This window comes from Ranitomeya variabilis, chromosome 1 (genome assembly GCF_051348905.1).
Source record: "Ranitomeya variabilis isolate aRanVar5 chromosome 1, aRanVar5.hap1, whole genome shotgun sequence".
NCBI lineage: Eukaryota > Metazoa > Chordata > Amphibia > Anura > Dendrobatidae > Ranitomeya > Ranitomeya variabilis.
Window position 1 is genome coordinate 1,877,189 of NC_135232.1, and position 144,179 is coordinate 2,021,367.

Genomic DNA, 144,179 nt, shown 5'->3' on the forward strand with positions numbered 1-144,179 from the left:
TCCAGCTTAACTGAATAAATCCATACTGACAAGCTGGACTAGAAAAAACATAGAAAGTGCAGAAAGATTAAGTCCACAACAAGTGGACTGCAAAAGAACCAAGCAAGGACTTATCTTTGCTGAACAGGTGAGAATATCAGGGAAATCCAAGCAGAGATGTGAATCCAAGCAGGAACCATTGACAACTGGCACAGGCTGAAGGATAGAACCAGGCTAAATAGCCGAGCCAGAAAAACAATCAGTGGAAGCAGCTGCTGACTACTAAATCCAAGGAGCAGCAGTACCACTTAAAAACACCGGAGGGAGTCCAAGAGCAGAACTCACAAAAGTGCCACTTACAACCACCGGAGGGAGCCCAAGAGCGGAATTCACAACACTTCGCATGCTGGTTGAGACACAAGGGCGCGACTGGGAGCGGTACCTCCCACACCTGCTATTCGCTTACCGAGAGGTTCCGCAGGCCTCGACGGGGTTCTCCCCCTTTGAGCTCCTGTATGGCAGGTGAGTCCGGGGACCCCTTGGGTTGGTAAGAGAATCCTGGGAAGAGGAGCCGAACCCTTCTGAAGTGTCCATAGTGGAGTATGTCATGAGCTTCCGTGACAAGATGCAGACCTTGACGCAGTTGGTGCATGACAACATGACGCAGGCTCAGGCTGATCAGAAGCACTGGTACGACCAGAACACCCGGGAGCGGACCTACCACGTGGGTCAGAAGGTGTGGGTGCTGGTCCCCGTACCAACGGATAAGCTTCAGGCACCCTGGGAGGGCCCGTACGTCGTCCACCAACAGCTCAACCCGGTAAACTACGTGGTCACGCTTGACCACGCTCGGGGTAGGCGAAAGGCCTTTCACGTCAACATGATGAAGGCTCATCACGAACATGAACCTTTCGTCCTACCGGTCTGCAGCTTACCCGAAGACAGGGAGGAAGACACCCTCCTGGACATGCTGGCCCAAGCCAAGGCCGGTGGGTCCATTGAGGATGTGGAGGTAAGCGCCTCGATAGATAAACCACAGCGGTTGCAGTTGCAAACCACACTGGAACCCTTCCGGGTCGTGTTCTCCAACCGACCTGGGAGGACTGAGTTAGCTGTCCACGAGGTGGACACCGGGAATCATGCCCCACTACGGCGAACACCCTATCGAATCTCTGACCAGGTGCAGCAGATTATGCGCCAGGAGATCGATGAGATGTTACAGCTGGGGGTGAGTCGACGGTCAAAGAGCGCGTGGGCCTCACCTGTAGTTCTCGTGCCAAAAAAGGACCGGACCACCCGGTTCTGCATGGACTACAGGGGGCTCAACGCCATTACAGCCTCTGACGCGCACCCAATGCCGCGCATCGAGGAGCTGCTTGAGAAGTTAGCTGGCGCAAAATACCTGACAATAATGAATCTGAGTCGCAGATACTGGCAGATTCCCCTGAGCCCTGAGGCACAGGAGAAGTCCGCCTTTATCACACCCTTTGTACTGTACGAGTCCACGGTCATGCCCTTCGGCATGAAGAATGCCCCTGCCACTTTCCAGCGGATGGTCAACCTCCTGCTTCAGGGACTGGAGAAGTATGCAGTGGCGTACTTGGATGACATTGCCATCTTCAGTCCCTCCTGGGGGGAACTGTTGTGAATTCTGTTCTCGGACTCCCTCCTGTGGTCATGAATGGTACTTTGGTTGGTTCTGCTCTTGGACTCCCTCTGGTGGCTTCGAGCGGAACTGCTGGTCACTGAGGTTGGCTTTATAAGCTGCTCTCGTTTATTGCTATGCTGCTTCCCTATTTTACTCCACTCAGATTGTTACTTCATGCCAGCTGTCATTGTTTCAGTATTGGTTCAGATCTCTCTTGGACTTCTCTGAGGACCTGTCTACTCCAGCAGAAGCTAAGTCTTTGCTAGTTCATTTGTTGTTACTGCTAATTTCTAGTCCAGCTTGCTATCATGATATTCCCTTGCTAGCTGGAAGCTCTGGGGTGCAGAGTGGCACCTCCACACCGTGAGTCAGTGTGGGGAGTCTTTTTGCTTACTCTGCATGGTTTTTTGTAGTCTTTTGTGCTGACCGCATAGATCCCTTTTCTATCCTCTGACTAGTGAAATCTGGCCTCCTTTGCTAAAACCTGTTTCATTCCTGTGTTTGTGACTTTCCTCTTAACTCACAGTCAACATATGTGGGGGTCTGCCTTTACCTTTGGGGAATTTCTCTGAGGCAAGGTAAGGCTTCTATTTCTATCTTTAGGTGTAGTTAGCTCTTAGGCTGTGAAGAGGCGTCTAGGGAGAGTTAGGTACGCTCCACGGCTATTTCTAGTTGTGTGTGATAGGAGTAGGGTTGCAGTCAGCAGAGTTCCCACTTACCCAGAGCTAGTCCCGATTTTGAATTTACTCATCAGGTCATTCCAGGTGCTCCTAACCACCAGGTCCATAACAGTACAGCTGGCCCGAAAGTGTTAATGCATCTCAAAAGAGGGATAAGAGAAGTTCTGAACCCATTTTTTTTTCTTTGCAGTGTGTTTTGTCTCTCTTTTCCCCTTAACCTCTGGGTGGTTCAGGACTCAGGTGTAGATATGGATATTCAAGGTCTGTCCTCTTGTGTGGATCATCTCACTGCAAGGGTACAAAGCATTCAAGATTATGTAGTTCAGAATCCGATGTTAGAACCTAGAATTCCAATTCCTGATTTGTTTTCTGGGGATAGATCTAAGTTTCTGAATTTCAAAAATAATTGTAAACTGTTTTTTGCTTTGAAACCCCGCGCCTCTGGTGACCCCATTCAGCAAGTAAAAATTATTATTTCTTTGTTGCGTGGCGACCCTCAAGACTGCGCATTCTCCCTTGCGCCAGGAGATCCTGCATTGCTTAATGTAGATGCGTTTTTTCTGGTGCTTGGATTGCTTTATGACGAACCAAATTCAGTGGATTAGGCAGAGAAAATCTTGCTATCTTTGTGTCAGGGTCAGGATGAAGCGGAGATATATTGTCAGAAGTTTATAAAATGGTCTGTGCTTACTCAATGGAATGAGTGTGCCCTGGCAGCAATTTTTAGAAAGGGTCTTTCTGAAGCCCTTAAGGATGTTATGGTGGGATTCCCCACGCCTGCTGGTCTGAATGAATCAATGTCCTTGGCCATCCAAATTGATCGGCGTTTGCGTGAGCGCAAAATTGTGCACCATTTGGCGGTGTCCTTTGAGCAGAGGCCTGAGCTTATGCAATGTGATAGAACTTTGACCAGAACTGAACGGCAAGAACACAGACGTCAGAATAGGCTGTGTTTTTACTGTGGTGACCCCACTCATGCTATCTCTGATTGTCCTAAGCGCACCAACGGTTCGCTAGGTCTGTCACCATTGGTACTGTACAGCCTAAATTTCTTTTGTCTGTTACTCTGATTTGCTCTTTGTCATCCTACTCGGTTATGGCATTTGTAGATTCAGGCGCTGCCCTGAATTTGATGGACTTGGAGTTTGCCAGGCGCTGTGGTTTTTTCTTGGAGCCTTTGCAATATCCTATTCGATTAAGGGGAATTGATGCCACGCCGTTGGCCAAGAATAAACCTCAGTACTGGACTCAGTTGACCATGTGCATGGCTACTGCACATTAGGAAGATATTCGCTTTTTGGTGTTGCATAATTTGCATGATGTGGTCGTGTTGGGTTTGCTGCCATGGCTACAGGTTCATAATCCAGTATTGGATTGGAAATCAATGTCTGTGTCTAGTTGGGGTTGTCAAGGGGTACATCGCGATGTTCCGCGGTGTCAATTTCTGCTTCCACTCCTTCTGAAGTCCCTGAGTTTCTGTCGGATTACCAGGATGTATTTGATGAGCCTAAATCCAGTGTCCTACCCCCTCATAGGGATTGTGATTGTGCTATAAATTTGATTCCTGGTAGTAAGTTTCCTAAGGGCCGACTTTTTAAATTTATCTGTGCCAGAGCACGCCGCTATGCGGAGTTATATAAAGGAGTCCTTGGAGAAAGGGCATATTCGCCCGTCTTCGTCACCGTTGGGAGCAGGGTTCTTTTTTTGTGGCCAAGAAGGATGGTTCTCTGAGACCCTGTATAGATTACCGCCTTCTCAATAAAATCACGGTCAAATTTCAGTACCCTTTGCCTCTGCTGTCTGATTTGTTTGCTCGGATTAAGGGGGCTAGTTGGTTCACCAAGATAGATCTTCGAGGGGTGTATAACCTTGTGCGTATTAAACAGGGCGATGAATGGAATACAGCACTTAATACGCCCGAGGGCCATTTTGAGTACCTGGTAATGCCATTCGGGCTTTCAAATGCTCCATCTGTGTTTCAGTCTTTTATGCATGACATCTTCCGAAAGTATCAGGATAGATTCATGATTGTATATTTGGATGATATTTTGGTCTTTTCGGATGATTGGGAGTCTCATATGAAACAGGTCAGAATGGTATTTCAGGTCCTTCGTGCTAATTCCTGTTATGATCCTTAGTGGTTTGAGGATCACAAATAGCTCCAGCTAAGTAACAAAACTAGGACAAGCTCTAGGGAGGTGGCAAACTGGACTGACCGCAAATCTGAACCTATCCAAACACACTAGAAATAGCCGGTGAACGTGCCTAAAAATCCTAGACGTCTCGAGCCAGCCTGAGGAACTAACTACCCCTAGAGAGAAAGAAAGACCTCTCTTGCCTCCAGAGAAATAATCCCCAAAGATATAGAAGCCCCCAACAGATAATAACGGTGAGGTAAGAGGAAGGCACATACACAGGATGAAAACAGATTCAGCAAATGAGGCCCACTAATACTAGATAGCAGAAAATAGTAAAGGGGTCTGCGCGGTCAGTAAAAAACCCTTACAAAATATCCACACTGAGATTTCAAGAACCCCCGCACCAACTAACGGTGTGAGGGGAGAAACTCAGTCCCCTAGAGCAACCAGCAAGCGAGGAAATCACATTTTAGCAAGCTGGAAAATTAACATGATAAATGCTGATGATCAAAAAATAAACAAACAAAAACTTAGCTGGTCTTGGAGAGACTGGGAGCAAGGTAGACACAAGGAATCTGGAGAGCTCTGAAAACATTGATTGCAGGCAAGGATCTGAGTATCCAGGTGAGCTAAATAGGAAACCAACCAAGGATAATGAAACAGCTGATGAAGCCAACCTGCAGAAAAACAACACTACACAGTACCGCTTGTGACCACTAGAGGGAGCCCAAAAATAGAGTTCACAACAGTACCCCCCCTTGAGGAGGGGTCACCGAACCCTCATCAAGACCCCCAGGGCGATCAGGACGAGCAGCGTGGAAGGCGCGAACCAAATCGGCCGCATGAACATCAGAGGCGACAACCCAGGAATTATCCTCCTGACCATAGCCCTTCCACTTAACCAGATACTGAAGTCTCCGTCTAGAGATACGAGAATCCAAAATCTTCTCCACCACGTACTCCAATTCGCCCTCGACCAGCACCGGAGCAGGAGGCTCAACAGAAGGAACCACAGGTACCACATACCTCCGCAACAAAGACCTATGGAACACATTATGGATGGCAAACGATGCTGGGAGATCCAAACGAAAAGACACCGGGTTAAGGATTTCCAAGATCTTATAAGGACCGATGAAGCGAGGCTTAAACTTAGGAGATGAGACCTTCATAGGAACATACTGAGAAGACAGCCACACCAAATCCCCAACACGAAGTCGGGGACCCACACCGCGGCGGCGGTTGGCAAAGCCCTGAGCCCTTTCCTGTGATAATTTCAGATTGTCCACCACATGGCTCCAAATCTGCTGCAACCTATCCACCACAGAATCCACCCCAGGACAGTCAGAAGACTCAACCTGACCCGAGGAAAAACGAGGATGGAAACCAGAATTGCAGAAAAAAGGCGAAACCAAGGTAGCAGAACTAGCCCGATTATTAAGGGCAAACTCGGCCAATGGCAAAAAAGTCACCCAATCATCCTGATCAGCAGAAATAAAACATCTCAAATAAGTCTCCAACGTCTGATTAGTTCGCTCGGTTTGGCCATTAGTCTGAGGATGGAAGGCCGACGAAAAAGACAAATCAATGCCCATCTTAGCACAAAAAGTTCACCAAAACCTGGACACAAACTGGGATCCTCTATCAGACACAATATTTTCAGGAATGCCGTGCAAGCGAACCACATTCTGAAAAAATAGAGGAACCAAATCGGAGGAGGAAGGCAGCTTAGGCAAGGGCACCAAATGGACCATCTTGGAAAAACGATCACACACCACCCAGATGACAGACATTTTCTGAGATACTGGTAAATCCGAAATAAAATCCATGGAAATGTGCGTCTTAAGGCCTTTTCGGGACAGGCAAAGGCAAAAGCAAACCGCTGGCACGAGAACAGCAAGACTTAGCCCGAGCACAAATCCCACAAGACTGCACAAAGGAACGCACATCCCGCGACAAGGAAGGCCACCAGAAGGACCTGGCCACAAAATCTCTGGTACCAAAAATCCCAGGATGACCCGCCAGCACCGAAGAATGAACCTCGGAAATAACTCTGCTGGTCCACTTATCCGGGACAAACAGTCTCTCTGGTGGACAACTGTTATGACCCCAATGGCGAGGGTCTCAGAGATATCAGCAAGTCTGCGAAGTACAAAAATCCAGCTCATAGGGCAGTGGTAACTGGGTTGACCATATATCTACTCCTAACGCCAACACTAGAAGTAGCCGGGGAACATGCCTACGTTGGTCGCTAGATGTCTCGCGCCAGCCGGAGAGCTAACTACCCCTAGAAGAGGAAAACAAAGACCTCTCTTGCCTCCAGAGAAAAGACCCCAAAAGTGGGATACAAGCCCCCCACAAATAATAACGGTGAGGTAAGAGGAAATGACAAACACAGAGATGAACTAGGTTTAGCAAAGAGAGGCCCACTTACTAATAGCAGAATGTAGTAAGATAACTTATATGGTCAACAAAAACCCTATCAAAAATCCACGCTGGAGATTCAAGAACCCCCGAACCGTCTAACGGCCCGGGGGGAGAACACCAGGCACCCTAGAGCTTCCAGCAAGGTCAGGATACAGATTATATACAAGCTGGACAAAAAAATGCAAACAAAAACGAATAGCAAAAAGCAAGAAAGCAGACTTAGCTTAATCAAGCAGGAACCAGGATCAGTAGACAAGAGCACTACAGATTAGCTCTGATATCAACGTTGCCAGGCATTGAACTGAAGGTCCAGGGAGCTTATATAGCAACACCCCTGACCTAACGACCCAGGTGAGCATACAAGGGATGATAGACATACCCAGAGTAAAATCACTAGTAGCCACTAGAGGGAGCCAAAAGGTAAATTCACAACAGACAACTATCAGGTCTATCCGCCTGAAATTTCTGCAGCACTCGTCGCAAATCTGGAGAAATGGCAGACAAAATCACTCCCTCTCTGAGAATACCAGCCGGCTCAGAAACTCCCGGAGAGTCAGGCACAAAACTCCTAGAGAGTGCATCAGCCTTCACGTTCTTCGAACCAGGCAGGTATGAGACCACGAAGTTGAAACGGGAGAAAAACAACGACCAACGAGCCTGTCTAGGATTCAGGTGCTTGGCAGACTCGAGGTAAATCAGATTTTTGTGATCAGTCAGGACCACCACACGATGTTTAGCTCCTTCGAGCCAATGTCGCCACTCCTCAAATGCCCACTTCATGGCCAACAACTCCCGATTACCAACATCATAATTTCGCTCGGCAGGCGAAAACTTTCTTGAAAAGAAAGCACACAGCTTCATCACAGAGCCCTCAGAGCTTTTCTGTGACAAAACAGCCCCTGCTCCAATCTCGGAAGCATCAACCTCGACCTGGAAGGGGAGAGAGACATCTGGCTGACACAAGACTGGAGCAGAAGTAAACCGGTGCTTAAGCTCCCGAAAGGCCTCCACGGCGGCAGGAGACCAATTAGTCACATCAGAGCCCTTCTTGGTCAAATCCGTCAAAGGTTTAACCACGCTAGAAAAATTAGCGATGAAACGACGGTAAAAATTAGCAAAACCCAAGAACTTCTGAAGACTCTTAACAGACGTGGGCTGAGTCCAGTCATGAATGGCCTGGACCTTGACTGGGTCCATCTCCACAGTAGAAGGAGAAAAAATAAAACCCAAGAAGGAGACCTTCTGTACTCCAAAGAGGCATTTTGAGCCCTTCACAAATAAAGCATTAGCACGCAGGACCTGAAACACCATCCTGACCTGTTTCACATGGGACTCCCAATCATCAGAAAAGACCAAAATGTCATCCAGATAAACAATCATAAATGTATCCAGATATTCTCGGAAAATGTCATGCATGAAGGACTGAAACACAGAAGGAGCATTAGAGAGTCCAAAAGGCATCACCAAGTACTCAAAATGGCCTTCGGGCGTATTAAATGCCGTTTTCCATTCATCTCCCTGCTTAATGCGCACAAGATTATAAGCACCACGGAGATCTATCTTGGTGAACCAACTGGCACCCTTAATCCGAGCAAACAAATCAGACAATAACGGCAAAGGATACTGAAATTTGACTGTGATTTTATTCAGAAGGCGATAATCAATACACGGTCTCAAAGAACCGTCCTTCTTGGCCACAAAAAAGAATCCTGCACCAAAAGGAGAAGAGGATGGGCGAATATGTCCCTTCTCCAAAGACTCCTTTATATAACTCCGCATCGTGGCATGCTCTGGTATAGACAAATTAAAAAGTCGTCCCTTAGGAAATTTACTACCAGGAATTAAATTTATAGCACAGTCACAATCCTTATGAGGAGGCAGGGCACTGGACCTGGGCTCATCAAATACATCCTGGTAGTCAGACAAAAACTCAGGGACCTCAGAAGGAGTGGAAGAAGCAATAGACACCAATGGAGTATCGCCATGAATTCCCTGACAACCCCAACTAGACACAGACATTGCTTTCCAATCTAAAACTGGATTATGAGCCTGCAGCTATGGCAGACCCAAAACGACAACATCATGTAAATTATGCAGAACAAGGAAGCGAATCACCTCCTGATGAACGGGAGTCATGCACATGTTCATTTGCGTCCAATACTGAGGTTTATTCTCAGCCAATGGCGTAGCATCAATTCCCCTCAGAGGAATAGGAAATTCCAAAGGCTCCAGGACAAAACCACAGCGCCTGGCAAATGACAAATCCATCAGATTCAGGGCAGCACCCGAATCCACAAAGGCCATAACCGAGTAGGACGACAAAGAACAAATCAAAGTAACAGACAAAATAAATTTAGGCTGTATAGTACCAATGGTGACAGGTTTAGCGACCTTTTTTAAGCGTTTAGAGCATGCTGAGATAACATGAGCAGAATCACCACAGTAAAAACATAACCCATTTTGACGTCTATGACTTTGCCGCTCAATTCTGGTCAGAGTTCGATCACATTGCATAGACTCAGGTCTCTGTTCAGAAAATACCGCCAAAGGATGAGCAGATTTGCGCTCCCGCAAACGCCGATCAACCTGAATGGCTAAAGCCATAGAATCACTCAGACTTGTAGGGGTAGGGAACCCCACCATAACATCCTTAATGGCTTCAGAAAGACCTTCTCTGAAATTTGCAGCCAGGGCACACTCATTCCATTGAGTAAGCACTGACCATTTCCGAAATTTTTGACAATACACCTCTGCTTCATCCTGCCCTTGAGAGAGGGCCAGCAACGCTTTTTCTGCCTGATTCTCAAGATTAGGCTCCTCATAAAGCAGTCCAAGAGCCAGAAAAAACGCATCCACATTAAGCAATGCAGGATCTCCTGGCGCCAGAGAGAAAGCCCAATCCTGAGGGTCGCCACGCAACAAGGAGATAACAATTTTTACTTGCTGAGCGGAATCACCAGAGGAACGAGGTCTCAGAGATAGAAACAATTTACAATTATTCCTAAAATTCTGAAACCTATATCTATCTCCAGAAAACAACTCAGGAATGGGTATCTTTGGTTCTGACATAGGGCTATGAATAACAAAATCCTGAATACTTTGCACCCGTGCAGCAAGATGATCCACACTAGAAGTCAGAGTCTGAACATCCATGTCTGCAGCAGAGCTCAAAAACCACTCAGAGTTAAAGGGGATGAAAGAAGCTATACAAACTGCAGCACACACACACAAAAAAAATGTACTCAGGTCTTCTTTTAATCCCACTTCAGCGATGCATTAAACACTTTTTGGCCTGCAATACTGTTATGATCCTTAGTGGTATGAGGATCACAAATAGCTCCAGCTAAGCAACAAAACTAGGACAAGCTCTAGGGAGGTGGCAAACTGGACTGACCGCAAATCTGAACCTATCCAAACACACTAGAAGTAGCCGGTGAACGTGCCTAAAAATCCTAGACGTCTCGAGCCAGCCTGAGGAACTAACTACCCCTAGAGAGAAAGAAAGACCTCTCTTGCCTCCAGAGAAATAATCCCCAAAGATATAGAAGCCCCCAACAGATAATAACGGTGAGGTAAGAGGAAGGCACATACACAGGATGAAAACAGATTCAGCAAATGAGGCCCACTAATACTAGATAGCAGAAAATAGTAAAGGGGTCTGTGCGGTCAGTAAAAAACCCTTACAAAATATCCACACTGAGATTTCAAGAACCTCCGCACCTACTAACGGTGTGGGGGGAGAAACTCAGTCCCCTAGAGCAACCAGCAAGCGAGGAAATCACATTTTAGCAAGCTGGAAAAATAACATGATAAATGCTGATGATCAAAAAATAAACAAACAAAAACTTAGCTGGTCTTGGAGAGACTGGGAGCAAGGTAGACACAAGGAATCTAGAGAGCTCTGAAAACATTGATTGCAGGCAAGGATCTGAGTATCCAGGTGAGCTAAATAGGAATCCAACCAAGGATAATGAAACAGCTGATGAAGCCAACCTGCAGAAAGACAACACTACACAGTACCGCTTGTGACCACTAGAGGGAGCCCAAAAATAGAGTTCACAACAAATTCCTTGTTTGTGAAGGGGTCTAAATGTCTCTTTGGAGTTCAGAAGGTTTCCTTTTTGGGCTTCATTTTTTCCCCTTCTACTATCGAGATGGATCCTGTTAAAGTTCAGGCCATTTATGATTGGACTCAACCTACATCTGTGAAGAGTCTCCAGAAATTCCTAGGCTTTGCTAATTTTTACCGTCGCTTCATCGCTAATTTTTCTAGTGTGGTTAAACCTTTGACTGATTTGACAAAGAAAGGTGCTGATGTGGTGAATTGGTCCTCTGCGGCCGTTGAGGCTTTTCAGGAGCTGAAACGTTGTTTTTCTTCGGCCCCTGTGTTGCGTCAGCCAGATGTTTCACTCCCTTTTCAGGTCGAGGTTGATGCTTCTGAGATTGGAGCAGGGGCTGTTTTGTCTCAAAGAAGTTCTGATGGCTCTGTGATGAAGCCATGTGCCTTCTTTTCTAGAAAGTTTTCGTCTGCTGAGCGTAATTATGATGTTGGCAATCGGGAGCTGCTAGCTATGAAGTGGGCATTCGAGGAGTGGTGACATTGGCTTAAGGGAGCCAAGCACCGCGTGGTGGTCTTGACGGATCACAAAAATCTGACTTATCTCGAGTCTGCCAAGCGGTTGAATCCTAGACAGGCTCGATGGTCGCTGTTTTTCTCCCGGTTCGATTTTGTGGTCCCATACCTTCCAGGTTCTAAGAATGTGAAGGCGGATGCCCTTTCTAGGAGTTTTGTGCCTGATTCTCCGGGAGTCCCTGAGCCGGCTGGTATTCTTAAAGAGGGGGTAATTCTGTCTGCCATCTCCCCTGATTTGCGGCGGGTGCTGCAGGAGTTTCAGGCTGATAGACCTGACCGTTGTCCAGCGGAGAAATTGTTTGTCCCTGATAGATGGACTAGCAGAGTTATTTCTGATGTTCATTGCTCGGTGTTTCCTGGTCATCCTGGGATTTTTGGTACCAGAGATTTGGTGGCTAGGTCCTTTTGGTGGCCTTCCTTGTCACGGGATGTGCATTCTTTTGTGCAGTCCTGTGGGACTTGTGCTCGGGCTAAGCCCTGCTGTTCTCGTGCCATTGGATTGCTTTTGCCCTTGCCAGTCCCGAAAAGGCCTTGGACGCATGTTTCCATGGATTTTATTTCAGATCTTCCTGTCTCTCAAAGGATGTCTGTCATCTGGGTGGTTTGTGATCGCTTTTCTAAAATGGTCCATTTGGTACCCTTGCCTAAATTACCTTCTTCCTCTGATTTGGTGCCATTATTTTTTCAACATGTGGTTCGTTTGCATGGCATTCCGGAGAACATTGTGTCGGACAGAGGTTCCCAGTTTGTCTCTAGGTTTTGGCGGTCCTTTTGTGCTAAGATGGGCATTGATTTGTCTTTTTCTTCGGCTTTCCATCCTCAGACAAATGGCCAAACCGAACGAACCAACCAGACTTTGGAAATCTACCTGAGATGCTTTGTTTCTGCTGATCAGGATGATTGGGTGACCTTCTTGCCATTGGCTGAGTTCGCCCTTAATAATCGGGCTAGTTCGGCTACTTTGGTTTCGCCTTTTTTTTGCAATTCTGGTTTTCATCCTCGTTTTTCTTCGGGGCAGGTTGAGCCTTCTGACTGTCCTGGTGTGGATTCTGTGGTGGACAGGTTGCAGCAAATTTGGACTCACGTAGTGGACAATCTGACGTTGTCCCAGGAGAAGGCTCAACGTTTCGCTAACCGCCATCGTTGTGTTGGTCCCCGACTTCGTGTTGGGGATTTGGTTTGGTTGTCTTCTCGTTATGTTCCTACGAAGGTTTCTTCTCCTAAGTTTAAGCCTCGTTTCATTGGTCCTTATAAGATTTCTGAAATTCTCAACCCTGTGTCATTTCGTTTGGTCCTTCCAGCTTCTTTTGCCATCCATAATGTGTTCCATAGGTCGTTGTTGCGGAGGTACGTGGCACCTATGGTTCCCTCCGTTGATCCTCCTGCTCCGGTGTTGGTTGAGGGGGAGTTGGAGTATGTGGTGGAAAAAATTTTGGATTCTCGTATTTCGAGACGGAAGCTTCAGTACCTGGTTAAGTGGAAGGGCTATGGTCAGGAGGATAATTCCTGGGTTGTTGCCTCCGATGTCCATGCTGCCGATTTAGTTCGTGCCTTTCATTTGGCTCATCCTGATCGGCCTGGGGGCCCTGGTGAGGGTTCGGTGACCCCTCCTCAAGGGGGGGGGTACTGTTGTGAATTCTGTTCTCAGACTCCCACCTGTGGTCATGAATGGTACTTTGGTTGGTTCTGCTCTTGGACTCCCTCTGGTGGCTTCGAGCGGAACTGCTGGTCACTGAGGTTGGCTTTATCAGCTGCTCTCGTTTATTGCTATGCTGCTTCCCTATTTAACTCCACTCAGATCGTTAATTCATGCCAGCTGTCATTGTTTCAGTATTGGTTCAGATCTCTCTTGGACTTCTCTGAGGACCTGTCTACTCCAGCAGAAGCTAAGTCTTTGCTAGTTCATTTGTTGTTACTGCTAATTTCTAGTCCAGCTTGCTATCATGATATTCCCTTGCTAGCTGGAAGCTCTGGGGTGCAGAGTGGCACCTCCACACCGTGAGTCGGTGTGGGGAGTCTTTTTGCTTACTCTGCGTGGTTTTTTGTAGTCTTTTGTGCTGACCGCATAGATCCCTTTTCTATCCTCTGACTATTTAGTGAAATCTGGCCTCCTTTGCTAAAACCTGTTTCATTCCTGTGTTTGTGACTTTCCTCTTAACTCACAGTCAATATATGTGGGGGTCTGCCTTTACCTTTGGGGAATTTCTCTGAGGCAAGGTAAGGCTTCTGTTTCTAACTTTAGGTGTAGTTAGCTCTTAGGCTGTGAAGAGGAGTCTAGGGAGAGTTAGGTACGCTCCACGGCTATTTCTAGTTGTGTGTGATAGGAGTAGGGTTGCGGTCAGCAGAGTTCCCACTTACCCAGAGCTAGTCCCGATTTTGAATTTACACATCAGGTCATTCCGGGTGCTCCTAACCACCAGGTCCATAACAGGGAACACCTGCAGCATCTCGAGGAGGTGCTCAGGAGAATTCACCGAGCAGGACTGACTATCAAGCCGGGAAAGTGCCAGATGGGCATGAGGGAGGTCCACTACCTGGGGCACCGGGTAGGCGGAGGCACCCTGAAGACAGAGCCTGAGAAAGTGGGCGCGATCGTGAACTGGCCCACTCCTGGGACCAAGAAACAGGTGATGTCCTTCCTGGGCAATGCAGGGTACTATAGGCGCTTCGTACAGCACTATAGTAGCCTGGCAAAACCTTTGAAGGACCTCACCAGGAAGAAGCTACCCCACATCGTCAACTGGACAGATGGCTGTGAGGGTGCCTTCCAGGCGTTGAAAACCGCACTGTGCAACGCCCCTGTGTTGAAAGCAGTCGACAGATGTCGACCGTTCCTGGTACAGACTGATGCCAGCGAGTTTGGCCTCCGTGCTGTGCTCAGCCAGGTTGACTCGGAGGACCAACAGCACCCCGTGTTGTACCTGAGCTGGAAACTTTTGCCAAGGGAAGTGGCCTACTCCACCATTGAGAAGTAGTGCCTGGCCATAGTCTGGGCCCTGAAGAGCTTGCAGCCCTACTTGTACGGTCGCACCTTCACTGTGGTGACCGACCACAACCCTCTGCGCTGGCTAAGCACCATGTGTGGAACCAACGGCAGGTTGCTACGCTGGAGCCTTGCCCTTCAGCAATTTGACTTCACTATTGAACACAAAGCGGGCAGGGAGCATGGGAATGCCGATAGACTATCCCGCCAGGGTGAACCTACTGAGGTGCGCATGGAGGCATACCGTGGGGTTCTACCTCCCTAGCGCACGCCAAAAGGGGGAGGTGTCACGATATGGTATGAAATATCATATAACTTTAGTTCTCTTGCTAGCATGCTGTGGGCTAAGCCCCCCTTCTTTGAGTGATTCTGCAACAGCTTTTTATTGCTTCTTGCTGGAAATTCCTGACTTTCAGCTCTCAAACCCCTCACCCCCTGGCAAAGGTATTTACGACCGGCATCCCTACAGTGGGAAGTGACCAGCTATAACTGATATGGAAACTTCCAGAATCATGAAAGTCCTTTGTTCTGTTTTTGTAAGATATTAGGCAAATCATTTAAGATAGGAACACAAAAATATATATTCTTACTTCCCCTCGGTGGAGCTATCCATCACTCTAAAGACGAGTTTCTAACGCCATCTGGTAAAGAAGTAGGGATTTCTCTGTAAATATACATCCCAAATAGGACATATTTGATCTCCCTAGAATGCTAGCGATAACACGAGATGAATGCTGGGTGGGGTACGATTATGACATGTTCTGTAGCGAAGTTACGGGCATCAGATATATTTAATGCCCAGTTAGTAAAACCGAAGAGGTAGGAGGGTTTGGAAAAACCAGCCCTTTCTGTGAGGTCACAGGCTGTAGGTTTTAAGTGCTGGCCGGCGTCCAAGAGTGTCAGATTTTAGTTTTTACCTGAAGAGCCCAGAGTGCACGCCCTGATGCACTGGGATAGATGGAAAGTTCACTAGCCGGGTTGCCTGCAATGCTTTGAACAACTGTAAGTGTTATTCTCCTGTACTCCTTGTTTTTTTTATAATTACTTTGTACATATTTGCAATTGTCTCATATTGTAACATCTTTATAGAACTTTTTATAAACACTGCATAAACTTTATGAGTATAATAATTAATGGTAGACTCGTTCTCCTGCTCTAAAAACGTACCCTGTCTCTTGAAGGGAATTTACGTTACTGTTGTGGGTTAGCTTCGGACCTGTTTAATCGAAGCTGGTGGCGGCAATACCGTGTGCAGGCCTTTGGGTGACATTGCAGCGACTGCGGCATTGATAATTATTGTTCCTGCCTGAGTGGGAGTAGTTTATCGCGTCGCTGCAGCGTGCCCAATAGCCAGTACATAGCAGGCAGCCTTTCTGGCGACTAATTACCCTAGGTGCAGTACCTAATCTGACCTGACAGTAAGGGGGCGCCAGAGAGCTGCAAGGTTTAAGGGGAACCGTAACCGGGATATCCACAAATCCCTGCAGTCCATGGTATATGGAAGAGCAGTGGGATACCTAAAATAAGCCCCTGCTGTAAACTAAGAGGTCAATAGCCTTGTGTGTTTTTTATCACATTGTGGCAGTGGAGGGATAACTAAGATAAGCCGCCCTGCACATGTGATAGAAATCTCTTGGTCTAAAGTCACCCCAATCCGTGACATATTGGTGGCAGTGGACAGGAATCCCTGGGGATTTTGTGACAAACTGCTGGCCGCGGATAAGGGATCGTGACAAACACCGACCACGACCGATGGATCCTGTAACTAAGGCTCCGATCACATCTACAAGACGACACCGACCACGACCGATGGATCCTGTAACCAAGGCTCCGATCACATCTACAAGACATCACTGACCAAAACCGATGGATCCTGTAACTAAGGCTCCGATAACATTTACAAGACGTCACCGACCACGACCGATGGATCCTGTAACTAAGGCTTTGATGACATCTACAAGACGACACCCACCACCACCGATGGATCCTGTAACTAAGGCTCCGATCACATCTACAAGACATCACCGTCCACGACCGATGGATCCTGTAACTAAGGCTCCGATCACATCTACAAGACGACACCGACCACGACCGATGGATCCTGTAACCAAGGCTCCGATCACATCTACAAGACATCACCGACCAAAACCGATGGATCCTGTAACTAAGGCTCCGATCACATCTACAAGACATCACCGACCACGACCGATGGATCCTGTAACTAAGGCTCCGATCACATCTACAAGACGACACCGACCATGACCAATGGATCCTGTAACTAAGGCTCCGATCACATCTACCAGACGACACCTACCACGACTGATGGATCCTGTAACTAAGGCTCCGATCACATCTACAAGACGTCACCGACCACGACCGATGGATCCTGTAACTAAGGCTCCGATCACATCTACAAGACGACACCGACCACAACCGATGGATCCTGTAACTAAGGCTCCGATCACATCTACAAGACGTCACCGACCATGACCGATGGATCGTGTAACTAAGGCTCCGATCACATCTACAAGATAACACCCACCACGACTGATGGATCCTTGTTATGATCCTTAATGGCTGAGGATCACAAATAGACCAGCAAGTGAATAAAATTAAAACTAGCTCTAGGGAGATGGTAACTGGACTGATCGCAAATCTGAACCTATCCAACACAACTAGAGGTAGCCGGTGAACGTGCCTAAAAAATTTCCTAGACGTCTTGAGCCAGCCTGAGGAACTAGCTACCCCTAAAGAGAAAGAAAGACCTCGCTTGCCTCCAGAGAAATTATCCCCAAAGATATAGAAGCCCCCAACAAATATTAACGGTGAAGTAAGAGGAAGGCACATACGTAGGGATGAAATCAGATTTAGCAAAAGAGGCCCACTAGTACTAGAAAGCAGAAAATAGAGCAGGGGTCTATGCGATCAATAAAAAACCCTTACAAAATATCCATCCTGAGATTTCAAGAACCCACACACCGACTCACGGTGTGTGGGGAGAAACTCGGTCCACTAGAGCAACCAGCAAGCCAGGGAAACACATTTTAGCAAGCTGGACAAGAAAACATGATAAACACTGCTGATCAAAAATGAGCAAACAAAACTTAGCTTGTCCTGGATGGACTGGGAGCAAGGTAGTCAGAAGGAATCTGAGAAGCACTGATTACATCGACAACCGGCAACAAGTGAAAGAAAAACAGAGCTATATAGGAACCTCCCAGAGGATAACGAACCAGCTGATAGCCAGAGACCAGCAGGATAACAAACAAAGCCACCAGGGGGAGCCCAAAGCAAAAGTCACACCATACCACCAGTGACCACAAGAGGGAGCCTGAAAACAGAGTTCACAACAGATCCTGTAACTAAAGGTACCTTCACACTAAACGATATCGCTAGCGATCCGTGACATTGCAGCGTCCTGGATAGCGATATTGTTGAGTGTGACAGGCAGCAGCGATCAGGATCCTGCTGTGATATCGCTGGTCGTTGGTTAAAGTTCAGAACTTTATTTGGTCATCAGATCGCCATGTATCGTTGTGTTTGACAGCAAAAGCAACGATACCAGCGATGTTTTACAATGGTAACCAGGGTAAATAATGGGTTACTAAGCGCAGGGCCGCGCTTAGTAACCCGATGTTTACCCTGGTTACCAGTGTAAAATGTAAAAAAACAAACAGTACATACTCACCTTCGCGTCCCCCGCTGTCCGCTTCCTGCACTGAGCGCCGGCCGTAAAGTGAAAGCACAGCACAGCGGTGACGTCACCGCTGTGCTGTTAGGGCCGGCACTCACAGACAGTGCAGGAAGCGGATGCCGGAGGACGCGAAGGTGAGTATGTACTGTTTGTTTTTTTACATTTTACACTGGTAACCAGGGTAAACATCGGGTTACTAAGCGCGGCCCTGCGCTTAGCAACCCGATGTTTACCCTGGTTACCCGGGGACCTCGGCATCGTTGGTCGCTGGAGAGCTGTCTGTGTGACAGCTCTCCAGCGACCAAACAGCGACGCTGCAGCGATCGGCATCGTTGTCTGTATCGCTGCAGCGTCGCTTAGTGTGAAGGTACCTTAAGGCTCCGATCACATCTACAAGACAACACCGACCATGACAGATGGATCCTGTAACTAAGGCTCCGATCACATCTACAAGACAAAACCGACCACGACCGATGGATCCTGTATCTAAGGCTCCGATCACATCTACAAGACGACACCAACCACGACCGATGGATCCTGTAACTAAAGATTCTTTCACACTTCCGTTTTTCCTGACTGTCACAATGCGTCGCTCTGTGCAAAAAACGCATCCTGCAAAGTTGCCCGCCGGTTGCGTTTTTTGCACATAGACTTGTATTACCGACGTATCGCGACGTATGGACACATGTTCCATACGTCGTGCACTGGATGCGTTGGTATTTGGCGGCCCGTCGTTGTGAAAAAACGTTCAAGGGAAAGTTTTTTCGCACGTCGGGTCCCTCATTTCTGACCGCGCATGCGCGGCCAGAACTCTGCCCCCTCCTCCCCGGGACTTTACAATGGGCAGCGGACACGTTGAAACACTGCGTCAGCTGCCCACGTTGTGCCAAATTTGCACAACGTCCGTCGGTACGTCGGGCCGAGGCTTAGCGACGGCCCTGTACCGACAGATGTGTGAAAGAAGCTTAAGTTTCCGATCACATCTACAAGACATCACCGACCACGACCGATGGATCCTGTAACTAAGGCTCCGATCACATCTACAAGACATCACCGACCACGACTGATGGATCCTGTAACTAAGACTCCGATCACATCTACAAGATATAGATTAACCTAAATGAAAATCAGCAGCATAAATATAAAATAAAAGTTTCTGATGTTTTAAAACACTCTGTACCAAAAAGTTTTCTCCACTCAGTGTCCTCAGCCTCCTTTCCTGATCTCAATTGCTATAATCAGGAGTCAGTGTGATATTTGCTGGTTGAGGACAGTCACCTCGGGAACTATGCCAATATTGAAAAGACAGAACATTTTTCTTTCTGTGCTCTGCTGCTGTAGTATATAGGGCTCAGCTCCCTCTTTAAATGAATTATAGATCTTTAAAAAGACTTCTAAACTAGTGATGAGTGAACGTGCTCCGATAAAGTGTTATCCGAGTTTCTAGAGTGTGCTCCAATAATATATTCGTGTCCCTGCGTCTGCATGTTTTGCAGCGGTAGGCAGTCGCAACACATGCAAGAATTGCCTAACACACAATCCCTGCATGTGTTGCAGCTGCCTACCGCTGCAAAACATGCAAACGCAGGGACACGAATATATTATCCGAGCACACTCTACAAACTCCGATAACACGTTATCAGAAAACGTTTGCTCATCACTAATCTACACATTAAACTAAACATGTTTTAACCCCAGTTAGTTTCCTTTTTTGAATGTGGGCACCACTTAGCTTTGCACAGCCAGTTAATATCAGGTACAAGGCTCTTCTCTCTCATCGCTCTTCTAGTACCATATACCAACAATATGTGTTGTGAACTGTGTTTCTGGGCTCCCTCTGGTGGTCACTAACGGTATTGTGTTAGGTATGTCTTGTTGCAGGCCTGAGCTCCAGCTGTATCGTTAAGCAGCGGGTGTTTCCTATTTGAGTCTCCTCTGGACTCAGTCTCTTGCCTGGCATCGTTGTATCCAGACCTATTTGGTCTCCTCCGGATTCCTTTCAGTCTGCCTCATGCAAGAAAAGCTAAGTCTGTTTTGTACAATTTGGATCGTTTGCATTATTCAGTGTTTTTGTCCAGCTTGCTTTACATTTGATTTTTGACTCGCTGGAAGCTCTAGGGGGCTGATATTCTCCCTCCACACCGTCAGTCGATGTGGGGGTTCTTGAATGTTCAGCGTGGATGTTTTGTAGGGTTTTCTGCTAACCGCATAGTCCACTATCTATTTTCTTCTATCTAGACTATTGGGCCTCACTTTGCTGAATCTAGTTCATCTCTACGTTTGTGTTTTCCTCTTGCCTCACCGTTATTATTTGTTGGGGGCTTTCTATATCTTTGGGGTTCAATTTCTCTGGAGGCAAGCGAGGTCTTATTTTTTTCCCTTTAGGGGTAGTCAGTTCTCCGGCTGGCTCGAGACGTCTAGAACCAACGTAGGCACGTTCACCGGCTACTTTTAGTTGTTTGTGTCAGGATCAGGTATGCGGTTAGCCCAGTTTCCACCTCCCTAGAGCAGTATTTATATTTTTGCTATCTTGCCGGAATATCAGAGATCCTCTGCCATTGGGATCATAACAGAATGCCAGGCCAAAAGAAAATGTTTAATGCATCGCAGAAGCCGGATTAAAAAGAAGTTCTGAGTTTGTTTTTTTTTTGTTTGTTTTTTTGCTGCAGTTTGCCTAGCTTCTTCCTTCCCCTTTTTCTCTGAGTGGCTGAAACTCTGCTGCAGATATGAATGTCCAGACTTTGACTTCTAGTGTGGATCAGCTTGCTGCTAGGGTGCAAAGCATTCAGGATTTTGTTATCCATAGCCCTATGTCTGAACCAAAAATACCTATTCCTGAGCCGTTTTTGGAGATAGATCTAAATTCCTGAATTTTAGGAATAATTGTAAATTGTTTCTGTCTCTGAAACCTCGTTCCTCTGGTGATTCCGCTCAGCAAGTTAAGATTGTTATTTCCTTCTTGCGCGGCGACCCTCAGGATTGGGCCTTCTCTCTGGCGCCAGGAGATCCTGCATTGGTGAATGTTGATGCGTTTTTCCTGGCGCTTGGTTTGCTTTATGAGGAGCCTAATCTTGAAAATCAGGCTGAAAAAATGTTGCTGGTTATCTCTCAGGGTCAGGACGAAGCTGAGGTATATTGCCAAAAATTTCGGAAATGGTCCGTGCTTACTCAATGGAATGAGTGTGCACTGGCCGCAAATTTCAGAAATGGTCTTTCTGAAGCCATTAAAGATGTGATGGTGGGGTTTCCTATCCCTACAGGTCTAAATGATTCAATGGCTCTAGCCATTCAAATTGATCGACGTATTGATCTGATAATCCTTTGGCGGTGCTGTCTGAACGGTCACCTGATTCTATGCAATGTGACAGAATTCTGACCAGAGCCGAGCGACAAAATCATAGACGTCAAAATGGGTTGTGTTTCTACTGTGGTGATTCAACACATGTTATCTCAGCATGCTCTAAACGTTTAAAGAAAAAAGTTAATCCTGTCGCCGTTGGTACTTTTCAGCCTAAGTTTATTTTGTCTGTGACTTTAATTTGTTCATTATCTTCTTACTCAGTTATGGCTTTTGTGGATTCTGGTGCTGCTTTAAGTCTGATGGATTTGTCGTTTGCCAAGCGCTGCGGTTTTGTCCTGGAGCCTTTGGAAAATCCTATTCCTCTTAGAGGAATTGATTCTACGCCATTGGCAGAGAATAAACATCAGTATTGGACGCAGGTGACCATGTGCATGACTCCTGTACATCAGGAGGTGATTCGTTTTTTGGTACTGCATAAAATGCATGATGTTGTCGTTTTGGGTCTGCCATGGTTACAGGCCCATAATCCAGTTTTAGATTGGAAAGCTATGACTGTGTCTAGTTGGGGGTGTCAGTGGATTCATGGCGATTCTCCATTGGTGTCTATTGCTTCTTCTACTCCTTCTGAGATCCCTGAGTTTTTGTCAGACTTTCAGGAGGTATTTAATGAGGCCAGGTTCAGTGCCCTTCCTCCTCATAGGGACTGTGATTGTGCTATAGATTTGATTCCTGGTAGTAAGTTTCCTAAGGGACGACTCTTTAATTTATCTGTGCCAGAGCATGCCGCGATGCGGAGTTATATAAAGGAGTCTTTGGAGAAGGGACATATTCGCCCATCCTCGTCCCCTCTTGGTGCAGGATTCTTTTTTGTGGGCAAGAAAGACGTGTCTCTGAGACCTTGTATTGATTATCGTCTTCTGAATAAGATCACTGTTAAATTTCAGTATCCTTTGCCATTGTTGTCTGATTTGTTTGCTCGGATTAAGGGATCCAGTTGGTTCACCAAGATAGATCTTCGTGGTGCGTATAACCTTGTGCGCATAAAGCAGGGAGATGAATGGAAAACGGCATTTAATACGCCTGAGGGTCATTTTGAGTACCTGGTGATGCCTTTCGGATTATCTAATGCTCCTTCTGTGTTTCAGTCCTTCATGCATGACATCTTCCGGAAATATCTGGATAAATTTATGATTATTTATCTGGATGATATTTTGTTTTTTTCTGATGATTGGGAGTCCCATGTGAACCAGGTCAGGATGGTGTTTCAGGTTTTGCGGGAGAATGCTCTATTTGTGAAGGGCTCAAAATGTATCTTTGGGGTACAGAAGGTTTCTTTTTTGGGTTTTATTTTTTCCCCTTCTACTGTGGAGATGGACCCAGTTAAGGTCCGTGCCATTCATGACTGGACTCAGCCCACGTCTGTTAAGAGCCTGCAGAAGTTCTTGGGCTTTGCTAATTTTTACCGTCGTTTTATCGCTAATTTCTCCAGCGTGGTTAAACCTTTGACGGATATGACCAAGAAGGGTTCTGATGTTGCGAATTGGTCTCCTGCGGCCGTGGAGGCCTTTCGGGAGCTGAAGCATCGGTTTACTTCAGCACCAGTCTTGTGCCAGCCGGATGTCTCTCTTCCCTTCCAGGTTGAAGTTGATGCTTCTGAAATTGATGCAGGGGCTGTTTTGTCGCAAAAAAGTTCTGATGGCTCCGTGATGAAGCCATGCGCCTTCTTTTCAAGGAAATTTTCGCCTGCTGAGCGGAACTACGATTTTGGTAATCGGGAGTTGTTGGCCATGAAGTGGGCATTTGAGGAGTGGCGACATTGGCTCGAGGGAGCTAGACATCGTGTGGTGGTCTTGACTGATCATAAAAATCTGATTTACCTCGAGTCTGCCAAGCGCCTGAATCCTAGACAGGCCCGTTGGTCGTTGTTTTTCTCCCGTTTTGACTTTGTGGTCTCGTACCTGCCTGGTTCGAAGAACGTGAAGGCTGATGCACTTTCTAGGAGTTTTGTGCCTGATTCTCCGGGAGTCTCTGAGCCGGCTGGTATTCTCAGAGAGGGAGTAATTTTGTCTGCCATTTCCCCAGATTTGCGACGAGGGCTGCAAAAATTTCAGGCTGATAGGCCTGATCGTTGTCCACCAGAGAGATTGTTTGTCCCTGATGGATGGACCAACAGAGTTATTTCTGAGGTTCATTCTTCGGTGTTGGCGGGACATCCTGGGATTTTCGGTACCAGAGATTTGGTGGCCAGGTCCTTTTGGTGGCCTTCCTTGTCGCGGGATGTGCGTTCTTTTGTGCAGTCCTGTGGGATTTGTGCTCGGGCTAAGCCTTGCTGTTCTCGTGCCAGCGGGTTGCTTTTGCCCTTGCCTATCCCAAAGAGGCCTTGGACGCACATTTCCATGGATTTCATTTCGGATCTTCCGGTGTCTCGGAAGATGTCTGTCATCTGGGTGGTGTGCGATCGTTTTTCTAAAATGGTCCATTTGGTGCCCTTGCCTAAGTTGCCTTCCTCCTCTGATTTGGTTCCTTTGTTCTTTCAGAATGTGGTTCGTTTGCATGGCATCACTGAGAATATTGTATCTGACAGAGGATCCCAGTTTGTGTCCAGATTCTGGCGATCCTTTTGTGCTAAGATGGGTATTGATTTGTCTTTTTCGTCGGCTTTTCATCCTCAGACTAATAGCCAGACCGAGCGAACTAATCAGACGTTGGAGACTTATTTGAGATGTTTTGTTTCTGCTGATCAGGACGACTGGGTTACCTTTTTGCCACTGGCCGAGTTTGCCCTTAATAATCGGGCTAGTTCTGCCACCTTGGTTTCGCCCTTTTTCTGCAACTCTGGTTTTCATCCTCGTTTCTCCTCGGGTCAGGTTGAACCTTCTGACTGTCCTGGGGTTGATTCTGTGGTGGATAGGTTGCAGCGGATTTGGAACCATGTGGTGGACAATTTGAAATTGTCACAAGACAAGGCCCAGCGGTTTGCCAACCGCCGCCTCGGTGTGGGTCCCCGACTTCGTGTTGGGGATTTGGTTTGGTTGTCTTCTCGGCATGTTCCTTTGAAAGTCTCCTCTCCTAAGTTCAAGCCTCGCTTTATCAGTCCTTATAAGATTTTGGAAATCCTTAACCCGGTGTCTTTTCGCTTGGACCTTCCAGCGTCTTTTGCTATTCATAATGTGTTCCATAGGTCCTTGTTGCGACGGTACGTGGTGCCTATGGTTCCTGCTGTTGAGCCTCCTGCCCCGGTTTTGGTTGAGGGCGAGTTGGAGTACGTGGTGGAGAAGATTCTGGATTCTCGTATCTCTAGACGGAAACTCCAGTATTTAGTTAAGTGGAAAGGCTATGGTCAGGAGGATAATTCCTGGGTTGTCGCCTCTGATGTTCATGCGGCTGATTTGGTTCATGCCTTTCACGCTGCTCATCCTGATCACCCTGGGGGTCTTGGTGAGGGTTCGGTGACCCCTCCTCAAGGGGGGGGTACTGTTGTGAACTGTGTTTCTGGGCTCCCTCTGGTGGTCACTAACGGTATTGTGTTAGGTATGTCTTGTTGCAAGCCTGAGCTCCAGCTGTGTCGTTAAGCAGCGGGTGTTTCCTATTTGAGTCTCCTCTGGACTCAGTCTCTTGCCTGGCATCGTTGTATCCAGACCTATTTGGTCTCCTCCGGATTCCTTTCAGTCTGCCTCATGCAAGAAAAGCTAAGTCTGTTTTGTACAATTTGGATCGTTTGCATTATTCAGTGTTTTTGTCCAGCTTGCTTTACATTTGATTTTTGACTCGCTGGAAGCTCTAGGGGGCTGATATTCTCCCTCCACACCGTCAGTCGATGTGGGGGTTCTTGAATGTTCAGCGTGGATGTTTTGTAGGGTTTTCTGCTAACCGCATAGTCCACTATCTATTTTCTTCTATCTAGACTATTGGGCCTCACTTTGCTGAATCTAGTTCATCTCTACGTTTGTGTTTTCCTCTTGCCTCACCGTTATTATTTGTTGGGGGCTTTCTATATCTTTGGGGTTCAATTTCTCTGGAGGCAAGCGAGGTCTTATTTTTTTCCCTTTAGGGGTAGTCAGTTCTCCGGCTGGCTCGAGACGTCTAGAACCAACGTAGGCACGTTCACCGGCTACTTTTAGTTGTTTGTCAGGATCAGGTATGCGGTTAGCCCAGTTTCCACCTCCCTAGAGCAGTATTTATATTTTTGCTATCTTGCCGGAATATCAGAGATCCTCTGCCATTGGGATCATAACAAATATGGTCGGGGTTAGTCTGGAGGTTTGTAGCGTTCTGAACCTGCCCGAAGAAAGCACTGAGAACCCTGCTATCAGGAGGAAATTAATTTTATTCATCAAGGCAGCAATCGGCTTCCATCACCTCTCCATGCATAGTGAGTGAGGATGTAACCTCGTCCCCGGCACTGACTGACAGCCGGCTATTCATTAGGGACAGCTGTCAGTCAGTGCCAGGAAATATAAGAAAACTGAGTGAACAACAATATAGTCTGAACTGGTGCATAACCAGAAAAGTCATATAGCAAATAGATCAATGGCTGCACTCAAAATTAACTGTGCTAAGGCAAGGAAATGTGCGATACATGAAGTGTGAATAGCATAATGGCTTGGGAAATTTTTGAAAAAAACACATGAGATTCTTAACACAAGATTTGGCCAAAAGTTGTGAGCCCATCCACCAAACATCAAGGTAATCTCAAAACGGATGGGTACCTGAGCTGACTGCCTAGTGATTTTAATTACATCCAGACACAGTTGGTTCTGAGCTTCCTATAAAAGCGGCCAGAACTCCACCCCCTCCTCCCTGGGACTTTACAATGGGCAGCGGACACATTGAAACACTGCGTCAGCTGCCCACGTTGTGCCAAATTTGCACAACGTCCGTCGGTACGTCGGGCCGAGGCTTAGCGACGGCCCCGTACCGACAGATGTGTGAAAGAAGCTTAAGGCTCCGATCACATCTACAAGACATCACCGACCACGACCGATGTGATCGGAGCCTTAGTTACAGGATTCATCGGTCGTGGCCGGTGTTGTCTTGTAGATGTGATCGGAGCCTTAGTTACAGGATCCATCTACAAGACATCAACGGCCACGACCTATGGATCCTGTAACTAAGGTTCCGATCACATCTACAAGACATCACCGACCACGACCGATGGATCCTGTAACTAAGGCTCCGATCACATCTACAAGATATAGATTAACCTAAATGAAAATCAGCAGCATAAATATAAAATAAAAGTTTCTGATGTTTTAAAACACTCTGTACCAAAAAGTTTTCTCCACTCAGTGTCCTCAGCCTCCTTTCCTGATCTCAATTGCTATAATCAGGAGTCAGTGTGATATTTGCTGGTTGAGGACAGTCACCTCGGGAACTATGCCAATATTGAAAAGACAGAACATTTTTCTTTCTGTGCTCTGCTCCTGTAGTATATAGGGCTCAGCTCCCTCTTTAAATGAATTATAGATCTTTAAAAAGACTTCTAAACTAGTGATGAGTGATCGTGCTCCGATAAAGTGTTATCCGAGTTTCTAGAGTGTGCTCCAATAATATATTCGTGTCCCTGCGTCTGCATGTTTTGCAGCGGTAGGCAGTCGCAACACATGCAGGAATTGCCTAACAAACACACAATCCCTGCATGTGTTGCAGCTGCCTACCGCTGCAAAACATGCAAACGCAGGGACACGAATATATTATCCGAGCACACTCTACAAACTCGGATACCACGTTATCAGAAAACATTTGCTCATCAATAATCTACACATTAAACTAAACATGTTTTAACCCCAGTTAGTTTCCTTTTTTGACTGTGGGCTCCACTTAGCGTTGCACAGCCAGCTAATATCAGGTACAAGGCTCTTCTCTATCATCGCTCTTCTTGTACCATATACCAACAATATGGTCAGGGTTTGTATAAGCACAGCTTCCACATTTCCTTTCTTCCAAACCTTGACCTCCACCATTTATTATCTCCCCCTTGCTGTTCCTCACACTCCATTTCAGACATATACATGTTATATATGGTATGCAGTAACTCCCTGCATTCTACAAACCATGGCGAATGACATTAAATAAGCAATTTACGTAAGCTCAGTGTGTTTCTATCAATTTTATGAAGTAATAAAAGCCAAGGCACAGGAATGAGCTAATGAAACGGTATCTTTAGGATTTTGGGTCCCTGCTATGTTACATAAATGGTCCGTCAAGGTACCAGACAAATGTTGACTCTGCGTGGAGGCAACGTCACATATTTGGGGGAATTTTCTGACTCCGTGTGCCTTTTGGGAGACAACGATTCAGATCATTCTTGAGGAAATGGGGGTCTCAGTCCACAAGAATTCAGCTGCTGTCCTCTTTTTTATGTTCCCTATGACCTAAATCAGATACAAAACAATGTCTGCTGCACCATCTTTTCCAGGCTGCAAATGCAATCATTCCGCAAATGGGAAGATCTCCGGAGCCCTCACACTGCGCGACGTCGTTCTACTGGGAGATTTTCAATCCCAAGCAATTGAGCACAACATGTGTGACAATATCATTCTTCACAATACAACTTTGCAATTAGTTCCCTCCATTTTTTACTCATAACCAGCTGCGATTTTTCTTTTGAAACACAAATGTTCCCCCACATGGTGTGCCACACCGACACACATATCCTTTTCCATCGTCTCTGCTATGTTCAAGGCTTCACTTTCGGGATCTTCTATTGTGACCTCTCACCATTAATGCTCTTGCCGTCATCGCTCACAAGTCTTTCCACTAACAACATTGGGCATGTTTTCATTATTTTATTATACTACTGAGTTGGACACAGAGGAGCCGCTGGGAGGGTAGTCAGGAGGAGAGAGCCACTGATACCAATAACTTACTTCACTACACCAGTTGCCATCCCTCTTCAACCAAAAATAGCTTGCCTCGCTCCCAGTTTACACGGATGAAGAGGATAGTATCTGACACTAGTCTCATTCCTACCCGCCTAGACGAAATGTCAAAGAAATTTAAAAATAGGCAATACCCTCAGGAACTCCTTACCAAGGAGAAAGCCAGAGCTGCTGAACCTCTGCTGACACCACCCTCTGTTCCTACCAAAGAAAGGGTTACATTCATCCATACACACCATCCCATTATGCCAAAAATCTATAACATCATTCATAAACATTAGTCCATCTTAGCCAAATCTTATCCCAACGTTGAAGCCTTTCAGACTCCCGCACTCATGTGTAAACGACGCCCACAGAACATCAGGGACAGTCTAGTCAGAGCGGACGTAGGTAGTTTTTCCAGAGTCCCCAGACAGACCTTTCTTGGCACAGAATGTAGAGGCACATTCCCGTGCCTCAGCTGTGCCTGTTGCTCAAACATCATCAAGGGGGATAGAATCACCCACCCCCGTACGGGCAAATACTATAGCATCAAAGGCTTCTATACATGTGACACCAACTACGTCGTATAATAACCTCATAAAATGCCCGTGTGGCTTACTTTATGTGGGTGAAACCACCCAACATCTACGTGACAGAATTGCTAGTCACAAATCCACCATACGCTGCAAGAAGACTTGGCTACCAGTTCCCCACCACTTCATCAGTGCGAACCACAATGTTTCGCAACTGAGGGTACAAGTAATCGAACAAGTCGAACGACCGCGAAGAGGTGGAATGTTGTGAATTAGACTTTTTGGCTCCCTCTTGTGGTCACTAGTGGTATGACTCTGGGATTGTCTTTTTTCTGTTTGGCACTCATCTGGGTCGTTAGTCCAGGGGTGTCGCTATATTAACTTCCTGGATCCTTAGTCCAGTGCCTGGCATCGTTGTAATCAGATCCTTCTGTTGCTCCTGTCTGCTGGTCCTGGCTCTTGCAAAATTAAGCTAAGTCTTGCTTCTTTGTTTTTTGAGTTACTTGCTTTGCTACTATTTTTGTCCAGCTTGTACTAAATGTGATTTCTGACCTTGCTGGAAGCTCTAGGGGGCTGGTGTTCTCCCCCCGGCCGTTAGACGGTTCGGGGGTTCTTGAATATCCAGCGTGGATATTTTAATAGGGTTTTTTGCTGACCATATAAGTCATCTTACTATATTCTGCTATTAGCTAGTGGGCCTCTCTTTGCTAAATACCTAGCTCATTCTTATGTTTGTCTTTTCCTCTTACCTCACCGTTATTATTTGTTGGGGGCTTGTATCCAACTTTTGGGGTCTTTTCTCTGGAGGCAAGAAAGGTCTTTCTTTTCCCTTCTAGGGTTAGTTAGTTCTCCGGCTGGCGCGAGACGTCTAGAACCAACGTAGGCACGTTCCCCGGCTACTTCTATTTGTGGTGCTAGGATTAGATATATGGTCAGCCCAGTTACCACTGCCCTATGAGCTGTTTTTTTGTGTTTGCAGACTTAGTAATTATTTCTGAGACCCTCTGCCATTGGGGTCATAACAGTGGAAACCACATCAGACGATTGAAAGAAAGGGAGGCGTACTGGATTTACACCCTTCAAACATTGGCCCCTAAAGGCCTCAACAGAGCTGGACCTCACATTTAAGTAACCAGTTTTCTAATATCGTGAACTAACCTTTGTAACTTTCATACCCATATAGGTGGTGGATAGGTATTTTCCTTCATCTTCTCTTTACTAACTTATACCTTACTTTTGCAGACACACTAGCTCTCTGCCTTCTCCATAGGCTGAGTATGGTACATTGTACAGCCTTCTAGTTCCCTTTTTCTATTTTTATATTTTTTATTTCTTTATTTTTATTTTTTCTAGTATTTTTTCAGTTGTTTCATTTTTCCCCCATCATTTTTGTTTTCCTTCATTTGGTATTTCTATTCCTTCATTTGGTATTTTATATCCTTCATTTGGTGTTTTCCCGTTTTATCCCCCCCTTTTTCTAAATAAATCTCTTTTCAGTTCTTTGTTTTTTCATTATTTCATTTTATTTTTCCCAGTTTTTATCTTTTTTCATATTTCTCCATCAATCAACTTTCTTCATCAATTTGTTTCATTCATTCCCTTTTTTTCATTTTTATTTTTTTCATTTATAATTTTTTTTACATTTATAATTTTTCCCTTCTTCTTCTTTATATATACTTATACTTTTTTCATTTTTTTATTCCATTCTCTACACCACTATAGAATCATTAATTTCTTCTTTTAGCTTCAATATACAATCTCTGCTCACTGCTATCCACTCCCCTCTCCTTCCTTACTCGTACCATGGTCCATATCCCCCTGCCCTGACACTAGTCGTTTCAGTGGCTGCCCCAACAGGATTCGTCCTGTTTCTCTTTTTAGGAAACACCAGCGTTCACAGCACATCCCCCTATAGTGCTACCACATCGTTGTGGTTTCCGCACCCTGCGCCCTAGTTTCGCCGCTACGTTATGCGCCTGCGCAGACGGCTTTCACATATATCAACGCCCATTGCTCTGAGCGCGGCGTTCCCCTCACTGCGCATGCGCAACATGGTTCCCCGGCCCCTTGCATTCCAGATCCCGTTCTGATCACAGCGCTGGTGCGCCTGCGCACCCATTGTTCGATACTTCCGGCCGCCCATTATAAAAGGCACCTCTCTCCCTGGTCCCACACACACCACCACCGCAGACACCCGCAACAGCCATATTATAGGTAAGCTTGCCTGTACTCTTCCCTCCTTCTGCTCTGGACTCGCACCTTTGGCTAGCAAATTTACCCCTCTGGCTTTCTTTCCTATAGCCCCTAACGGGACTCCTGCATCTCTCCAGGGATCTGTGCCCTTTTCGGTTTCTACTTTAGAAAGGTCAGTCCTTAGCCTCTACTAGCGTCGACCACCTGGGTAGCCCATTCTTTTTATCTACATCTAGATGATGGAATACTGCTACCTCACAGGGAAACAGTGTGTCTACAAAGATAGTGGTGGATTCCACTATAGTTTCTGCCCCACTATGACACTGCCTTCGCGGTACTTTCCGCCCTTGCAGCCTGTGTTACACGTATACTCCATAGGTTCTTGACTGCCATGACATTTTACGTCCGACAAGAACCCTGATGTCTCTTCTCCATGATCTTGACGGGTCCTGCTTTGCTGTCGCCATGTCCATTATTGTGGCGACTTTTCACAATTTTCATTACATAGGGACTTTACTATTGATTTTTGTAAAAATGTATATTTCATTCACGTTTTTTTTTTATGGTTTCATGTTTTGTGGTACTTTATATGTTTTGTTCTTGTTTCAGTGGGGTTTGAGAAAGACCCGGTGGGTCGAAACGTTACCCTGAAACTTTGAAATACTGCGGTGATATCGCTAATTTTGGTGTTTGCTCACAATAAAAAAACCACGTTTTTCTGGCAAAAGAAATCTTAAGACTACTTTCTTGAGTGCGACTGTTGTTGTCCAGGAGGAGAGAGTAGTCAGCCAAAAGATCGTTCTGCCGACAGCAATCTAATGGTGTTTTCTGAGGTTTCTTCAGGAGCACACCACTCCTCTGCCTCCCCGCTTCCTGGTGACGGAGTGTAGATTGACAGTTCAGTCAGGCAAGATTGGCTGCGCCGCGGGACTGAACTGAATACCCTCAAAGCCTGCTAGAGAAACAACTTTGCCTCTTCAGCATGGGAAAAGAGCAGGGGGACTAGACAAAAGCTGTCCGAATCCCCCCAGCTTCACAGCAGCAGGAGCAGACTCTAAGGCAGGGTGCATGAGTGTATTTCTCTGTCTATAGACCGGACTGACCGCACTCTCCGGTTATGGACACATGCAAGTCTATAAGTTCAGGTCAGGAGACCTGTAGCCACTCCGGCCATTACGCTCCGTATATGGACTGACAAGTACACTTGTGTGAACCCGGCCTGCAAACAGCTTTGGACCCCCAAGTGTTTCACTACAGTTTATAACGCAGAGCCGTGGAAATAAAAAATCTTTTTTTTCCACAAAAATTATTTTTTAGCCCCGTTTTGTATTTTTCTAAGGGTAACAGGAGAAATTGGACCCCAAAAGTTGTTGTCCAATTTGTCCTGAGTATGCTGATACCCCATATGTGGGGGGGAACTACCGTTTGAGCGCATGGCAGAGCTCGGAAGGGAAGGAGCGCCATTTGGAATGCAGACATAGATGGATTGGTCTGCAGGCGTCACGCTGCATTTGCAGAGCCCCTAATGTACTCAAACAGTAGAAACCCCCCACAAGTGACCCCATATTGGAAACTAGACCTCCCAAGGAACTCATCTAGATGTGTGGTGAGAACTTTGAACGCCCAAGTGTTTCACTACAGTTTATAACGCAGTGTCGTGAAAATAAAAAATAATTTTTTTCCCACAAAAATGTTTTTTTAGCCCCCCAAATTTCTATTTTCCCAAAGGTAACAAGAGAAATCGGACCCCAATAGTTGTTGTCCAATATGTCCTGAGTACGCTCATACCCCATGTTGGGGTAAAACCCTGTTTGGGCGCATGGGAGAGTTCGGAAGGGAAGGAGCACTGTTTTACTTTTTCAACACAGAATTGGCTGGAATTGAGATCGGACGCCATGTCGCATTTGGAGAGCCCCTGATGTGCCTAAACAGTGGAAACCCCCAATTCTACCTGAAACCCTAATCCAAACACACCCCTAACCCTAATCCCAACGGTGAATGTAATCCAAACCCCTAACCCTAACTTTAGCTCCAACCCTAACTGTAGCCCTAGCCCCACCCCTAACCCCACCCCCAACCCTAGCCTCACCCCTCACCCCACCCCTAAGGCTAGGGTCACATTGCGTTTATGGCTGAGCGTTAACGGACAGCGTTGCACGGGGGAAATTAACGCCGTGCAACGCGTCCGTTAGCGCTCCCATTGCCCGCAATGTTAAAGCGCATTGCTAGCGCGTGTCATTTTCGGCACGCGCTAGCGATGTGCTGTTCTTTTGTAGCGTGCCTCGGACGCTGCTTGCAGCATCCGCGGCACGCCCGAGGTCCGTTCCCCGCTCTCGCAGATCGGGGATCTGCGCTAACGGGGACGTTTAACGCGACCCCGTAAAAGACATTGCGTTAGCGCAATCCGCTAGCACTTAGCGCTAAATGGAATGCCCTAACGCAATGTGACCCTAGCCTTACCATAATGGAAAAATGGAAATACATTTTTTAAAAAATTTTTTATGTATCCCTAACTAAGGGGGTTTGATTTTTATAGCGGGTTTTTTTAGCAGATTTTTATGATTGGCAGCCGTCACACACTAAAAGACGCTTTTTATTTGAAAAAATATATTTTGCGTTACCACATTTTGAGACCTATAATTTTTCCATATTTTGGTCCACAGAGTCATGTGAGGTCTTGTTTTTTGTTGGACGAGTTGATGTTTTTATTGGTAACATTTTCGGACATGTGACATTTTTTGATCGCTTTTTATTCCGATTTTTGTGAGGCAGAATGACCAAAAACCAGCTATTCATGAATTTCTTTTGGGGGGGGGGGAGGGGGGCGTTTATACCATTCCACGTTTGGTAAAATGGATAAAGCAGTTTTATTCTTCGGGTCAGTCCGATTACAGCGATACCTCATTTTTTTATGTTTTGGCGCTTTTATACGATAAAAACTATTTTATAGAAAAAAAATCGCTTTATTCTGAGGACTATAACTTTTTTCGCTGATGATGCTGTATGGCGGCTCGTTTTTTGCGGGACAAGATGACGTTTTCAGCGGTACCATAGTTATTTATTTCTGTCTTTTTGATTGCGTGTTATTCTACTTTTTGTTCGGCGGTATGATAAAGCGGTTTTTTGCCTCTTTTTTTTTTTTTTACGGTGTTCACTGAAGGGGTTAAATAGACATTTTTATAGGTTGGGTCGTTACGGACGCGGCGATACTAAATGTGTACTTTTATTGCTTTTTTTATTTAAAGAAATGTATTTATGGGAACAATATATATATTTTTTTTCTTTAGTTAGGAATTATTTTTTTTTACACATTTAAAAAAATTTTTTATAACTTTTTTACTTTGTCCCGGGGGAACATCACTGTATAGTGACAGATCGCTGATCTGACACTTTGCAGAGCACTGTGTCAGATCAGCGATATAACGTGCACGGCAGAGAGGCTTGCTGGCGCTTGCTCTGAGCAGGCACTTGGTAAGCCACCTCCCTGCAGGACCCGGATGCAGCCCCGTGGCCATTTTGGATCTGGGGACTGCAGGGAGGAGACGCTCGGTACAAGGTGAGCACATTGCCTTGTACCGATCGTCTCAGGGAAGCACACAGGGAGCCCCCTCCCTGCGCGATGCTTCCCTATGCCCCGGAACACTGCAATCATCTTTGATCGCAGTGTGCCGGGCGTTATTGTGCCAGGAGTGGTGGGTGACCGCTCCTGGCACATAGTGCCAGATGTCAGCTGTGATAGTCAGCTGACACCTGGCCGCGATCGACTGCACTCCCCCCATATGACGTACTATCCCGTCACTGGAAATTAAGTCAAAGGTCACCTCGACAGGATAGTACGTCATATGGGATTAAGGGGTTAACAGTACTAAAAATATATAAAAGTTCAAATCACCCTCCTCACTCACCAATCAAAATAAAACAAAAAGAAATCAAACATATACATATTTGGTATCACCGCATTCAGAATCACCTAATCTATTAATATAAAAAAGAACTAACCCGATCACCAAATGTAACGAGAAAAAAATTTAAAAATTCAGAATTACATTTTTTTGGTCGCCGCTACACAGCAATAAAATGTAATAACGAGCGAACAAAAGATAGTATGTACAACAAAGTGGTATCAATAAAAACATATCTATAGCGTGGTGTTTATCAAATGGAAAATCAAATAGGTATGTAGCAACTGGATACAAAATAACCTTTAATGGATATATATAAAAAGCCCTAAGGCCTATGAATAAAAAACACTATACACACCAACAAAAAAATGCAAACCTAGTGTGATTGGAGCCCTATACCAACATGGAGAACCACATACAGGACACACAACATACAAAATCTTGGCCAGCACTGACAGTGTCGGTATTGCTGACAAACTATATGCTTGTATTGACCCAAATGGGTATACACACCCCGGTAATAAGACCCTAGAAGAGTCTGGGTGCATCGGTGTATGTTTCACCCATTGGCATATGGTCACAATCTACAATGCAGTCTTACCAACTTCATGTGTACCTACTTAGGTTTATGGGTTTTTTAGGCAACAATTGTGTGAGTGCCTACCCATTAATGCTCTTCTGTTCATGTGACCCATCCAACAAAGTCACCAATATGTGCTTCTGAGCTCTGTCAGTGCGAGCACACAGCACCTATCTAGCGTTCCACAATGCCATATACATTTCCACCCATGGAGCTCTGGGATACAGTTTGCTCATTTACATCATCTGAGTGATCCCCATGGATTAAATAATGGCATATTATATTCAAAGGCCGACCACAATGGATTCATACGTTTGGAAGCTGCGATACTTGAGACCAGACATATTATATGCTCTGGTGCATTTGGATGGATCTCACCGCGTTATGGTCATCGTCAGCCATTCTTCTGTCTCTATACCCACTGAGCCTTGTATGGAAGCTTGGTGCTGTGGAAAGCGTCTCCCGACGCGTTTCTTCCTCATGGATTCATCAGGGGAGAATGCCAGTCCTGTCCGCTGCTATCGCGGGTCGACCCCTCTGTGGTGTTTATAGATTCCGCTCGGTGCCCCTTGGCGTGTGACGCGCACCGTGAGCTTCCACTCCACTTCCGGTCCCATGGAGACGCTCTCTAGACCTTTCAGGCGCTGGGATTCCCTACCATGTGGCGCATGCGCCCCACACTCCTGGGACACGGCACAATACTAGACATATGAGCTAACTCCTGCCGGACATAATCAAATAACGGGGTGCGAATACATCTGTGGATGCACAAGCGTCCCCCCAAAAGTGTCTGTTGCTGCTTCAGCCCAAGTTTGTTTATTGTGCCGCATATACAACAGACCTCCTGGAAACCGGGAAGTTGGTAGAATTCCAACATGATCCTGCTCACCAATTGGTATGATTCATAAATCTCTCAGCACAATATAAAAACCACCTGTGTGGTATCACCGAGACCAGTTATTATCCTGCCATGACACGACAGATTACCCGTATGTTGATAGAGCGAACAGGGACGAGACATGGGAAAATAATGGTACTTATGGGAAAAGGAATAGAGTTCCAATATGCGGGACAGCACATTACGCCATAAACGTGGGAAACAGTGACCCTATGGATGCCCTACTTATAAAAGTCTATGCTCTCTTGTTACCTACCTATCGTGGAGGTTAATACCCTAAGGAGAACCCTGCGCATGTGGCGCCCCCACTCAACGTAGGCTGTCCCTATATGGTTTTCCCTATTAAATCCTCAAACCTACAAAGGACAGCTAGAAAAAAAGCCTTAGATACAAAAGCCAAAATCAGAGGAAGAGAACATAATACGCTTCATTACCAGGTATTCTAATGGAGCCAATCACATCAGAGAAATCTTTCAAAGGCATTGGTCAATCCTTCAGATGGATAGGGACATAAAGAAATATGTCCCACCAGTACCTCAGATCACATACAAAAAGGGAAGATCCCTCCGTGACAGGTTGGTTCACAGCCATTACAACCCCACAAATACCTGTGGTTTAACAAACCAAATCAGGGGCTGTTACAGATGTGGATGTAAAAGTTGTGCCTCCATCAGACCTTCTAAAAACTTTACTAGCAATGTCACAGGCACCACGTACACTATTCGGCATTTCATCAACTGCCGGACAAGAGGTGTTGTATATAAGGCCACGTGTGATTGTGGTTTAGAATACATGGGCAAAACAAAAAGGGAGTTCTGCAAAAGGATTGGCGAACACCTCCGTGACATTACAAATAAGAGAGAGACTCCAGTGGCAATCCACATTAACCTTTTTCATCAAGGTGACCCCCCAAAAAATCAATTTTATGGGCATTGACAAAATAGTGCCTCCACAAAGAGGGGGGGATTGGGACAAACAGATACTCCAAAAGGAGGCAATTTGGATTTTCTTGTTAAGAAATGTCCAACATTTGGGATTAAATGAGTTACAATCATACAGCTGTTTTTTATACATTTATGTTGCATTAACCTTAAGGTACAACCTATAGGTTTAAATAGTACAACATGCAATATAGGGATTGGTAGGGATAGCCTCCGTTGAGTGGGGGTGCCATGGGCGCAGGATTTCAGGGCGCCAACCCCCACGACAGGCAGGATTACCCAAACAGGGACATACATTTTGTTGATTAACTAAGACCATCCCTATCCATTTTGATAATTTATCCAACTCCAGCTTTTGTATATAAGGCTTTTTTTCTAGCTGTCCTTTGTAGGTTTGAGGATTTAATAGGGAAAGCCACATAGGGACAGCCTACGTTGAGTGGGGGCGCCGCTTGCGCAGGGTTCTCCTTAGGGTGCCAACCTCCACGATAGGTAGGAAAAAAGAGAGCATCCATAGGGTCACTGTTTCCCACGTTTATGGCGTAATGTGCTGTCCCGCATATTGGAACTCTATTCCTTTTCCCATAAGTACCATTATTTTCCCATGTCTTGTCCCTGTTCGCTCTATCAACATACGGGTAATCTGTCGTGTCATGGCAGGATAATAACTGGTCTCGGTGATACCACACAGGTGGTTTTTATATTGTGCTGAGAGATTTATGAATCATACCAATTGGTGAGCAGGATCATGTTGGAATTCTACCAACTTCCCGGTTTCCAGGAGGTCTGTTGTATATGCGGCACAATAAACAAACTTGGGCCGCAGCAGCAAGTCACTTTTGGGGGGACGCTTGTGCATCCACAGATGTATTCGCACCCCGTTATTTGATTATGTCCGGCAGGAGTTAGCTCATATGTCTAGTATTGCGCCGTGTCCCAGGAGTGTGGGGCGCATGTGCCACATGGTAGGGAATCCCAGCGCCTGAAAGGTCTAGAGAGCGTCTCCATGGGACCGGAAGTGGAGTGGAAGCTCACGGTGCGCGTCACACGCCAAGGGGCACCGAGCGGAATCTATAAACACCACAGAGGGGTCGACCCGCGATAGCAGCGGACAGGACTGGCATTTTCCCCTGATGAATCCATGAGGAAGAAACGCGTCGGGAGACGCTTTCCACAGCACCAAGCTTCCATACAAGGCTAAGTGGGTATAGAGACAGAGGAATGGCTGACGATGACCATAACGCGGTGAGATCCATCCAAATGCACCAGAGCATATAATATGTCTGGTCTCAAGTATCGCAGCTTCCAAACGTATGAATCCATTGTGGTCGGCCTTTGAATATAATATGCCATTATTGAATCCATGGGGAACACTCAGATGATGTAAATGAGCAAACTGTATCCCAGAGCTCCATGGGTGGAAATGTATATGGCATTGTGGAACGCTAGATAGGTGCTGTGTGCTCGCACTGACAGAGCTCAGAAGCACATATTGGTGACTTTGTTGGATGGGTCACATGAACAGAAGAGCATTAATGGGTAGGCACTCACACAATTGTTGCCTAAAAAACCCATAAACCTAAGTAGGTACACATGAAGTTGGTAAGACTGCATTGTAGATTGTGACCATATGCCCATGGGTGAAACATACACCGATGCACCCAGACTCTTCTAGGGTCTTATTACCGGGGTGTGTATACCCATTTGGGTCAATACAAGCATATAGTTTGTCAGCAATACCGACACTGTCAGTGCTGGCCAAGATTTTGTATGTTGTGTGTCTTGTATGTGGTTCTCCATGTTGGTATAGGGCTCCAATCACACTAGGTTTGCATTTTTTTGTTGGTGTGTATAGTGTTTTTTTATTCATAGGCCTTAGGGCTTTTTATATATATCCATTAAAGGTTATTTTTTATCCGGTTGCTACATACCTATCAATAAAAACATCAGCTCAGCAAGCAAAAAATAAGCCCTCACCCAGCCCAAGATCATGAAAAATGGAGACGTTACAGGTCTCGGGAAATGGTGCTTTTTTTTTTTTTAATAGAAAAGTTTGGAATTTTTTTTCACCGCTTAAATATAAAAGAACCTAGACATGTTTGGTGTCTGTGAACTCGTAATGACCTGGAGAATCACAATGACAGGTCAGATTTAGCATCTAGTGAACATGGTAAAAATATAAATAAATAAAAAACCTGTGGAATTGCACTTTTTTTTGCAGTTTCACCGCACTTGGAATTTTTTCCCCCTTTTCCAGTAAACGACATGTTAAAAACAATGGTGTCGTTCAAAAGCACAACTTGTACCGCAAAAAAGACCTCACAAGGCCATAGTGACGGAAAAATAGAAAAAGTTATTTCTCTGGGAAGAAAGGGAGCGAATAGCAAAAACTAAAATACCTCTGGTCATGAAGGGGTTAAAAATCATGGCGGCCATACAAAATACTAGCTGTAGCAGTGACTGATGTGGGGTGGACTCCTGTTTGCATCAACTGATTGGAGTAAAACGGAAGGTTCTGTAATGAGAGTTCTATAAACGAACGTTCATGTTATTGGTTAATAAAAAAAGGTTCTACTCCGTGTTGGCAACATTGTAGAAAGTGTTCAGTGAGGTATTAATATCTTACTTATCACAGTGGGTGTACTCATTCATTAACGTTTATACAGCACAGTGAACATAACTGCAGTTTCTTTCCTGTGTGACTTATCATGTCTAACAAGATTTGATTGATTTATTATGTTTTTCTTATATAGTGCGATCTTATTCCGCTTTACACACATTATCATCGCTGTCCCCAATGGGGCTCACAATCTAAATTATATAATTAATAATCAGAACTCTTTAAAGAAAACACAAACCAATCGGAGGGTAACAGTTTATCAAAAATTAATACATAATGACCAATGACCATAACGATGACCCCGGAAAAAGCAGAGCGAAACGCTTGTCGGGGTGGAGTAATGCAAGACTTTCGTTACCTGTGGATACCCTTCTAGGTAAAAAAAATTCCTTTAAACTTGCATTTATATGTATTGACTTAATTGAGATCCACCCTAGGCACTAATAATTATAAACTGCTCTTCCTTATCTTGATTCACATGCATACAGTACACTGGTACTATGGTGTCAGGAATATGATGTATTTGATTGTCTATTATCACGCACACTGAGCTCTGCTACATCCAAGAGCTGAGTACAGACACGCGCTGTGGGCTTTTCCGACCCCCTTCCTCCAATCCAGCTGTAATGTGAAACCAGTGTGCTGGGAGCAGGCCTTCTCCGCTTTGTGTAAGAGCACGGTGGGGGGGGAATTCACTATGTTCTCTTAAACTGGTATATAATTGCGCAGCTTAGGTCTGGAAGCAGGACAAATACATTTTTGGCCTCTGCATTGGCCGGGCCATCACCCAGTGTGTTTTCTAAGAGCAGCGCTTAGCAGAAATGGAGGAACGGATTACAACTTAACCCCTTTCTGACCTCGGACGCGATACTACGTCCAAGGTCAGATCCCCTGCTTTGATGCGAGCTCCAGCGGTGAGTCCGCATCAAAGCCTGGACATGTCAGCTATTTTGAAAAGCTGACATGTGCCCGCAATAGCGGTGGGTGGAATCGCGATTCATCCGCCGCCATTAGCTAGTTAAATGCCGCTGTCAAACGCTGACAGCGGCATGTAACTAGCGCTTCCGGCCATCAGCCGGAAATGTGCTCATCGCCGACCCCAGTCACGTGATCGGGGGTCAGCGATGCGTCGGCATGACAACCAGAGGTCTATTGAAGACCTCTATGGTTGTTGATGCCGGATTGCTGTGAGAGCCACCCTGTGGTCGGCGCTCATAGCAATGCAGCAATTCTACTACATAGGAGCAATCTGAGCTTCGCTCCTATGTAGCAGAGCCGATCAGGCTATGCCAGCTTCTAGCTTACCATGGAGACTATTGAAGCATGGCAAAAATGAAAAAAAAAAAAATGTTTTAAAAAAATAAGAAAAAAAATAAAAAAGTTTAAATCACCCCCTTTCGGCCCATTCAAAATAAAACAATTAAAAAAAAAACAAATATACACATATTTGGTATCACAGCGTTCAGAATTGCCCAATCTATCAATTAAAAAAAGGATCAACCTGATCACTAAACAACATAGCGAGAAAAAAAATTAAAAACGCCAGAATTACGTTAAAATGCAACAGGCGATTGTCACGATATGGTATGAAATATCATATAAGTTTAGTTCTGTTGCTAGCAAGCTGTGGGCTATAAAAACCCCCCTTCCCTTTCACTCAGCCAAGAGCTGCCTTGTCAATGTACATGGGGGAAGAGAGTTTTATTGACGAAAGGTATTTACGACCGGCATTTCCTGCCGTGTAAGCTCTTGTCCAGCTATAACTAGATTAGAAACTTCCAGAATATGCAAGTCCTTTGTTCCATTTTTGTAAGATATTAGGCAGACGATGTAAGATAGGAGAATGATAAATACATATCCTTGATCTCCATCGAAGCATCTACCCATCACTCTAAACACAGACGTCTAACTCCATCGGGTGAAGAAGTAGGGATTGCTCTGTAAATAATAGGACATATTTGATCTCATAAGAATGCTCACGTTAATCCGAGATGAATGCCGGGTTTGTCACAACTATGACATGTTGTGTCGCGGAGTTATAGAAATTAGATATAGGTTAGGGAAAAATCAGTTAGCAGAAGAAGTAGGAGGGGTTGGAAAAGCCAGCCCTTTCTGTGAGGTCACAGACTGTAGGTTTTAAGTGCTGGCAGGTGTCCAAGAGATCAGATTTTGAGCTTCTTGTCTTTTCCTGAAGTGCCCGCAGCACGTCCAATGAGCTGGGACGTATGGTTGCCTGCAATGCAATGATCTGAGAAATGTGAGTTATCTTTTCTTAATTTAATCCTTTTCTTTTTATAATTACCTTGTACATATTTGCAATTGTCTCATTTGTAACATCTTTGTAAACTATTTTGATAAAGCACTGTCTACATTTTGTGAGGTATATTATTCCATGCCAGTTCTTTCTCCCCGCTCTAAAAACGTACCCTAAATCTCTTGAAGGGAAATCGGAGCTGGTGGCAGCGACCGTGTGCAGGCTTTTGGGTGTTGTTTCAGCGACTGCGACTTGACAATTATTGTTCCTGCCTGAGCGGGAGTAGTTATCGCCTCGCTGCAGCGTGCCCAATAGCCAGTACATAGCAGGCAGCCTTTCTGGTGACTAATTACCCTAGGTGCAGTACCTAATCTGACCTGACGGTAAGGGGAGCGCCAGAGAGCTGCAAGGTTTAAGTGGAACTTACAGTGGGATACACAAATCCCTGCAGTTCATGGTATATTGACGAGCAGTGGGATACCTAAGATAAGCCCCTGCTGTAACCTAAGAGGTCATTAAACTTGTGTTTTTTTTATCACATTGTGGCAGTGGAGGGATAACTAGGATAAGCCCCCTGCACATGTGATAGCCGTCTGTTGGTCTAAAGTCACCCCAATCCGTGACATATTGTGGGCAGCGGCTAAGGGATCTTGACCGTCACAGTGTGAATCGTGACAGCGATGAAATGAAAGTATCTGCACTCAATGGTATCATTAAAAACGTCAGCTTGGCACGCAAAAAATAAGCCGTCAACCGACCCCAGATCACGAAAAATTTTGGAATTTTTTTTTCACCACTTAGATAAAAGAGAACCTAGACATGTTTGGTGTCAATGAACTCGTAATGACCTGGAGAATCATAATGGCAGCTCAGTTTTAGCATTTAGTGAACCTAGCCAAAAAGCCAAACACAAAACCAGTGTGGGATTGCACTTTCTTTGCAATTTCACCGCACTTGGAATTTTTTTCCCGTTTTCTAGTACATGACATGCTAAAACCAATTATGTCGTTCAAAAGTACAACTTGTCCCTGCAAAAAAATAAGCCCTCACATGGCCATATTGACGGAAAAATAAAAAAAAGTTATGGGTCTGGGAAAGAGGGGAGTGAAAAACAAAAATACCCAGGGTCATGAAGGGGTTATGCGGGTCACCCAGCTACCCCAGGTGTAGACTTAAATTGAAGCTAACCTCGTGAGAAGACATGCAATACGTTCGTCGTCACTCTACGAGGTTCCCAGAGCACACTAGGACGAAGTTCTGAGTCTCTCTGGAAAGGGGAGTGGAGTCCATAGCTCCGCCAACTCAGAGATGTCACGACTAGGGGGTATAAGTGAAAGGGAGCTCATTTTTCACTAGTCTTTGCCCAGAAAAAGAGCTAACAGCAGCTCTGCAAGCTGCTCTGATGCATTTTGATGTTGTTCCTCCCCCCAGCCGCATGGTCAGCCATGATCTGAAATGATATGAGAGAACTGTGTTTTTTTTCAACTTTAATCCCTTTTTATTTGTAATCGTTCTGTACATACGATACTTGTCTCCTTTTATAATATCTTTTTATACGTTTGTAAACACTGCCTACCTTTTGGAGTAAAATATATAAAATTACTAGCTTCGTTTCTCCTTGCTCTATAACGTACTGTCACGTCCTCTGAAGTAAATTACGCTACTAATTTGGGTTGGCTCCGGACCCATTACCAATTCAGGAATAGGAGCTGGTGGCAGCAGAAAGTGTCCTGAGCCGTTGGGAAAACTGGTAGCGACGGACAGCGTTGATAATTATTGTTCCCTCCTGAGTGGGAGCAGTTATATCGCCCTCGCTGCAGTGTGCCCATTAGCCAGTGTAGTAAGACAACCTTTCTGGAAACAAATTATCGTAGGTGCAGTACCCTGTCTGACCTGAGGGTAAGAGGGGCGCCAGAGAGCTGCAAGTTCCAAACTGGAACTGGAATATAGATAAATCCCCTTGATAAAAGAACTGGGGCCAACCAAACTACCCCGGTTCAGGACATATTGGTGTCAGCGGTGGGGATGATAAAAATATCCCCCCTGTGATTCGTGACATATGGATATTAAAATTGTGTAGGTTTTGTTATAAATTGTTGAAGTAAAACAAAAACAGTTTAGACAGCACCAACGCCTCTATAAATTAGCTGACACTGCTCACCTGCAGTGGAGGTCTAGTCTTTAGATTCCGGGTGCTGTAGCCGAATAAACAAATGGAACAATCCAAAGCAGAAGAGAAAAGAGGCAGCACTCACCGATCTTCCGAGACAGGTAAATTTATTACTCACAATAAAACCTTCACGGCCGGGGATGCTGAGATTCTGAGTGCGGCAAGCCTGACGACGGCCGTTTCGCGCCTGACGGGTGCTTCTACGGGTCAGTCTGCAAAACGGCTGTCGTCAGGCTTGCCGCACTCAGAATCTCAGCACCCCCGGCCGTGAAGGTTTTATTGTAATAAATTTACCTGTCTCGGAAGATCGGTGAGTGCTGCCTCTTTTCTCTTCTGCTTTGGTTTGTTATAATTGTTGCCTATGCAATGTACTGTCCTGCATCTCTCTTTGGCATGAGGCACCTCATTTTATATATTTTTTGGTTTTAATATGAATAATATATATTTTTTCTCATCTACCTCGAATTGTACACTTCTTAACCCGAGATTTTCTTCCATCGTCATTATATATTAAGATTTGATTTATGTATAAACGTGTGACGCTGAGTCACTACTCACTGACACGCCTAGAGAAAGGGTAGACAGGAGGTCTGAGGTCAGATGCCAGGAGGGCACAAGATAAAGAGCAGCAGGACAAAGTCGTGGTCAGGAAACAGTCCAGGGTCAAATACCAGGAGGGTACGTCAAGACTAGGGAGTAAGAAAAACAGACAGAGGCCAAGTACAGGGTCAGGTACCTGCAGTCAGAAAGCGTCAAGAGCAGAAGGAATAATCCACATGAATAGTCACAACAAAGCCTACATCCGGCAACAAAATCAGAGAAAGACACAATCAGACAGAGCTAAGCACATACCAAACTAAGCTCAGCTACAGCTGACACCGATCTGCTCACAGCTAGCCAACTAAATAACTAGAAAATTACCAAAGATGAGAGGCACCTGGGGAAATGCCTGAAGCAAGCCCAGATTGAGCAGCAGGGCTGTTGATCAAAATGCTGTGAGCCCAGAATGCCCCAGGATCAGATTGGATGAATGGACTGTCACTCACAACACTGACAGTCCAGCATACATCAGATCCCATTGCGAGGTTGAGTCATCACTCACAGCCTCCCTAGTCCATAGTAAAGATGAGAAAATGACAAAAAGATTTCCCACATTCTGAATATGAATACAGCTTTTCTCTGTACGATTTCACTCATGTCTAACAAGATTTGATTTACTGAAGATTTCCCACACATTGAACATGAATATAGCTTATCTCCTGTGTGACTTCTCTTCAGAGAAGAGGTGATTTATGTATAAAAGATTTACCAAATTCTGGACATGAATACAGCTTCTCTCCTGTGTGAGTTCTCCTATGTTTAACAAGTTGTGATTTCTCTGTAAAGCATTATTCACATTGTAAACATGAAAACGGTTTCTTCCCTGTGTGAATTCTTAGATGTGTTACAAGATTTGCTTTTTGGATAAAACATTTCCCACATTATGAACATGAATCTGACTTCTCTCCTGTATGAATTCTCTGATGTCTAGTAAGATGCCCTTTAACCGCGAAGGACTTCCCACATTCCGAACATTGAAATGGCTTTTCTCCTGTGTGAATTCTCTGATGTTTAATAAGACTCCCTTTATCTGTGAAGGATTTCTCACATTTTGAACATGAAAATGGCTTTTCTCCTGTGTGAATTCTCTGATGTCTAATAAGATGCGCTTTATCTGTGAAGGATTTCTCACATTTTGAACATGAAAACGGCTTTTCTCCTGTGTGAATTCTCCGATGTTTAATAAGAGTCGCTTTATGTGTGAAGGATTTCTCACATTCTGAACATGAAAATGGCCTTTCTCCTGTGTGAATTCTCTGATGTTTAATAAGACTCGTTTTATCTGTGAAGGATTTCTCACATTCTGAACATGAAAATGGCTTTTCTCCTGTGTGAATTCTCTGATGATTAGTAAGATTCGCTTTATCTGTGAAGGATTTCCCACATTCTGAACATGAAAATGGCTTTTCTCCTGTGTGAATTCTCTGATGACTAATAAGACTCGCTTTATGTGTGAAGGATTTCTCACATTCTGAACATGAAAATGGCTTTTCTCCTGTGTGAATTTTCTGATGTTTAATAAGACTCTCTTTATCTGTGAAGGATTTCTCACATTTTGAACATGAAAATGGCTTTTCTCCTGTGTGAATTCTCTGATGTCTAATAAGCTTCCCTTTATATGTGAAGGAGTTCCCACATTCTGAACATGAATATGGCTTTTCTCCTGTGTGAATTTTCTGATGTTTAATAAGACTCGCTTTATCTGTGAAGGACTTCCCACATTCTGAACATGAAAATGGCTTTTCTCCTGTGTGAATTCTCTGATGTCTAATAAGCTTCCCTTTATATGTGAAGGAGTTCCCACATTCTGAACATGAATATGGCTTTTCTCCTGTGTGAATTTTCTGATGTTTAATAAGACTCGCTTTATCTGTGAAGGACTTCCCACATTCTGAACATGAAAATGGCTTTTCTCCTGTGTGAATTCTCTGATGTCTAATAAGCTTCCATTTATATGTGAAGGAGTTCCCACATTCTGAACATGAAAATGGCTTCTCTCCTGTGTGAGTTCTCTGATGTATAATAAGACTACTCTTATGTTTGAAGGATTTCCCGCATTCTGAACATGAAAATGGCCTTTCTCCTGTGTGAATTATCTGATGATTAATAAGACTCGCTTTCACTGTGAAGGATTTCCCACATTCTGAACATGAAAATGGCTTTTCTCCTGTGTGAATTCTCTGATGATTAATAAGACTCGCTTTCACTGTGAAGGATTTCCCACATTCTGAACATGAAAATTGCTTTTCTCCTGTGTGAATTCTCTGATGTTTAATAAGATTCCTTTTATATGCGAAGGACTTCCCATATTCTGAACATGAAAATGGCTTTTCTCCTGTGTGAATTCTCTCATGTAGAACACATTTTGATTTATTTGGAAAGCATTTCCCACATTCTGAGCAGGAGTATGGCTTCTCTCCTTCATGGTTGGTTTGAGTTAGATAATCTGAGCTTTCAGTTAATTCCTTGTGACACTGAAATCTTGTATCCACTTTGTCACCTGGAATTGTGGTAACAATACGAGATTGCTCAGGAGAGGGTTCCTCATGATTAGCAGGATTACAAGAAAGTGAAGTACTGTGAAGTCCAGGAGGTCCATGAAGGGTAATGAGGTTTTCTCCATAAGAGTGCTTCCTGATATCTTCTTTTTTACAATTTAGTGACAAACTGCTATTATCACAAGGATTTCCTATAAAGATGAAAGAAAAAATTCACAAAAGGGATTTTGAAATTTGATGGAGCTCAAAATAAAGACCCATGTCAGTGAAAGTACAGGTAATAAGCAAGACAACTACATGCCATAACATTATCACAATAGGTAAAGTGAATAACATTTATAAAATGGTGACACTGGCACAAATCGACCTCTAAAAATTAACCTTCATTAATGTATTTAAAAGGGTCAAAAATACTTGATTATCTTAAAAAGGTGAAAAAAATGGAGGGTCAATAGGGGGAAAAAAAAATCTAGGACTAATGTCTCACTAGATGAGCCCTAAAGTTCACCCTACCTGCCAGCGGAGGATGGCACCCTAGTTGGAGACGTGATGGCACCCCCGCTGAATGTCGGCAGCGCTACGGACCCTAATGCACCCTGAACATCCTACACACTATAATATAGACAAAAAAACACACAAAAACAATTAAAGGGAGTAGCCAAGATATAAAGATCTCGTAGGTATTGCTGTATGTTCCATGAGGGATGCAGACAAGAGGTGTAGTCACATTAATACCCCAACAAAGATGATACGGCCAGAGCATGCAATCACAATTAATAGTCATCTTTGGGGCTACAATTTAGACAAAGAATCCATATCGCTATAACACAGTGCCTGTAATATTTATATGGTCTGGAATACACTAATGGAACACCAATCAAATGGGTGCACAGTCAGATATCACATGACAAGGTACTATTAGATAATTAGCTCCTTTCTGTTTCCTTAATTCTAAAGCCTAATGCCCAATGTGATACCTTGTCCCCCCCCCCCAAAAAAAAAATGGGTGCATAACTGAACATAATTCACCATACAAAAATCCCACACAATATCGGTATTAATCCACTCTCCTCCTCTAATTTCAGAAACCAGTGGTTTCCTGGGTCTCACAGTTTTCCCGATGGATAACGACACACACACACTGGAGAGAGTGGACCTGCGGGAGAAAAATCCCCTCTTCATCCCTTTAGCTGATTCCTCAGATGTCTTATCATGGAAAGGTCGCAGCTGACATGTCAGCCTCTGTAGCCACTGTACCACCCGATGCCGTCTGGCTCTGGTAAGCGAGCTGGCAGTGGTGGGGGGCTAGGACCATTTTCCGGATCACATGAACACATCTCGTGTGTTAAAGGTTAGGGTCCTGCTGGATTGACAGTCCACGCCATACACTTTGTCTCTACGTGGGATAACAGAGGGGATATTCACACTATTTCCCTACAAAAGGTTAAGAAAAAACCTTCAGAAAAAGAAAAAAAAAAACGTAAAAAATCAGTGAAACATGCCAAAAACTGGGGTAAATATGGGTCTACTGAAAAACCAGTGTCCGCGTCCTTCTGAAACTAAGCTAAACGGGTCAGTCTGGCTCCGGTCAGCTGCTGTGTACTACTGAGGAGGAGATATCATTTTATTGCCTAGTGTCAGCAGCAGACCCCCATGGTTTCCGGGGTCCTCCAATGAAGCGATAGAGAAACTAGCTCAGGCACTGAGGGGTTAAGTTTGTATTTTTTGCATCTTTTTCTTTATTTTTTTCTTTGGATTTATTCACAGTTGTATTCAGCAGCAATTACCGTTCTGGAGCAGGAAACTGTAAATGGTCGTCTAAAGGGTTAATAGTTGCTGAGTAAAAAAACCCAAAAGGATTGTACACAGACGGCACACGGACCAATGTAACTCGCTTGGACTGAGCAGATGAGTAGGTTTTTTTCATGGACCTAATATACATTTAAAGGGATGTTCCCAAAAGAGGGATTTTTGGTTCTTACCGTAAAATCTCTTTCTTGGAGCCTTCATTGGGGGACACAGGTAACCATGGGTGTATGCTGCTGTCACTAGGAGGCTGACACTATGCAAATAAAGAAGTAACTCCTCCCCGGCAGTGTACACCCTCCGACAGGCACCAGGCAACTCAGTTGGTGCAAAAGCAGTAGTAGGAACAGGTAACATAACTCAATCTATGTACCAACCCACAACAATGGCACGTTAGCCAACACGGTACAACTTCAAGGGAGGGTGCTGTGTCCCACAATGAATGCTCCAAGAAAGAGATTTTACGGTAAGAACCAAAAATCCCTCTTTCTTTCTCGCTTCATTGGGGGACACAGGTAACCATGGGACGTCCAAAAGCAGTCCCTAGGGCGGGTATTCTGCAGAAAAAGAGGAGCTAGGTCGGCCGGTCAGAAACCGCCGCCTGCAGTATCCTCCTACCCAGGCTCGCATCAGCAGAAGCCTGAGTATGCACCTTGTAGAATTTGACAAAGGTGTGAATGGATGAACACGTTGCGGCCTTGCAAACCTGGGAGACCGAAGCTTGGGGACGAACTGCCCAGGAAGCTCCCACATACCGGGTAGAGGGAGATTTCACCCCCGAAGGGGGCAGTTTGTCTTGGACACGGTATGCCTCCAGAACCGCCGAACGGATCCAACGAGCAATTGTGGACTTGGAGGCAGGGAGCCCCTTTCGACGCCCTTCCGAGACGATGAACAGAGGATCGGCCTGACGAAAAGAGACAGTTCTGGAAAGATAAATCCGGATAGCCCTGACCACATCCAACTTATGAAGGGATTTCTCCAAGGGATGAACCGGGGAAGGGCACAAGGAAGGGAGGACAATGTCCTCATTTATGTGAAAAGCCGAAACTACCTTTGGTAGGAAGGAAGGAACCGGACAAAGAACCACTTTGTCCTGATGCAGGACTAGAAAGGGAGAACGACAGGACAATGCCGCCAGCTCCGACACTCTTCTAATGGAGGTGATGGTGACCAAAAAGGCTACCTTCCAGGATAGAAGCGAGAAGGAAATGTCCTGAATCCGTTCAAAGGGGGCACGCTGGAGGGCGTCCAATATGAGGTTGAGATCCCAAGGCTCGACAGGAGGACGTAGGTCCTCACCTGAGGCAGGGAGGCCAGGTCTCTTTGAAAAAGAATGGACAGAGCGGAAATCTGGCCCTTCAAGGTGCTAAAGGAAAGACCCGAATCCAGACCCGCTTGAAGGAAACTGAGAAGGGATGAGGCCATAGGAAACAAATTGTTGTCCTGACACCACCGGAAAAAAGCCTTCCAACACCTGTGGTAAATACGCGAGGAAGCCGGTTTTCTCGCCCTTATCATAGTCTGGATGACGCTTTGAGAAAAAACCCGCGTTCTTCAAAACCGCAGCCTCAACGGCCATACCCTTAAATTCAGAGACCGAGAATTCAGGTGGAAGAGGGGCCCCTGCGAAAGAAGGTCCGGACGATCCGGAAACCTCCACGGAACGTCCGATAGAATGTTCACCAGTTCCGCATACCAGGCCCTGCGAGGCCAATCTGGAGCTACTAAGAGTACGGGGACCCCTTCTGTCTTGATATTTTTTACGACCCTTGGGATCAAGGGGAGGGGTGGGAACAGATAGGGCATCTAGAACTGAGTCCACGGGATCACGAGAGCGTCGCATCCGACGGCCTTCGGATCCCGAGATCTGGAGACGTACTGGGGAACCTTGTGATTTGCCCGGGAGGCCATCAAGTTGACGTCTGGGACGCCCCACCGCTGGCAAATCTGCCTGAAGATTGCGGGGAGAAGAGACCATTCGCCCGCCACGATGCCCTGGAGACTTAGAAAGTCGGCTTCCCAATTGTCCATCCCTGGGATGTGGACGGCTGACAGAGGGAACGTGACCCTCCGCCCAGCACAGAATTTTTGCGAGTCCCTCCCTGATGGTTTATGTAAGCCACGGCCGTGGCGTTGTCCGACTGAATGCGGACCGGTTTCCAAGAAAGGAGAGACTCCCAGCGGATGAGGGCTAGGAAGATAACTCTGATTTCCAAGAGGTTGATAGGGAGGCGCACCTCCTGAGCAGTCCAGCGGCCCTGGGCCGTGAGGTGGAGAAAAACTGCTCCCCAACCTTGGAGACTGGCGTCGGTGGTGATCACCTGCCAGTGAAGAGGGAGAAAAGACCTCCCGCGCAGCATGGAGGTGGATAGCGTCCACCAAGAGAGAGACTGTTTCACTCAGAGAGAGGCGAAACGGGTGATCCAGGGAAAGTGGATTCCTGTCCCAGGCCGACAGAAGGGCCAGCTGGAGGGGACGAGAGTGGAACTGGGCATAGGGGACGGCCTCGATGGAGGCGACCATCTTTCCCAGAACCCTCATGGCGAGGCGGAGAGACGGAGGATCCGGGCTCCTTAGAGCTCTGATCCCCCGACGAAGAGAAAGTAACTTCTCCTTGGGGAGGAAGACCTGAACCTGAGAGGTATCGAATTCCATACCTAGGAACTCCAGCCGCTGAGCTGGAATCAGGGAAGACTTCTGGTAGTTGATTATCCAGCCTAGGCGAAGAAGCGTGTCCAGAGTAAGCTGGAGGCTCTGGCTGCAATCCTGACGGGAAGGGCCCTTGATCAAGAGGTCGTCGAGGTATGGGATTACCAGAATCCCTTTTGAACGTAGGATGGCCATGACAGCTGCCATGACCTTCGTAAAGACCCTGGGCCCAGACGCCAGACCGAAAGGGAGGGCCGTGAACTGATAGTGATGGCCTTGGATCGCGAACCGGAGGACTCTCTGATGACATACGCAAATAGGGACGTGAAGGTACGCATCTCGGATATCCACGGAACACAGAAACTCTCCCGGCTCCATGGACGCGATTACCGAGCGTAGAGATTCCATCCTGAAACGCCGAATCCGGAGATGGCGGTTAAGCTGCTTGAGATCCAAAATTGGACGGAGAGAGCTGTCCTTTTTTGGAACCACGAACAGGTTTGAGTAAAAACCCAAAAACCGCTCGCGATGAGGCACCGGAACTACGACTCCTGAGGCGAGGAGAGAATCGACGGCCTGGAGAAGTCCTGAGAGGTGGGAGGGGTGGGAGGGCTGATTGGTAGGATGAGAGAGCAGGAAACGTCTTCCTGGGGCGAAGAAAATTCTATCTTGTAGCCTGACGTGACAATCTCCCTGACCCAGGCGTCGTCGACAACCGATAGCCAAACCTCTGAGAACAGAAGCAGGCGGCCTCCCACCCTGGAAGGATTTCCAGGTGGGGGCGACCCATCATTTATTAGAGAACCTGTGACCCCGAGATCCAGATGGTCTTGCGGGGTGGCTCTTAGCACTCCAGCGCTGCAGAGGCCTGAAAGAAGGTTTTCTTCGGTCTCCTTGTGAGGAAGAACGGTCCTGGTTGGTGTTTCCAGATAAGGCGAAGGACCGAAAGGGACGAAAGGACTGGGGGCCCCTCCTGTTGAAGGGACGTTTTGGCTTGGACTGGGGTAAGGAGGTACTCTTACCACCCGTAGCGTCCGAGATCATTTGATCCAGCTGCGTGCCGAAGAGTCTAGAACCCTGGAAGGGCAAACTAGTGAGAGATTTCTTAGAAGCGGGGTCAGCGTTCCACGCCTTTAGCCAGAGAATCCGGCGAATGGCCACAATGTTGCTGTTACCCCTGGTGGAGCAGGCCGCTGCATCAAGGGAGGCATTCATGAGGAATTTACCCGCAAGAGAAATCTGATCCGCTAAATCAGACAGTTCCTTAGCAGGAGCAGAGGCCAAAATGCCTCTGCGCAGGGTCTTGGCCCAGGCTGACACAGCCTTGGCTACCCAGGACGAGGCGAAACTAGGGCAGAGGGAGGCTCCGGAAGCCTCAAATGCCGATTTTGCTAATGCCTCGATTTGCCTGTCTGTGGGGTCCTTAAGGGAAGCCGCGTCCGGGATAGACAGAACTGTCTGCGAGGATAGCCTGGAGACGGGCGGGTCGACCTTAGGAGACTCGGACCATTTGGAGACAAGGTTGGAGTGAAAAAGGGTATAACACGTCTAGCCGTTTCCTGTCAGGGAAACGCTTGCCAGGGTTTTTCCATTGTGTAGAGGTAGTGTTGTCAAACTCCCCGTGATTAGGAAAAAACCTAGAGGAACGTTTAATCCCTTTAAACGCAACGGAGGCGTCCTGAGAGCTTGCGTCATCCTTTTTAAGTTCAAGCGTCTGAATGATAGCTGAAATAAGGCTATCAACCATCTCCTGTGTACCGGAAGTCTGATCTGCATCCGAGTCAGATTCCGACAGAGGAAAAGTCAGACCCGACGTCCGCCTGCGAGGAGGGGGAACGGGCAGATAGGGGAATCCCATCCAGGGAACTGGAAGAGTATCTAGATAAGGTCCTTTTTATGTCTCTCTTGTCCAGTCTGCCACTGTGAGGGTCTAGGACAGGTGCAAGCGAATTGCCGTGTGAGGCGTTCGTGGCACTGGTGGCATAAGAGAGAAGCGGGATACGTTCAAGTGCCTGGACCAGGGACTGAGAAACCTTAGTCAGGTCGGACACTGATTGAGACATTGCAACAGCCCACTCCGGGGGAGGGGGGGTGCAGTCATCCCGAGACCTAGGAGCTTCCTGAGGGACTGACATAGTGAGAGGAACGCAGGACGGGCAGAAAGGTGACGGCTGACCTGAGGCCCAGTTTTTCTTACAGTGAGCGCAGGCGTAATGGATGGCCGTAGTGGCAAGAGCCGGAGTGGGGTCGGACATAGGTGGATATTACCTTGTCCTGGAGTGAAGAAGTACTGCCGAGTTGAGCCCGAGAGAGCAGTAGCACTGAGCCCTGCAGAAAAAAACAGCGACAGCGGTAGCCGCAGATGCCTGTGTTCCCCCGAAATTGCTCTGTCCCATGAGGTGAGCAGACGCTGACAGGGAGCAGGAAGTCACAGAAAGAGCGCTGAGACAGCGCGACGCTGTGGGCGCGTACCGGCGCTGAAGGGGGGAAGCATAAGAAAACCTCCAACAGAGCTGAAAGATTCCCGGCCGCAATAACGTCGGCCGCCACCAGAGGGCGCTCAAGCGCCAAAAAGAAAGTGAAGAAAAGCCGGGATAGGAAAAACTGGCCACAATAATGCCAGCCGCCACCAGAGGGCGCTCAAGCGCCAAAAAAAGAAGAAAAAGCCGGGACAGACAGAAAAAAATGGCGGGCACGCTCCAGCAAGTTTAAATAAAAAGGAGGGAAAGAATGCCAGCGTTAATGTGAAGCCTTTCCCCGCGGTTTAGCGCGTCCCAGCGCCTGAAAGAAAGCGACCGTCTCCTATCACAGGGGAAGCCTGGTAAGTTATATGGAGATTGCTGCCGGGCAGGGTGAGGGAAGGAAGGGGGGGCTTTGTTGATTGAAGATCCCTTACCTGGAGAGGAGGAACCATCAGGATCCCTTGTAGACTAGAGGGTCCTGGAAGAAGTCCTCCTTCCCACGCCACGATCTCTCCGGCCAGGGGGAGAGGGTCACTGGAAGTGACTCCGAGGAGAGGGATGAGGAGGGGAAACGGGCAGGACCGGCCACCGAGGAAGAAGGTCACCCTGAACCCCCGAATGGGTGACAGGGGACAAGGTCCTGCCCAGCGGGTCCGAGAGGGTGCGATGTGGGTGATACCACACTGCGCTCTCGGTCGGTGAGAAGACTGCACCCTGTTACCCTGAAGGAAAAATCTGAAAAAGAAAGGGAAAAGGTTAAGAAACAAAACAAATCCCTGTAAAAGAAATGCGGATCTGGGGTTAGATCCAGGTCCGCCTCCTACAGACACTGAGCAAAAACGGAGGTGCCTGTCGGAGGGGGTACACTGCCGGGGAGGAGCTACTTCTTTATCTGCGTAGTGTCAGCAGCATACACCCATGGTCACCTGTGTCCCCAATGAAGCGAGAAAGAAATCACAATGTTTTATTTTTTTTATTTTGCCAGTATAACGCATTTTTAAATCTGTCCTATTTTACACATATCACCCCCTAATTACGCCCCTCCGGGCTCTGTTTACCCAACAGTTCCTGTGTGAACCCATATGTGGGGAGGAACCGCATGTTATATACTGGGGTGGGGGCAACAGGGCCGGATATTATACGCTGGGGGGCTACGGGGCCGGATATTATACGCTGGGGGGCTACAGGGCCGGATATTATACGCTGGGGGGCTACGGGGCCGGATATTATACGCTGGGGGGCTACGGGGCCGGATATTATACGCTGGGGGGCTACAGGGCCGGATATTATACGCTGGGGGGCTACGGGGCCGGATATTATACGCTGGGGGGCTACGGGGCCGGATATTATACACTGGGGGGCTACAGGGCTGGATATTATACGCTGGGGGAGCAACAGGGCCGGATATTATACGCTGGGGGGCTACGGGGCCGGATATTATACGCTGGGGGGCTACAGGGCCGGATATTATACGCTGGGGGGCTACGGGGCCGGATATTATACGCTGGGGGGCTACGGGGCCGGATATTATACACTGGGGGGCTACAGGGCTGGATATTATACGCTGGGGGGGCTACGGGGCTGGATATTATACGCTGGGGGGCTACGGGGCCGGATATTATACGCTGGGGGGCTACGGGGCCGGATATTATACGCTGGGGGGCTACAGAGCCGGATATTATACGCTGGGGGGCTACGGGGCCGGATATTATACACTGGGGGGCTACAGGGCTGGATATTATACGCTGGGGGGGCTACGGGGCCGGATATCATACGCTGGGGGGCTACGGGGCCGGATATTATACGCTGGGGGGCTACGGGGCCGGATATTATACGCTGGGGGGCTACAGGGCCGGATATATCACATCTGTTTGTAGATACAAGCTCGTAATCCCTTTTATGATGAAGCACTTCTCCACCCTGGCACACAGGAGGGACTAAACATTTGTCATGTACTGTCACCTACCTGTTCTGGTTCTCCTACATCCAAGATGGCCTCCATAGTGGCCGAGAAATGACATCCACACCTCCATAGCACGGCACTTCCTGACTTACCACAGGGCTCTTCATGTCACCGGGCGGCCAACTTGGATGTAGAGGGACCAGAACGTTGGCCTCAGTGTAGGAGGCAGTGGGAGACAAACAGAGGGGACAGGTAGGACGACTCTACATGTGACAAGTTGTCACTCGTCAGCACCAGGCAGAGACAGCTACATCACCAAGATCCATAGGATGGGGAGATTCACAACCTGTAACACAAGCTCAGTCATTTATATGGCAGCACGGGACTTGTGGAAGTAAAATACGGATGGAAGGGGTGGAAGAAATATTCTCAAAGGTAAAGGAAAACTAAATCTGTGCTTCCTAAATCATTAAGAAGAGGTGTGAAGGCGGCCCTGTTATTCATCGGTGCACCGCCGGACTCTACAGGAGCAGCCGCGCCATCACCGGACGCTTCTGCTGAGATGAGGACAGCAGATAAAGCTTCACTGCACCGGAGACTCCACACGATATCGCACACTGCGGTCATTATTACAGAACGGTCATCATCATCATCATCATCATACGCCAGTTAATATTACACACCTGTGGAAACATCTCCCAGAATCTCCTCCTTCCCGTCACTCACACATGGCTGATCCCCCCTCGTCATCGCTTCCTCTTCTGTCTCATCCTTCACTTTATTCTTAGTCGGATCTTCCTCCTGATATATCAGATGTAACAATCAGCACAATACAAGAAACCACTAAAATCTGTGACATCTATGACCTCGATCAGAAATGTCCCCCCATATACAGATCCGATACAGGGCTCAGCGCTGTCTACCTGATGATCCTCCGGGATGTTGTGATTCTCCTCCGGACAGTCCTGGGAATACAGAGGACGGGGAAATCTCTCTGGTGGATTTATTTCCACAACTCCATCTGTAGGAGACACACAGTGATGGAATAGATAGTGTCATGTGATTATGAGATGATGGGGGTAGGTGACCACAGAACAGACATGACGGTCTCCCCTCCTCACCTTGCTGACCGGCCCATATTGTGATCGCCTCTTGTGCTCCTTGTATAACCTCAACCTTAATGTCAATCAGATCTTCACCCTAAAAAGTAAAATGTAAGATGAGCTCAGGTCCCATCACTTCATGGTCAGATGTTGTGGGGGCTTCAGTGTCATCTACCTGATGATCCTCCGGGATGTTGTGTTTCTCCTCCGGACAGTCCTGGGGATACAGAGGACGGGGACATCTCTGTGGTGGATTTCTCCTCCTGGGTCCATCTGTGGAGACACACAGACTGAATACATGACCTGCCGTGTATCTGTCTATATATGAGACACGTCTCTCAGAACCGGTAATTCTAGGTTTATGTATCAGGGACTAAATTACATTGTTGTGGTCCTCACCACCGGTACCGCGGTCCCAGCACATTGTGGGATCAAGTATGAAGTGATAATCAGTGAGGCCAAAGCCTAATGCTCTCTGCTCTGCCCTCAGAGAATGAGGACCCTGAGGAGAGGGACAGAGAAGACCCTCGTCAGTCAGATGGAGGAGCCGCACTAAGAAACAACTTCTCCAAGTTCCCTCTCCACCAGGGATGGAACCACAGAGGAGCTGGAGAAAGCTCCACATTTCTATCCAGCGGTTTCCTTTCTCCTAATTCACTATTATGGAGATTGGGGGAAGGACGGTTACCATTTACCAGTGATTGTTTTTTGGGAGCTCATGAGGTCACCATGAGGACACGGCCTCCCTCCTGGACAGGATCCTCTGGGATCACTCTAAGGCCATGTGCACACGTATGTTCGGATCCCTGCAGATTTTTCACGTTTTGTCTTGCGGTTTCCGCTGCGGGTTTTGGTTTTACTATTGATGCTGCATATGCTGTGCGAGAAGGACCTTCGTGACGTCACGGTCATGTGACCACGACGTCACCGCAGGTCCTGCTCGCACAGCAACCCTGAGACCGGACGGCCGTGTGCAGCGCTGAGAGGTGAGTATAGAATTATTTTTTATTTTAATTCTTTTTTTTTTACCACAAATATGGTTCCCAGGGCCTGGAGGAGAGTTTCCTCTCCTCCACCCCAGGTAGCAACCGCACATTATCCGCTTACTTCCTACATCGTGGGCACAGCCCCATGCGGGAAGTAAGCGGATCAATGCATTTCTATGTGTGCAGAATCGCAGCGATTCTGCACAAAGAAGTGACATGCTGCGGGTTGTAAACCGCTGTGTTTCTGCGCGGTTTTCCCGCAGCATGTGCACAGCGGTTTGCGGTTTCCCATTGGTTTACATGTTTACTGTAAACGCAATGGAAACTGCTGCGGACCCGCAGCTGCAAAAACGCTGCGGATCCGCGGTAAAAACCGCAACGTGTGCACATAGCCCAAGAGGAGAGAACCTGCCGTCCTCCTATTAATAGACGAGTTACTGTGCTTTAATTCTTCTTTAACCCCTTCACTACCTTTAACGTATAGGTACGTCTTGGCGATCATGCCAGCACAGGAGCTATACCCTCGCAATCGCCGCTGGGAGGTCGGCTTATGGAATAGCAGAGACCCGGCTATCAATGCCAGGAGCGGTGCTCACACTGCCCCTGGCTGTTCACCCTCCAAGATGCCTAGATTAATACTGATAGCAAAATTTAGGAGTTTGGGAGAGGGAGGGAGCTCCCTCTTCCTTCCGATCGGCACCACCGTGACGTCATTGCGAGTGCCCGATGGTCGTCATGGCAACCCGAGGTTGACATGACAACCTCAGGGTCAGCCAGTGACTGTGCCAGAAGCATGGACTAAGAGCTTTGGACAGTGCAGTATACAAGCGATCAGCATAATAAAAGCGCCACAAGATAAATAAAAAATGAAAGCAACAAAATAGCTATATTTATGTAAAAATAAGAATAAAGTACATATATTTGATAATTCTGCATCCAGAATTAAATGATCTATAAAACTGCCCCACTAGATAACCTCACAGAAAAACAAGCCGCCATACAGCTCCATCAGCAGAAAATAAAAAAACTTAGAGCTCTCAAAATAAAGCAATGCAAAAATTATTATTTTCTATAAAAGTTTTTATTGTGTGAAAGCGCCAAAACATAAAAAAAATATATAAATGAGGTATCGCTCTAATCGTACGGACAGAAAGAATAAAGATGCCTCATCAATTTTACCACACGGTGAATGGCATAAAAAAATTCCTGAGTAGCTGGTGTTTGTTCATTCTGCCTCTGAAAAATTGGAATAGAAAGCCAACGTCATGTGCCAACGTCAACTCGTCACGTAAAAAATAAGCCATCACATGACTCTGTGGGCCGAAAAATGGAAAAATTATAGCCCTCAAAATATGGCGATGCAAAAACTTTATTTTGCAATAAAAAGCGTCTTTTAGTGTGTGACAGAAGCCAAACATAAAAACATCGCAGTAAGGCTCGGCTCACATTTATCCTGCGCTCTGCACTGAGCTCTTACGCCGGGGCTTCTGTGTAAATCTCTGAAATTTGCAATTCAGACAGAACCCCATTGTCACGATATGGTATGAAATATCATAAGTTAGTTTTCTTGCTAGCATGCGGGGGCTAAACCCCCCCTCTCTCTGGTTCTCTTTCCTTCCCTGTGTTTCTAGCTGTCTGTGTAGAAGAGCTTGCCTTGTGGGGGAGTTTTATTGACGAAAGGTATTTACGACTGGCATAGCTGCAAGGGAAATTTGTGTTAGCAGGAACTGTTAGAGAAACTTCTAGAGCGCATGGAAGTTCTTTGTTCTGTTTTTGGAAGATATTATGCAAACCGTTTAAGTTATGGACACGAAAATATATATTCTTATTCTTCCTCGATGGATCTACCCCTCACTCTAAGCATCAGTTTCTAGCTCCATCTGGTACAGAGGTAGGGATTTCTCTGTCAGTGTGCGTGACAAATAGGACATATTTGATCTCATCGGAATGCCCACGATACTACGAGATGAATGATGGGTATGGTGCGATTATTTTATGTTCTGTAGCGAAGTTACGGGCATCAGATATATTTAATGCCCAGTGAGTAATACTGAAGAAGTAGGAGGGGTTGGAAAAGCCAGCCCTTTCTGTGAGGTCACAGGCTGTAGGTTATAAAGTTGCTGGCAGGCTTCCAGGGGGGGAGTTGTGAGTTTTTACCTGAAGCGACCAGACTGCGAGTGCAAATGCACTGGGATAGATGGAAAGCTCTCCTAGCCTGTTGCCTGCAATGCAATGATCTGAGAATATGTGAGTGTTACCTTTTCTTCATTTAATCCTTTTATTTTTATAATTACCTTGTACATATTTGCAATTGTCTCATTTGTAACATCTTTGTAAAATATTTTATAAACACTGCCTAAAAATCATTTATGGGGTATAATATTTAATACTAGTTCGTTCTTCCTGCCCTAAACCGTACCCTGTCTCTGAAGGGAATTACGCTACTGTTTTGGGTTTGCTTCGGACCCGGTTGATCGGAGCTGGTGGCGGCGATACCGTGTGCAGACTCTTGGGTGATTGTAGCGACTGCGGCTTGATAATTATTGTTCCTGCCTGAGCGGGAGTAGTTATCGCGTCACTGCAGTCTGCCCAATAGCCAGTACATAGCAGGCAGCCATTCTGGCGACTAATTACCCTAGGTGCAGTACCTAATCTGACCTGAGAGTAAGGGGGGCGCCAGAGAGCTGCAAGTGTTAAGGGGAACTGTAAGCGGGATACACAAATCCCTGCAGTTCATGGTATATTGGAGAGCAGTGGGATACCTAAAATAAGCCCCTGCTGTAACCTAAGAGGTAAATAAACTTGTGTGTGTTCTTCTCATCACATTGTGGCAGTGGAGGGATAACTAGGATAAGCCCCCCTGCACATGTGATAGCCGTCTGCTGGTCTAAAGTCACCCCAATCCGTGACATATTGTGGGCAGCGGCTAAGGGATCTTGACAGTCACGGAGTGAATCGTGACATATTGGTGGCAAGGCGGTGGGATATTAGAGCATTAGTGATTTGGTTTGAGCAATCATTCCTCTCACTAAAAACTTGCAGAAAGTTCTTGCGAGAACTCTGCGCAAATAAGTTTGGAGAACGAACTCAGTGTTTATTAGTTGTGAGACAATTGTGTACTGGTAATTATCCCCTCCCTTCCTCTTCGTTTTTCTATCCTATCTTTTATTTGGCAACCATGGCTGCAAAAGGAGAAGCCTGGTACGCCCAGCAGAAGAGGGACGCTCTTGCTGGGATATGCACGTATCATGGCCTGAACCCCCACAGCATGATTAAGACTCAAATGGTCGCTGAACTGGTGCATCTCGAAGCAGACCAAGCCAGGCTACAGAGCCCAGAGGCCGCAGAAGCCGGCACAAGCGTACATGGTGCTGCCGCAGAGGTCCAACCACTGAATACGGGCCCTACTGGCAACCAAGGGGGTGCAGACCTCCTCCTGCAGCTGGCTCTGCAACAATGCCCCGCAGATGACCTAGAGAGACGTCTGCAGCTGATCCAGCAATACCAAGAGCGAGCCGAGCGAGAGGCCCGAGCAGAGCGAGAGGCCCAGCGAGCCGAGCGAGAGGCCCAAGCGCAGCGGGAGTACCAGCTGCAGATGGCCCAACTGCAAATGCAGGGGTCGTCTCAGAGCCGTGAGCCCAGCAGCGCTCAGACACCAAAGCCCCGGCCCGACCACTTCCCGGTTATGGAAAAGGATGGGGACTTGGACACTTTTCTGCGGGCCTTTGAGAAAGTCTGCAGACAGTACCAGCTGCCTACACAAGAATGGGCACGATACCTGACACCAGGGCTGAGAGGAAAAGCTCTGGAGGCGTTTGCTGCCCTCCCTCAAGAACAAGATGGTGACTATGAGGCCATCAAGCAGGCTCTCATAGCCAAGTACCAGCTTACACCCGAGGTGTACCGTAAGAAGTTTCGGACCCTCCAACGTGGCCCACACGACAGTTACAGTGATGTGGTGCATGGACTGGGGACCCACTTTGACCAGTGGACCCAAGGACTGTCAGTGACCACCTTTGCACAGCTGCGAGACCTGATGATCAAAGACCAGTTCTTCCATCTTTGCCCAACTGAGGTGCGACAGTTCGTGATGGACAGAGAACCCAAAGACGTGACGAAAGCAGCGCAGATTGCCGATGCCTATGAGGCCAACCGTAGATCGGAAGTGCGGAAGCCAGTCGCCTCCAGCTGGAGAGGGGGTAAGCCTGCATCCAACGCCAGTACCCCTGCCAGCCAACATACCAGAGGTCCTGTCCCCGTGGCCAACAGCACCAGACCTACCACCGAACTTCGCCAGTGTTACCACTGCAGGCAGACTGGACACCTCAGTCACCGATGTCCAGCCAAGCAGAAGAACCCCTCATCCCAGGCCCCAGGGCCTAATGCAGCAGTTCTTTTGGTGGGTGGTGTGGCTGGGAGGGGGTGTGATAACGTACAGCATGTCATTGTGGGGAGGCATGTTGCTACAGGCCTCAAAGACACCGGGGCTGAACGAACCCTCATCCGACCCGAACTGGCGGCCCCTGAAGAAATCATTCCGGGGAAAACCCTAACTGTCACTGGGATTGGGGGCATCAGCTGTCCCTTACCGATGGCCCGGGTTTTTATTGATTGGGGTGCCGGGAGAGGGGTGAAGGAAGTGGGGCTGTCTGATAATTTGCCCACTGATGTTTTGTTGGGGACGGATTTGGGGAGGTTGGTTGCATACTTCGTGCATGACCCTCCTCCCCAATCTACTAATGAGGGTAAAGTTAACCCTAATGATGATGATGATGATGATGGGAAATCGCATGTGTTACCTGACCATGCTTTATCTTGTAATGATGCATCTGTTAACCATTTTTTCCCTAGGATTGATGGTGAAAATGTTGTACCTGTGCCAACTGTACCTGATAACGCTGTTTCGATGAAAGTTGATGTGTCCGTAGGTACAGGAGTGCTCAGCCACGCCGCTCTGCGGAGTGAGACGGCTGAGGAACCCCTAGCAGGGGCAAGTGTCGGTGCTACAAGAAATGGGGAGATACATGGGAACCGTGAGGAAGGTGATGCCATGCAATTGACCAGTGCCACCGAGGAAGGTAACTGGCCCATAAGTAGCAATGCTCCTGAGGTAATGGGGGTGGATGGGGAGATAGAGCCCATAGCAGCATCGGCTGATGGGTCTGTAGAAACCCCTGGGGAGACAGCCTACGTAGCTGCTGTCACCCGCAGTCAGAGTGCCCGGAACGCAGATACCTGTCTGCCTTCCGGACCCTCCTCAGTCATCAGTGTGACTGAACCAGAGGTGGACCCAGAGCAGGTCCCAGAGGGCTCCCGTGGGGAAGGGACCCTGACATCGCTTCTGGCTTCCCCTAGCCAGGAGTTTCAGGCCGCTCTGCACACAGATGCGAGCCTAGAGAGTTTGAGACAACTCGCCGGGACATCATTCTCCGAGACTGATAAGGAGAAGGTGTTCTGGGAAGGAGGAAGGTTGTACCGGGAGACAGTACCCGGAGAATCACAAAAGGAGTGGTTGAGGGAAAGACAGCTGGTCGTCCCACAGCAATTCCGGGGTGAGTTGTTGCGGATTGCCCATGAGATCCCGCTAGCTGGACACTTGGGGATCAGCAAAACTAAGGCCCGGCTGTCTCAACACTTCTATTGGCCTAAGATGGGGACAGATGTGTCAAACTACTGCCGCTCCTGTGTCACCTGTCAAAGAGTGGGGAAGGCGGGGCCTGCTCTTAAGGCTCCCCTGATCCCTTTGCCAGTGATACAGGAGCCTTTCCAGAGGATTGCGGTGGACATTGTGGGCCCGTTGCCCGTCTCCAGCAGCTCTGGAAAGCGATATATTCTTACTGTGGTAGACTACGCTACCCGGTACCCAGAGGCAGTAGCTCTGTCGTCAACTAGGGCAGATAAGGTGGCGGATGCCCTGTTGGCCATCTTTTCACGGGTAGGATTTCCCAGGGAAATGCTTACTGATCGAGGAACCCAATTTATGTCTCACCTAATGGAGGCTCTCTGTAAGAAAATGCAGGTGAAGCACCTGGTATCGAGTGCGTATCACCCACAGACCAATGGCTTGTGTGAACGCTTCAATGGTACCCTCAAACAGATGCTACGCATGCTGGTTGAGACACAAGGGTGCGACTGGGAGCGGTATCTCCCACACCTGCTATTCGCTTACCGAGAGGTTCCGCAGGCCTCGACGGGGTTCTCCCCCTTCGAGCTCCTGTACGGCAGGCGAGTCCGGGGACCCCTTGGGTTGGTAAGAGAATCCTGGGAAGAGGAGCCGAACCCTTCTGAAGTGTCCATAGTAGAGTATGTCATGCGCTTCCGTGACAAGATGCAGACCTTGACGCAGTTGGTGCATGACAACATGACGCAGGCTCAGGCTGATCAGAAGCACTGGTACGACCAGAACGCCCGGGAGCGGACCTACCACGTGGGTCAAAAGGTGTGGGTGCTGGTTCCTGTACCAACGGATAAGCTTCAGGCAGCCTGGGAGGGCCCGTACGTCGTCCACCAACAGCTCAACCCGGTCACCTATGTGGTCACGCTTGACCACACTCGGGGTAGGCGAAAGGCCTTTCACGTCAACATGATGAAGGCTCATCACGAACGTGAACCTTTCGTCCTACCGGTCTGCAGCGCACCCAAAGAAGGGGAGGAAGACACCCTCCTGGACATGCTGGCCCAAGCCAAGGCCCATGGGTCCATTGAGGACGTGGAGGTAAGCGCCTCGCTAGATGAACCACAGCGGTTGCAGTTGCAAACCATGCTGGAACCCTTCCGGGTCGTGTTCTCCAACCGGCCTGGAAGGACTGAGTTAGCCGTCCACGAGGTGGACACCGGGAATCACGCCCCACTACGGCGAACACCCTATCGAATCTCTGACCAGGTGCAGCAGATTATGCGCCAGGAGATCGATGAGATGTTACAGCTGGGGGTGATTCGACGGTCAAAGAGCGCGTGGGCCTCACCTGTAGTTCTCGTGCCAAAGAAGGACCGGACCACCCGGTTCTGCGTGGACTACAGGGGGCTCAACGCCATTACCGCCTCTGACGCGCACCCAATGCCGCGCATCAAGGAGCTGCTTGAGAAGTTAGCTGGCGCAAAATACCTGACAATCATGGATCTGAGTCGCGGATACTGGCAGATTCCCCTGAGCCCCGAGGCGCAGGAGAAGTCCGCCTTTATCACACCCTTTGGACTGTACGAGTCCACGGTCATGCCCTTCGGCATGAAGAATGCCCCTGCCACTTTCCAGCGGATGGTCAATCTCCTGCTTCAGGGACTGGAGAAGTACGCCGTGGCGTACTTAGATGACATTGCCATCTTCAGTCCCTCCTGGGATGAACACCTGCAGCATCTCGAGGAGGTGCTCAGGCGAATTCACCAAGCAGGCCTGACTATCAAGCCGGGAAAGTGCCAGATGGGCATGAGGGAGGTTCACTACCTGGGGCACCGGGTAGGCGGAAACACCCTAAAACCAGAGCCTGACAAAGTGGGCGTGATCGTGAACTGGCCCACTCCCAGGACCAAGAAACATGTGATGTCCTTCCTGGGCACTGCAGGGTACTATAGGCGCTTCGTGCAGCACTATAGTAGCCTGGCAAAACCTTTGACGGACCTCACCAGGAAGAAGCTACCCCACATCGTCAACTGGACAGATGGCTGTGAGGGGGCCTTCCAGGCATTGAAAACAGCACTGTGCAACGCCCCTGTGTTGAAAGCAGTCGACAGCAGTCGACCGTTCTTGGTACAGACCGATGCCAGTGAGTTTGGCCTTGGTGCTGTGCTCAGCCAGGTTGACTCGGAGGACCAAGAGCACCCCGTGTTGTACCTGAGCCGGAAACTTTTGCCGAGGGAAGTGGCCTACTCCACCATTGAGAAGGAGTGCCTGGCCATAGTCTGGGCCCTGCAGCGCTTGCAGCCCTACTTGTACGGTCGCACCTTCACCGTGGTGACCGACCACAACCCTCTGCGCTGGCTAAGCACCATGTGTGGAACCAATGGCAGGTTGCTACGCTGGAGCCTTGCCCTTCAGCAATTCGACTTCACCATTAAACACAAAGCGGGCAAAGAGCATGGGAATGCGGATGGACTCTCCCGCCAGGGTGAGCCCACGGAGGTGCGCATGGAGGCATACCGAGAGGTTCTGCCGCCGTAGCGCACGCAAAAAGGGGGAGGTGTCACGATATGGTATGAAATATCATAAGTTAGTTTTCTTGCTAGCATGCGGGGGCTAAACCCCCCCTCTCTCTGGTTCTCTTTCCTTCCCTGTGTTTCTAGCTGTCTGTGTAGAAGAGCTTGCCTTGTGGGGGAGTTTTATTGACGAAAGGTATTTACGACTGGCATAGCTGCAAGGGAAATTTGTGTTAGCAGGAACTGTTAGAGAAACTTCTAGAGCGCATGGAAGTTCTTTGTTCTGTTTTTGGAAGATATTATGCAAACCGTTTAAGTTATGGACACGAAAATATATATTCTTATTCTTCCTCGATGGATCTACCCCTCACTCTAAGCATCAGTTTCTAGCTCCATCTGGTACAGAGGTAGGGATTTCTCTGTCAGTGTGCGTGACAAATAGGACATATTTGATCTCATCGGAATGCCCACGATACTACGAGATGAATGATGGGTATGGTGCGATTATTTTATGTTCTGTAGCGAAGTTACGGGCATCAGATATATTTAATGCCCAGTGAGTAATACTGAAGAAGTAGGAGGGGTTGAAAAAACCAGCCCTTTCTGTGAGGTCACAGGCTGTAGGTTATAAAGTTGCTGGCAGGCTTCCAGGGGGGGGGAGTTGTGAGTTTTTACCTGAAGCGACCAGACTGCGAATGCAAATGCACTGGGATAGATGGAAAGCTCTCATAGCCTGTTGCCTGCAATGCAATGTGTTATGACCCCAGTGGACAGGGTCTCAGAGGAACGTGTAAGTCTGCAAGATACAAAAATCCAGCTCATAGGGCTGTGGTAACTGGGTTGACCAAATAGCTACTCCTAACGCCAACACTAGAAGTAGCCGGGGATCATGCCTACGGTGATCGCTAGATGACTCGCGCCAGCCGGAGAATCTAACTACCCCTAGGAGAAGAAAACAAAGACCTCTCTTGCCTCCAGAGAAAGGGACCCCAAAGCAAGATACAAGCCCCCCACAAATAATAACGGTGAGGTAAGAGGAAATGACAAACACAGAAATGAACCAGGTTCAGCAAAGAGAGGCCAGCTTACTAATAGCAGAATAAAGCAAGATAACTTATCTGGTCAACAAAAACCCTATAAAAATCCACGCTGGAGATTCAAGAACCCCCGAACCGTCTAACGGTCCGGGGGGAGAACACCAGCCCCCTAGAGCTTCCAGCAAAGGTCAGGATACAGATAGGAACAAGCTGGACAAAAATACCAAACAAAACAAAAGCAAAAAGCAAAGAAGCAGACTTAGCTTGAAAAACAGGAACCAGGATCAGAGGACAAGAGCACAACAGATTAGCTCTGATTTCAACGATGCCAGGCATTGAACTGAAGGTCCAGGGAGCTTATATAGCAACGCCCCTGAACTAACGGCCCAGGTGAGGATATAGGAAAAGACAGACGCTCCAGAGTCAAATCACTAATGACCACTAGAGGGAGCAAAAAGCAAAATCACAACAGCAATGATCTGAGAATATGTGAGTGTTACCTTTTCTTCATTTAATCCTTTTATTTTTATAATTACCTTGTACATATTTGCAATTGTCTCATTTGTAACATCTTTGTAAAATATTTTATAAACACTGCCTAAAAATCATTTATGGGGTATAATATTTAATACTAGTTCGTTCTTCCTGCCCTAAACCGTACCCTGTCTCTGAAGGGAATTACGCTACTGTTTTGGGTTTGCTTCGGACCCGGTTGATCGGAGCTGGTGGCGGCGATACCGTGTGCAGACTCTTGGGTGATTGTAGCGACTGCGGCTTGATAATTATTGTTCCTGCCTGAGCGGGAGCAGTTATCGCGTCACTGCAGTCTGCCCAATAGCCAGTACATAGCAGGCAGCCATTCTGGCGACTAATTACCCTAGGTGCAGTACCTAATCTGACCTGAGAGTAAGGGGGGCGCCAGAGAGCTGCAAGTGTTAAGGGGAACTGTAAGCGGGATACACAAATCCCTGCAGTTCATGGTATATTGGAGAGCAGTGGGATACCTAAAATAAGCCCCTGCTGTAACCTAAGAGGTAAATAAACTTGTGTGTGTTCTTCTCATCACATTGTGGCAGTGGAGGGATAACTAGGATAAGCCCCCCTGCACATGTGATAGCCGTCTGCTGGTCTAAAGTCACCCCAATCCGTGACATATTGTGGGCAGCGGCTAAGAGATCTTGACAGTCACGGAGTGAATCGTGACACCCATATTCCCTATAATGAGGCCGATAGAGGCAGAGTGGACATCATGTGGCTTATCCGGCGGTGTCTATCTTTTTCGACAGAGTAAATCTGCATTATAGCGAATGGACCTGTCCATCGTGTCACCTGAATTACGTCTCTCGGAGATTAAGATGGAAACCCCAAAGTGCGTGCTCAGTGTCGAGGGCAGGATAAATGAGATCCAAAATGGGCCCAACAAAAGCTTCTACTCAATCCACTCAGGTCCGTCATCTCTCAATGGAAATATAGGGGGCTTCCACGTTACTGATAGTACAAAGGTTCTGCAAAAGCACTTTGGCCTCTCGCCCCCAAAAAGAAATTCAGCAAATTCTGCACTCCCAAATTCAAATGCCCCCCAGTGTGCATAAACCACATTTAGTGCCCACACGTTTGGCATTTCTGTTGCGATGAGACTCTGCCTAATTTACGGGTGTATGTCTCCAGAAGCACGGGCTGGACACTACAACGTATTGGTCATTACTACGGCAGTTTCAATTTTCACTCAACAACATCAACTGCTGCCTGTTTCTGGAAAAGACCCATGGAGTCAAAATCAACAATACACCTGTAGATAAATTCTCAAAGGGGTATAATTTGCAAAATTTGGTCACTTGGCGGGAATTCTGCTGTTCTAACACTTAGGGGCTCTGTATATGGAGTCCGCAAACTATTCTAGGAAAATCTGCACTCCTGGAGGCAAATAGCGCTCTGGAATCTCACCGTATGGCTAAAAAGTACTGTACAGCCAAATATGGGGTATTGCCACTGTCACGATTCACTCCGTGACTGTCAGGATCCCTTAGCCGCTGCCCACAATCTGTCACGGACGGGGGTGACCTTAGACCAGCAGACGGCTATCACATGTGCAGGGGGCTTATCCTAGTTATCCCTCCACTGCCACAATGTGATGAAAAAAAAACACACACGAGGCTATTGACCTCTTAGTTTACAGCAGGGGCTTATTTTAGGTATCCCACTGCTCTTCAATATACCATGAACTGCAGGGATTTGTGTATCCCGCTTACAGTTCCACTTAAACCTTGCAGCTCTCTGGCGCCCCCCTTTCTGTCAGGTCAGATTAGGTACTGCACCTGGGGTAATTAGTCGCCAGAAACGCTGCCTGCTATGTACTGGCTATTGGGTGTACTGCAGCGATGCGATAACTACTCCCGCTCAGGCAGGAACAATAATTATCAAGCCGCAGTCGCTACAGTGACCCCCCAAAAGCCGGCACACGGTCGCTGCCACCAGCTCCAATTGAACGGGTCTGGAGCAAACCCCAAAAAACAGTAGCGTAATTCCCTTCAGAGACAGGGTACGGTTTAGGGCAGGAAGAACGAACTAGTATTAAATAGGATACCCCATAAATGATTTTAGGCAGTGTTTATAAAATATTTTACAAAGATGTTACAAATGAGACAATTGCAAATATGTACAAGGTAATTATAAAAATAAAAGGATTAAAGGAAGAAAAGATAACTCACATGTTCTTAGATCATTGCATTGCAGGCAACAGGCTAGGAGCTTTCCATCTATCCCAGTGCATTGGGCACTCGCAGTCTGGTCGCTTCAGGTAAAAACTCACAACTCTGCTCTCTTGGATGCCTGCCAGCACTTAAAACCTACAGTCTGTGACCTCACAGAAAGGGCTTGGTTTTCCAACTCCTCCTACCTCTTCGGTTTCACTAACTGGGCATTAAATATATCTGATGCCCGTATCTTCGCTACAGAACATAAAATAATCGCACCATACCCATCGTTCATCTCATAGTATCGTGGGCATTCCGATGAGATCAAATATGCCCTGTCTGGGATACATATTTACAGAGAAATCCCTACTTCTTCACCAGATGGAGTTAGACGCCCGTATTTAGAGTGATGCGTAGATCCTCCGAGTGTGATTATGACGATATATTTTGGTGTTCGTAACTTAAACGGTTTGCATAATATCTTCCAAAAACAGAACAAAGAAATCCCATGCATTCTAGAAGTTTCTCTAACAGTTCCTGCTAACACAAATTCCTCTTGCAGCTATGCCCGTCGTAAATACCTTTCGTCAATAAAACTCCCCCACAAGGCAAGCTCTTCTACACAGACAGCTAGAAACACAGGGAAAGAAAGAGAACCAGAGAGAAGGGGGGTTTAGCCCCCGCATGCTAGCAGGAAAACTAACTTATGATATTTCATACCATATCGTGACACCTCCCCCTTTTAGCGTGCGCTACGGCGGCAGGACCTCTCGGTATGCCTCCATGCGCACGTCCGTGGGTTCACCCTGACGGGAAAGTCCATCTGCATTACCATGCTCTTTGCCCGCTCTGTGCTTAATGGTGAAGTCAAATTGCTGAAGGGCAAGGCTCCAGCGTAGCAACCTGCCATTGGTTCCACACATGGTGCTTAGCCAGCGCAGAGGGTTGTGGTCGGTCACCACCGTGAAGGTGCGACCGTACAAGTAGGGCTGCAAGCGCTGCAGAGCCCAGACTATGGCCAGGCACTCCTTCTCGATGGTGGAGTAGGCCACTTCCCTCGGCAAAAGTTTCCGGCTCAGGTACAACACGGGGTGCTCTTGGTCCTCCGAGTCAACCTGGCTGAGCACAGCACCAAGGCCAAACTCGCTGGCGTCGGTCTGTACCAAGAACGGTCGACTGCTGTCGACTGCTTTCAACACAGGGGCGTTGCACAGTGCTGTTTTCAACGCCTGGAAGGCCCCCTCACAGCCATCTGTCCAGTTGACGATGTGGGGTAGCTTCTTCCTGGTGAGGTCCGTCAAAGGTTTTGCCAGGCTACTATAGTGCTGCACGAAGCGCCTATAGTACCCTGCAGTGCCCAGGAAGGACATCACCTGTTTCTTGTTCCTGGGAGTGGGCCAGTTCACGATCACGCCCACTTTGTCAGGCTCCGGTTTCAGGGTGTTTCCACCTACCCGGTGCCCCAGGTAGTGAACCTCCCTCATGCCCATCTGGCACTTTCCCGGCTTGATAGTCAGTCCTGCTCGGTGAATTCGCCCGAGCACCTCCTCGAGATGCTGCAGGTGTTCATCCCAGGAGGGACTGAAGATGGCAATGTCATCTAAGCACGCCACGGCGTACTTCTCCAGTCCCTGAAGCAGGAGATTGACCATCCGCTGAAAAGTGGCAGGGGCATTCTTCATGCCGAAGGGCATGACCGTGGACTCGTACAGTCCAAAGGGTGTGATAAAGGCGGACTTCTCCTGCGCCTCGGGGCTCAGGGGAATCTGCCAGTATCCGCGACTCAGATCCATTATTGTCAGGTATTCTGCGCCAGCTAACTTCTCAAGCAGCTCCTCGATGCGCGGCATTGGGTGCGCGTCAGAGGCTGTAATGGCGTTGAGCCCCCTGTAGTCCACGCAGAACCGGGTGGTCCGGTCCTTCTTTGGCACGAGAACTACAGGTGAGGCCCACGCGCTCTTTGACCGTCGAATCACCCCCAGCTGTAACATCTCATCGATCTCCTGGCGCATAATCTGCTGCACCTGGTCAGAGATTCGATAGGGTGTTCGCCGTAGTGGGGCGTGATTCCCGGTGTCCACCTCGTGGACCGCTAACTCAGTCCTTCCAGGCCGGTTGGAGAACACGACCCGGAAGGGTTCCAGTGTGGTTTGCAACTGCAACCGCTGTGGTTCATCTAGCAAGGCGCTTACCTCCACGTCCTCAATGGACCCACGGGCCTTGGCTTGGGCCAGCATGTCCAGGAGGGCGTCTTCCTCCCCTTCTTCGGGTGCGCTGCAGACCGGTAGGACGAAAGGTTCACGTTCGTGATGAGCCTTCATCATGTTGACGTGAAAGGCCTTTCGCCTACCCCGAGTGTGGTCAAGCGTGACCACGTAGGTGACCGGGTTGAGCTGTTGGTGGACGACGTATGGGCCCTCCCAGGCTGCCTGAAGCTTATCCGTTGGTACAGGAACCAGCACCCACACCTTTTGACCCACATGGTAGGTCCGCTCCCGGGCGTTCTGGTCGTACCAGTGCTTCTGATCAGCCTGAGCCTGCGTCATGTTGTCATGCACCAACTGCGTCAAGGTCTGCATCTTGTCACGGAAGCGCAGGACATACTCCACTATGGACACTTCAGAAGGGTTCGGCTCCTCTTCCCAGGATTCTCTTACCAACCCAAGGGGTCCCCGGACTCGCCTGCCGTACAGGAGCTCGAAGGGGGAGAACCCTGTCGAGGCCTGCGGAACCTCTCGGTAAGCAAATAGCAGGTGTGGGAGGTACCGCTCCCAGTCGCGCCCTTGTGTCTCAACCAGCTACCTTTCGTCAATAAAACTCCCCCACAAGGCAAGCTCTTCTACACAGACAGCTAGAAACACAGGGAAAGAAAGAGAACCAGAGAGAAGGGGGGTTTAGCCCCCGCATGCTAGCAGGAAAACTAACTTATGATATTTCATACCATATCGTGACAGCCACATTCAGCTACAGTTGTGGGACACATTTTGGTGCCATTTTTATCCATTTTACCTTGTGAAAATGTAAAATCTAGGGCCAAAATAATTATATTTTCTTCACTGCCCAAAGGTATAAAATTCTGTGACACACCTGTGGTGTCAATATGATCACTGCACCCCTACATGAGGTCATTGAGAGGTGTAGTTTGTGAAATGGGGTCACTGATGGGGGGGTTCTGCTGTTCTGGAACCTCAGGAGATCTTCCAGTGGGTCATGGCACACTCAAACCATAACAGTAAAATCTGAACTCCAATATGGCGCATCTTCCTTTCCGAGCTTTGCACTGTGCCTCAAAAGTAGTTACTGACCACATATGGTGTATTGGTGTTCTGAGAAGAAATTGCACCAATCATTTTCTCCTATTCACCATTTTGAACATTGAAAACTTGGGGCCAAAGCAACATTTTAGTGGAAAAAAAAAAATGGTAATTTTCCATTGACTTAGCTAATGTTCTACATTTCTGTGAATAGCCTGAGGGCTAAAAATGCTCACTGCACCCCTAGATTAATTCCTCAGGAGGTGTAGTTTCCAGAATCAGGACACTTGTGGTGGTTTCTGCTGTCTTGGCATATCAGGGGCTCTACAAATGTGACATCGCATCACCAATCTCTCTCAAAATAGCACTCCAGAATTCAGTTGGCATTCCTTCCTTCCCGAGCCTTGCCATGCATGCAAACAGTAGTTTTCCACCACATAAAGGATATCGACGAATACAGGAGAAATTGCACAACAAATTTTAGGGTCCACTTTCTCCTGTTTTAACTTATGAAAATTCAGAATTTGGATCTAACGCAACATGTTTGTGGGAATTTTTTTTTTATATTTTCACGGATCAAAGTTATAAACTTCTGAACTATGAGTTCAAGGTGCATGCCACACTTCTACATATATTCCTTGAGGGATGTAGTTTCCAAAATGGGGTCACTTGTGGTTTGTTTCACTGTTTAGGTACATCAGGGGCCCTGCAAACACGACATGGGGTCCGCCATCTATTACACCCAATTTTACGTTCCAAAAGTCGAATGGTGCTCCTTCCTTTCCGAACTTTGCCGTGCGCCCAAACAGTAGTTTTCTACTACATATGGGGTATCGACGTACTCAGGAAAAACTGCGCTACAAATTGTATTGTCAATTTGTGTAAAATTTGAGGCTAAAGAAATATTTTTGTGGGGAAAAGTAAAATCTTCATGTTTCCCCCCATTTCTTTAATTCCTGTGACGCTACCAAAGGGTTAATAAACTTCTTGTATGTGGTTTTGACCACTTTGAGGAGTGAAGTTATTTAAATGGTGCAAATTTTGTGTATTTTCTGTCACATGGGCCCCTCAAAGTCACTTCAAATGGGATTTGGCCCCTAAAAAAATGGTTTTGTAAATTTTGTTGGAAAAAATGAGGAATTGCTGTTAACATTTTAACCATTTCAACTTCCTAACAAAAACATTTTTTTTTTTAAATAAAGAAAAGTAGACATATGGTAAGTGTAACTTATAGGCATAAAAATTCAAAGATGCAAAAAATAATGACCAAAATTAACCTCGAACATGAAGTACAATGTGTCACAAAAAACAGACTCTGAATCACTGGGATACGTTGAAGCGTTCCAGAATTATGTCAAAGTGACACTGGTCAGAATTGTAAAATTTAACATGACCATGAAGGTGAAAATAGACTCGATGAGTGAAAGAGTTAAAGAGAAAAGTCTCAACATTCACCTTCATATAAACATTGGGATTTCTGCCCATTTCTCAAGGCAAAACTTCTCCAGTTCCTTCAAGTTAGATGGTTTCCTCTGGTGAACAGCGATCTTCAAGTCTGAACACAGATTCTCCTTGGATTAAGGTGTGGACTGACTCAGCCGCTCCAGAAAATCTACCGGTTTCCCCTTAAAACACCGGAGTGTTGCTTTAGCAGTACGCTTTGGGTCATTTCCTCGCTGGAAGGTGAACCTTCATCGCAGTATCAAATCACTGACAGACTGAAACAGGTTTTGCTCAAGAATATCCCTGTATTTCGCACCGTTCATCTTTCCCTCTACTCAGACCATTTTAACTGTCCCTGCTGCCAAAAATCATCCCCACAGCATTATGCTGCCACCACCATATTTCACTGTGGGCATGGTGTTGTCAGGGTGAAAAGATATATATCTTTATACACTTTTTTGTACTTTTATATTTTTTTATGCTATGAAACAATAAGTTTTCCCCTTCTGCTAGCTAATGTAGATGTAACTGTATTTAAAATGGCTGCCAGTATTCACCTATGCCCTACTTTCGTTTCTGAGAAGCCAAGTATCATTTCTTCTGAAATCGAAACCTAGGATATGTGAAGAGAGGAGGATTCACCAGAAGAAATCAGGACAAATCAGAAAGACTGAATACTAGATATGTACTACTTAAACCCCGCCTATTGCATTCCTTCTGCTAATACACAATATAGTACTGTGTATCCGGAAATAAAGTCAGTTGCTGTGATCGTTGCTGATACTTAAAGATGCACGAGCATGCACTGAGATTGAACTAGCTCTTTGTCTGACTCATTCTTACCCGGTACCAGTGCTCATAGACTAATTTGGAATGACTGGTGAAGGAAGGGTATTGGTCGTGACGACCCCGACAATTTGGCGCTTCCAACGTGGGGCACGGCCAGTGATCCGAGACCCCCTGGACGACACCCGTAGTGGCTGACCTCGAGGACTGATCACCCTCCAAACACGGTAGGTGGAGATCATATACTCTGTATGTGTCACACTTGCTAGTGTTTCAGCCATTATTGGTTTGTCTGTGGTCTCCTTGGGTCCGAGGGGTGACCGGTCGAATAGTGAGACCGAGCGCGATCCTGTGCCGTGCTCCGAACCAGCAACTGAGAGACGTTGCATCCTGCGCATCCTCGTGTACACCATACCTCCTCCACCGGTCATCGTACTCCATTCAACCACCCTACCCGTGACTATTGTCTAGTAGTGAAGTAGAGTGAAAGATTGAGAAAGTTGTAGATTGTGGGGCGGCTTAGAGAAAGGGATAGGAGACGCAGCCTCTGTGATATTGTACAAACAGGTAATTAAGACGTCCCAAGAGGGGGACCACCAGAATTTTTGTTGTACAAACAGGTAATTAAGACGTCCCAAGAGGGGGACCACCAGAATTTTTGTTGTACAAACAGGTAATTAAGACGTCCCAAGAGGGGGACCACCAGAATTTTTGTTGTACATACTGGTAATTAAGACGTCCCAAAAGGGGGACCACCAGAATTTTAGTTTAGAATATCGTGACAGGATAGTCTGTAATCACTGTTGTTCAGGTTAGGGACAGGATATAGCGAGCACGAGGCCCTATATTCATAGTACGTTGAACGCGAGGTTCCGTGCTTTAGGACACAGTGTTGATATCGTTGTCAGCGGCCTGCTGCAGCAGGGCGTAGTATTCTGTGAGTCATGCTGCGTCTCTTAAAACAGAAGAAGTCTGTGCCCCACAAGTTAAATGAGGATGCTGTGGAAGTCAAGACAATAGTAGAGTCACGGGAGGGAAAGAAGGCAGTCAAGAATGTTGGCAGGTTGTACAAGTATGTAGGATTGCCCTCGTCAGGGAGATTGCAGCTGTCTACATGGCACAATCTCATAGAGAACAAAAGGGGCATGTTGAAGGATAAAGGATTGTTAGAACAAGCGCAAGCTCATTTACGAGTTGCGTGAGGCTTAAAGAACGAGGGATGGAAAGAGGTTGATGGAGAGGGAGGATAAGAGGATGCAGAGCCCATGTTTGGTTATAAAATACCTCCGAACTGTAATCTCGCAGATTGTAAAATGGCCGCCGCGCCACTGATATTGAACACGCAGTCACAGCCACCGCCTTATAAAGGCGGCGACACGGGGTCTCCGGAAGCGTGGGTGTGTCCTACCTGTGGCGAGCAGAATCCATTTTGGGCGGAAACCTGTCGCGTGTGTGGGGCGGGTCGTTCTCGGGACTAAAAGAAGACTTTCAATTTGTGTGATGAATCTGATATTGTTAGCCCAAAGATGGGGAAAGAAATCTGTCAGGGATGCAGGGAAAATATTCTCAATCATTGGTTTTTCTAAGGTGTTCTGGCGTGTGAATTGTGTGATGAGGTTTTTATAGAAATTAATTAAGTCTGAGAACTGCTGTATTCCGTTTCTGTGTTTATCTCTGAAATACCCGATGGGAGGGGTCAAACAGCTGCGTTATTGCTTTCTCCCTTCTGTGCTGAGGAATGCTGTGATGTTCTTATCTCTGTGTCTCTGGTGTGGAGGGGGCACGTTCTCTGTTTCTCTGTATTTTCTTGGTGTAGTACGCGCTGGTAGATCTGTGTTTTGTTTAAAGCGACAATATTGTTTTGAAGTACAAAGAAATACTGTAAGTTGAAATTGGAAATTGTAAGTGAAATATAGTGCCTAGTTTTAGAAGGAAACTTGTAAGTGATTGTTTGGTTATCAGTGTGATTGAAAGATTGGTAAAAGATTCACCTGCTTCAAGTTGAGTGGTTGATATATAGCAAATTGAGGATCAACAGAGGATGTGAATTCTGATTGTTTTTGTCACGTTGAAAAGGGAAAGTTGTCTATTACTATGAAAAAAAAAAAAAAAAAAACTGGATGTTTTGTGGTACTAGAAGGGACTGAGAAAGTGACTGAGATTAATGTGTCGGAAAAGCAAACAATCAAAAAATTTGGGACAGAGGGTCTCCCTGCTAGACAATGTGGTCCCTCCCCAGGAAATTAAGCCTTTACTCCCGACTGTGAGCCCTATGCCCCTCAACCCCAAGGTACCAATATATTGTGGACTGCCGAGAAGTTCTATGGGCGTCTTATGGTAGTATTTAAAGATCTGGGATTCTCATTGTAACAAAAAGCCCGTTCTGCATCAGCAGCAAAATTAAAGGTTAAACCAGTAGCCACAGCAATTCCCCGCTCCAAATACAGCCCACCCCTCCCACACACAGCTGCAAGGACGCAGCTTCATTCCTTATCAGTGGCCCAAGTAACAGACTCCAGCTCCAGCCCTCCCAGCCTACACAAATCCAGTCTCATACTAAAATATTCCTTTTTAACCCTGTCTGGGAATCTCACTCCCCAGCCCCGCCATGTCAATTCTCAGATCAAGAGCTTGTTTTAATTGGAGTAAATGGCAGGCCCAATAAATATACTCTTACAAAACCCATCCCTGTGGGACCTTTCCCTGAAGTTACGGCTGAGTTCATAATCTTTTCTATATGTCCGGTAAATTTACTGGGGGCAGATTTATTATCACAGTTCCGCTCCAGAATATAATTCCAAGATGATGGTCAGATGGTCCTTACGTTATATAACCCCTATGCAGATGAACACAATGAGATCCGTATCCTACATGCCCTTCCCACGGTTATGATGGCCCTGATAGGCCCAGATCCACCCCAATAATGCCTGTAGAATCAGTAAAAGTGTTTCTCAAACCTGGTGCCCCTTTTTCCCAAAGTCCATCAGTGCCCTTTGAAATATTATCAGGAGCGGGGCTTCAAGGAGCAAATACAAACGTTACTCGATAATGGTGCCCTGGTACCCTGAGTTTCCCCATGTAACAAGCCCTTGTTTCCCGTTAAGAAAAGCCCCCACCCGGCCAACCCCCTGTGTACCGGCTGGTACAAGACCTACGGACAGTTAATGCAGTTACTGTTCTGGAAACTCCGGAGGTGCCTAAGCTTCCAGTTCCTATGGATCCAAATGGGGGAGGGATAGGTGATATGGAAAAGGACACTCTTTTTCTTTCTAAAATGGATCCAGAGGAACAAGATCAGGTTTCCAAACCACATGATTGTCTGGAATTGATGTCTCAGGAGACGGCTGGTCTCCCTACTGTCTCTAGTGTGCCCATACCTAATGCTGATTTTGAGCTTTTTGTAGATGGATCCCGTCACCAAGATGACCAAGGACGCTTCTGTACCGGATATGCTGTGGTCTCAGAACATGAGGTAATCAAGGCAGGGTCAATGCCAGCTCATATGTCTGCACAAGAAGCAGAGCTCAAGGCGCTCACAGAAGCGTGCAAACTAGCAGAAGGTAAGACTGTAAATATCTACACTGATTCCAGGTATGCTTTTGGTATTGCACACGGTTATGGGCCTATCTGGAGAGCCAGGGCTTTCCTGACAGCAAATGGCCACCCCATTAAACATGCTGAGGCAGTCCAGCAACTTATGAATGCACTACAGCTTCCCACCCAAGCAGGCATCAAAAAGGTAAAGGCACATAGCAAAGGCACTGATGGACGGACAAAGGGTAACGCACTGGTAGACCAGGCTGCCAAGAAAGCAGCAAGCACTCCTGTAGCCTCTAAAGTACATCACCTTGACACCCCACCATCTCCACTTGTGTCGAAAGACATCTTAGCCCGGTTACAAGAACAGGCAAGTAAGGAGGAGAAAAATAGGTGGCAAAAGATAGGGCTTGCTCTGATACCGTCACTGGACTATGGGGGAGGGGTGAAAAGGTCTGCCTACCACAGGTACTGTACCCAATGATGGCACAGGTTCTGCACGGGAATGTGCACCACTCGAAGACGGCCATGTGTGACACCCTGCAGAAACAATGGATTGCCCCCGGGTTTTCCACCTGCGCAGAAAGGCAGGTACAGAGCTGCATGATATGTGCCACACATAATCAGGGTAGGACAGTGAAAACTCCATCCAAACACACTCCCCGGCCCCTTTACCCATTCCAGAGACTGCAGATTGATTATATTCAGTTACCCAGGGTAGGGACGTATGAGTATATGTTGGTCTGCATTGATTTATTTCCAGGTTGGCCAGAAGCCTACCCAGTTGCCAAAGCTACGGCTAAGACAACGGCAAAGAAACTGATGGCTGAGATCATATGCAGGTATGGAGTTCCTGAAGTCATTGAAAGCGATCGGAGTTCCCATTTTACTGGAGAGATCATGTCAGAGGTAATGGCAGCACTGGGGGTAAGTCAAGCATTGCATACTCCATACCATCCACAGAGCAGTGGAAGAGTGGAGAGACTAAATGGAACTCTTAAGCTTAAAATCCAGAAGGCAATGGCAGGGACTGGTAAACCATGGACAGAATGCCTTCTTCTAGCATTGTTTTCAGTAAGATATACCCCAAACAGGAAGACAGGACTATCACCGTATGAGAATCTGTTTGGCAGGAGCCCCAATCTTGGATGTTTCTTTCCACAACAGTTGCAACTCAAGTACCAGGACTTGACTAGCTATGTGCAGGCCTTACATGGACACCTTGCCAAAGTGCATTTAACTGTCTTCAGTTCTCTTTCAGACCCAGAAAAGGTTCCTGGACACCATCCCTTGGAGCCAGGAGACTGGGTAGTGATAAAGCGGCATGTCCGGAAGAGTCTGGAACCAAGATTTGACGGACCATACCAGGTGCTCCTGACCACAGCCACAGCTGTCAAGCTCGAAGGAAAACCTAGCTGGATCCACGCCTCACACTGTAAAAGAGACCGAACCAGTGTTTAGTCACAGTAGTGACTGAAGGGAAATGTTGCTGTTGCTTTTGGTCCTGGGGTTGAGGGCCATCCTCGCCCCTGCCTTTTCGGCCCCTATTGTAAATAAGAATCCTGGTGCCACTATTCTCTGGGTAAACCTGACAGCCCCGGTAAATATCTGGCGATTTGATCTCTGTGATGTAGTCAGGTGCCTCGAGACTCAACGAGTGGTAGAGGGAATTATCCAGTTTTATATGTGTGTTACCAGAAATGACAACAATAATTGTTATTATTGGTCAGATGCTGCCTGGAATACGGGAGATGATTGGGGATATAAACCTAGCGAAGCCATGTTCCCTAAGGATGGGACAGGTAGGAGTCTTCGTGGGAGAATGCATCTTACAGCCCTTTCGCAACCACCTAGGGGCTGTAAATGGGGTAGAAACTGTCACCCCCTCCTCCTAAATATTGAAAGCCCCCAATCTGCTGTCCTGCAGACATTTGTACTGGGAAGGCATTTTCATTATGTATTTAATGGTGGATACAATGGGAATTTAGGCCATATACAGCTCCAGGATATTAGTTTCAGACCAACCAAGGCCCCTGTTACCAGTACACCTAAAATAAGCCCAGGTGAGCGTTTGCAAAATGTAGTTAATGAAGTGATACCCATTCCAGGTCTCAGTTGGCAAGAAGTTTTCTCCATAGAAACACAAACAGCCCCAAGGAAAAACCTATGGTTAGAATGGGTGAGATACAATGTAAGAGTCCAGAATATCTCTAGGATGTATTGCTTGTGCTGCTGCGAATACGCATCTATACACACATGCACTGCTTTTTCCTGATGACAACACCACTGCCTGTGTCATGAATCTGTTGAAAGGTCTGAAGCCCACTGATTGGGTTTCTCATGAATTAGTGGGACATAATCTGGGCAAACTAAAGGTCCCAGGAAAAGTAACCGTGTTAGCTTACAATTACACCTGCTATAATTCCCACGACACCACAGGTACACCACTAGGGATCTTCAAGACAGGTTTCTGCAAGGAGAACAGTTCTCTAGACACGGATTTGCTAATTAAACATACACAATATATGTACGTTATTTATTGGTTATGTGGAGATGGTAAGCTCCGTCCTAGGTTGCCTAATGCCTGGATAGGCCAATGCACCCTTGTTAAACTGGCCATGCAGTTCAAGATTTTACCTTGGGATCCAGAGGTACTTGACGAATCTACCAGAAAGAGGAGAAGCCTCGATCAGCTCCACATGAGTTATGAAGAAGATCCACTAGTATATATTGATGCCATCGGAGTGCCAAGGGGGGTGCCTGACCAATTTAAAGCTCAGAACCAGATCTATGCTGGTTTCGCTTCGTTAATCCCACAGGTGCAGATTAATAAAAATGTTGATTGGATCAATTACATATATTACAGTGAACAAAGATTCGTCAATTATAGCTGTGATGCTTTTCAGGGTATAATTGAGGAATTGGGCCCTAACACTAGAATGACTCTTCAAAACCGACTAGCCCTTGACATGATCTTAGCTGAGAAAGGAGGAGTCTGTGGGATGGTAGGAGAAGAATGTTGTACCTATATCCCTCAGAACTCTGGGGTGAATGGAAAGACCATGATAGCCCTTTAAAAGATAACTGGGTTAGCAGCAGAATTGAAAACTAATGCTGGAGTAGACACATCTTTCTTTTCCAGCTGGTTGGGTGGGCTCAAGGGATTCCTTCAGCAAGCTTGTATGGTACTGATTGCCCTCCTTATAATTGGATCAATAATCCTCTGTTGTGTTATTCCCGTGTATAGAAAGGTTATTGCCAAAGCAACTCCGACTGGCACCTTCCTCAATCAAGAAGTAGATCCACCAGAGTACGATGGTACCGATCCAGGGGAGATCCCTAAGTACGTCCCCCTCAAGAAATTAGACAAAACCCCCCATTCTCAGATGACGCTAAGAGACTTAGTTTAGGGACAGCGGGAGAACTCCATGTGAGGTTAGTGAAGGGTTCAGCTGCCTGGAGGCCTCTCGCTAGGGGAGAGCTTCTGAGGTGTCTGGATGAAGAAATCCACCTCCCCTTTCCCCATCACATGGACAGTCTCGAAGGATCTTTCTTTAAGGGAAAAACTTAGTGTTTAGGGGGGATTGTCAAGGTGAAAAGATATATCTTTATACACTTTTATTTTTTTTATGCTATGAAACAATAAGTTTTCCCCTTCTGCTAGCTAATGTAGATGTAACTGTATTTAAAATGGCTGCCAGTATTCACCTATGCCCTACTTTCGTTTCTGAGAAGCCAAGTATTATTTCTTCTGAAATCGAAACCTAGGATATGTGAAGCGAGGAGGATTCACCAGAAGAAATCAGGACAAATCAGAAAGACTGAATACTAGATATGTACTGCTTAAACCCCGCCTATTGCATTCCTTCTGCTAATACACAATATAGTACTGTGTATCCGGAAATAAAGTCAGTTGCTGTGATCGTTGCTGATACTTAAAGATGCACGAGCATGCACTGAGATTGAACCAGCTCTTTGTCTGACTCATTCTTACCCGGTACCAGTGCTCATAGACTAATTTGGAATGACTGGTGAAGGAAGGGTATTGTCGTGACGACCCCGACAGTGTTCTTGGGGTGATGAGATGTGTAGGTTTGGCACCAGACATAGGGTTTACCTTGGTGTCCAAAAAGTTCAATTTTGGTCTCATCTGACCACAGCACCTTCCTCCTTACAATTGGGGAGTCTCCCACATGTCTTTAGGCAAACTCAAAACGAGCCTTTTTGTGTGTAAGTAAAGGCTTTTTCCATAAATCTATAAAGGCCACCTCGATGGAGTGTACGGCTTATTGTGGTCGTATGGACAGATACTTCTTCAGTCTCTGTTGGGAACTCTGCAGCTCCTTCAGGGTTACCTTTGGTCTCTGTGCTGCCGCTCTGATTAATGCCCTCTTTGCACAGGCTGAGAGTTTTGACGTGCGCCCAGGTTTGTTGTGGTACCATGTTCTTTCCATTTGATGATAATGGATTTGAAGGTGCTTTGGAGGATCATCAGAGATTGGGGGATTTTTTTTCTTATAACTCAACCCTGACTTGCACTTTGTCCCTGACTTGTTTGGAGACTTTGTCTTCATGGTGTTGTTTGGTTAGTGGTGACGCCTTCTCCCTCTGGTCACCCCACTGCCTCTTCCTGCCTGTTGTGGTCCTGCTGCTCCTGCCCCCTCTGCACTGCTGTCCTCGCTCTGCATGGCACCTTGCCAGGTTGGATCAGTGACTTCACCGTGCACAGAATCGTCTTTCACTTCCGCACTCTGGTACGCCTCCTGACTTGCTGACAACTGTGTCTCACCATCATCGTCCGCTTGAGAAACTAATTGCTGTTCCCCACCATAGTTTTCTTCTGACCGTCACTGCTCAAATATTTTGGCATGAAGACATACGATCTCGTCCCTCTTGAAATGTGCAGGGCGAGAGGCCAGAATCAATAAATGGAAATGTAAAGACTCGCTCCTCAAGTGTCCAAGTGTGGGATCACTTGTCTCCTGGGACTCATGGATGAGCATGTATGTTGTGCTCCCACCTGCAAACTGTACGGTGTTATTTTTTATAAATAAAATATGTAGCCCTGAAAATGAGTTTAACGCTAGAGCCACCTGCTGACTCTCCAAAATGTATGACTAAGTGCCACCTGATGGCGCTCAAAAAATTATGAGTGAGTGCTGCCTGATGGCCCTTCAAAATGTGTAATTGAGGGCACTCAAAAAAATGTGGAGCAAGGGCCGCATGATAACCCTGTTGATATGGTGTAGAAGGAGGAGAACAAGAAAAATAAAAAAACCATGAACTGTATTATCATATTAGGGTGGAAACGGGTGCATGGGAATACAGATGCGCCTATTAGTTATCATGACCCCGGCAGCAATAAAACCCCCGGAATAATCTTAAGCAGGGAGGGAGAAGTGACTGCGGCCTGCAAGCCTTAGATCTGAGCCAGCTCCGTGTAAAATAAAAATAAAGATGCCGTCATACAACGGGAGAAAGACCCAAATGTAACTCCTGTGTGAATAAATGGACAAAGGACTGGTGGTGTTCTGTCCCCAGGATGGGTTGGAGAACGTTCCCCCACATGAATATTCATTGGCAAAGGTCTCCAAGGAGATAAAAGAAATGTTTTGAACCCCCAGTTTTGATCTATTTGAAGCCTTGTGGGCTGCCTGAGGCTCTGAGCCGGCACAGGAGGAACTGGCGCCCACCATAGCTGGAGTCCGATGCCTGAAGGTCCTTGTGCTAGTTGTATCCCGTGCCCCTGGGACTCCTTGTTGTTGGCCTCAGAAGTCCCACTCCTTCTAAATGAAAGGTTTTCTGAGGCCCTATTCTACGTAGGCCCTATTCTACAGATATTCCAGGGGGTGTTGCATTCCCTCCTTCTCATTTTTGAGAGGTCTTTCACTTAGTGCATAGGCTTCAGCAGTCTATGAGTCCCAAAAATTCAGAAATCTCATGCACACGATTCCTTTTTTTTCTTGACAAATGGAAAACTGCTGCATTTTTTAAAGAAGCAGCATGTCAAGTCTTTCAGTGATTTTACAGTGTTTTTTCACCATTGAAAAAGCGCAAAAACACAGTAAAAACAGTGTGAACTGTTATGGACCTGGTGGTTAGGTGCACCAGGAATGACCTGATAGTTAAACACTGAGTCGGGACAAGCTCTGGGGAAATGGGAACTCTGCTGACCGCAAACCCTACTCCTATCAACACAACTACAAATAGCCGTGGAGCGTGCCTGACGCTGCCTAGACAGACGCCTCTTCACAGCCTAAGAGCTAAATACCACTAAAGAAGGAAACAAAGCCTCACTTGCCTCAGAGAAATTTCCCCAAAGGTAAAAGCAGCCCCCCACGAGTATTGACTGAGTTAAGAGGAAATCACAAACACAGGATGAAATAGGTTTTAGCAAAGAGAGGCCAATCTAACTAAACAGATTGAGGATAGGAAAGGGATCTTTGCGGTCAACACAAAAAGCTACAAAAACCACGCAGTGTGAGCAAAAAGTACCCCCGCACCGACTCACGATGCGGTGGTGCCACACTGCACCCCCAGAGCTTCCAGCTAGCCAGGCAGTTTCATGATAGCAAGCTGGACTAGAAATAAACAAGGAAAACAATATGTAACAAATGACATGCAGGAACTCAGCTTCTGCTGAAGTAGACAGGTCCTCAGAAAGAGCCAGGAGAGATCTGACCAGTACTAGAACATTGACAGCTGGCATGGAGTAATGGTCTGAGTGGAGTTAAATAGAGAATCCAGCCTAGCCCTAAACGAGGGCAGCTGGAGAAGGAATCTCAGAACCAGCAGCTCCACTCACAGCCACCAGAGGGAGTCCAAGGACAGAACTCACCGAAGTACCATTCATGACCACAGGAGGGAGCTCGAGAACGGAATTCACAACAGTGAACATAGCCTAAGGGGTGGAGGAGGGTTATTTTCCTCTCCTATTAATTTTGCCATATAAACAAGTCATACAGGGATGAATATTTCCTAACCTTTTACCCCTGTAAAATCCGTTTTATCTGCGGTTTTGTATGTTTTATTGTCAGTCTGTAAAAGTTCCGCAATACTCTCACAACATTGTTTGTAGTAGTGACCTGGGAGTCAGAGATGTGTCCAGGCGTCTTCCCCATGATGTTCCCATGTCACTTGAGCCCCGTTTCCATCCATGTCAGATTTTACTACGATATCACATGCCGGTCATCATCATCACAGACGCCGGTCATTATTACATAACGGTCATCATCATCATCATCACAGACGCCGGTCATTATAACATAACGGTCATCATCATCATCATCATCATCATCACAGACGCCGGTCATTATAACATAACGGTCATCATCATCATTATCACACACGGCTGTCATTATTACACAGCGGTCATCATCATCACAGACGCCGGTCATTATTACATACCTGTGGAAACATCTCCCGGAATCTCCTCCTTCCCGTCACTCACACACGGCTGATCCCCCCTCGTCATCGCTTCCTCTTCTGTCTCCTCCTTCACTTTATTCTTAGTCGGATCTTCCTCCTGATATATCAGATGTAACAATCAGCACAATACATTTAGTAGCATCTTAAGGGGTGCATGTGTGCGGGGTCAGGCACGCGCATCCCTGCAGCAAAGCATCATGGCAGCTAAGCATCGAGACGCCGCAGTTATTTCATCGGCAGTTAGTCACGGCAGAAGTCAGGACCCCACTCTATGATCTGTCTCTTTTGGGTAAGTCTGCTGAGTAAGCAGTTCTTATTACTTGGACCTAGCTTTGCTGTTAACCCATTTTACTCCTTCACCATGTTTACCTATGCCCTTACAGTGTTTGCTCCACTAATCCTCACTCTCCTTCGCTATCCACAAACCCCAGCACCCTCTAACCAAATAACCATCTCTCCCTCCCTCTTTCCTACCCACCTGTCGTCCTCTGCTGACCTGCTCCTCAACCTCAAATCTGTCCTAATAAAACAAGTCGGCCACTCTCCTTCTCCCACCTGCTCTCCCTCTTTCTGCTTCTCCTCACTGCTGGCAACATATTTCCCAACCCTGGACCCCCACAGCTTACACCTCCCATGACTACCCCCACCTACCACTCCCTATCTAATATGAACCACCGCAATCTTTCCAACATAAAACCCGTGCCCCTGACGCCCACCCCCCTGCTCCCTCTCTCTGGAATGCCCGCTCAATCTGCAATAAGCTTCATGTGATTCATGACCTTTTTCGCTCTCACAATCTTGCTTTCCTCGGCCTCACAGAAACATGGCTAACACCCCCTGACACCACCTCCCCTGCTGCGCTGTGTTACGGTGGCCTCCACTTCACCCACACCCCTCGCCCTGGCAACAGACATGGTGGAGGAGTGGGTCTTCTCCTTTCATCAAACTGCACCTGTAACCCAATCCCACCTATACCTTCCCTTATCCTGCCCTCTTTTGAAGTCCACTCTGTCCACATCTACTCTCCCTCCAATCTCCAAGTGGCCGTCATATACCGACCTCCGGGCCCAGCCACTGCCTTTATTGACCAATTCTCCACCTGGCTCCTTCACTTTCTGTCTGCTGACATTCCCACCATCATCATGGGTGACTTCAACATCCCCACTGATACCCTTCAGTCAACAGCCTCCAAACTTCTGTCCCTTACTTCATCTTTTGGACTTACTCAGTGGTCCTTCCCAGCCACCCACACAGACGGACATACACTGGACCTGGTCTTCTGTTGTGAATTCCGTTCTTGGGCTCCCTCCGGTGGTTGTAAATGGCATTTTTGTAAATTCTGCCCTTGGGCTCCCTCCGGTGGTTTTAAGTGGAACTGCTGCTCCTTTTAGCTTAGCAGCTGCTTCCACTGATCATCTCTTCTGCTCTGCTATTTAGCCTGGCTCTGATTTTCAGCCTGTGCCAGCTGTCAATGTTTCTTGGTTGGATTCAGATCTCACCTTGGATTTCCTTGATAGTCGGTCCTGTTCAGCAAAGATAAGTCCTTGCATGTTCATTTGTTGTCCTCTTGCTGTGGACTTAATCATTCAGCTCATTTTATGTTTGCTCTAGTCCAGCTTGTCAGTATTCAATATTCTGTTAGGCTGGAAGCTCTGGGGAAGCAGATTTGCCCTCCACACCGTTAGTCAGGTGTGGAGATTTTTTTTGTAAACTCTGTGATGGATTTTTGTAGCTGTTAATACTGACCGCACAGTATCCTTTCCTATTCCGTCTATCTAGATTAGAAGTGGCCTCCTTTGCTAAATCCTGTTTTTATTCTGTGTATGTCATTTCCCTCTCCACTTACAGTCCATATTTGTGGGGGGCCGTCCTATCCTTTGGGGATTTTCTCTGAGGCAAAGATAGCTTTCCTGTTTCTACCTTTAGGGGTAGCTAGTTCTCCGGCTGTGACGAGATGTCTAGGAAGTGACAGGAACATTCCACGGCTACTTCTAGTGTTGTGTTAGGTTCAGGAACTGCGGTCAGTAAAGATACCATCTCCTCAGAGCTCGTCCCATGTTGCTCCTTAACCACCAGGTCATAACAGTACAGCTGGCCAACAATGAGTTAAATGCAACTCCCAAAGAAGGAAAAAAAAGTTCTGAGCCATTTTTTTTTCTGCAGTCTGTTTTGTCTTTTTTTTCCTCTTGATCTCTGGGTGGTTCAGAATTTTGGCGTTGACATGGAAGTTCAGGGTTTGTTCTCTCGTGTGGATCAACTTGCTGCAAGGGTACAGAGTATCCAAGATTATGTTGTCCAGACTCCGGTTTTGGAGCCTAGAATTCCTACTCCTGATTTGTTTTTTGGGGATAGATCTAAGTTCTTGAACTTTAAAAATAACTGCAGATTGTTTTTTGCTTTGAGACCCCGTTCCTCTGGTGACCCCATTCAGCAGGTGAAAATTGTCATCTCTCTGCTGCGGAGACCCTCAGGGTTGGGCATTCTCCCTTGAGTCAGGGGACCCGGCATTACTTAATGTAGACGCATTTTTTCAAGCGCTCGGATTACAGAAAAAACCTTGTTGGCCCTGTGTCAGGGTCAGGAAGCGGCAGAAGTATACTGCCAGAAATTTAGAAAATGGTCTGTGCTCACTAAATGGAATGAAGATGCTCTGGCTGCAATTTTCAGAAAGGGTCTTTCTGAAGCCCTTAAAGATGTTATGATGGGGTTCCCCATGCCTGTTGGTTTGAACGAATCTATGTCTTTAGCCATTCAGATTGATCGGCGCCTGCGCGAGCGCAAGGTTGTGCACATATGGCAGTGTCCTCTGAGCAGAGTCCTGAGCCTATGCAATGTGATAGGATTTGGACTAGAGCAGAACGGCAGGAATTCAGACGTCAAAATGGGCTGTGTTTTTACTGTGGTGATTCTGCTCATGCTATTTCTGATTGCCCTAAGCGTACTAAGAGGGTCGCTAGGTCTGTTACCATCAGTACTGTGCAGCCTAAATTTCTCTTGTCTGTTACCCTGATTTGCTCATTATCGTCCTTTTCTGTCATGGCATTTGTGGATTCAGGCGCTGCACTGAATTTAATGGACTTAGAGTTCGCCAGACGCTGTGGTTTTTCTTTACAGCCTTTGCAGAGCCCTATTCCCTTAAGGGGCATTGATGCGACATCATTAGCCAAGAATAAACCTCAGTACTGGATTCAGCTGACCATGTGCATGGCTCCAGCACATCAGAAAGATTGTCGTTTTCTGGTGTTGCATAATTTGCATGATGTGGCTGTACTGGGGCTTCCATGGTTACAGGTACATAATCCGGTGTTGGATTGGAAATCCATGTCTGTGACTAGTTGGGGTTGTCAAGGGGTACATAGTGACGTTCCTTTGATGTCAATTTCCTCTTCCCCCTCTTCTGAAGTTCCTGAGTTTTTGTCAGATTTCCAGGATGTATTTGATGAGCCCAAGTCCAGTTCCCTTCCTCCACATAGGGACTGTGATTGTGCTATTGACTTGATTCCAGGCTGTAAGTTCCCTAAGGGCCGACTTTTCAATCTGTCTGTGCCAGAACATACCACCATGCGGAGTTATATTAAGGAGTCCTTGGAGAATGGGCATATTCAGCCCTCTTCGTCACCGTTGGGAGCGGGATTCTTCTTTGTTGCCAAGAAGGATGGCTCCTTGAGACCCTGTATTGATTATCGCCTTCTTAATAAGATCACGGTCAAATTCCAGTACCCTTTACCTTTGCTTTCTGATTTGTTTGCTCGGATTAAGGGGGCTAGTTGGTTTAATAAGATTGACCTTCGAGGGGCGTATAATCTTGTTCGTATTAAACAGGGTGACGAATGGAAAACTGCATTTAATACGCCCAAAGGCCATTTTGAATACCTTGTGATGCCTTTCGGGCTCTCTAATGCTCCTTCTGTATTTCAGTCCTTTATGCATGATATCTTCCGGAATTATCTTGATAAATTCATGATTGTATATTTGGATGAGATCTTGATTTTTTCTGACGATTGGGAGTCTCATGTGAAAACAGGTCAGGATGGTATTTCAGATCCTTCGTGCTAACACTTTATTTGTGAAGGGGTCTAAATGCCTATTTGGAGTTCAGAAGGTTTCTTTTTTGGGTTTTATTTTTTCTCCCTCGGCTATAGAAATGGATCCTGTTAAGGTCCAAGCCATTCATGATTGCATTCAACCCACTTCCGTGAAGAGCCTTCAGAAATTTTTGGGCTTTGCTAATTTTTATCGCCGTTTCATTGCCAACTTTTCCAGTGGAGTTAAGCCCCTGACCGATTTGACAAAGAAAGGCGCTGATGTGATGAATTGGTCCTCTGTGGCTGTTGAGGCCTTTCAGGAGCTTAAACGTCGATTTACTTCTGCCCCTGTGTTGCGTCAGCCGGATGTTTCTCTTCCTTTTCAGGTTGAGGTTGACGCTTCTGAGATTGGGGCAGGGGCCGTTTTGTCTCAGAGGAATTCTGATGGTTCTTTGATGACACCGTGTGCATTCTTCTCCAGAAAGTTTTCGCCTGCGGATCGCAATTATGATGTTGGCAATCGGGAGTTGTTGGCTATGAAGTGGGCATTTGAGGAGTGGCGACATTGGCTTGAGGGAGCCAGGCACCGCATTGTGATCTTGACCGACCATAAGAATCTGATTTACCTCGAGTCTGCCAAGCGGTTGAACCCTAGACAGGCTAGATGGTCCCTGTTTTTCTCCCGTTTTGATTTTGTGGTCTCGTATCTTCCGGGATCTAAGAATGTTAAGGCTGATGCCCTCTCTAGGAGTTTTTTGCCTGATTCTCCGGAAGTCCTTGAGCGGGTTGGTATTCTCAAGGAGGGGGTGATTCTTTCTGCCATCTCCCCTGATTTACGGCGGGTACTTCAGGAATTTCAGGCTGATAAACCTGACCGCTGTCCAGTGGGGAAACTGTTTGTTCCTGACAGATGGACTAGTAAGGTAATCTCTGAGGTTCATTGTTCTGTGTTGGCTGGTCATCCTGGGATTTTTGGTACCAGAGGTTTGGTTGCTAGGTCCTTTTGGTGGCCTTCCTTGTCGCGGGATGTGCGTTCTTTTGTGCAGTCCTGTGGGACTTGTGCCCGGGCCAAGCCTTGCTGTTCCTGTGCTAGTAGGTTGCTTTTGCCTTTGCCAGTCCCTGAGAGGCCTTGGACGCATATTTCCATGGATTTTATTTCGGATCTTCCTGTTTCCCAGATGTCTGTTATCTGGGTGGTTTGTGACTGGTTTTCTAAGATGGTCCATTTGGTACCTTTGCCTAAATTGCCTTCCTCCTCTGATTTGGTTCAGTTGTTTTTTCAGCATGTGGTTCGTTTGCATGGCATTCCTGTGAATATTGTGTCTGACAGAGGTACCCAGTTTGTTTCTAGGTTTTGGCGGTCCTTTTGTGCTAGGATGGGCATTGATTTGTCTTTTTCTTCGGCGTTTCATCCTCAGACAAATGGCCAAACTGAGCGAACCAATCAGACCTTGGAAACCTATTTGAGATGCTTTGTGTCTGCCGATCAGGATGATTGGGTGGCCTTCTTGCCGTTGGCCGAGTTCGCCCTTAATAATCGGGCTAGTTCGGCTACTTTGGTTTCGCCTTTTTTTTGTAATTTTGGTTTTCATCCACGTTTTTCTTCAGGGCAGGTTGAGCCTTCTGATTGTCCTGGTGTGGATTCTGTGGTGGACAGGTTACAGCAGATTTGGACTCATGTGGTGGACAATTTGACGTTGTCTCAGGAGAAGGCTCAACGTTTTGCTAACCGCCGTCGGTGTGTTGGTCCCCGGCTTCGTGTTGGGGATTTAGTTTGGTTATCTTCTCGTCATGTTCCTATGAAGGTTTCTTCCCCTAAGTTCAAGCCTCGCTTTATTGGTCCTTATAAGATTTCTGAGATTATCAATCCGGTATCTTTTCGTTTGGCCCTTCCTGCCTCTTTTGCCATCCATAATGTTTTCCATAGATCTTTGTTGCGGAGATATGTGGTGCCCGTTGTTCCCTCTGTTGATCCTCCTGCCCCGGTGTTGGTTGAGGGGGAGTTGGAATATGTGGTGGAGAAGATTTTGGATTCTCGTTTTTCGAGGCGGAGACTTCAGTATCTTGTCAAGTGGAAGGGTTATGGCCAGGAGGATAATTCTTGGGTTGTTGCCTCCGATGTCCATGCCGCCGATTTGGTTCGTGCTTTTCACTTGGCTCGTCCTGATCGGCCTGGGGGCTCTGGTGAGGGTTCGGTTACCCCTCCTCAAGGGGGGGTACTGTTGTGAATTCTGTTCTTGGGCTCCCTCCGGTGGTTGTAAATGGCATTTTTGTAAATTCTGCCCTTGGGCTCCCTCCGGTGGTTTTAAGTGGAACTGCTGCTCCTTGGATTTAGCTTAGCAGCTGCTTCCACTGATCATCTCTTCTGCTCTGCTGATTAGCCTGGCTCTGATTTTCAGCCTGTGCCAGCTGTCAATGTTTCTTGGTTGGATTCAGATCTCTCCTTGGATTTCCTTGATAGTCGGTCCTGTTCAGCAAAGATAAGTCCTTGCATGTTCATTTGTTGTCCTCTTGCTGTGGACTTAATCATTCAGCTCATTTTATGTTTGCTCTAGTCCAGCTTGTCAGTATTCAATATTCTGTTAGGCTGGAAGCTCTGGGGAAGCAGATTTGCCCTCCACACCGTTAGTCAGGTGTGGAGATTTTTTTGTAAACTCTGTGATGGATTTTTTTAGCTTTTACTACTGACCGCACAGTACCCTTTCCTATTCTGACTATCTAGATTAGAAGTGGCCTCCTTTGCTAAATCCTGTTTTCATTCTGTGTATGTCATTTCCCTCTCCACTCACAGTCCATATTTGTGGGGGGCCGTCCTATCCTTTGGGGATTTTCTCTGAGGCAAAGATAGCTTTCCCTTTTCTACCTTTAGGGGTAGCTAGTTCTCCGGCTGTGACGAGATGTCTAGGAAGTGACAGGAACATTCCACGGCTACTTCTAATGTTGTGTTAGGTTCAGGAACTGCGGTCAGTAAAGATACCATCTCCTCAGAGCTGGTCCCATGTTGCTCCTTAACCACCAGGTCATAACAGTCTTCACCCGTCTCTGCTCTCTATCTAACTTCACCACCTCCCCTCTCCCTCTATCCGACCACCATCTGCTCACCTTCTCATCCCTGTCCTCCTCACCGGTCACCCATGTCCAGCTACATGCGCACCCCCGCAGAAACCTTGCACACCTAGACACCCACACACTCTCTGACTCCATCCTACCACTGGCATCCATATCCTCACTCCACGACACTGCTTTCTACAATGCCACCCTCACATCAGCTATTGACACTGTTGCCCCTCTCGTTCATGGCAGAGTGCGACGTATCAATAGACAACCCTGGCACAATAACACCACTAAAAAGCTTCGGCAAGTGTCCAGGGTTGCAGAGCGGCATTGGAAGAAAACAAATTCGCAAGATGACTTCACTGCATTCAAACAGGCAACACTCACTTTTAGATCTGCTCTCACCTCTGCTAAACAGGCCTACTTCACAACCCTTGTATCATCCCTATCCTACAACCCCAAACAGTTATTCAAAACCTTTAACTCCCTCCTCCGCCCACCACTGCCCCCTCCAACCTCCCTCATCTCTGCTGAGGACTTTGCCACACACTTTAAAAATAAGATCGACCAAACAAGGCAAATCTTCATTGCTCAACCGCCACAACCCCTCTGTATACCAGACCAATGCCCAAACCCCATAACCTCCCTCTCCAAGATCACTGAAGGGGGGCTTAATTGTCTCCTCTCCAAATCGCACCTCACCACCTGTGCGCTCGACCCCATCCCATCTTCTCCCCAACCTCACCACCACACTTATCCCATCCCTAACCCACCTCTTCAACCTATCACTAATTTCTGGCACCTTCCCTTCTGCATTTAAACATGCCACAATCACGCCTATCCTTGAAAAGCCAACCCTCGATCCAACTGCTATGTCCAGCTATCGCCTAATATCGCTGCTCCCATTCGCTTCCAAACTCCTGGAGCAGCAAGTCCATGCTGAACTTTCCTCCCACCTCTCATCTAACTTGCTTTTTGACAATCTACAATCTGGTTTCCGCCCCATCAATTAACGGAAACAGCCCTGACCAAAGTCACTAAGGACCTACTTACAGCCAAAGCTAATGGACAATACTCTGTACTCCTCCTTCTAGACCTGTCCTCTGCTTTTGACACAGTTGACCACTGCCTCCTACTACAGATCCTCTCCTCCTTTGGCAGCAAAGACCTCGCCTTATCCTGGATCTCCTCATACCTTTCCAACCACACATTCAGCGTCTCCCACTCCCACACTACCTCCTCATCCCACCCTCTCTCTGTTGGAGTCCCCCAAGGCTCTGTTCTAGGACCCCTACTCTTCTGAATCTACACACTTGAACTGGGACAACTTATAAAGTCCCATGACTTCCAGTACCACCTTTATACCGATGACACTCAGATCTAACTTTCTGGCCCAGAAGTCACTTCTCTACTCTCCAGAATCCCAGAGTGTCTTTCAGCTATATCCTCCTTCTTCTCCTCTCGCTTCCTCAAACTCAATGTGAACAAATCTGAACTCATCATCTTTCCTCCATCTCATAGATCTTCCTTACCTGACCTATCTATCGCAATTAACGACATCACGCTTTCCCCCATACCGGAAGTCCGCTGCCTCGGAGTAACCCTTGACTCTGCCCTGTCCTTCAAACCACACATCCAAGCTCTTTCCACCTCCTGTCGCCTCCAGCTCAAAAATATCTCCAGAATCTGTCCTTTCCTCAACTCTCAATCTACTACAATGCTTGTGCATGCCCTCATCATCTCCCGCCTTGACTACTGCAACATCCTTTCTGTGGCCTCCCTGCTAAGACTCTTGCACCTTTCCAGTCCATCCTTAACTCTGCTGCCCGACTAATTCATCTCTTTCTTCGCTACTCCTCTGCAAATCTCTTCACTGGCTCCCATTCCCTCAGCGTATCCAGATCACATTACTAATACTGACCTACAAAGCCATCCATAACCTGTCTCCTCCATATATCTCTGAACTAATCTCCCGATATCTTCCCTCATGCAGTCTCCAGTCCTCCCAAGACCTCCTTCTGTCCTCCACACTTATTCGCTCCTCACCCAACCGCCTCCAAGACTTCTCCCGAAAATCCCCCATCCTCTGGAACTCTCTGCCCCAACACGTCCGACTATCAACCACATTCGGATCCTTCAGACGGAACCTGAAAACCCATCTCTTCAGGAAAGCCTACAGCCTGCACTGACCCCGCTGCCTCCTCACCACTACTGGAGCTACCGCCTCACCAACACCGGAGTTACCGCAACCCTCAACCTACTGTCTCCTTCTCCATCATCCTGTAGAATGTAAGCCCGCAAGGGCAGGGTCCTCGCCATTCTGTATCAGTCTGTAATTGTTTGTTTACTGTAAGTGATATCTGTAACTTGTATGTAACCCCTTCTCATGTACAGCACCATGGAATCAATGGTACTTTATAAATAAATAATAATAATAATAATAATAATAATAATAAAAGAAACCAGCAAAATCTGTGACATCTATGACCTCGATCAGAAATGTCCCCCCCATATACAGATCCGGTACAGGGCACAGCGCCGTCTACCTGATGATTCTCCTCCGGACAGTCCGGGGGACACAGAGGACGGGGACATCTCTCTGGTGGATTTCTCCTCCTGGATCCATCTGTAGGAGACACGCAGTGATGGAACAGATTGTGACATGTGATGATGGGAGTAGTAGTAGGTGACCACAGAACAGAAATATCTGTGGCTGCATCACTAACAGCAACCGACCAACGCTGAAGAGACAATCTGATGTCAGGGAAAGGTTTCCTCTCACCTCGTGGTGTAAGAGGCCGGAGCTCCTCCATCATCACGTCCTGGTACCGATCCTGGTGTCCTTCTAGATACTCCCACTCCTCCATGGAGAGATAGACAGCGACGTCCTGACACCTTATAGGAACCTGACAACGACACCTCATCACCCAGAATCCTCCAGTGCTGTATAATGTCCCAGCAGTCACCTCTCCGCTCATCACCCAGAATCCTCCAGTGCTGTATAATGTCCCAGCAGTCACCTCTCCGCTCATCACCCAGAATCCTCCAGTACTGTCCTGTATAATGTCCCAGCAGTCACCTCTCCGCTCAGCTCCCAGAATCCTCCAGTGCTGTATAATGTCCCAGCAGTCACCTCTCCGCTCATCACCCAGAATCCTCCAGTCCTGTATAATGTCCCAGCAGTCACCTCTCCGCTCATCACCCAGAATCCTCCAGTCCTGTATAATGTCCCAGCAGTCACCTCTCCGCTCATCACCCAGAATCCTCCAGTCCTGTATAATGTCCCAGCAGTCACCTCTCCGCTCAGCACCCAGAATCCTCCAGTCCTGTATAATGTCCCAGCAGTCACCTCTCCGCTCATCACCCAGAATCCTCCAGTCATGTATAATGTCCCAGCAGTCACCTTTCCGCTCATCACCCAGAATCCTCCAGTGCTGTATAATGTCCCAGCAGTCACCTCTCCGCTCATCACCCAGAATCCTCCAGTCCTGTATGATGTCCCAGCAGTCACCTATCCGCTCATCACCCAGAATCCTCCAGTCCTGTGTAGTGTCCCAGCAGTCACCTCTCCGCTCAGCACCCAGAATCCTCCAGTCCTGTATAATGTCCCAGCAGTCACCTCCCCGGTCATCACCCAGAATCCTCCAGTGCTGTATAATGTCCCAGCAGTCACCTCTCCGCTCATCACCCAGAATCCTCCAGTCCTGTATAATGTCCTAGCAGTCACCTCTCCGCTCATCACCCAGAATCCTCCAGTGCTGTGTAATGTCCCAGCAGTCACCTCTCCGCTCAGCACCCAGAATCCTCCAGTCCTGTATAATGTCCCAGCAGTCACCTCCCCGGTCATCACCCAGAATCCTCCAGTGCTGTATAATGTCCCAGCAGTCACCTCTCCGCTCATCACCCAGAATCCTCCAGTCCTGTATAATGTCCCAGCAGTCACCTCTCATCACCCAGAATCCTCCAGTGCTGTATAATGTCCCAGCAGTCACCTCCCCGGTCATCACCCAGAATCCTCCAGTGCTGTATAATGTCCCAGCAGTCACCTCTCCGCTCAGCACCCAGAATCCTCCAGTCCTGTATAATGTCCCAGCAGTCACCTCCCCGATCATCACCCAGAATCCTCCAGTGCTGTATTATGTCCCAGCAGTCACCTCTCCGCTCATCACCCAGAATCCTCCAGTACTGTCCTGTATAATGTCCCAGCAGTCACCTCTCCGCTCATCACCCAGAATCCTCCAGTCCTGTATAATGTCCTAGCAGTCACCTCTCCGCTCATCACCCAGAATCCTCCAGTGCTGTGTAATGTCCCAGCAGTCACCTCTCCGCTCAGCACCCAGAGTCCTCCAGTCCTGTATAATGTCCCAGCAGTCACCTCCCCGGTCATCAGCCAGAATCCTCCAGTGCTGTATAATGTCCCAGCAGTCACCTCTCCGCTCATCACCCAGAATCCTCCAGTCCTGTATAATGTCCCAGCAGTCACCTCTCCGCTCATCACCCAGAATCCTCCAGTGCTGTATAATGTCCCAGCAGTCACCTCTCATCACCCAGAATCCTCCAGTGCTGTATAATGTCCCAGCAGTCACCTTCCCGGTCATCACCCAGAATCCTCCAGTCCTGTATAATGTCCCAGCAGTCACCTCTCCGGTCATCACCCAGAATCCTCCAGTGCTGTGTAATGTCCCAGCAGTCACCTCTCCGCTCATCACCCAGAATCCTCCAGTCCTGTATAATGTCCCAGCAGTCACCCCTCCGCTCATCACCCAGAATCCTCCAGTCCTGTATAATCTCCCAGCAGTCACCTCTCCGCTCATCACCCAGAATCCTCCAGTCCTGTATAATGTCCCAGCAGTCACCTCTCCGCTCATCACCCAGAATCCTCCAGTGCTGTATAATGTCCCAGCAGTCACCTCTCCGCTCATCACCCAGAATCCTCCAGTGCTGTATAATGTCCCAGCAGTCACCTCTCCGCTCATCACCCAGAATCCTCCAGTGCTGTATTATGTCCCAGCAGTCACCTCTCCGCTCATCACCCAGAATCCTCCAGTACTGTCCTGTATAATGTCCCAGCAGTCACCTCTCCGCTCATCACCCAGAATCCTCCAGTCCTGTATAATGTCCTAGCAGTCACCTCTCCGCTCATCACCCAGAATCCTCCAGTGCTGTGTAATGTCCCAGCAGTCACCTCTCCGCTCAGCACCCAGAGTCCTCCAGTCCTGTATAATGTCCCAGCAGTCACCTCCCCGGTCATCAGCCAGAATCCTCCAGTGCTGTATAATGTCCCAGCAGTCACCTCTCCGCTCATCACCCAGAATCCTCCAGTCCTGTATAATGTCCCAGCAGTCACCTCTCATCACCCAGAATCCTCCAGTGCTGTATAATGTCCCAGCAGTCACCTTCCCGGTCATCACCCAGAATCCTCCAGTCCTGTATAATGTCCCAGCAGTCACCTCTCCGGTCATCACCCAGAATCCTCCAGTGCTGTGTAATGTCCCAGCAGTCATCTCTCCGCTCATCACCCAGAATCCTCCAGTCCTGTATAATGTCCCAGCAGTCACCCCTCCGCTCATCACCCAGAATCCTCCAGTCCTGTATAATCTCCCAGCAGTCACCTCTCCGCTCATCACCCAGAATCCTCCAGTCCTGTATAATGTCCCAGCAGTCACCTCTCCGCTCATCACCCAGAATCCTCCAGTGCTGTATAATGTCCCAGCAGTCACCTCTCCGCTCATCACCCAGAATCCTCCAGTGCTGTATAATGTCCCAGCAGTCACCTCTCCGCTCATCACCCAGAATCCTCCAGTGCTGTATAATGTCCCAGCAGTCACCTCTCCGCTCATCACCCAGAATCCTCCAGTGCTGTATAATGTCCCAGCAGTCACCTCTCCGCTCATCACCCAGAATCCTCCAGTGCTGTATAATGTCCCAGCAGTCACCTCTCCGCTCATCACCCAGAATCCTCCAGTGCTGTATAATGTCCCAGCAGTCACCTCTCCGCTCATCACCCAGAATCCTCCAGTGCTGTCCTGTATAATGTCCCAGCAGTCACCTCTCCGCTCAGCAGCTCAATCATCTTGTTGCTGAGCTCCAGGATCTTCTTGTTCCTCTCATGTAGCAGGGAGTGCGGGGGAGGCTCTGTGATGGGGCCCGGGCTCCGCCCTCCTGACTCCTGGAGATGGATGATGGGAGTCACACCGTCCCCCGGTGTCTTCCTCACTATTGTGTAATCCTGTGTATGGAGAAGATTCCTTCCCGACTCCAGATCTGACAATCAGTAGAAATCCCGGGATCAATAACCGTCTCCAGTAATCTGGGGCCATAACCGGGAATATTATTCCCCTCCGGACAGACATCCCGGCCCCTCTACAGCTCTTATAGGGAATCCCCATGACAACTCCTCCGGGCAGAGAGCTCCACACAATCACTGCTCTTACAGGAGAGAATCCTTCTCTCTATTCTGGATTTCCTCCTCCCGATGTCGGACTTGTCACAGAACACAATAAAGCTGATAGAAATGTAGAGGAGTTACCTCTCCGCTCAGCAGGGAGACGATCTCCAGGGCGAAGCGGAATAATCTTCTGGTGGTCTCATCCCTGTCCTCGTCCATCCTCGGGGTCATTCAGGAGGAGGAGGGATGAGCACTGGATCAGCTGGAGGGATCTCGTCCTGCCGGCGTCTTCATGATGAAGGAGAAGATGGAAATCACAGGGGACGAGAGAACGACAATCACTAAATTCTGCCAAATATCAACATTTATCAGGAGGAAAAGCCACAAAACTCCACCGCGGCCTCCTCCGCCGACCTGACCCCTCATCATCAGCCTCGTAGGAGGAGGACGGTCACCGTGGTAACTACATCACCAGCGAGAGGCAGGTCACCGTGGTAACTCCACCTCCAGCTGAGGACGGTCAACATGGTAACTCTACCGCTAGTGGGGGACAGTCACCATGGTAACTACACCGCCAGCATTAGTCGGTCACCATGGTAACTATACTGCCAGAGAGGGACGGTCACCGCGGTAACTGCACTGCCTGCGGAGGCTGTGAGATGAGGAGGTGCTGTACATCCCTGTTGCTATAGTCCCTTCCAAGGAGAGCTACCGTATTTTTCTGACTATAAGATGCACTTTTTTCCTCCCAAAATGTGGAGAAAAATGTGGAGTTCGTCTTACAGTCCGGATATACCGGCTCTGGCTGTGGTAAGGAGGCAGGGAGCGGTTTTGGCAGAGCAGAGGGTCACAGAGGCAGGAGCCAGCGGATGCGGCTAACTCCTGTGCCCACTGCTAAAGAGAAATGAATATTCACTGCATTTCATGCCCATGGGCGTGGAGGGCAACGAATATTCATTTCTTCTTGGCATCCTGGTATGATTAGTCCCATCCCGGAAAAGATTACAAAAAAAAAAAAAGAAACAAAAAAAAACATTACACTTACCTTCCCGGCGCTCCCTCGCAGCGTCCTGCTCCGGTGCCAGAAGCTGCTTAATGCTTGTAATGGCAGGGACGTGACCGCCGGCAGCAGCAGGAAGGCTCTGGCTGACACTGCGCACTACTGAAGAGCAATGAATACTCACTGCTCTCTGCGATGAACAGTCCCAGGGAGTATTCCGGCAGCTGTGCCTGTGAGGAGCGCATGGCAGGGACGTGACCGCCGGCAGCAGCAGGAAGGCTCCGGCTGACACTGCGCGCTACTGAAGAGCAAAGAATACTCACTGCTCTCTGCGATGAACAGTCCCAGGGAGTATTCCGGCAGCTCCGCCTGTGAGGAGCGCATGGCAGGGACATGACCGCCGGCAGCAGCAGGAAGGCTCCGGCTGACACTGCGCACTACTGAAGAGCAATGAATACTCACAGCTCTCTGCGATGAACAGTCCCAGGGAGTATTCCGGCAGCTCCGCCTGTGACGTCCCTGACATGTGCTTCTTACAAGCACTAATCAGCTGCTGGCAACGGAGTAGGACGCTGCGAGGAAGCAGAGGATGGAAGTGTAATGTATTTATTTCCATTTTCCCTTTAGGGGTGTGTTGGGGTTGGGATTAGGGTTAGGGGTGTGGTTGGGTTAGGGTTGGAGTCAGAATTGGGGGTTTCCACTGTTTAGGCACATCAGTGGCTCTCCAAATGCAACATGCCGTCCCATCTCAATTCCAGCCAATTCTGCGTTGAAAACTAAAATGGCGCTCCTTCCCTTCCGAGCTCTGCCATGCGCCCAAACAGGGGTTTACCCCCACATATGGGGTATCGGCGTACTCAGGACAAATTGTACAATAACTTTTGTAGCTCATTTTCTCTTTTCTTGTGAAAATAAAAAAAATAAAAAGTGGTTTAGAAGTAAAATGTTTTAAAAAAAGTTAAATGTTCAATTTTTCCTTTCGCATTGCTTCAGTTCCTGTGAAGCACGTAAAGGGTTAATAAACTTCTTGAATGTGGTTTTGAGCACCTTGAGGGGTGCAGTTTCTAGAATGGTGTCACTTTTGGGTATTTTCTATCATAGAGACCACTCAAAGTGACTTCAAGTGTGGGGTGGTCCCTAAAAATGTGTAAAAATGAGAAATCGCTGGTCAACTTCTAAGCCTTATAATTTCCTAACAAACAATTTGTTTCCAACATTGTGCTGATGTAAAGCGGACATGTGGGAATCGTACGCCGATGTCAGCAGGTCTCCCTTTGAGGTGGGCCCCGGCGGTGACATGTCAGCTGATCTGAGCCCGCAATAGGCACGGGTGGAATCGCGATCCACCTGCCGCTATTAACTAGTTAAATGCTGCTGTCAAACACTGACATTTAGCAAGCGCTTCTGGTCATCTGGCCGGTAATGTGCGCATCGGTGACTCCTGTCACATGATCGTCGGCATGACCACCAGAGGTCTCCTTCAGACCTCTACGATTGTTGATGCCAGAATGCTGTGAGCGCCCCCCTGTGGTCAACACTCATAGCAAGTCTGCAATTCAGCTGCACAGGAGCGATCTGAGCATCACCTCTATGTAGCAGAACCGATCGCGTTGTGCCAGCTTCTAGCTTCCCATGGAGGCTATTGAAGCATGCCAAAAGTTGTTTTTAAAAATATGAAAAAAAAAAAATAAAATATATATATATATGTTCAAATCACCCCCCTTTCGCCTCATTCAAAAAAATAATAATAAAAAAAAAAAAAATCACAGCTGCACATATTTGGTGTCGCCGCGTTCAGAATCGCCCGATCTATCAATAAAAAAAAGATGAACCTGATCGCTAAACGGCGTAGGGAGAAAAAGTCAAAACGCCAGAATTACGTTTTTTGGTCGCCACAACATTGCATTAACCCCTTCATGACCCAGCCTATTTTGGCCTTAATGACCTTGCCGTTTTTTGCAATTCTGACCAGTGTCCCTTTATGAGGTAATAACTCAGGAACGCTTCAACGGATCCTAGCGATTCTGAGATTGTTTTTTCGTGACATATTGGGCTTCATGTTAGAGGTAAATTTAGGTCGATAATTTCTGAGTTTATTTGTGAAAAAACGGAAATTTGGCAAAAATTTTGAAAATTTCGCAATTTTCACATTTTGAATTTTTATTCTGTTAAACCAGAGAGTTATGTGACACAAAATAGTTAATAAATAACATTTCCCACATGTCTACTTTACATCAGCACAATTTTGGAAACAATTTTTTTTTTTGCTAGGAAGTTATAAGGGTTAAAATTTGACCAGCGATTTCTCATTTTTACAACAAAATTTACAAAACCATTTTTTTTAGGGACCACCTCACATTTGAAGTCAGTTTGAGGGTTCTATATGGCTGAAAATACCCAAAAGTGACACCATTCTAAAAACTGCACCCCTCAAGGTGCTCAAAACCACATTCAAGAAGTTTATTAACCCTTCAGGTGTTTCACAGCAGCAGAAGCAACATGGAAGGAAAAAATGAACATTTAACTTTTTATTCACAAAAATGATCTTTTAGCAACAATTTTTTATTTTCCCAAGGGTAAAAGGAGAAACTGGACCACGAACGTTGTTGTCCAATTTGTCCTGAATACGCTGATACCTCATATGTGGGGGTAAACCACTGTTTGGGCGCACGGCAGGGCTCGGAAGGGAAGGAGCGCCATTTGACTTTTTGAATGAAAAATTGGCTCCAATCTTTAGCGGACACCATGTCGCGTTTGGAGAGCCCCTGTGTGCCTAAACATTGGGGCTCCCCCACAAGTGACCCCATTTTGGAAACTAGACCCCCCAAGGAACTAATCTAGATATGTGGTGAGCACTTTGAACCCCCTAGTGCTTCACAGAAGTTTATAACGCAGAGCCATGAAAATAAAAAATAATTTTTCTTTTCTCAAAAAAGATTTTTTAGCCCACAATTTTTTATTTTCCCAAGGGTAACAGGAGAAATTGGACACCAAAAGTTGTTGTCCAGTTTCTCCTGAGTACGCTGATACCCCATATGTGGGGGTAAACCACTGTTTGGGCACATGCCGGGGCTCGGAAGGGAAGTAGTGACGTTTTGGAATGCAGACTTTGATGGAATGGTCTGCGGGCATCATGTTACGTTTGCAGAGCCCCTGATATGCCTAAACAGTAGAAACCCCCCACAAGTGACCCCATTTTGGAAACTAGACCCCCCAAGGAACTTATCTAGATGTGGGGTGAGCACTTTGAACCCCAAAGTGCTTCACAGAAGTTTATAACGCAGAGCCGTGAAAATAAAAAATAATTGTTCTTTCCTCAAAAATTATGTTTTAGCAAGTAATTTTTTATTTTTGCAAGGGTAACAGGAGAAATTGGACCCCAACAGTTGTTGCCCAGTTTGTCCTGAGTACGCTGGTACCCCAAATGTGGGGGTAAACCACTGTTTGGGCGCACGTCGGGGCTTGGAAGGGCGGGAGCACCATTTGACTTTTTGAACGCAAGATTGGCTGGAATCAATGGTGGCGCCATGTTGCGTTTGGAGACCCCTGATGTGCCTAACAGTGGAAACCCCTCAATTCTAACTTCAACACTAACCCCAACACACCCCTAATCCTAATCCCAACTGTAGCCATAACCCTAACCACAACCCTAACCGCAACACACCCATAACCCTAATTCCAACCCTAATCCTAACCCTAATCCCAACCCTAACCCTAATCCCAACCCTAACCACAACTGTAACCCCAACACACCCCTAACCCTATCCGTAACCCTAACCACAAGCCTAATCTTAACCCTATTTCCAACCCTAGCACTAATTCCAACCCTAACTCTAATTCCAACCCTAACCCTAAGGCTATGTGCCCACGTTGCGGATTCGTGTGAGATTTTTCCGCACGATTTTTAAAAATCTGCAGGTAAAAGGCACTGCGTTTTGCCTGCGGATTTACAGCAGATTTCCAGTGTTTTTTTGTGCGGATTTCACCTGCGGATTCCTATTGAGGAACAGGTGTAAAACGCTGTGGAATCCGCACAAAGAATTGACATGCTGCGGAAAATACAACACAGCATTTCTGCACGGAATTTTCCGCACCATGGGCACAGCGGATTTGGTTTTCCTTAGGTGTACATGGTACTGTAAACCTGATGGAAAACTGCTTTAAATTCGCAGCGGCCAATCCGCTGCGGATCCGCAGCCGATCCGCTCTGTGTGCACATGCCATAACCCTACCCCTAACCCTACCCGTAACCCTAACCCTACCCCTAACCCTACCCCTAGTTCTAACCCTAGTTCTAACCCTAACCCTAGTGGAAAAAGAAAAAAAAATATTTTCTTTATTTTATTATTGTCCCTACCTATGGGGGTGATAAAGGGGGGGGTTATTTATTATTTTTTTATTTTGATCGCTGTGATAGAACCTACCACAGCGGCGCCCAGCGAGGAGATGGACCGACACCGGGAGCCTCGGTAAGTATAAGGGGGGGGGGGAGATCGGGGCACGGGGGGGGCGTCGGAGCACCGGGGGGTGACACAGGAGCAGGGGGGGAGCGGGCAGGAGGACGGGGGAGCGGAGCACAGGATGGAGGGGACCGGACCCCATAACGGAGCACTGGGGGGGCGATCGGTGGGGTGGGGGGGTCACTTCAAGTTTTCCAGCCATGGCCGATGGTATTGCAGCATCGGCCATGGCTGGATTGTAATATTTCACCAGTTTTTTAGGTGAAATATTACAAATCGCTCTGATTGGCTGTTTCACTTTCAACAGCCAATCAGAGCGATCGTAGCCACGGGGGGGGGGGGGGGGGGGGGGGTGAAGCCACCCCCCCTGGGCTGAAGTACCACTCCCCCTCTCCCTGCAGATCGGGTAAAATAGGAGTTAACCCCTTCATCCGCTCTGCAGCGACGCGATCATTCCATGACGCCACATAGGCGTCATGGGTCGGGAAGGGGTTAAAATGTAATCACGGGCGATCAAAAGAACGTATCTGCACAAAATGATATCATTAAAAACGCCAGCTCAGAGCGCAAAAAATAAGCCCTCACCCGACCCCAGATCATGAAAAATGGAGACGCTGCGGGTATCAGAAAATGGCGCAATTTTTGTTTTTTTTAGTAACATTTGGATTTTTTGTCACCACTTAGATATAATGTAACCTACATGTTTGGTGTCTGTGAACTCGTAACGACCTGGAGAATCACATAATATCAGGTCAGTGTTAGTATCTAATGAACATGGTAAAAAAAGAAAACTCAAAAAACCTCTGTGGGACTGCACTTTTTTTTGCAATTTTACCGCACTTGGAATTTGTTTCCCATTTTCTGTTACACGGCATGGTAAAACCAACGTCGTTCAAAAGTACAACTCGTCCCGCAAAAAACAAGCCCTCACCTGGCCATAGTGACGGAAAAATAAAGTTATGGCTCTGGGAAGGAGGGGAGCGAGAACCGAACACGGAAAAGGCTCCGGTCATGAAGGGGTTAAGCAGCAAATTGGCTCCGTCACTAAGGGGTTAACATCCCCAACACTGAGGAGCCGCAGTCACAGGGAGCAGCGATGATCTCGCCCCGCGCCCTCCTCTCACAGATTCACCACAAGCACCAAAACTCCACCGAACCCTCCTGTAATCTCACCGGAACGGCGGGAAACCTGCTGCTGGCTGACACCAGAGAACACGAGCTGCTGCACTGAGACCGGAAGGACCTGTGGTGACGGTAGAGGCGAAATCCAAGTCGGCTAGGACCTCTGCTGACGTCATGCCCATGTGACCGGAAAAGGCGGCGCCTCTTCCCCCATAGAGCAGACAGAAGTCACAGAGAACAGACACGAGGAATTAGGCATTGTAAGCAAGGGGGACATGACGACTGCGCATGCGCCACATGTACACGCGGCACTCGCGTCCGTACGGCCACGCGCACCTGGCGCATGCGCAGCACCTAGGGCTACTGCGCGCCGCCCGAGGCTGCATTAGCAGGTGGGCGGGGGCTCTCCCAGCGAAACGCCCCAACCCCCTTCTCCCGCCTTCTCGTATTAACCCTTTAGGGAGGTGCCAACACTGCTCCCCGTATTAACCCTTTAGGGAGGTGCCAACACTGCTCCCCGTATTAACCCTTTAGGGGGGTGCCAACACTGCTCCCCGTATTAACCCTTTAGGGGGGTGCCAACACTGCTCCCCGTATTAACCCTTTAGGGAGGTGCCAACACTGCTCCCCGTATTAACCCTTTAGGGAGGTGCCAACACTGCTCCCCGTATTAACCCTTTAGGGGGGTGCCAACACTGCTCCCCGTATTAACCCTTTAGGGGGGTGCCAACACTGCTCCCCGTATTAACCCTTTAGGGGGGTGCCAACACTGCTCCCCGTATTAACCCTTTAGGGGGGTGCCAACACTGCTCCCCGTATTAACCCTTTAGGGGGGTGCCAACACTGCTCCCCGTATTAACCCTTTAGGGGGGGTGCCAACACTGCTCCCCGTATTAACCCTTTAGGGGGGTGCCAACACTGCTCCCCGTATTAACCCTTTAGGGGGGTGCCAACACTGCACCCCGTATTAACCCTTTAGGGGGGTGCCAACACTGCTCCTCGTATTAACCCTTTAGGGGGGTGCCAACACTGCTCCTCGTATTAACCCTTTAGGGAGGTGCCAACACTGCTCCCCGTATTAACCCTTTAGGGAGGTGCCAACACTGCTCCCCGTATTAACCCTTTAGGGGGGTGCCAACACTGCTCCTCGTATTAACCCTTTAGGGAGGTGCCAACACGGCTCCTCGTATTAACCCTTTAGGGAGGTGCCAACACTGCTCCCCGTATTAACCCTTTAGGGGAGGTGCCAACACTGCTCCCCGTATTAACCCTTTAGGGAGGTGCCAACACGGCTCCTCGTATTAACCCTTTAGGGAGGTGCCAACACTGCTCCCCGTATTAACCCTTTAGGGAGGTGCCAACACTGCTCCCCGTATTAACCCTTTAGGGGGGTGCCAACACTGCTCCTCGTATTAACCCTTTAGGGAGGTGCCAACACGGCTCCTCGTATTAACCCTTTAGGGAGGTGCCAACACTGCTCCCCGTATTAACCCTTTAGGGAGGTGCCAACACTGCTCCCCGTATTAACCCTTTAGGGAGGTGCCAACACTGCTCCCCGTATTAACCCTTTAGGGAGGTGCCAACACTGCTCCCCGTATTAACCCTTTAGAGGGGTGCCAACACTGCTCCCCGTATTAACCCTTTAGGGAGGTGCCAACACTGCTCCCCGTATTAACCCTTTAGGGAGGTGCCAACACTGCTCCCCGTATTAACCCTTTAGGGAGGTGCCAACACGGCTCCTCGTATTAACCCTTTAGGGAGGTGCCAACACGGCTCCCCGTATTAACCCTTTAGGGAGGTGCCAACACTGCTCCCCGTATTAACCCTTTAGGGAGGTGCCAACACTGCTCCCCGTATTAACCCTTTAGGGGGGTGCCAACACTGCTCCCCGTATTAACCCTTTAGGGAGGTGCCAACACTGCTCCCCGTATTAACCCTTTAGAGGGGTGCCAACACTGCTCCCCGTATTAACCCTTTAGGGAGGTGCCAACACGGCTCCTCGTATTAACCCTTTAGGGAGGTGCCAACACTGCTCCCCGTATTAACCCTTTAGGGGAGGTGCCAACACTGCTCCCCGTATTAACCCTTTAGGGGAGGTGCCAACACTGCTCCCCGTATTAACCCTTTAGGGAGGTGCCAACACTGCTCCCCGTATTAACCCTTTAGGGGAGGTGCCAACACTGCTCCCCGTATTAACCCTTTAGAGGGGTGCCAACACTGCTCCCCGTATTAACCCTTTAGGGAGGTGCCAACACTGCTCCTCGTATTAACCCTTTAGGGGAGGTGCCAACACTGCTCCCCGTATTAACCCTTTAGGAGGGTGCCAACACTGCTCCCCGTATTAACCCTTTAGGGGGGTGTCAACACTGCTCCCCGTATTAACCCTTTAGTTGGGGTGCCAACACTGCTCCCCGTATTAACCCTTTAGGGGGGTGTCAACACTGCTCCCCGTATTAACCCTTTAGGGGTGTGTCAACACTGCTCCCCGTATTAACCCTTTAGTTGGGGTGCCAACACTGCTCCCCGTATTAACCCTTTAGGGGGGGTGCCAACACTGCTCCCCGTATTAACCCTTTAGGGAGGTGCCAACACTGCTCCCCGTATTAACCCTTTAGGAGGGTGCCAACACTGCTCCCCGTATTAACCCTTTAGGGGGGTGCCAACACTGCTCCTCGTATTAACCCTTTAGGGGGGTGCCAACACTGCTCCCCGTATTAACCCTTTAGGGAGGTGCCAACACTGCTCCCCGTATTAACCCTTTAGGGAGGTGCCAACACTGCTCCCCGTATTAACCCTTTAGGGGGGTGCCAACACTGCTCCCCGTATTAACCCTTTAGGGGGGTGCCAACACTGCTCCCCGTATTAACCCTTTAGGGGGTGCCAACACTGCTCCCCGTATTAACCCTTTAGGGAGGTGCCAACACTGCTCCCCGTATTAACCCTTTAGGGAGGTGCCAACACTGCTCCCCGTATTAACCCTTTAGGGGGGTGCCAACACTGCTCCCCGTATTAACCCTTTAGGGGGGTGCCAACACTGCTCCCCGTATTAACCCTTTAGGGAGGTGCCAACACTGCTCCCCGTATTAACCCTTTAGGGAGGTGCCAACACTGCTCCCCGTATTAACCCTTTAGGGAGGTGCCAACACTGCTCCCCGTATTAACCCTTTAGGGGGGTGCCAACACTGCTCCTCGTATTAACCCTTTAGGGGGGTGCCAACACTGCTCCCCGTATTAACCCTTTAGGGAGGTGCCAACACTGCTCCCCGTATTAACCCTTTAGGGGAGGTGCCAACACTGCTCCCCGTATTAACCCTTTAGGGGAGGTGCCAACACTGCTCCCCGTATTAACCCTTTAGGGGAGGTGCCAACACTGCTCCCCGTATTAACCCTTTAGAGGGGTGCCAACACTGCTCCCCGTATTAACCCTTTAGGGAGGTGCCAACACTGCTCCTCGTATTAACCCTTTAGGGGAGGTGCCAACACTGCTCCCCGTATTAACCCTTTAGGAGGGTGCCAACACTGCTCCCCGTATTAACCCTTTAGGGGGGTGTCAACACTGCTCCCCGTATTAACCCTTTAGTTGGGGTGCCAACACTGCTCCCCGTATTAACCCTTTAGGGGGGTGTCAACACTGCTCCCCGTATTAACCCTTTAGGGGTGTGTCAACACTGCTCCCCGTATTAACCCTTTAGTTGGGGTGCCAACACTGCTCCCCGTATTAACCCTTTAGGGGGGTGCCAACACTGCTCCCCGTATTAACCCTTTAGGGAGGTGCCAACACTGCTCCCCGTATTAACCCTTTAGGAGGGTGCCAACACTGCTCCCCGTATTAACCCTTTAGGGGGGTGCCAACACTGCTCCTCGTATTAACCCTTTAGGGGGGTGCCAACACTGCTCCCCGTATTAACCCTTTAGGGAGGTGCCAACACTGCTCCCCGTATTAACCCTTTAGGGGGGTGCCAACACTGCTCCCCGTATTAACCCTTTAGGGGGGTGCCAACACTGCTCCCCGTATTAACCCTTTAGGGGGTGCCAACACTGCTCCCCGTATTAACCCTTTAGGGAGGTGCCAACACTGCTCCCCGTATTAACCCTTTAGGGAGGTGCCAACACTGCTCCCCGTATTAACCCTTTAGGGGGGTGCCAACACTGCTCCCCGTATTAACCCTTTAGGGGGGTGCCAACACTGCTCCCCGTATTAACCCTTTAGGGAGGTGCCAACACTGCTCCCCGTATTAACCCTTTAGGGAGGTGCCAACACTGCTCCCCGTATTAACCCTTTAGGGAGGTGCCAATACTGCTCCCCGTATTAACCCTTTAGGGGGGTGCCAACACTGCTCCTCGTATTAACCCTTTAGGGGAGGTGCCAACACTGCTCCCCGTATTAACCCTTTAGGAGGGTGCCAACACTGCTCCCCGTATTAACCCTTTAGGGGGGTGTCAACACTGCTCCCCGTATTAACCCTTTAGGGAGGTGCCAACACTGCTCCCCGTATTAACCCTTTAGGGAGGTGCCAACACTGCTCCCCGTATTAACCCTTTAGGGAGGTGCCAACACTGCTCCCCGTATTAACCCTTTAGGGAGGTGCCAACACTGCTCCCCGTATTAACCCTTTAGGGGAGTGCCAACACTGCTTCTCGTATTAACCCTTTAGGGAGGTGCCAACACTGCTCCCCGTATTAACCCTTTAGGGGAGTGCCAACACTGCTCCCCGTATTAACCCTTTAGGGAGGTGCCAACACTGCTCCCCGTATTAACCCTTTAGGGAGGTGCCAACACTGCTCCCCGTATTAACCCTTTAGGGGAGTGCCAACACTGCTTCTCGTATTAACCCTTTAGGGAGGTGCCAACACTGCTCCCCGTATTAACCCTTTAGGGGGGTGCCAACACTGCTCCTCGTATTAACCCTTTAGGGAGGTGCCAACACTGCTCCCCGTATTAACCCTTTAGGGGGGTGCCAACACTACTCCCCGTATTAACCCTTTAGGGGGGTGCCAGCACTGCTCCCCGTATTAACCCTTTAGGGGGGTGCCAACAGTGCTCCCCGTATTAACCCTTTAGGGGGGTGCCAACACTGCTCCCCGTATTAACCCTTTAGGGGGGGTGCCAACACTGCTCCCCGTATTAACCCTTTAGAGGAGTGTCAACACTGCTCCCCGTATTAACCCTTTAGGGGGGTGCCAACACTGCTCCCCGTATTAACCCTTTAGAGGAGTGTCAACACTGCTCCCCGTATTAACCCTTTAGGGGGGTGCCAACACTGCTCCCCGTATTAACCCTTTAGGGGGGGTGCCAACACTGCTCCCGTATTAACCCTTTAGGGGGGGTGCCAACACTGCTCCCCGTATTAACCCTTTAGGGGGGTGCCAACACTGCTCCCCGTATTAACCCTTTAGGGAGGTGCCAACACTGCTCCCCGTATTAACCCTTTAGGGGGGTGCCAACACTGCTCCCCGTATTAACCCTTTAGGGGGGTGCCAACACTGCTCCCCGTATTAACCCTTTAGGGAGGTGCCAACACTGCTCCCCGTATTAACCCTTTAGGGGGGTGCCAACACTGCTCCCCGTATTAACCCTTTAGGGGGGTGCCAACACTGCTCCCCGTATTAACCCTTTAGGGGGGTGCCAACACTGCTCCCCGTATTAACCCTTTAGGGAGGTGCCAACACTGCTCCCCGTATTAACCCTTTAGGGGGGTGCCAACACTGCTCCCCGTATTAACCCTTTAGGGGGGTGCCAACACTGCTCCTCGTATTAACCCTTTAGGGAGGTGCCAACACTGCTCCCCGTATTAACCCTTTAGGGAGGTGCCAACACTGCTCCCCGTATTAACCCTTTAGGGAGGTGCCAACACTGCTCCCCGTATTAACCCTTTAGGGGGGTGCCAGCACTGCTCCCCGTATTAACCCTTTAGAGGACGTGCCAACACTGCTCCCCGTATTAACCCTTTAGGGAGGTGCCAACACTGCTCCCCGTATTAACCCTTTAGGGAGGTGCCAACACTGCTCCTCGTATTAACCCTTTAGGGGAGGTGCCAACACTGCTCCCCGTATTAACCCTTTAGGAGGGTGCCAACACTGCTCCCCGTATTAACCCTTTAGGGGGGTGTCAACACTGCTCCCCGTATTAACCCTTTAGGGAGGTGCCAACACTGCTCCCCGTATTAACCCTTTAGGGAGGTGCCAACACTGCTCCCCGTATTAACCCTTTAGGGAGGTGCCAACACTGCTCCCCGTATTAACCCTTTAGGGAGGTGCCAACACTGCTCCCCGTATTAACCCTTTAGGGGAGTGCCAACACTGCTTCTCGTATTAACCCTTTAGGGAGGTGCCAACACTGCTCCCCGTATTAACCCTTTAGGGGGGTGCCAACACTGCTCCCCGTATTAACCCTTTAGGGAGGTGCCAACGCTGCTCCCCGTATTAACCCTTTAGGGAGGTGCCAACACTGCTCCCCGTATTAACCCTTTAGGGAGGTGCCAACACTGCTCCCCGTATTAACCCTTTAGGGAGGTGCCAACACTGCTCCCCGTATTAACCCTTTAGGGGAGTGCCAACACTGCTTCTCGTATTAACCCTTTAGGGAGGTGCCAACACTGCTCCCCGTATTAACCCTTTAGGGGGGTGCCAACACTGCTCCTCGTATTAACGCTTTAGGGAGGTGCCAACACTGCTCCCCGTATTAACCCTTTAGGGAGGTGCCAACACTGCTCCCCGTATTAACCCTTTAGGGGGGTGCCAACACTGCTCCCCGTATTAACCCTTTAGGGGGGTGCCAGCACTGCTCCCCGTATTAACCCTTTAGGGGGGTGCCAACAGTGCTCCCCGTATTAACCCTTTAGGGGGGTGCCAACACTGCTCCCCGTATTAACCCTTTAGAGGAGTGTCAACACTGCTCCCCGTATTAACCCTTTAGGGGGGTGCCAACACTGCTCCCCGTATTAACCCTTTAGAGGAGTGTCAACACTGCTCCCCGTATTAACCCTTTAGGGGGGTGCCAACACTGCTCCCCGTATTAACCCTTTAGGGGGGGTGCCAACACTGCTCCCGTATTAACCCTTTAGGGGGGGTGCCAACACTGCTCCCCGTATTAACCCTTTAGGGGGGTGCCAACACTGCTCCCCGTATTAACCCTTTAGGGAGGTGCCAACACTGCTCCCCGTATTAACCCTTTAGGGAGGTGCCAACACTGCTCCCCGTATTAACCCTTTAGGGGGTGCCAACACTGCTCCCCGTATTAACCCTTTAGGGGGGTGCCAACACTGCTCCTCGTATTAACCCTTTAGGGAGGTGCCAACACTGCTCCTCGTATTAACCCTTTGGGGGGGTGCCAACACTGCTCCCCGTATTAACCCTTTAGAGGGGGTGCCAACGCTGCTCCCCGTATTAACCCTTTAGGGGGTGCCAACACTGCTCCCCGTATTAACCCTTTGGGGAGGTGCCAACACTGCTCCCCGTATTAACCCTTTAGGGGGGGTGCCAACACTGCTCCCCGTATTAACCCTTTAGGGAGGTGCCAACACTGCTCCCCGTATTAACCCTTTAGGGAGGTGCCAACACTGCTCCCCGTATTAACCCTTTAGGGGGGTGCCAACACTGCTCCTCGTATTAACCCTTTAGGGAGGTGCCAACACTGCTCCTCGTATTAACCCTTTGGGGGGGTGCCAACACTGCTCCCCGTATTAACCCTTTAGAGGGGGTGCCAACGCTGCTCCCCGTATTAACCCTTTAGGGGGTGCCAACACTGCTGCCCGTATTAACCCTTTGGGGAGGTGCCAACACTGCTCCCCGTATTAACCCTTTAGAGGAGTGCCAACACTGCTCCCCGTATTAACCCTTTAGAGGAGTGCCAACACTGCTCCCCTTATTAACCCTTTGGGGGGGTGCCAACACTGCTCCCCATATTAACCCTTTGGGGGGGGGTGCCAGCACTGCTCCCCGTATTAACCCTTTGGGGGGGTGCCAACACTGCTCCCCGTATTAACCCTTTAGGGGGGTGCCAACACTGCTCCTCGTATTAACCCTTTAGGGAGGTGCCAACACTGCTCCTCGTATTAACCCTTTGGGGGGGTGCCAACGCTGCTCCTCGTATTAACCCTTTGGGGGGGTGCCAACGCTGCTCCCCGTATTAACCCTTTAGAGGGGGTGCCAACGCTGCTCCCCGTATTAACCCTTTAGGGGGTGCCAACACTGCTCCCCGTATTAACCCTTTGGGGAGGTGCCAACACTGCTCCCCGTATTAACCCTTTAGAGGAGTGCCAACACTGCTCCCCGTATTAACCCTTTAGGGGAGTGCCAACACTGCTCCCCGTATTAACCCTTTAGAGGAGTGCCAACACTGCTCCCCGTATTAACCCTTTATAATAATAATAATAATCTTTATTTTTATATAGCGCTAACATATTACGCAGCGCCTTACAGTTTTTGCACACATTATCATCACTGTCCCCAATGGGGCTCACAATCTAAATTCCCTATCAGTATGTCTTTGGAATGTGGGAGGAAACCGGAGTGCCCGGAGGAAACCCACGCAAACACGGGAGAACATACAAACTCTTTGCAGATGTTGTCCAAGGTGGGATTAGAACCCAGGACTCCAGCGCTGCAAGGCTGCTGTGCTAACCACTGCGCCACCGTGCTGCTCCCGGTATTAACCCTTTGGGGGGGTGCCAACACTGCTCCCCGTATTAACCCTTTAGGGGGGTGCCAACACTGCTCCCCGTATTAACCCTTTGGGGGGGTGCCAACACTGCTCCTCGTATTAACCCTTTAGGGGGGTGCCAACACTGCTCCTCGTATTAACCCTTTGGGGGGGTGCCAACACTGCTCCTCGTATTAACCCTTTGGGGGGGTGCCAACACTGCTCCTCGTATTAACCCTTTTGGGGGTGCCAACACTGCTCCCCGTATTAACCCTTTAGAGGAGGTGCCAACACTTCTCGTATTAACCCTTTAGGGGGGTGCCAACACTGCTCCTCGTATTAACCCTTTAGGGGGGTGCCAACACTGCTCCCCGTATTAACCCTTTAGGGGGGTGCCAACACTGCTCCTCGTATTAACCCTTTGGGGGGGTGCCAACACTGCTCCCCGTATTAACCCTTTAGGGGGGTGCCAACACTGCTCCTCGTATTATCCCTTTGGGGGAGTGCCAACACTGCTCCCCGTATTAACCCTTTGGGGGGGTGCCAACACTGCTCCCCGTATTATCCCTTTGGGGGGGTGCCAACACTGCTCCCTGCTTCATTAGGTGGGCATACTCGTTGGCGACTTGACTGTCACAGGGCCCCTCAGAGTACGCAAAAGTGTCGCTGCTGGTGGGAGGCGCCCCCGCCATGCAAACACACCGCCGTACTTTGAGGGGCCCTGTGCCAGTGCCAATGCGAACGAGTGGGCCCCCCCTGCTTGCTCAGGATCACAGCACTTGCAACGTTGAAATACTTACCTCTCCCTGCTCCACCGCCGTGACGTAGTCCGCATTTCCTGGGCCCACTAAAGGCTTGAACCAGCCCTACCCCCCACAACTTTTGCCAAATGACCCCCAAGTTCCAATGCCCAACTATTATTATAAAGTTAATTAAGATTGACAAGCTTCAGAAACAAGAGTGGATGTTTTTGGCATTAAAATGGGCACTGTAGGTGTTTTCCTGGCCTCCACTCACTGTCGACTATGCTTCCCCATTGACTTGCATTGGGTTTCGTGTTTCGGTCGATCCCCGACTTTTAGCGATAATCGGCCGACTGCACTCGACTCGACTCTGGACAAAGTCGGGTTTCACAAAACCCGACTCGATCTTAAAAAAATGAAAGTCGCTCAACCCTAGCAGTGACTAATAGACACTAAAGGCCCCGTCTCACATAGCGAGATCGCTGCTGAGTCACTAGTTTTGTGACGCAACAGCGACCTCAGTAGCGATCTCGCTATGTGTGACACGTACCAGCGATCAGGCCCCTGCTGTGAGATCGCTGGTCGTCTCGGAATGGCCTGGACCGTTTTTTGGTCGTTGAGGTCCCGCTGACATCGCTGAATCGGTGTGTGTGACACCGATCCAGCGATGTCTTCACTGGTAACCAGGGTAAACATCGGGTTACTAAGCGCAGGGCCGCGCTTAGTAACCCGATGTTTACCCTGGTTACCAGCGTAAATGTAAAAAAAAAAAAACAGTACATACTCACCCTCTGCTGTCTGTCACACGTCCCTTGCCGTCTGCTTTCCGCACTGACTGAGTGCCGTAAAGTGAAAGCACAGCACAGCGGTGCTGTGCTCTGCTTTCCGGCCGGCACTCAGTCAGTGCTTGAAGCAGACGGCAAGGGACGTGTGACAGACAGCAGACGGTGAGTATGTACTGTTTGTTTTTTTTGGTAACCAGGGTAAACATCGGGTTACTAAGCGCAGCCCTGCGCTTAGTAACCCGATGTTTACCCTGGTTACCCGGGTGCTGCAGGGGGACTTCAGCATTGTTGAAGACAGTTTCAACGATGCCGAAGTCGTTCCCCTGATCGTTGGTCGCTGGAGAGAGCTGTCTGTGTGACAGCTCCCCAGCGACCACACAACGACTTACCAACGATCACGGCCAGGTCGTATCGCTGGTCGTGATCGTTGGTAAATCGCTTAGTGAGACGGGGCCTTAATACTAGAGAAGAGAGAGAGAGGATTCAAAAAGATAAATAAACTGGAGCAGTGGGCAGCAACTAACAGAATGGTTTTCAACAAGGAAAAATGCAAAGAACTACATCTGGGCAATAACAATGAAAAAAAGCATCTACCAAGACAGGTTATTACACTTGGGGCTGTTTAGTTTGGACAAACGAAGGCTAAGGGGTGATCTTATGTTAATGTATAAATATATGAGGGGACAGTACAAAGACCTTTCTGATGATCTTTTTAATCATAGACCGGTGACAGGGACAAGGGGGCATCCTCTACGTCTGGAGGAAAGAAGGTTTAAGCATAATAACAGACACGGATTCTTTACTGTAAGAGCAGTGAGACTATGGAACTCTCTGCCGTATGATGTTGTAATGAGTGATTCATTAATTAAATTTAAGAGGGGACTGGATACCTTTCTGGAAAAGTATAATGTTACAGGGTATATACACTAGATTCCTTGATAGGGCGTTGATCCAGGGAACTAGTCTGATTGCCGTATGTGGGGTCGGGAAGGAATTTTTTTCCCCAATGTGGAGCTTACTGTTTGCCACATGGTTTTTTTTTGCCTTCCTCTGGATCAACATGTGAGGGCATGTTAGGTTAGGCTATGGGGTGGACTAGATGGACTTAAAGTCTTCCTTCAACCTTAATAACTATGTTACTATATACAGAATGGGAGGAATAGGACTAAGCAACAGCACATGTGAAAAAGACTTGGGTATACTAATAGATCACAGACTGAACATGAGTCAACAGTGTGATGCAGCAGCAGAAAAGGCAAACACAGTTCTAGGATGTATTAATAGAAGCATAGAGTCTAGATCAGATGAAGCCATTATTGCCCTCTGCTCCTCCTTGGTCAGGCCTCATCTGGGATACTGGGTCCAGTTCTGGGCACATTTTAAAAAAGACATCAACAAACTGGAGCACGTTCAGGGAAGAGTGACCAGGATGGTGAGTGGACTGCAAAGTATGTCCTACGAGGAACGGTTAAAGCATCTGGGAATGTTTAGCTGCAAAAAGAAGGTTAAGAGGAGACTTAATAGCGGTCTACAAATATCTGAAGGGCTGTCACAGTGTAGAGGGATCATCACTATTCTCATTTTCACATGGAAACACGAGAAGCAATGGGATGAAACTGAAATAGAGAAGATACAGATTAGGTATTAGAAAAAAACTTTTTGACAGTTAGGGTGATCAATGAATGGAACAGGCAGCCACGAGAGGTGGTGAGTTCTCCTTCAATGGAAGTCTTCAAACGGAAGCTGAACAGACATCTGTCTGAGATGGTTTAGTGACTCCTGCATTGAGTAGGGGGTTGGACACGATGACCCTGGAGGTCCCTTCCAACTCTAACATTCTAGGATACTATGAGGTGGAAAACATAAGGGACAATATGACGTGAGAAACAGAACCGCGGTAACTGAGGATCAGGAGACACAGGTTCTCTGAGCCTTCGAGTTCATTTAGAAGTGATTGTCTTATTGAGGTTAGGTCTTGTGACCATCAGAAACATTTACATTTAATCGGGTATAAGTTAGTTCACATTCACAATTTAGGAGAGAGTTACGGTCATTTCTACTATGGTTTACACAGTTTTTGGACATATCCTTCATGAGCTTCACCCATTTATCCTATACAATTATCACAACAATGACTTGTTAGGGATCAAATCTGAGAAATTATCTAATACTACTACTAATAATTTGTATTTATACAGTGCCAACATATTCCGCAGCGCTTTACAATTACTCAGGGACATGTACGGATAATAAATACCATACAAAGTTACACATTTCAACAGTTTCAAGAAGAGCGAGGGTCCTGCTGCTCGCAAGTTACAACCTATGAGGAGATAGGGGACAATAGGTAGAAGGTACTTGTTATGTACGGTTTTCATATTAAGCTGCACGAGCCGGTCATCAGTCAGTATCTGTCACCGTGGGCTACTGGGGGCATGGAGGATGTGGAGACAGAGAAATAGGAAGGAGCAGATTAGGATTACCATGGAGGAGGGAACAGGGGAGAGTTGGGTTATCGAGCTGAGGTGATAGACTTGTTTACAGAGATGTGTTTTTAAAGCAGACTATAAATCATGGAGGCTAGAGATTAGTCTGTTTGGGGAAGCGCATTCCATAGAACTGGCGCAGCACAAGAGAAGTCTTGGAGACGGAGGTTATGGAGGACGATAGTCTTCGATCAGTTGCAGAATGGAGGGCGCGTGTAGGGTGACAGAAATGAGGCGATATAGGGTTGTGTAGAACTACAGAGCGCTTTGTGGGTGAGATAGGAGTTTATATTGTATTCCGTAGAAAATGGGCAACCAGTGTAATGACTGGCACAAGGTGGAGCGTTTAGTGCGCTGTATGGTGGATGGTTTGAGCGATTGAGAAAAGTCAGAAAGGCCTCAATGTTGTACATGGGAGGAGAGAGATTGTGTGGAATATGTAGAGGGAAGGTAGAGGTGACGCGTCAGCTAGAACATATAAGAAGCAGAGAGGTATGAAGATTACATGTGCAGCACAAGTGAACCAGGACCACGTGGGTTGGAGTATCTGCCGCAGCTTACCTGTCTCCTGCTCTGGCCACTTGCCATGTTTAACTGACGAGATGCCTTAAATATAATACACTAAGGCTGGTTTCACATTTGCATCTGTTCATGCAGCATGTCATCCGCACAGATCCGCATGCGTCATGCGCACCTATCTTTAACATGGCGTATGCAGGGACATGCGTTAGCATCAGTTGCCAATGCATCTGCGTACGCATGCGTCGTTTCTCAGTGTGCGGCGGGGTCCGGCGAACGCAACATGTTGCATATTTGGAAGCGTCAAAAATTTGTCAAACATGCGCAGGCATGCACATGAGTGCGTTAAAAACGCATTAGGCTAGGGTCACATTGCGTTATGTGACCGCGTTTAACGGATTACGTTACACCGCGGCATAACGCGGTGTTAACGTAGTCCGTTAACGCCGCCGTAGCCTGTAATGGAGAACGTGTCGCTAGCGCCCGCCCACATTGGGCGTGCGCTAGCGATGTGGCGTCATTTGAGTGACGGACCTTGGACGCTGCTTGCAGCGTCCGCGGCGCGCCCGAGGTCCGTTCCTCGCTAGTGCAGATCGGGGATCTGCGCTAGCGGGGACGCCGAACGTGGACCCTAGAAAAGCATTGCGTTAGCGCAATCCGCTAGCGCTATGCGCTTAACGGATTGCCCTAACGCAATGTGACCCTAGCCTGTCTATGGGAACGCATGCATATGCATGTCATTGAGTACGCATGCATTCGATGCGCTTGCGTACTTCGGACTGCACATGTCCAGTAACTGATTGAGACACGCCCTCCAGGAAATACCGAACGCATGCACATAAAAAACGCAAACGCAGGCAAAAGCCGCATGCACACACAGCGTTTATTGGCCGTCATGCTTAAGCTGATGCGGATAAAAACCGCTGCGCAAGCATGCATTTTTGCATGCATTTGCATATGCAGATTTTACGCTGCACACATATACGCAAATGTGAACTTACCCTTAGAAACATTTCACATGTGCCCCAACACACGTGCTCTTTAAGCCAGATCTAGAAATATTGGAAGTGCATGCTGGGATGTAGGACCAGTCTGCCTTGTTGAATGCAATTAGTAAGAGACCAAAGCCGGTATTACTGCGCAAGATACACAATCTCCCATACTGGATGGAAAAGAGTAAAACATCAAGTGGAAGATGAACATTTAAAAGCGAAACACAGGAACAAGTAGTAAATAGTAAGCTGAAATCTAGTGAAGTCAACGGTGATGTTCACAACTGACACATTAGTGAATGTTACCTTCTGTCACTTCTGGGACATTTCTGGTATATTTCTACTGTGCAATTAAACATCTGCACTTTAAAGGGAACCTGTCACCCCCAAAATGGCTGGTGAGGTAAGCTCACCGGCATCAGGGGCTTATCTCCAGCATTCTGTAATGCATTCTGTAATGCTGTAGATAAGCCCCCGATGTATCCTGAAAGAGGAGAAAAACACGTTAGATTATACTCACCCAGGGGCGGTCCCGCTGCGGTCCGGTCGGATGGGTGTCTCATGTCCGCTCCGGCGCCTCCTATCTTCTTACGATGATGTCCTCTTCGGGTCTTCACGCCGCGGCACCGGCGCAGGCATACTTAGTCTCCCTGTTGAGGGCAGAGCAAAGTACTGCAGTGCGCAGGCGCTGGGCCTCTCTGACCTTTCCGGCACCTGCGCACTGCAGTACTTTGCTCTGCCCTCAACAGGGAGACTAAGTACGCCTGCGCCGGAGCCGCGGCGTAAAGACCTGAAGAGGACGTCGTGGAATGAAGATGGGAGGCGCCGGAGCGGACCTGAGACACCCATCGGAGCGGGACCGCCCCTGGGTGAGTATAATCTAACGTCTTTTTCTCCTCCTTTCAGGTAACATCGGGGGCTTATCTACAGCTTTACAGAATGCATTACACAATGCTGGAGATAAGCCCCTGATGCCGGTGAGCTTTCCTCACTAGCGATTTTGGAGGTGACAGGTTCCCTTTAAAGATACTGCACCCAGAGACCACTTACACCTGCTATTTCAAGGGACTATGTCATGTACAACATTTTTCTTATTAACTTGCAGATATGGTGTTAATCTGGAGGTTTATAGTGTTCCGAACCTGCCCGAAGAAAGCACTGAGAACCCTGCTATCAGGGGGAAATTAATTTTATTCCTCCAGGCAGCAATTGGCTTTGTCATATGGGTGCTGCCAGCGAGGCTTCAGTCACCTCTCCATGCATAGTGAGTAAGGATGTAACCTCGTCCCCGGCACTGACTGACAGCCGGCTATGCATTAGGGACAGCTGTCAGTCAGTGTGAGGGGCGCAGTTAAAATGGCTGCTCAATATATACAGCATTTTTATATATAACAAGTTCCCTTTAAATGGACTAACACTAAGGCTCCAATCTCATCTACAAGAAGTCACCAACCATGACCGATGGATCCTGTAACTAAGGCTCCGATCACATCTACAAGACGTCACCGACCACGACCGATGGATCCTGTAACTAAGGCTCCGATCACATCTACAAGACGTCACCGACCACGACCGATGGATCCTGTAACTAAGGCTCCGATCACATCTACAAGACGTCACCGACCACGACCGATGGATCCTGTAACTAAGGCTCCGATCACAACTACAAGACATCACTGACCACGACCGATGGATCCTGTAACTAAGGTTCCGATCACATCTACAAGACGACACCGACCACGACCGATGGATCCTGAAACTAAGGATCCGATCACATCTACAAGACGTCACCGACCACGACCGATGGATCCTGTAACTAAGGTTCCGATCACATCTACAAGACATCACCGACCACGACCGATGGATCCTGTAACTAAGGCTCCGATCACATCTACAAGACGTCACCGACCACGACCGATGGATCCTGTAACTAAGGTTCCGATCACATCTACAAGACGACACCAATCACGACCGATGGATCCTGTAACTAAGACTCCGATCACATCTACAAGACGTCACCGACCACGACCGATGGATCCTGTAACTAAGGCTCCGATCACATCTACAAGACATCACCGACCACGACCGATGGATCCTGTAACTAAGGCTCCGATCACATCTACAAGACGTCACCGACCACGACCGATGGGTGCTGTAACTAAGGCTCCGATCTCATCTACAAGACTTCACCGACCACGACCGATGGATCCTGTAACTAAGGCTCCGATCTCATCTACAAGACTTCACCGACCACGACCGATGGATCCTGTAACTAAGGCTCCGATCACATCTACAAGACGTCAGCGACCACGACCGATGGATCCTGTAACTAAAGGTACCTTCACACTAAACGATATCGCTAGCGATCCGTGACGTTGCAGCGTCCTGGCTAGCGATATCGTTTAGTTTGACAGGCAGCAGCGATCAGGATCCTGCTGTGATATCGCTGGTCGTTGAACAAAGTTCAGAACTTTATTTGGTCGTCAGACCGGCGTGTATCGTCGTGTTTGACACCAAAAGCAACGATACCAGCGATGTTTTACACTGGTAACCAGGGTAAACATCGGGTTACTAAGCGCAGGCCACGCTTAGTAACCCGATGTTTACCCTGGTTACCAGTGTAAAATGTAAAAAAAACAAACCGTACATACTCACCTTCTCATGTCCGTCAGGTCCCTTGCCGTCTGCTTCCCGCACTGACTGAGCGCCGTAAAGTGAAAGTGAAAGTACAGCACAGCGGTGACGTCACCGCTGTGCTCTGCTCTCACTGTACGGCGGCACTCAGTCAGAGCAGGAAGCAGATGGCAAGGGACCTGACGGACATCAGAATGTGAGTATGTACGTTTTTTTTTTTTTTACTTTTACGATGGTAACCAGGGTAAACATCGGGTTACTAAGTGCGGCCCTGCGCTTAGTAACCCGATGTTTACCCTGGTTACCCGGGGAGTTCAGCATCGTTGGTCGCTGGAGAGCGGTCTGTGTGACAGCTCTCCAGCGATCAAACAGCGACGCTGCAGCGATCGGCATTGTTGTCGCTATCGCTGCAGCGTCGCTTAATGTGAAGGTACCTTTAGGCTCCGATCACATCTACAAGACGTCAGCGACCACGACCGATGGATCCTGTAACTAAGGCTCCGATCAAATCTACAAGACGTCACCGATCACGACCGATGGATCCTGTAACTAAGGCTCCGATCACATCTACAAGACGTCACCGACCACGACCGATGGATCCTGTAACTAAGGCTCCGATCACATCTACAAGACGTCACCGACCACGACCGATGGATCCTGTTACTAAGGCTCCGATCACATCTACAAGACAACACCGACCACGACCGATGGGTCCTGTAACTAAGGTTCCGATCACATCTACAAGACGACACCGACCACGACCGATGGATCCTGTAACCAAGGCTCAGATCACATCTACAAGACATCACCGACCACGACCGATGGATCCTGTAACTAAGGCTCCGATCAAATCTACAAGACGTCACCGATCACGACCGATGGATCCTGTAACTAAGGCTCCGATCACATCTACAAGACGTCACCGACCACGACCGATGGATCCTGTTACTAAGGCTCCGATCACATCTACAAGACACCAACCACGACCGATGGATCCTGTAACCAAGGCTCAGATCACATCTACAAGACATCACCAACCACGACCGATGGATCCTGTAACTAAGGCTCCGATCACATCTACAAGACACCAACCACGACCGATGGATCCTGTAACTAAGGCTCTGATCACATCTACAAGACATCACCGACCACGACCGATGGATCCTGTAACTAAGGCTCTGATCACATCTACAAGACATCACCGACCACGACCGATGGATCCTGTAACTAAGGCTCCGATCACATCTACAAGACACCAACCACGACCGATGGATCCTGTAACTAAGGCTCTGATCACATCTACAAGACATCACCGACCACGACCGATGGATCCTGTAACTAAGGCTCTGATCACATCTACAAGACGTCACCGACCACGACAGGTGGATCCTGTAACTAAGGCTCCGATCACATCTACAAGACACCAACCACGACCGATGGATCCTGTAACTAAGGCTCTGATCACATCTACAAGACATCACCGACCACGACCGATGGATCCTGTAACTAAGGCTCTGATCACATCTACAAGATGTCACCGACCACGACAGGTGGATCCTGTAACTAAAGGCCCCGTCTCACACAGCGACGCTGCAGCGATACAGACAACGATGCTGATCGCTGCAGCGTCGCTGTTCTGTCGCTGTGTGGTCGCTGGGGAGCTGTCACACAGACAGCTCTCTCCAGCGACCAACGATCAGGGGAACGACTTCGGCATCGTTGAAACTGTCTTCAACGATGCCGAAGTCCCCCTGCAGCACCCGGGTAACCAGGGTAAACATCGGGTTACTAAGCGCAGGGCCGCGCTTAGTAACCCGCTGTTTACCCTGGTTACCAAAAAAAACAAACACTACATACTCACCATCTGTTGCCCGTCAGGTCCCTTGGCGTCTGCTTCCCGCTCTGACTGACTGCCGCCGTACAGTGAGAGCAGAGCGCAGCGGTGACGTCACTGCTGTGCTCTCACTTTACGGCGGCAGTCAGAGCAGGAAGCAGACGCCAAGGGACCTGACGGGCAACAGATGGTGAGTATGTAGTGTTTGTTTTTTTTGGTAACCAGGGTAAACAGCGGGTTACTAAGCGCGGCCCTGCGCTTAGTAACCCGATGTTTACCCTGGTTACCAGTGAAGACATCGCTGGATTGGTGTCACACACACCGATTCAGCGATGTCAGCGGGACCTCAACGACCAAAAAAAGGTCCAGGCCATTCCGACACGACCAGCGATCTCGCAGCAGGGGCCTGATCGCTGGTACGTGTCACACATAGCGAGATCGCTACTGAGGTCGCTGTTGCGTCACAAAACTTGTGACTCAGCAGCGATCTCGCTAGCGATCTCGCTATGTGAGACGGGGCCTTAAGGCTCTGATCACATCTACAAGACGACACCAACCACGACCGATGGATCATGTAACTTAAGCTTCTTTCACACTTCCGTCTTTTCCTGACCGTCACAATGCGTCGCTGTGCAAAAAACGCATCCTGCAAAGTTGCCCGCAGGATGCGTTTCTTTGCACATAGACTTGTATTACCGACACATCGCGACGTATGGACACATGCTCCATACGTCGTGCACTGGATGCGTCGGTATTTGGCGGCCCGTCGTTGCGAAAAAACGTTCAAGGGAAAGTTTTTTCGCACGTCGGGTCCTGCATTTCTGACCACGCATGCACAGCCAGAACTCCGCCCCCTCCTCCCCGGGAGTTTACAATGGGCAGCGGACACGTTGAAACACTGCGTCAGCTGCCCACGTTGTGCCAAATTTGCACGTCTGTCGATACATCGGGCAGAGGCTTAGCGACGGCCCCGTACCGACAGAAGTGTGAAAGAAGCTTAAGGTTCCGATCACATCTACAAGACATCACCGACCACGACCGATGGATCCTGTAACTAAGGCTCCGATCACATCTACAAGACATCACCGACCACGACCGATGGATCCTGTAACTAAGGCTCCGATCACATCTACAAGACGTCACCGACCACGACCGATGGATCCTGTAACTAAGGCTCCGATCACATCTACAAGATATAGATTAACCTAAATGAAAATCAGCAGCATAAATATAAAATACATTTTCTGATGTTTTAAAACACTCTGTACCAAAAAGTTTTCTCCACTCAGTGTCCTCAGCCTCCTTTCCTGATCTCAATTGCTATAATCAGGAGTCAGTATGATATTTGCTGGTTGAGGACAGTCACCTCGGGAACTATGCCAATATTGAAAAGACAGAACATTTTTCTTTCTGTGCTCTGCTGCTGTAGTATATAGGGCTCAGCTCCCTCTTTAAATGAATTATAGATCTTTAAAAAGACTTCTAAACTAGTGATGAGTGATTGTGCTCCGATAAAGTGTTATCCGAGTTTCTAGAGTGTGCTCCAATAATATATTCGTGTCCCTGCGTCTGCATGTTTTGCAGCGGTAGGCAGTCGCAACACATGCAGGAATTGCCCAACAAACACACAATCCCTGCATGTGTTGCAGCTGCCTACCACTGCAAAACATGCAAACGCAGGGACTCGAATATATTATCCGAGCACACTCTACAAACTTGGATAACACGTTATCAGAAAACATTTGCTCATCACTAATCTACACATTAAACTAAACATGTTTTAACCCCAGTTAGTTTCCTTTTTTGACTGTGGGCACCACTTAGCGTTGCACAGCCAGCTAATATCAGGTACAAGGCTCTTCTCTCTCATCGCTCTTCTAGTACCATATGCAGCGCCCCAGAGTCCTGGTCGTTGCAGTACTGTGGCTCCGCCGCTAAGGGGGGCTATGGTACGTCTGATGGCACTGAAGGAGTTCATCTGACCAGGTATCACATACACCAATACATTTCACAGTCGGGCCTCCAGGGGGAGCTAAGGGTTCTATTCACTAGGCCACTCCCCACCATAGTGGGTAAACTGGGGGTCAGGCAGGAAGTTAGTTCAGAAAGCTGACTGGGTTGGAACCAGGCAACACCTTGTGGCAGGGGGTGTTGTGGGGAAGATTCGGTAGGGTGTCTGTCAGGTTTGGGACCCTGACAAAGGCCTGGCAACAAGAAAGAACGTCACGGGACCGTGCCTGCTCAGTATAGCGGCGGTGCCCTAAGAAAGGATCAGAAGCGAGATATATTGTGCTGAGTGAGAAACGAGATCAAAGCAAGAAGGAGAATACCAGTAGGAGTCGTGCTGTAAGACCGAGGCAACATCCTACTGAGGCGCAAACAACCGGCGGCCGGAACGCCGAGGAAGTATTCATATATCTAGCTCCAAGCAATACTTCAAACCAACGGCAGGACAGTCAGTCACAGGCGGGCTGTCTCACCTAAATCACCTATGCAGACTTGGGGGGCAACTTGTGGAGAGGGGCAACTCTAGGGTCCCGGAAGAGCTCCGAGCCTACCCGTCATACGGGTGCGTCCCAACCATAACACCGGGAGGGACGGAGGATTAGCAGAACATCATCTAATCGAGTTGTTGTGAGGGAACACGAGAAACAGACACAACAGTTGTGGGGACTATCCCGTAAGCACAGCAGGGGAGGACCACAACACATAGCGCTAGCAGGAAGGCACAGATTTCCACCTGCAAGGAGAACTCTGGAGGTGCCATCAGACCGGCCGGACTTGCGCAGCCTGGTGAACCGTATTCCGGACTGAGGACCCAGAGACCTTCAGTAAAGAGACTGCAACCTGGTGTCCTCGTTATTTACTGCACCGCACCACCACCACTATCTACATCTATCACTGTACGCCCCTCAGCAGGGCCACGGACCGGGTCTAGTCACCGTGACAACCCCAGAGCAGAGACCCGGTACCGGGTACCCCTCGGCCCTGCGGCAGTGGGGGCGCTACACATATACCAACAATACGGCCGGGGTTTGTATAAGTACAGCTTCCACATTTCCTTTCTTCCAAACCTTGACCTCCACCATTTATTATCTCCCCCTTGCTGTTCCTCACACTCCATTTCAGACATATACATGTTATATATGGTATGCAGTAACTCCCAGCATTCTACAAACCATGGCGAATGACATTAAATAAGCAATTTACATAAGCTCAGCGTGTTTCTATCAATGTTATGAAGTAATAAAAGCCAAGGCACAGGAATGAGCTAATGAAATGGTATCTTTAGGATTTTGGGTCCCTGCTATGTTACATAAATGGTCCATCAAGGTACCAGACAAATGTTGACTCTGCGTGGAGGCAACGTCACATATTTGGGGGAATTTTCTGACTCCGTGTGCCTTTTGGGAGACAATGATTCAGATCATTCTTGAGGAAATGGGGGTCTCAGTCCACAAGAATTCAGCTGCCGTCCTCTTTTTTATGTTCCCTATGACCTAAGCCAGATACAAAACAATGTCTGCTGCGCCATCTTTTCCAGGCTGCAAATGCAATCAATCCGCTAATGGGAAGATCTTCGGAGCCCTCACACTGCGCGACGTCGTTCTACTGGGAGATTTTCAATCCTGCCTAGGCCTCCAAACAAATGCACTATCAGGATGCAGTGGACCCATGTGGTTCAGATGGAAAAAACACAGGTGCAGCATAACCGATGAGGCAGCCACTCACGACCTACCAAACTAATGGAGGGGGTGGCTGCTTGGCACATTGCTGCACATAAAAAACTTGTATGTGGCGCTGTTCACACCATGGAGATGCACAGCATCCAGGCAGGCCTAGTAGTGACACCCTTCTATTAGATCAGGCGGGCCTGCCCAGCGCTATCCATATGCACCCCATGTGAACAGACACCACAGTTTACAAGAGAAAAATGGGCCCAACTGCACCCCGGAAAAAAGTGCAAAAAACACACATAAAAAAAAAAAAATTTCTATGTGAGGTATTAGTTGATATTTTGGCCAAAATAAAGAAGCTCATGACCACATGGGTCCACTGCATCCTGATAGTGCATTTGTTTGGAGGCCTAGGCAGGTAAGCATCTCTGCCTTGTTTTTTTGCTGTTTTTTCTCATTTTTGGAGGATCTCAGAATCCTCTTTTTGTGCTTTTAGAGATTTTCAATCCCAAGCAATTGAGCACAACATGGTGTGACAATATCATTCTTCACAATACAACTTTGCAATTAGTTCCCTTCATTTTTTACTCTTAACCAGCTGCGACTTTTTCTTTGGGAACACAAATGTTCCCCCACATGGTGTGCCACACCGACACACATATCTTTTTCCATCGTCTCTGCTATGTTCAGTGCTTCACTTTCGGGATCTTCTATTGTGACCTCTCTCCATTAATGCTCTTGCCGTCATCGCTCACAAGTCTTTCCACTAACGACACTGAGCATTTTTTCTTTATTTTATTATACTACTGAGTTGGACACAGAGGAGCCGCTGGGAGGGTAGTCAGGAGGAGAGAGTAGTCAGCCAAAAGATCGTTCTGCCGACAGCAATCTAATGGTGTTTTCTGAGGTTTCTTCAGGAGCACACCGCTCCTCTGCCTCCCCGCTTCCTGGTGACGGAGTGTAGATTGACAGTTCAGTCAGGCAAGATTGGCTGCACCGCGGGACTGAACTGAATACCCTCAAAGCCTGATAGAGAAACAACTTTGCCTCTTCAGCATGGGAAAAGAGCAGGGGGACTAGACAAAAGCTTCACAGCAGCAGACTCTAAGGCAGGGTGCATGAGTGTATTTCTCTGTCTATAGACGGACCACAAAGACCGGACTGACCGCAGTCTCCGGTTATGGACTTACAGCCTCATAGACACATGCAAGTCTATAAGTTCAGGTCAGAAGACCTGTAGCCACTCCGGCCATTACGCTCCGTATATGGACTGACAAGTACACTTGTGTGAACCCGGCCTGCAAACAGCTTTGGACCCCCAAGTGTTTCACTACAGTTTATAATGCAGAGCAGTGAAAATAATTCTTTTTTTTTCCACAAAAATTATTTTTTAGCCCCGTTTTGTATTTTTCTAAGGGTAACAGGAGAAATTGGACCCCAAAAGTTCTTGTCCAATTTGTCCTGAGTACCCTGATACCCCATATGTGGGGGGGAACTACCGTTTGAGCGCATGGCAGAGCTCGGAAGGGAAGGAGCGTCATTTGGAATGCAGACTTAGATGGATTGGTCTGCAGGCGTCACGTTGCATTTGCAGAGCCCCTGATGCACCTAAACAGTAGAAATCCCCCACAAGTGACCCGATATTCGAAACTAGACCCCCAAGGAACTTATCTAGAAGTGTTGTGAGAACTTTGAACCCCCAAGTGTTTCACTACAGTTTATAACGCAGAGTCGTGAAAATAAAAAATAATTTATTTCCCACAAAAATGTTTTTTTAGCCCCCAAAATTTTTATTTTCCCAAAGGTAATAAGAGAAATTGGACCCCAATAGTTGTTGTCCAATATGTCCCGAGTACGCTGATACCCCATATGTTGGGGTAAACCCGTTTGGGCACACGGGAGAGCTCGAAAGGGAAGGAGCACTGTTTTATTCCTAATTCCAACCGTAACCCTAACCACACCCCTAATCCTGACACACCCCTAACTCTAATCCCAACCGTAAATGTAATCCAAACCCCAACCCTAACTGTAGCCTTAATCTTAACTTTAGCCCCAGCCCTAACTTTAGCCCCAACCCTAACTGTAGCCCTAACCCTATCCCTAGCTTTAATGGAAAAATGGAAATACATTTTTTTAAAAAAAATTTATGTATCCCTAACTAAGGGGGTGATGAAGGGGGGTTTGATTTACTATTTATAGCGGGATTTTTAGTGGATATTTATGATTGACAGCTGTCACACACTAAAAGACGCTTTTTATTGCAAAAAATATTTTTAGCGTTACCACATTTTGAGACCTATAAATTTTCCATATTTTGGTCCACAGAGTCATGTGAGGTCTTGTTTTTTGCGGGACGAGTTGACGTTTTTATTGGTACCATTTTTGGGCATTGGACATTTTTTGATCGCTTTTTATTCCGATTTTTGTGAGGCAGAATGACCAAAAACCAGCTATTCATAAATTTATTTTTATTTGAGGGGGGGGGGGGGGGGGGTTTATACCGTTCCACGTTTGGTAAAATTCATAAAGCAGTTTTATTCTTCGGGTCAGTACGATTACAGCGATGCCTCATTTACATCATTTTTTTAGGTTTTGGCGCTTTTATACGATAAAAACTATTTTATAGAAAAAAAAAATCGCTTTATTCTGAGGACTATAACTTTTTTATTTTTTCTTTGATGACGCTGTATGGCGGCTCGTTTTTTGCGGGACAAGATGACGTTTTCAGCGGTACCATGGTTATTTATATCCGTCTTTTTGATTGCGTTATTCTACTTTTTGTTCGGCGGTATGATAATAAAGCTGTTTTTTGCCTCGTTTTTTTACGGTGTTCACTGAAGGGGTTAACTAGTGGGACAGTTTTATAGGTCTGGTCGTTACGGATGCGGCGATACTAAATATGTGTACTTTTATTGTTTTTTTTTTATTTAAGGAAATGTATTTATGGGAACTATATATATATTTTTTTCTTTATTTAGGATTTTTTTTTTTTTTTTTTAACACTTTAAAAAAATTTCTTTTACTTTGTCCCAGGGGGGACATCACTGTATATTGACAGGTCGCTGATCTGACACTTTGGAGTGCACTGTGTCAGATCAGCGATCTGCATGCGGCATTCCTGGCTTACCAGCGCTTGTTCTGAGCAGGCACTTGGTAAGCCACCTCCCTGCAGGACCCGTAAGTAGCCCCGCGGCCATTTTGGATCCGGGGCCTGCAGGGAGGAGACGCTCGGTACAAGGTGAGCATATTGCCTTGTACCGATCATCTCAGGGAAGCCCGCAGGGAGCCCCCTCCCTGCGCAATGCTTCCCTGTACCGCCGGAACACTGCGATCATCTTTGATCGCAGTGTGCCAAGGGTTAATGTGCTGGGAGCGGTCCGTGACCGCTCCTGGCACATAGTGCCAGATGTCAGCTGTGATAGTCATAGATTGCATATGACGTACTATCCCGTCACTGGGAATTAAGTCCCAGGTCACCTCGACGGGATAGTACGTCATATGGGATTAAGGGGTTAAAAGTACTAAAAATATATAAAAGTTCAAATCACCCTCCTCACTCACCAATCAAAATAAAACAATAAAAAGAAATCAAACATACACATATTTGGTATCACCGCATTCAGAATCACCTAATCTATTAATATAAAAAAGAACTAACCTGATCACCAAATGGTGTAACGAGAAAAAAATAAAAAAATTCAGAATTACGTTTCTTGGTCGCCGCTACACAGCAATAATGTGTAATAACGAGCGAACAAAAGATCGTATGTACAACAAAGTGGTATCAATAAAAACATCAGCTCAGCAAGCAAAAAATAAGCCCTCACCCAGCCCAAGATCATGAAAAATGGAGACGTTACAGGTCTCGGGAAATGGCGCTTTTTTTTTCTTAGAAAAGTTTGGAATTTTTTTCACCGCTTAAATATAAAAGAACCTAGACATGTTTGGTGTCTATGAACTACTCGTAATGACCTGGAGAATCACAATGACAGGTCAGATTTAGCATCTAGTGAACATGGTAAAAAAAAAAATTAAAAAAAACCCTGTGGAATTGCATTTTTTTTTGCAGTTTCACCGCACTTGGAATTTTTTCCCCTTTTCCAGTAAACGATGTTAAAAACAATGGTGTCGTTCAAAAGCACAACTTGTACTGCAAAAAAAGACCTCACATGGCCATAGTGACGGAAAAATAAAGTTATTTCTCTGGGACGAAAGGGAGCAAAAAGCAAAAACTAAAATACCTCTGGTCATGAAGGGGTTAAAAATCATGGAGGCCATACAAAATACTAGCTGTAGCAGTGACTGATGTGGGGTGGACTCCTGTTTGCATCAACTTATTGGAGTAAAACGGAAGATTTTGTAATGAGAGTTCTATGATTAAACTTTCATGTTATTGGTTAATAAAAAGGTTCTACTCCGTATTGGCAACATTGTAGAAAGTGTTCTTGTGTTATTATTATTATTTCTATAGCACCATTGATTCCATGGTGCTGTACATGAGAAGGGGTTACATACAAATTACAGATATCACTTACAGTAAACTAACAATTACAGACTGATACAGAGGGGCGAGGACCCTGCCCTTGCAGGCTTACATTCTACAGGATGGTGGGGAAGGAGACAGTAGGTCGAGGGTTTCAGTAGCTCCAATGGTGTTGAGGTGGCCGTGTGGTCTTTACAGGCTGTAAGCTTCTTTGAAGAGATGGGTTTTCAGGTTTCTTTTGAAGGATCCAAAAGTAGTGGATAACCGGATGTGCTGGGGCACAGAATTCCAGAGGAAGGGGGATATTCGTGAGAAGTCTTGGAGGCGATTGGGTGAGGAGCGAATAAGCGTAGGGGAGAGGAGGAGGTCTTAGGAGGACCGGAGATTACGTGAGGCAAGATATTGAGAGATTAGTGTGGAAATATACGGAGGAGAAAGGTTATGGATGGCTTTGTAGGTCAGTGTTAGTAATGTAAACTGGATACGCTGGGAAATGGGGAGCAAGTGAAGGGATTTGTAAAGAGGGGAAGCAGGAGTGTAGCGAGAGAGATTAATTAATCGGGTAGCAGAGTTAAGGATGGACTGGAGAGGTGCAAGGGTGTTAGAAGGTAGGTCATAGAGGAGTATGTTGCAGTAATCAAGGCGGGAGATGATTAGGGCATGCACGAGCACCTTGGTAGAGTGTGGGTTGAGGAAAGGATGGATTCTGGAAATATTTTTGAGCTGGAGGCGACAAGAGGTGGCGAGAGCTTGGATGTGCGGTTTGAAGGACAGGGCAGAGTCCACGGTTACTCCGAGGCAGCGGATTTTGGGGACAGGGGAAAGTGTGATTTCATTTATTTTGATAGATAGATCAGGTAGGGAAGATAAGCGTGATGGAGGAAAGATGAGGAGTTCAGATTTGTCCACATTGAGCTTGAGGAAGCGAGAGGAGAAGAAGGATATGGCTGATAGACACTCTGGGATTCTGGAGAGCAGAGAGGTGACATCTGGGCCAGAGAGGTAGATCTGAGTGTCATCAGCATATAGATGGTACTGGAAGCCATAGGACCCTATGAGTTGTCCCAGGCCGAGTGTATAGATTGAGAAAAGTAAGGGTCCTAGGACAGAGACTTGGGGGACACCAACAGAGAGGAGGCGAGATAAAGAGGTAGTATGGGAGGAAACGCTAAATGTGCGGTTGGCAAGATATGAGGAGATCCAGGATAGGGCAAGATCAACTGTGTCGAAGGCAGAGGACAGGTCTAGGAGGAGGAGTATAGACAATTGTCTGTTAGCTTTGGCTGTAAGTAAGTCGTTAGTAATTTTGGTCAGGGCAGTCTCAGTGGAATGGTGGGGACGGAAGCCAGATTGTAGGTTGTCAAAGAGAGAGTTAGATGCAAAGTGAGAGGAAAGTTCAGCATGGACGTGCTGCTCAAGGAGTTTGGAGGCAAATGGGAGCAAAGATATGGGGCGATAGCTGGACATAGCGCTCAGGTCAAGGGAAGGCTTTTTGAGGATAGGTGTGATTGTGGCATGTTTGAAGGCAGAGGGGAAGGTACCAGAAGTTAGTGAAAGGTTGAAGAGATGGGTTAGGGATGGGATTAGTGTGGTGGTGAGGTTGGGGAGGAGGTGGGATGGGGTCAAGTGCACAGGTGGTGAGGTGTGATTTGGAGAGAAGATGAGCAAGCTCCCCTTCAGAGATGTTCAGTGAAGTATTAAAATCTTACTTATCACAGTGGGTGTACTCATTTATGCCTAACACGGTTTATTAAAGTTTATACAGCACAGTGAACATAACTGCAGTTTCTTTCCTGTGTGACTTCTCATGTCTAACAAGATTTGATTGATTTATTATGTTTTTCTTATATAGTGCCATCTTATTCCGCAGCTCTTTACACACATTATCATCGCTGTCCCCAATGGGGCTCACAATCTAAATTATATAATTAATAATCAGAACTCTCTAAAGAAAACACAAACCAATCGGAGGGTAACACTTTATCAAAAATTAATACATAATGACCAATGACCATAACGATGACCCCGGAAAAAGCAGAGCGAAACGCTTGTCGGGGTGGAGTAATGCAAGACTTTCGTTACCTGTGGATACCCTTCTAGGTAAAAAAAATTCCTTTAAACTTGCATTTATATGTATTGACTTTATTGAGATCCACCCTAGGCACTAATAATTATAAACTGCTCTTCGTTATCTTGATTCACATGCATACAGTACACTGGTACTATGGTGTCAGGATGTATTTGATTGTCTATTATCACGCACACTGAGCTCTGCTACATCCAAGAGCTGAGTACAGACACGCGCTGTGGGCTTTTCCGACCCCCTTCCTCCAATGCAGCTGTAATGTGAAACCAGTGTGCTGGGAGCAGGCCTTCTCCGCTTTGTGTAAGAGCACGGTTGGGGGGAATTCACTATGTTCTCTTAAACTGGTATATAATTGCGCAGCTTAGGTCTGGAAGCAGGACAAATACATTTTTGGCCTCTGCATTGGCCGGGCCATCACCCAGTGTGTTTTCTAAGAGCAGCGCTTAGCAGAAATGGAGGAACGGATTACGACTTAACCCCTTTCTGACCTCGGACGGGATACTATGTCCAAGGTCAGATCCTCTGCTTTGATGTGGGCTCCAACGGTGAGCCCGCATCAAAGCCTGGACATGTCAGCTGTTTTGAAAAGCTGACATGTGCCCGCAATAGCGGTGGGTGAATCGCGATTCATCCGCCGCTATTAACTAGTTAAATGTCGCTGTCAAACGCTGACAGCGGCATTTAACTAGGGCTTCCAGCCATCGGCCGGGCCGGAAATGCGCTCTTCGCCGACCCCCGTCACGTGATCGGGGGTCAGCGATGCGTCGGCATGACAACCAGAGGTCTATTGAAGACCTCTATGGTTGATGCCGGATTGCTGTGAGAGCCACCCTGTTGTCGGCGCTCATAGCAATGCAGCAATTCTACTACATAGGAGCGATCTGAGCTTCGCTCCTATGTAGCAGAGCCGATCAGGCTATGCCAGCTTCTAGCCTCCCATAGAGACTATAGAAGCATGGCAAAAATAAAAAAAAATGTTGTAAAAAAATATGAAAAAAATAAAAAAAAATATAAAAGTTTAAATCACCCTCCTTTCGGCCCATTCAAAATAAAACAATAATAAAAAAAATCAAATATACACATATTTGGTATCGCAGCGTTCAGAATTGCCCGATGTATCAATAAAAAAAAGGATCAACCTGATCACTAAACAACATAGCGAGAAAAAAATTCAAAACGCCAGAATTACGTTTTTTTGGTCTCCGCCAACTCAGTGATGTCACGACCAGGGGGTATAAGTGAAAGGGAGCTCATTTTTCACTAGTCTTTGCCCAGGAAAAGAGCTAACAGAAGCTCTGCAAGCTGCTCTGATGCATTTTGATGTTGTTCCTCCCCCCAGCCGCATGGTCAGCCATGATCTGAAGTGATATGAGAGAACTGTAAGTATTTTTTTCAACTTTAATCCCTTTTTATTTGTAATCGTTCTGTACATACGATACTTGTCTCCTTTTATAATATCTTTTTATACGTTCGTAAACACTGCCTACCTTTTGGAGTAAAATATATAAAACTACTAGCTTCGTTTCTCCTTGCTCTATAACGTACTGTCACGTCCTCTGAAGTAAATTACGTTATTAATTTAGGATGGCTCCGGACCCATTACCAATTCAGGAATAGGAGCTGGTGGCAGCGGAAAGTGTCCTGAGCTGTTGGGAAAACTGGTAGCGATGGACAGCGTTGATAATTATTGTTCCCGCCTGAGTGGGAGCAGTTATATCGCCCTCGCTGCAGTGTGCCCATTAGCCAGTGTAGTAAGGCAACCTTTCTGGAGACAAATTATCGTAGGTGCAGTACCCTGTCTGACCTGAGGGTAAGAGGGACGCCAGAGCGCTGCAAGTTCCAAACTGGAACTGGGAAGTGGAATATAGATAAATCCCCTTGATAAAAGAACTGGGGCCAACCAAACTACCCCGGTTCATGACATATTGGTGTCAGTGGTGGGGATGATAAAAGTATCCCCCCTGTGATTCGTGACATATGGATATTAAAATTGTGTAGGTTTTGTTATAATTGTTGCCTATGCAATGTACTGTCCTGCATCTCTCTTTGGCATGAGGCACCTCATATTATATATTTTTTGGTTTTAATATGAATAATAAATATATATTTTTTCTCATCTACCTCGAATTGTACACTTCTTAACCTGAGATTTTCTTCCATCATCATTATATATTAAGATTTGATTTATGTATAAACGTGTGACGCCGAGTCACTACTCACTGACAAGCGTAGAGAAAGGGTAGACAGGAGGTCTGAGGTCAGATACCAGGAGGGCACAAGATAAAGAGCAGCAGGATAAAGTCGTGGTCAGGAAACAGTCCAGGGTCAAATACCAGGAGGGTACGTCAAGACTAGGGAGTAAGAAAAACAGACAGTCAGAGGGCATGTACGGGGTCAGGTACCTGCAGTCAGAAAGTGTCAAGAGCAGAAGGGATAATCCACATGAATAGTCACGACAAAGCCTACATCCGGCAACAAGATCAGAGAAAGACACAATCAGACAGAGCTAAGCACATACCAAACTAAGCTCAGCTACAGCTGACACCGATCTGCTCCCAGCTAGCCAGCTAAATAACTAGAAAATTACCAAAGATGAGAGGCACCTGGGGAAATGCCTCAAGCAAGCCCAGATTGAGCAGCAGGGCTGTTGATCAAAATGCTGTGAGCCCAGAATGCCCCAGGATCAGATTGGATGAATGGACTGTCACTCACAACACTGACAGTCCAGCATACATCAGATCCCATTGCGAGGTTGAGTCATCACTCACAGCCTCCCTAGTCCATAGTAAAGATGAGAAAATGACAAAAAGATTTCCCACATTCTGAATATGAATACAGCTTTTCTCTGTACGATTTCACTCATGTCTAACAAGATTTGATTTACTGAAGATTTCACACACATTGAACATGAATATAGCTTATCTCCTGTGTGACTTCTCTTCAGAGAAGAGGTGATTTATGTATAAAAGATTTACCAAATTCTGGACATGAATACAGCTTCTCTCCTGTGTGAGTTCTCCTATGTTTAACAAGTTGTGATTTCTCTGTAAAGCATTATTCACATTGTAAACATGAAAACGGTTTCTTCCCTGTGTGAATTCTTAGATGTGTTACAAGATTTGCTTTTTGGATAAAACATCTCCCACATTATGAACATGAATGTGGCTTCTCTCCTGTATGAATTCTCTGATGTTTAGTAAGATGCCCTTTAACCGCGAAGGACTTCCCACATTCCGAACATGAAAATGGCTTTTCTCCTGTGTGAATTCTCTGATGTTTAATAAGATTCCCTTTATCTGTGAAGGATTTCTCACATTTTGAACATGAAAATGGCTTTTCTCCTGTGTGAATTCTCTGATGTCTAATAAGATGCTCTTTATCTGTGAAGGATTTCTCACATTTTGAACATGAAAATGGCTTTTCTCCTGTGTGAATTCTCTGATGATAAATAAGATTCTTTTTTACTGTGAAGGATTTCCCACATTCTGAACATGAAAATGGCTTTTCTCCTGTGTGAATTCTCTGATGTCTAACAAGACTCGCTTTATCTGTGAAGGATTTCTCACATTTTGAACATGAAAATGGCTTTTCTCCTGTGTGAATTCTCTGATGATAAATAAGATAATTTTTTACTGTGAAGGATTTCCCACATTCTGAACATGAAAATGGCTTTTCTCCTGTGTGAATTCTCTGATGTGTAATAAGCCTCGCTTTATCTGTGAAGGATTTCTCACATTTTGAACATGAAAATGGCTTTTCTCCTGTGTGAATTCTCTGATGATTAATAAGATTATTTTTTACTGTGAAGGATTTCCCACATTCTGAACATGAAAATGGCTTTTCTCCTGTGTGAATTCTCTGATGTGTAATAAGATTCCCTTTATCTGTGAAGGATTTCTCACATTTTGAACATGAAAAGGGCTTTTCTCCTGTGTGAATTCTCTGATGTTTAATAAGACTCGCTTTCACTGTGAAGGATTTCCCACATTCTGAACATGAAAATGGCTTTTCTCCTGTTTGAATTCTCTGATGTCTAATAAGACTCGATTTATTTGTGAAGGATTTCCCACATTCTGAACATGAAAATGGCTTTTCTCCTGTGTGAATTATCTGATGTCTAATAAGACTCGCTTTATCTGTGAAGGATTTCCCACAATCTGAACATGAAAATGGCTTTTCTCCTGTGTGAATTATCTGATGTCTAATAAGCCTCGCTTTATCTGTGAAGGATTTCCCACATTCTGAACATGAAAATGGCTTTTCTCCTGTGTGAATTATCTGATGTCTAATAAGACTCGCTTTATCTGTGAAGGATTTCCCACAATCTGAACATGAAAATGGCTTTTCTCCTGTGTGAATTTTCTGATGTTTAGTAAGAGTCCATTTTTCTGTGAAGGATTTTTCACATTCTGAACATGAAAATGGCTTTTCTCCTGTGTGAGTTCTCTGATGTCTAATAAGACTCGCTTTATCTGTGAAGGATTTTTCACATTCTGAACATGAAAATGGCTTTTCTCCTGTGTGAATTATCTGATGTCTAATAAGATTCGCTTTATCTGTGAAGGATTTCCCACATTCTGAACATGAAAATGGCTTTTCTCCTGTGTGAATTTTCTGATGTTTAGTAAGAGTCCCTTTTTCTGTGAAGGATTTTTCACATTCTGAACATGAAAATGGCTTTTCTCCTGTGTGACTTATCTGATGTCTAATAAGACTCGCTTTATCTGTGAAGGATTTTTCACATTCTGAACATGAAAATGGCTTTTCTCCTGTGTGAATTATCTGATGTCTAATAAGATTCGCTTTTTCTGTGAAGGATTTCCCACATTTTGAACATGAAAATGGCTTTTCTCCTGTGTGAATTCTCTGATGTCTAATAAGAATCGCTTTATCTGTGAAGGATTTCTCACATTTTGAACATGAAAATGGCTTTTCTCCTGTGTGAATTCTCTGATGTTTAATAAGGTTCGCTTTATCTGTGAAGGATTTCTCACATTTTGAACATGAAAATGGCTTTTCTCCTGTGTGAATTTTCTGATGTTTAATAAAAGTCCCTTTTTCTGTGAAGGATTTCTCACATTTTGAACATGAAAAGGGCTTTTCTCCTGTGTGAATTCTCTGATGTTTAGTAAGAGTCCCTTTTTCTGTGAAGGATTTCCCACATTCTGAACATGAAAATGGCTTTTCTCCTGTGTGAATTCTCTCATGTAGAACACATTTTGATTTATTTGGAAAGCATTTTCCACATTCTGAGCAGGAGTATGGCTTCTCTCCTTCATGGTTGGTTTGAGTTAGATAATCTGAGCTTTCAGTTAATTCCTTGTGACACTGAAATCTTGTATCCACTTTGTCACCTGGAACTGTGGTAACAATACGAGATTGCTCAGGAGAGGGTTCCTCATGATTAGGAGGATTACAAGAAAGTGAAGTACTGTGAAGTACAGGAGGTCCATGAAGGGTAATGAGGTTTTCTCCATAAGAGTGCTTCCTGATATCTTCTTTTTTACAATTTAGTGACAAACTGCTATTATCACAAGGATTTCCTATAAAGATGAAAGAAAAAATTCACAAAAGGGATTTTGAAATTTGATGGAGCTCAAAATGAAGACCCTTGTCAGTGAAAGTACAGGTAATAAGGAAGACAACTACATGCCATAACATTATCACAATAGGTAAAGTGAATAACATTTATAAAATGGTGACATTGGCACAAATCGACCTCTGAAAATTAACCTTCATTAATGTATTTAAAAGGGTCAAAAATACTTGATTATCTTAAAAAGGTGAAAAAAATGGAGGGTCAATAGGGGGAAAAAAAATAAAAATCTAGGACTAATGTCTCCCTAGATGAGCCCTAAAGTTCACCCTACCTGCCAGCGGAGGATGGCACCCTAGTTGGAGACGTGATGGCACCCCCGCTGAATGTCGGCAGCGCTACGGACCCTAATGCACCCTGAACATCCTACACACTATAATATAGACAAAAAAACACACAAAAACAATTAAAGGGAGTAGCCAAGATATAAAGATCTCGTAGTTATTGCTGTATGTTCCATGAGGGATGCAGACAAGAGGTGTAGTCACATTAATACCCCAACAAAGATGATATGGCCAGAGCATGCAATCACATTAATAGTCATCTTTGGGGCTACAATTTAGACAAAGAAAATCTGATCCATATCGCTATTACACAGTGCCTGTAATATTTATATGGTCTGGAATACACTAATGGAACACCAATCAAATGGGTGCACAGTCAGATATCACATGACAAGGTACTATTCGATAATTAGCTCCTTTCTGTTTCCTTAATTCTAAAGCCTAATGCCCAATGTGATATCTTCTGTTTCCCCCCCCCCAAAAAAAAAATGGGTGCATAACTGAACATAATTCGCCATACAAAAATCCCACACAATATCGGTATTAATCCACTCTCCTCCTCTAATTTCAGACACCAGTGGTTTCCTGGGTCTCACAATTCCTCAGATGTCTCATCATGGAAAGGTCGAAGCTGACACGTCAGCCTCCGTAGCCACTGTACCACCCGATGCCGTCTGGCTCTGGAGAGCGAGCTGGCAGTGGTGGGGGGCTAGGACTATTTTCCGGATCACATGAACACATCTCGTGTGTTAAAGGTTAGGGTCCTGCTGGATTGACAGTCCACGCCGTACACTTTGTCTCTACGTGGGATAACAGAGGGAATATTCACACTATTTCCCTACAAAAGGTTAAGAAAAAACCTTCAGAAAAAGAAAAAATGTAAAAAATTTGTGAAACATGCCAAAAACCAGTGTACATATGGGTCTACTGAAAAACCCGAGTCCGCGTCCTTCTGACACTAAGCTAAACGGGTCAGTCTGGCTCCGGTCAGCTGCTGTGTACTACTGAGGAGGAGAGAACTTTTTATTGCCTAGTGTCAGCAGCAGACCCCCATGGTTTCCGGGGTCCTCCAATGAAGCGATAGAGAAACTAGCTCAGTCACTCAGGGGTTAAGTTTGTATTTTTTGCATCTTTTTCTTCTTTTTTGGATTTATTCACAGTTGTATTCGGCAGCGATTACCGTTCTGGAGCAGGAAACTGTAAATGGTCGTCTAAAGGGTTAATAGTTGCTGAGTAAAAAAAACAAAAGGATTGTACACAGACGGCACACGGACCAATGTAACTCGCTTGGACTGAGCAGATGAGAAGGTTTTTTTCCATAGACCCAATATACATTTAAAGGGATGTTCCCAAAATCACAATGTTTTACTTTTTTTAATTTTGCCAGTATAACGCATTTTTAAATCTGTCCTATTTTACACATATCACCCCCTAATTACGCCCTTCCAGGCTCTGTGTACCCAACAGTTCCTGTGTGAACCCATATGTGGGGAGGAACCGCATGTTATATACTGGGGTGGGGGCAACAGGGCCGGATATTATATCCTGGGGGGCTACGGGGCCGGATATTATACGCTGGGGGGCTACAGGGCCGGATATTATACGCTGGGGGGCTACGGGGCCGGATATTATACGCTGGGGGGCTACGGGGCCGGATATTATACGCTGGGGGGCTACAGGGCCAGATATTATACGCTGGGGGGCTACGGGGCCGGATATATCACATCTGTTTGTAGATACAAGCTCGTAATCCCTTTTATGATGAAGCACTTCTCCACCCCGGCACAGAGGAGGGACTAAACATTTGTCATGTACTGTCATCTACCTGTTCTGGTTCTCCTACATCCAAGATGGCCTCCATAGTGGCCGAGAAATGACATCCACACCTCCATAGCACAGCACTTCCTGACTTACCACAGGGCTCTTCATGTCACCGGGCGGCCAACTTGGATGTAGAGGGACCAGAACGTTGGCCTCAGTGTAGGAGGCAGTGGGAGACAAAGAGAGAGGACAGGTAGGACGACTCTACATGTGCCATGTTGTCACTCGTCAGCACCAGGCAGAGGCTGCTACATCACCAAGATCCATAGGATGGGGAGATTCACAACCTGTAACACAATCTCAGTCATTTATATGGCAGCACGGGACTTGTGGAAGAAAAATATGGATGGAAGGGGTGGAAGAAATATTCTCAAAGGTAAAGGAAAACTAAATCTGTGCTTCCTAAATCATTAAGAAGAGGTGTGAAGGCGGCCCCGTTATTCATCGGTGCACCGCCGGACTCAACAGGGGCAGCCGCGCCATCACCGGACGCTTCTGCTGAGATGAGGACAGCAGATAAAGCTTCACTGCACCGGAGACTCCACACGATATCACACACTGCGGTCATTAGTACATAACGGTCATCGTCATCATCATCATACACCAGTTAATATCACACACCTGTGGAAACATCTCCCAGAATCTCCTCCTTCCTGTCACTCACACACGGCTGATCCCCCCTCGTCATCGCTTCCTCTTCTGTCTCATCCGTCACATTATTCTTAGTCGGATCTTCCTCCTGATATATCAGATGTAACAATCAGCACAATACAAGAAACCACCAAAATCTGTGACAT

General features: G+C 47.4%; 1 protein-coding gene and 1 pseudogene across 2 annotated transcripts in view; both read right to left on the reverse strand.

The window, feature by feature from the left end:
- Positions 1–45,223: 45,223 nt before the first annotated feature.
- LOC143801483 (uncharacterized) lies at positions 45,224–100,052 on the reverse strand (annotated as a pseudogene). Its single transcript, XR_013220925.1, has 5 exons — positions 99,881–100,052; positions 96,614–96,737; positions 57,279–57,376; positions 57,039–57,156; positions 45,224–47,723 (listed from the first exon to the last, which is right to left on the reverse strand). The product of XR_013220925.1 is annotated as an uncharacterized LOC143801483 (transcript).
- Positions 100,053–137,207: 37,155 nt separating this feature from the next.
- The window catches only part of LOC143801430 (uncharacterized), a 977,383-nt gene continuing 970,411 nt past the window's right edge, over positions 137,208–144,179 (reverse strand). Inside the window, exons 20-21 of the mRNA XM_077281248.1 lie at positions 144,004–144,121; positions 137,208–141,224 (exon numbers count right to left, since the gene is read on the reverse strand). Of these exons, the coding sequence (XP_077137363.1) occupies positions 138,829–141,224; positions 144,004–144,121 (2,514 nt within the window). The 3' untranslated portion in view covers positions 137,208–138,828. The remainder of the gene's footprint in view (positions 141,225–144,003; positions 144,122–144,179) is intronic.